The sequence below is a fragment of the Harpia harpyja genome, chromosome 10 (genome assembly GCF_026419915.1).
Source record: "Harpia harpyja isolate bHarHar1 chromosome 10, bHarHar1 primary haplotype, whole genome shotgun sequence".
NCBI lineage: Eukaryota > Metazoa > Chordata > Aves > Accipitriformes > Accipitridae > Harpia > Harpia harpyja.
In genome coordinates, this window is record NC_068949.1 from 46,242,349 (window position 1) to 46,351,278 (window position 108,930).

Sequence of the window (108,930 nt, forward strand, 5' to 3'; positions counted from 1 at the left end):
CTCTGCTGGGTAACCGGGCTCTCCCCAGCCCAGCCCGCGCAGGCATCAGCAGCTGGCACCCGCCTTTCCTTCAGGTCCAACCGTCCAAACCAGCGGCATGATAAATCTCAGCAGGTAAGAAAGGCAAAGTCGGGTGATGAGCACGGGGAGGGCTGTTCCCTGCTTGTCCCACCCCAAGGGTGAGCCCTGGCAAATGCCAGTTGCAGCGGTTTAGGCACAGCAGTGGCAGGCAGCTGGATACAGAGCTGCCTGCTTTTGTGGCTGCCGTGGCGGTTTAAGTCTATCAATCAGCTTTTTCGCTCCCTGTGATTTAAGGGCTGTGTGTGGGGAACTGTCCTCACCCTGTTACCTTTGCCTCCCCCCCTTGTACAAGGGGTGAGTGACCCAGCTTGGTGGGAGCTCCGGGTGCCCTTGGCCCTTCGGGGACACACGGGGACGCTGTGAGGGGTCACGCCAGAGGCACCAAATCGGTGGCTGGGCACAGGGCTGCCAACCGCGGTGAAGGGCTCTGCAGAGAGCCGAGTTAGGGCTCATATATTGATTTGTCTCGTTCCTTTACCACTTCTTTTGAAGTCAGGAAGAGCCTTTGCAGATGCTTTCTACACTGAGATAAAGGAAGCCAGCACATTGCGCCAACAACCATAATTAATAATTCCAAGCACTGATGAGGATGAAAGAGAAAAAAAAAAAACAAACCCAAAACCAGAGACCTCCTGAAGTTCCTGGGGCTGTTTTTGTTGAGTTTAAGCTACAAAATCCAGGGCTGTGCAGTGAAGTACTAAAACACAGCAAGCCATAGGTGTGGGTGCTGGGCACCGGGACCCTGCCCCAGCCCCTGCGTGGGTGCAACCCAGCACACCCCTCATCGCTCTCCCAGCTCATTCCCAGGCACCAGCCCAGCACAAGCGCACCGAGAGACTCGGAGCCGTGCAGCGCGGGTCCCCCCACGCAGGGGCCGGTGTGGGCAGAGGCGACCCAGGCCGGCGGCCGTGCCCAGGGCACTCCTCATCCTCACCGCGACCCCAAACCCACCATCGAAAGGGCCCTCGGCCCCACTGCTGTAAAGATAAACTCTCCCTAGGGAATTATAAACACCTGCTAACTGACACCAGAAAGTGGGACACTGTAAAAGGTCTGGATTCAGCTGTTCCCCTTTTAACGCCTGTTTTGCAGTTTTTAAGAAGTCTGACGGCTGCATTCCCATGTCCCACCCCTGGCTCTGCGCTAGCAGGGAGCGTCCCACCAGCTCCAGGGTCTGGCGGGGCTTCAGAAAGCTTTCAGCATTTTGATTTTTTCGTGGTTCGTGCCTTCACACAGCCTCATAACCATCAGCTGCAACCGCCCGGCTTTGCCAGGCACTGCACCACGCCACGCAATCTGCAGCAAATTAAAAAATACTTGGCGTATTGACCTGCTCGCTACGCAGCCGTAAAGGACTGCTGCTGCTGGCTGGGGAGCTGCCGTCAGTAGCGGGCAGCTCAGACACAGCGGGCGGGTGGTATGTTCTGGCTGTTACACCCACTGGTGTAACCTGGACACTAAACAAGCTCAGTCTGCGATGTGTAATCAAGAAATGTAATGATAACACCCACTTTTTATAAGATTCAAAGTTTTTTTCTACAGATCAATAACCTGGAAATGACAACATATACTTGGCAATGTTAAAAATACACATTTATTACTCCACATATGCAATGGCTTCTCGCAGTATCTGCAAAAACACAAACTTGTCATAACTTAAATATTCTGTGACATGGTAAAATTTTCATGCAATAAAATTACAGAAATGTATTAACATAAAATACAAAGATATACTTTACATATATTTCCACTGAAATAACCTAAAAAAATACCCTACCAAGGCATCAGGATTTCAGCACTGTCCAATGTCAAGTTCGTATTATTGGCCTTTTTGCTGCTATTACTCTTACTCTCTTTTTGGCAAGGTGTAGAGTAATAAAGAATTGGCAACAGAAGAAACATCAGGACCTGATCTGGCATTTGTATTCTACGCAAAATTCCCAGTGAAGTCTGTGGAATTCAATGGAAACACTTAAAAAATATGCAACTTTGCAAAACTTCATAATACAACAGAGATAAGAAAACAACCTTATGGCAAGGAATTTAAAGAGAATAATTTATAGGCGATGTAGACTTTTCACAGCGAATAATGGCACACCCTGTATAAATCTGTCATACAAAAAAATACATGTATTTAAATACTTATATACAGAGAATTATTGTATTCTGGTTGTAGTGGAGATGTAACTCAGAGCTGCTACCGACTTCTTTCAAGCTCTGCACGATGGGGTTTGGTACCAGGAGTATTTCACGACTTCACTGCAAGTTTTGCTCACATCTGGAGCTGCCTCGGGCTCTAACGCAACAGAGGGAATAACAGGAGAGGAGCGGTTCAGAGAATTTCAAAGCCACGCGTTTTTCACAGGAACCAGCCCTTTCGCAGAGAGCAACCCTTCGCACCAGCCCCGGCGTCCTCGGCGCGCGCATCGCGCCGAGCATCGTGCCGAGCATCGCTAGCTCGGCTCTGGCTGCGCGAGGCAGGCGGCAGGGCTGGCGGCTGCCGGTTCACCTGCCGGCCCCGGCGAGCCGCCCCGCAACAGCACAGGACTCGTTCGACACCGACGGCTGCCGACGGCACCGGCACTGCAGGGCGGCGTTGGCGGGTAACCCCGCCGCACCCCCGGACACAGCTCCCCATCCCCAGCCCGGTCTGTGCCGGCCAGCCGGTGACAGCACATCACCGACGGAGCGGCGCGGGGAGGAAAGGGGCTCCCGTCTCCCGCGGGAGTTCAGCGCGGATGGGGTTAGCTTTACAGAGGACGTCCCTGGAAGGAGCCGCGGGGACGTGCGGTGCCGACGGGGCCGGCTCAGTCAGCACAGGCTTGTGACGGGGACACGGCGACGGGGACGTGACACGAAAGGGGCCCAGAGAGCAGCGGCACAGCGGGGACACAAGAGCCCGGTGTATTGAAACCCATCACGGAGATTTTGACAACGAAGCAAACACGTATCTGTTTCCTATCATTTTTCCATTTTCCAGATACTCTTTCCTTGTAATTTCTTCTCCAGGGACCAGGCACAAACAGGCGTCAATAAAACCTGGTCCCCGATGGGCACCAGTGAAGTTATGCCCATGCATCATTTAAGATCAAAACCGAGTACTTCAGTTATATTGTACTCACAGTGTCTCTGCTACTCAGCGCAATGATCCTAGGGGTCTGTGTCCTGTCACTTTTCTCAGCAATTTGAAGTTTAGAACTAGACTGAGGCAGAAAGCAGAGTTTCCCCTGGCATGCGTTGCTGGACTTCAGTAGTGCTTCCCACACAGCCAGAATCTGCCCCCAGTTATTTCACCTGGGAAGGAGCAATTACCTGGTGTCTCCTGAGAAACTTTCCCGGTTTCTACCAAGTCCTGCCAAGGATATTTTGCACAATTTACCCAGTAAGAGCGGTGCTGAAAAGGGAACATAAATGACTGACACGGAGAGCGTTTGGGGTGAGAAACATCCATTTCAGAAGTGAGCCAGCTCCTCCCTACACACACCAACCTCGACCTCAAGGGCCGTTTGTCACTTGTCCTAAAGAAAGTGATGAAAACGTCTGACTAGACATGTCCTACCAAACTGCCAACTCCTCTCCTGGCCCGAGAGCTTCTGGTTGAACAGGATCTATCTGCATCTCTCACATACGGAATGGTTTGGTCAAAAAATAAGTTAGGCTCCTTGTCGTCCTGATTGATAGTCCAAACTGTTGTCATTATTTACAGAAAGATGATAAATAGTGCAATGGAGTTTACTGAAAAAACGTACCCATACCGGTGGAGTAAATCATCTGTAATTTATAACTCCTGAATAAACACCTGGTTTTGACCCTCGTTCTGCTTCTCTTGCCCCACCTGAGTCCTGGCGGGCCAAGCGGTGGGTTTCCAGCCCCTCGCGGCAGCAGGGTTATCCGACTGCTCTGATCAGAAGCAAATCAGAGCCGGTCTTGGTGTGGTTTTGTGACTTTCATCTCAAGCGTTACTACTACGTTGCAAAGTACCCTGGCCATCGCTAGTGGCCGTTGCCAACAGGCACCATTCCCGCACGGTGCGAGCCGAGCTCGCCAAGGCAGGCGGTGGAGCCGGCAGCCAAGGCGCACCGCGCTGTGCTGGGACGTGGGACGGGGACACGGGGTGTGCGCAGAGAGCACGGGGGCGAGGAGCCGGCTGCCCGCGCAGAGAGCGGGGTCTGCTCACCGGCAGCAAACGCGGCCAGAGAGGGCGGCCCATCCGCACGCACGCACGCGGGAGAAGGGGATTAGGGTAATTGGGTCACCCCGGCTCCCAGTGATCAGACTGGAGGTTACTGGGGGCAGAGAGGGCAGGTCCCTCCAGCACAGCCCGGGCTCAGAGCTGGGGTAGGACCCTCCTGCAGCTGGGGAAACGGAGCAGGGGAAAGCGTTTATTTCAGACCTGGCTCGCTGAACGCCGGCAGCTCCCCTGCAGCCCGGCACTAAGGCAGCTCCTAACGGGGCGCGGGCCGTGACGGTGCAAGGACCCACGGCCGACGCCGGGGCCTCGTGGTGTGACCCTGGTCCCTCAGCGGGCACGGCACGGGGGCCGGGTGCTCAGCACCCCGGCGAGAGCTGCCGTGTCTGACAGTGTTCACCTGGCTCTGTCCTGAAAATAACTGTGCAACTGGTATCAGAGCTTCGGCTTCCCTCCCCTGTACAAGTTGTGCCTGCATACCTGAACGCTTCTTTTGAAGACTTCTATGGAAATTCCGTTCTGCGCAATTTTGGCCACGTACTGATTTCCACATAAAACTGTGGAAAATAAATGCGTCGTGTCTTTTTTCATATAAAATTGTTTCGTACCAGTTAGGCCTTTCTATTTTATTCGCAGAAATGAAAAACACAAAAAATTTGTCCTGAAAGAATCTGCATCTGTTAAAAACATTTTCTATCCATTTTTGCATTACAAATATACAGTAAGGATGCAAACACTGCAACCTCCTTATGTCTGGCAGCAAACAGATGTTGATAGTTTGAAAGTGAATGCAGTCCTAACGAAACCCCTGTGTACCACAATAGCCGTACATTGCAGCAGAACCCATGGCTCATTTTCAGCAATAGTAACCAAAAGCCACTCTACAGCAGATTAAGCAATTAATATAGTGAAGGCTTCTGAAACAAGAAAGGCAATATCCACAGCTGGAACAAGTTAAGGAGATCTCCCGTCTTATTAAGAAGTTAAAACAGGTATTGGTAAATTATATACAGTACTTTTACTTTACACCGAAAATAAAGTAAATCGAAGGGTGGAATAAGATATTCCCCTTTCATAACCGAGCAGCATTGCAAGGTCACCCACTTCGCCTCCAATAAAATCTGAACCTGTGATAAACTGCACCCTCCGAACCCGGACAAACAGAACCAAACCCTCCAGCCCGTTTGCACAGCTCCTCGCCACTCATAGCAGCAGCTATGTGAAGAAAGCAAATATTTCAAATACATTCTGCATCTCAAGTACATATTTAATCATTACCCAGCCCCAGAAGAATTCATGGAGTGCAGAAAAAAACATTTATTTGCCCCAAGTTGGGAAAGACACTCTGACAGGTGACGAGAGGACAAGGACGTGCCTGGGATGTCCTTATGCGGCAGGACCCGATCAGCTCGAGGCTCCCAGGAGGCTGGTGCCGCCCGTCACAGCCCAGAGAGGCCCCAGGGCTGCTCCGATTTGCACGGGGGATTGCTTGTCCCTACAGCAGCCTTTACGAACAGGGAACGCCGAAGTAAAATTTAAACCACCTATTCAGCCCTCCTCCCTCGCCACACCCGCTCGATGTCTTTCCTTGTTGTACCCAAGGACGTAACTTCTTTTCTTGTCATCTTACTGTATTAAAAACATGTGCAGATCAGCAATCTGACATTAAAAAAGAACAAGTAAAGAAGTTGATCTACCTCCTCTGACAAGTTGCATAGCAAGTATCTTTACCCATGACAGGCAACCAGTGTGCCGAACTGGCGATCCGTTAAATCCAGGAATGCAGTTCTGTAAGAACTATCTCTTTTGCTACAGCTTTGCAAGACTAGTTGTTGGTGCTCTCCGGTGGTATCGGAGGACAGCCTGTGGTGCTCAGCGCAACCTGAGAACGGGTTATCGGCGCGGCGCGGGCCGGCGACCCTCGCCCAGCGGCTGCAGCCTAGCTGCTGCCCGCAGAGGAGCAGACGGAGCTGCACATGTTCAAATTGGAGGTCTCAGACTCGGCCTCCGTCTCGGCTTCGTCGGTGGTCTCGGGGGGGGACATGGACTCACTTGTCTGCTCTTGGCTCTTCTTTAGCCTGTGTGGAGCAGAGGAACCAGGCATTACGTGGGCATCCCCAGATCAAATGCCCCATAGAAGGAGTGGCGTGAAGGCAGTCTACAGGAGCGAGCATGCCCCAGGCTGCCCTCGCACCACTCCTCGAGAGGTGCCTACAGCAGACCCATGGTGAACGAGAGGTGTCTTTCCAGAGCACACACACAGCACATAAAAAGGTTATGACAGGGACCGACGTATCAGCAAAACACACTGAAATGCTCCGAAATACTCTGCAATGACTTGCAAGGCTTCAGCTTTCAGGAGCGCTGCCCACCCAGACCTCGGCCAGAAGCACCCTGTGCTGTGGCCAGGGCAGCAGGCTCCCTGCCACGCACCACGGAGGCCATCTCCTGCTTTACTTACGAACCAAACATTCCCATGGCAGCGTCCTCACATGGGGGAAAGCAGCTGCTTTAACTCCAGTGCTTTCACTGCCTGCTTGTGCCCTGCAGAGGTTTTAGCACGTTCCTCACCTTCATTTTCCAAACCATCATCCTCTAAAAGCAGGATGGGTGAGAAGATCCAATGGGGAAATTGAAGCAGTGTCACATACATATGTTAAATCCCAGAAGTCTCTCTGCAGCATATTTTATTTAATGGCAGTGATTAATAATCCCTGATCTTGTCTCCCTTTTTGGTCAGAATTGCTTTTCATACAGAGGCAGCACCTGAGCTCCTCGGGTGACGTCAGTCACCCAGGGCTAAGCCTGCAGTGAGATGCTCCCGGCCGTGAGGCACTGGCACTCTGATTCCTAAGGGAAGTCAGGAAAAAGGGTATTTTTTCTTTAAAAAAAAATACCCTGCACACTCACTTCTCTCTGTTAAAGATGACAAAGTCTTGCTGGATAGCTTCAAGGCATTCTTGGAGATAGTCATTTTCCTGTTAAAGAAAAACAATACAGGCATAAGCAGTCCCATTTGCATCTCATTGCTGCCTACAGCATCACAGCGCTTCCAGCTGTATGAGCCTCCCAGCCACCAGAAACTTCAGCTGAAACAGATGATGGAAACAGCACAGCTGATTGCCTTCATGGCTTTCACCAGTGGCTTGTTTCATCTGCGGCGAGCAGTTTTCCATAAAACACAGATAGCACACTGTTTTCCAGATACACACAACATGTTTATCTGTGTATTCTGCTTTTGGGAGTGCTATCTGCCTACAGGAAGGAAAGCCAGCGCAGGGGAGAGACCAGCACAAAGCCTGCGTGTGCGAGTCCTTGCAAGAACAAGGCACAAAGCTGCTGCCTCGTCCCACAGACGGCTGCATGCCGTCCTCAGGGGCTGTGCAGGTACGCTGGCTGCATGCACACCGGGGAAGCTGGCAGCACCCGCGGGGCAGGGGGGAAACACGGGTGTGTGGATGGCCCACGCTTCCCAATTTCTACCTTTATTTTACCTCCTGCGCTACTGCTGTCCAGGTGCAGGGACCTCCTCTGAAGCCAGACGCTGCTGCTGCACTCCAGCCGAAGCAGGGACGGTCTCCTGCCCGGGCAGACTCTCGCCCAGCCCTCGCGTCGCCCACCCGTGCACCCCCAGCCGCGGCGCAGGACGGGCTCCTGCCCGGCGCCTGCCTGGGCAGCAGGCAATCAGCCGTGTGTCCTGGCAGGCAAAGTGCCCTTAACTATCTTGGCAGCAAAACCTTGGAGAGGTATTTGCAAATTTGCTTATTCTGTTTTTCTCCTCCCTCGCTTCCCCATTTATTCTTTGTCCTTTTACAGTAAGTCTCATTGATCGCGGCATTAACTCCCACTGAAGAGGGAAGGGATCCATTGCAGTTAATTGGTGCAGACAACGAGACAGGAAAAATCTTGCCTGGCATTCCCTGCTGCTCTCAGACAGGGGATGGTCCTGACCTCGCTGGTGGGGACAATGTTTGTTCCCGTGGTCTGGGATTTGCGCAGCTCAGAGGCACTGCGCAGGGAAAGCAAGGATGGTGGGTAACGTGCATTTGCTCTCACAGGCCTCGCCGGCACACCACCCTACCTGCAAACACCCCTGACAAAACTCTGTTTTCTGCAGGACTGAGTACCTGATCTGCTGCGTAAGGAGATGGTTTTACTCCTGGGACATGTCTGCTCTGTAAAACCGAGATTCTTGTATTTATCTTCCCTGTGATATAAAAGCACTGTGACTCCCACAGTGAAAAGAAGAAACAAATGCATCTCATCTCTAGCTTAATTTCCCAGCTAATGGATCCCCCTCTGCAGAAAGTGCTCGGGGGCATGCTTCTCCCATGCTCACGTGCCGGCCTCCCCAGCCAGCGCAGCCAGACCTCACCCCGGCGCAGGAGCACAGCAGAGCCGCGGGGCTTACCCAGCCACACAGCTCATGTGGCAAGAGAAAACACGGGACAGTTACCCAAACCCAGGACTGACTGGCTGGATGGTTCTGTGTGGCCATCGTCAGCACTTGGATAAACTAATACTGTGTAACCCCACCGACAGCTGTCGCAGACACTGGGCAGTGCCTCTCAGAAAGGTGAAGATCATATAGATGTGTATTTTGGTTTTTAGTTTTTCTCTTGACTGGTGTGCCGGAACCTCTGTTTCTCATTTAATTTTCCAAAGTACATATTACTGTGAAAGAGTTTTATCAAACTTGCATAAGAGGAACATTTGGTCATCGGGAAGACTCTGTTGGGCAAATGTTTTTATGAAAATAAATCTGCAGTTACTGCGTTGTCGCAGTAACTACTGCTATACACCCCCAAATTCAGCAGCTCAGCCTTTTTTCCTGGCTGACTGTTACCCCAGAACGCACTTACAGACTGTGAGCTGTCTTTGCTGTTATCCCTCGACTTGTTCTTCGCAAGCCTCTTCTTCTTCTTGTGCAAGGGCCTCGACTCCAGAATCATCTCCTCCAGCTCGAAGGTGGGGTCGCAGTGCAGGCGGCCCTTCTGCCGGGACACATGACACGGCACGGTGCGCGTTAGGCACAGCACAGACTCTCTCTTGCAGCAAATACACTCAGAAACTACTTCTCTGTCAGAAAGCCTCTGCCGAACGCAGCGGTTCCTGTAATGACGAGCAGCGGCCCCTGCTTGGGGCCAGGGCACAGATCGCTCCTACTCACATTGGGGACGAAGCCCGGCTCCACTCGCTTCTCGCAGACGTCGCTCCAGACCACACCGGACAAGTATGCTGAGGCCTGAACATCGGCCAGGCAGGAAAAGCGATGCTCGGGATTCACTGTCAGCAGCTGGGGAGAGAAAAGCATTCCCGTCAGAGGAGAAAGAAAAGGAGCCCAGCAGCACCCTGCCTTTGGCACGACTCAGATGGGTCAGCCACGCACCAACCTTTCTGCCATGGAAATACATAACTCACTGTAGGAAAAAAAAATACTAGAAAAACTTTCTGGAGGTTGTGAAACCAGATGGCCAAAAATCTGGTACCGTGAGCTCTTGGACCAGTGCGGGTTTGCTCCTCCCATGCCTACCTACAAGGCACGACCCTTCACCGCAGCACCCGGGCGCTGCTGCCCCAGCACACTCCTCCCCATGCCAGCGACAGACCCTGCTCCCTTGTAAAGATGTTGATTCCCCCAGGGGCTCACCGTTTTGGTTTCAACCTCCACAAGTCCTGTTGTCACACCATTTCTGTGACACCAGGGGATACTACTCCGTTTATCACACGCACGGATTACTAAGCACAGAGAAAAAAAATCAAAATGATCACTTGATCCGCTGAGACACCAGTCTGAGGACAGACCTGATTTTTCCAAGAATTCAGCACCACAGACCACGCCGTACGCTCAGCTGACTTGAGTTACAGCTCCCAGGACTGCTGGAGGTACGCCTAACGTGGAGGTACGTCTAATGTGTAGGTACATCTAATGTGGAGGTACGTCTGATGTGGAGGTACTTCTAACACAGGGTCTGGGTAGGGCTTCCAGAAAATTCTGTGCCTAGTCTCCCCTTGTGAACATCTTAACTGAAACTCGGTTGATGCCACCTTTGCAGTGCACGCTCAGAGCCCCGTGCGTGTCCCTCCTCTCCCAAGCGTGGGATGCTCGTGGCGGGCGAGTTGCGCCCACCCTCGCCCCTCTCCAGGAGCCGGCTCCCCTGCCTGCCTGTGCCGCTGCCACTGGTGCTGGAGCCGCAGCCCACCTCTGGACCAGCTCTTGCCACTTTTCCAGAGCACCTAGAATTTGAGTCCTGACCTCCGGCTGCCCCAGTTCAGTTTTGGGCATCTGCAAGCTGAGCACATAAGGTCTCCCAGCTGACAGACACCTATGGTAGGACCTCTACAAAATGCCCATCTAGGACCGTTTCCTTTAGAAAAATGCGGCATAATTCTAGGCACGCTAGTTATAGGTGGTTACAACCTTTTTGCAGAAAATAGAGTCAGTGCCGAGTGTTTTTCCAATGCCAAAGTTAACTATGCAAGAAGCAGGCAACGGTGACTGTACTTACAGCCCACCAGGCACCCAAGCACAGCGATGTTTGTGAAGGGCACGGGGTAAAAGACTGCCTCGACCAGCAACTGCCACCTGGGGAACTTTCCAGGCACTTTTTCACACCATAAAATTATCTTCATCATTAAAATGAAAAGGGGGGAATTCCCAATTCCCAAGTAAGGCCATTGGGTCGGCACCGGCCCAGCGGGAAGGAGACACGGGGTGTCGATGCCGGCACAGCCGCAGTGCCGGAGCGGGAGCGGGGAGCAGGAGCTGGCTCTGGCAGATGGGTGGGCAACGCAGCGCCCACCATCGCCCCTGGGCGCCAGCCGAGCCCCCCAGCGGCAGGGTGCAGGGCTGGGGCACCCCGAGCACTGAAACCCCAGGGCTCTGGGGGGACACGGGGGGCCTTCCAGGCCGAGGTGGCTGCTGGCATTGTCCTGGTGAGACGTTTAAATCCCGCCCGGTCTCTAGAAGCCCGACTGCCGCCAGCCCAGCAGATGGCAATGTGAACCTGCTGAATGCTCTGCTGCAGCCATAACGAACAACGCTGCTTCTCATTAAAACAAAATCTAATTATGTAAATTGTCCACCCAACATTAACTTAGATCAGAGTCACTTATTTGCTGTCAGCACCATCTATATCTTTTTTATAGCATACTCACCAGCTACTTTTCTGAGCTCTCAAGCAAGCAGAAGCTAAAACACAGCCTCCACACCAAATCAACAATTTTCTTGTGTAGCAGTACAAGGAAAGCAGCAGGTTGTCCAATAGATATGGACACCACCACCCCACCCCCCCCCCCCCCGAAAATTCTCGCAACCAAACACACCGAATCTGACCCTTTGGACCGGCAGAACTGTCGAGAGGGAGCAGCTAACGCAGCATGGGCAACGCATGGTCCTCCATCTCACATGGCCATCTCAGCCACAGTTGCTGTCTTTTTAGGTAACTATGACCACTGAGAGGGATGCTGGAAGGGCACAGCTCTAGCCCAGGTAGGAATTTGATTGCCTCACCAAACCCAGCCTTTTTGCTTCCCTTGATATCAAACATAATGCATCTTATTACAGGGATAATAAACAAAGAAAACACAAGATTAATCTGTGCTTAAGCCTGAACAAAGTCATAAAAACTAGTCCTATTTCAATTTTACATTATTTATTAACATGCTGAAAATTTTCCAGCTAGTCCTGCACGTACTGTGGCTAACGTACAATGTAAACCACGCCAGCAGGACTATTTACCTTTCTTAACAGAGCAACGATTTCTTTTGACCACGCAGACGAGTACTGAACGCTCACAGTACTGAAGAGCTGAACTAAAGACTCCACGGGGTTGTTGGAGTGGATGTCATATGGTCTCTGGGGGAAAAAAGCAGAAAGATGAGAAGAAATTCCCTCTCCTCTCTGCAGTCAATCAGAAAGCGTGTTCTTAGGCCTCGGGCCATCCAGGAGCCCTACCCAGCCCCGCAGCAGTTCGTAAGCCATGATTCCCAGCGACCACCAATCAACCTCGAAGGAGTAGCCCGTCCCGCCGTTCAGGAAGGAATGGAAAATCTCTGGGGCTAAACAGAAAGGGCAAAATGCAACAGGTTATTCATTGACGTCAGTTTGTTTCTATTCCAGTATTTCACAAAGTCAGTATGTAAACCTTATGGTTATTCTTATGCACTAGTGCCCAAGGGGAGGCTTTGCAAGCCAGAGTGAGCAGCAGCAGCAGCAGCATGCCTGCCCTTGCTGGGCAGCGGCGTTATCGGGCACACACGGGGAGATCCCTCCCAACTGAGCAAGCCAGGGATGGCAGAAACCTCGGCGCCCACCGGGACGCACCAAGTCCCAGGCCGGGGCCAGCAAGGAAGGCAGGGTGGGATGGGGAGGACGTGCTGACAGCGATTCATTCACTCTGGCAGTTTCACGTTTCAAAGGAGCAGGCTCTGCTGAATGACTTGGGCGCATGCATTAATGTGCTAAATTAATTCAATGCCTTTGTCACAGACAGGGACTGTCAGGCGGCATGCGGTGAGTGCTCTTGAAAGGTAAAATACAGATGTAAGGAACAGCTATTATTTCTTACCCATGTATGGCTTTGTTCCAGCTAATGCAGTTGCTCTTTCACCGTCCCTAATTATTGTTGCAATATTAAAATCTGTTAAATGTGCATGACCTTAAATAAAGACACATTTTAAAAAGGAATTAATCGCAACGCAGAACAGTGGCAATGTAGAGTCAGAATACATTTGTTTCATAAGCTTCTGCCCTCAGACAGTGTAGCATGGGCACAGGCAGGTCAGGGTCAGAGCCCTCCGAATGGCCATAACAGATGCTGAAGCTTTCCCAGGCTGTCAGGCTGGCTAGGTGATTAAATGGTAGCTAGCTTTGGGTCTTGATTTTAAATCACACTTGGAGCAAACTAGTAACTTACACCAGCTCCAGCACTTGGTCAAATTGCTCTAGCCAGAAGCTACAGTCAGTGAAGATGACAACAGGGAAACACTATACTAAGATATTGCCTTGGTCACATTGATTAAAACCCTAGAACTGTTTTTGATGAAAGCCATTGAACCACGACTATCCCAGAGTCCCAGAGCTAAAATAGTGCTGCCACTCCGTACAGACCACAGCAAATTTGGACACGCCAGTTGAATGAAATCATAACAATACTTCCCAAACCCTAAGGCTGTGAGAAGAAATCATTAAGATATTTCAAAAAGTGGAACACCTTCTCTCTGTTTCTACTTTCTCTGTCATCAGGTCTGAAAGTTAAAATTCAGAATAGGTCATTATTTTTCAAGCCAGCCTGGTAAACAGAAAACCCACCCATTTGCCCTTCTGGAGGCTACTTTCTGCTCTCTATCTACAAGGCAGTTATGAAAGTGGTGCGTGAATCACAGACTGCCTTGTCCTGTGAAGTCTTCCCTTACGTCTCCTTTTTCCCATTTATGTTTGGGCTTTATACCCTGTGCTATTTTCTAATTAACTTCCATGCAAGTGCAAGCTTTGGTTTTGATGAGGCTTCATGGTAAAACTCGGATGGTTTGGAGCCTGCTGTCCTGAGAGATTATGTCTTCATTTTATAAGACCTACTGCTGGAACAGAGGTCATTATAGGATCTCCTATGGTACTTCTCCTGTGTAGGCCACTGAGACAATATTATCAATAGATGCTCTCATAAAGGTTTCTGAACTCACCCCACCTGGCTCAGCCCAGATCCATACCCCCAGGGAGACATCAAAACTAGCTTAAAAGTATGTGTGCAGATCAGTCACTCTACAATTCAATAAAGTCAGTTCTTGCGCTTTGTGCCCTCCCACGATGCCAGGTACCGCAGTTCTGGCATGGGTGACCTGTACACTGGGGCACTAGTGAGAAAGGAGGCAGAGTGTGGGTGAAGTGAGGTGGGGGTAACGAGGAGAGGGGCTGCCCTTGGTGGATCTTCCCTGGAATTACAATGCCCAGGTACGTTCAACCGAACACCGATCAGTTAGAAGGAGTGGTGCTTTTTCCACACTTTTCCCAGATAGAAAGATGCACGGTATTCGAGACTGTAAAGAATCTGTCCCTTGAATGAAGGAGGCAGACAAAGCAAGGCAGAGAGATCCTACCTTGCTCATCGAGGAGGATGTTGTCTGGTTTTACATCTCTGGGAAAAGAAGCAAGGTTACAGCAAGATGAAATCTCAGTCAGATCAAGGATGCAACTCAACAACAAAAAAACTGCAACTTTTTAATCTATCAAAAATTAGGAACAAATAAAACAAAAATACCCTAACATTAGGCAAGTTCCTTCATGATGGACTAGATATATCCTTTTCCTGGGCAACTGGGCAAAAAAGTGGGAGCATCGGGCTTGTTCAGGCATAATTTCCAAGGAAAATTAATAACACAGTACAGGGCCTATTTCTGTGAAGCCTTTCATCGCTTTGAAACCCATCCCAGAAGGTGCCCTCAGCCCCCAGCAAAGCATCAGGCTTCCTCCGAGTGACGGGGGAGCAGGACCAGCAGGCGGAGGGTGCCCAGGACCAGCACTGCCAGTGCGGTTTAGTGCCAGCTGTTCCCTGACTCAGGGGCACCGGTGGCATTAAGCAAAGACAGCATCACCCACCCCAAAACAGCCGTGGGCAGCGCGGTGCACGGGCAGCTCCTGCCAGCTACCAACTGCGAGTAAGAGACTGCATGGTTACCTGTGGATAATATGCTGACTTCGTAGGTAGTCGAGAGCCAGCGCCATCTCACAGATGTAGAGTTTGACCGTTTCTTCCGTAAACTGAACGTTTTGCTGCAGATGATAGCGCAGGTCGCCACCAAGAAGCAAGTCCACCACCATGAACATGTCCTCCTCGTCCTGGAAGGAGTACCTGCGGGACCGGTGGCACGTGAGCGAGCAGGCTGAGTCTCACAGGAGTCACGAAACCAAGTCAGGCTTTTTCCCCCTCCTAATTACACAGCTCCTGTGAAAACTGCAAACAGTCCCACTACAAGCATATGCTGGCACTGGTGCTTACACCTTTCTAATTAAGCAAGTGCAACTCAAGACCCTGTCTTGTTTTTTAACCTATTGCTATGCTAAGCAACACTTCCTTTGAAGAGGGAAGCATCCCAATTAACTTCCCCGCGCTCGCCCTGCCACCATCACCTCCCTCCTGAGCGCTGCCACGTAACCCCACCAGCAGGCAGAGCTGCAGGCAGAGGTGCAGGCAGAGCTCAGGGCTTTGCTAGCCAGTCACTTCAGAGAAACTTCGCATTTTCAATTGTGAACAATCTGATAAACCTACTTAAATTATCTCTCCCTATCCTGAAAATGAATTGGAAAACACAACTGCTAATTTAACCATAAGAAACAGAAAAAGAGATTTATATTTACTGTAGAGTAAAACGCCTCTCTAAATCTGCAGTGGATCCCACAGGAGACTGACAGCAGTGAAGATACACTACAAAACAAAGTTCAATTGTTATATTTGGTGATAGTATTTCTAAGGAAAGAGTATGTGGGATTGTATAATGCTTATGAATCACACACTTCTGCTCTCATCTTAAATGTAGGTTTATTCTAAAAGTACGAGCTGAAAGGGAAAAATTTGCTAAGAGAGCAAGTTTTCTCAAGAATTTAATTACTTGTTGGAAAAAAATATTTGCAATTGCTAAAATGCTGAAAAAATAAATATTAACTGATTTGGCTCTTCTGGAGTGACCGATCAACAAAAAGTATGTAAAGTATTACCAACTTTCATCACTTTGGGTATAAAACTTTCTGAATTTTTGAAAATATTCCTGCCCACCAGCCTGCCGCGCATCCAACATTGCCGGAGAGGGAAGGGATGCCTGTGGCCAGCCAGCTGCCCAAGGCTCAGCCTGTCCGGCCACCCAAGGTGTGCAGCTTCCCTGGGAAAAACTGCTGCTTCTGCCCCTCTTCTGTCTCTGTGAAATCAGGCAGCCGTTCACAAGGCACTGATTCTAGCCTTAAAACCAGATTTCAATAGTAACATAAGCCTTGCAATCACTGAAGGAGATTACTGTGCGCTGTGCATTGCAGATGCACGTCCTTACATTTTTTACATAATATATCATTTTTGCTTACCCCTTATTTTCCAATTAAGCACGGCCTTTATTTTACAGTTACTATTTTCTCCTTGTGGTTGTGGCTGCACAAATTTTTAGGCAATCTCAAAACCCACTGGATTGGAAAAAGTGCTTACCTGCCTTGATGACACTCTCTAAGCCACAGCTGCAGAAGCCTGCCTTTACAAAAAGCCATGCTATCGTTTGAAAGAATGCATTTCAAACCATGCCAAGGGTGTGCAAGACACTGGGGGAATAAATCCTAGGCAAAATTTTGAGCAACCCAAGTCTCATATACAGGAAGAGAAGGGACCACTCTTCTTTTCCCTTCTCAGTCTGTCATCCTCCACTCAAGGGGCTATCAAAGGTTTTCCATCACCGCTCATAATGTCACTCTTCCTGCGGTCTGAGAATACAAGCCATCAACTCCTTATTTCTATCACCCTGTGTCCTGGTTTCAGCTGGGATAGAGTTAACTGTCTTCCTAGTAGCTGGTACAGTGCTATGTTTTGAGTTCAGTATGTGAAGAATGTTGATAACACTGATGTTTTCAGTTGTTGCTCAGTAGTGTTTAGACTAATGTCAAGGATTTTTCAGCTTCTCATGCCCAGCCAGTGAGAAAGCTGGAGGGGCACAAGAAGTTGGCACAGGACACAGCCAGGGCACCTGACCCAAACTGGCCAACGGTGTATTCCATACCATGGGACGTCCCATCCAGTATAGGAACGGGGAAGGGGGGGCAGGGATTCGCCGCTCGGGGACTGGCTGGGTGTCGGTCGGCGGGTGGTGAGCAATTGCACTGCGCATCATTTGTACATTCCAATCCTTTCATTATTGCTGTTGTCATTTTATTAGTGTTATCATTATCATTATTAGTTTCTTCTTTTCTGTTCTATTAAACCGTTCTTATCTCAACCCACGGGTTTTGCTTCTTTTCCCGATTTTCTCCCCCATCCCACTGGGTGGGGGGGGAGTGAGTGAGCGGCTGCGTGGTGTTTAGTTGCTGGCTGGGGTTAAACCACGACACCCTGCAATGTGTCCTCTATTTGCTCTTGTCCCAGCTCCCTCCTAGCAGTGATCAGAGATGCTTGCTGGCACAGGATCAGTTTGTGGCATTGCTGGCTGACCATGGATGAAGATGATGGATTTTCTGACCCCTGCCCCACATCGGGCACTCCTTCGCAGGGCAGGGAAGGCAGAGAGAGGCTGGACCGCCCGGACCCTCCGGCAGCAGGAGCTGGGAGAGGATCATGAGGCTGACTGCTAAGGTCTCATTCCAAACTAACCAATGATCTTAGGATACGATGCACTCTTTTCTAAAACTTGTAAATTAATTTTTTGTGCAAAATTTGATAATGATATATGTGAGCTCTAAAGGGATATATTTTATGTGGCCAGTGAACGTGTTGCAAAGCCTTTTTTGCCCTTAGTCATTCTTCAGCAAAAGGCCACGCACCTGATAATCTGAAGAGCTCTCATAACTTTTTTTCAGTAATAGATCACTAAAAATAGTTACATTTCAAATTGCTCAATAGTAACTTGATTGTGTGTGCACTGGCAAAAACTATCCCTGCTAGTCAGTAATGTTTTAGGGACTAATTTTAAAAAAACTCCTCAAATCAGGCTGAAATCTAGCAAAGAGCTTTTAGTTGGTAATGCTTTTGAAACACGTCCTGTCTAGATAGTCACAGTAAAAAATGACATGCAGTGCCATCTCCTTGGCTGCCCTAAAACCATATTAATTCCCCCACCCCACCAGCATCCCTCGGTGTATGCCTATGCAGCTGCCGTTGCAGTGCCTGCACGGACCTAAACACGGTCAGGACAGCTTTAAACCACCCGCTAAAATGTCTTGAGTTAGGACCTCTCTTAGTAACGCTTTACTGAACACACTGGCTACTGCTGAGAGCAGTTCTGTTTAAACTATTAGCCAATCTCTGCAAGATCGAGTCCTTTAGAGGGACCAAATACTGTGTAAAACACTATATATTGTATAATTTTTGTATTAATAAAAGTTATAAATCATAATCTCTAAAAATGCTACTTTCTTTGACTTTTCAAGCTGTTATTTGTTACAAAAATTGGCCCCACGCAGTATCCGATTCACCACAGACTGTCACAGTTCTCAGTATCTCCATGGACATGAAATGGACCATTTCTTTAATGGCATCGTACCGCCACAAGACACCTTAGTCAAACTGCACACCAACACACCATGGTACAAAAATATTTTATGGTTAAATTGGCAGGGGGTTCCTTAGGAGGGACCTGATAGTGGTAGTTGCAAGAAGGCTGTGGAAAACACCCAACAAACACATGAAGGTTTTTGATGGAAAAAGAGAAGCTAAGCTGTTTTAAAATGTTTGATGCCATAACATATGGATATCTTCCATACTATGTTTCCTGAATGCATTTCACGTTATCACGGACTTCCACTGTAGCTGCTCCCTAGGAGGCTCCCACGGACATCCAAGACCCCAGGAGGACGGGGAGAACGAGGCTCTGCGAGCACCTGAGGGCAGGCAGCCCCAGAAGGCAGAGGGAAAGGAGCTGCTCACCAGAGATTCACCAGGAACACGTGCTCGATTTCCTGCAGGATTTCCAGCTCTCTGAACACATTGCGAACCTCGTCTCTTTCGATGCACTGCTGTTTGTTCATGTACTTCATGGCATACATCTTCTCAGTGTCTCTCTTCTGCACAATACACACCTAAAGTACCACAGAAGGGGAAGAAAAAAGAGATTTAGTAAAATGCTTCATATCCTCATTTGCTGCTTTACCAGGCTGAGACCCACGCCGCTCAGCACTTCTACCCCGCTATCAAATATTCCTGATCCCTGGGCTGTGACTTGGGATCTGCAGACACCAGCATCCCTGCTCCAAGTGCAGTGCCTGTTCACTCATGTTTTGGGCACTGCACCACCCCACCCGGGCTGTCTTTCGCTGCACAGCCACACAAGAACTTCCTCGAGGATGTGACGGCCGGCTCCAGGGAGAGCTTTCCAGCAGGGAGAGGTGTCTGGGAGCCGTGGGAGAGAGCTTTGTGCTCACTGCCTCCGAATGGAGACCAGCTTCGGGCAACGGCGGGGCTTCTCTCCCAGCCTTGACTCCATTCTGCTCACATCCGCTGGCTGCCAACCTCCGGCAGATTGGTTTTAATCTACTGCGTACGTAGCTGTGCTCGGAAAGGTCAAAATAATCCCATTTGTTTCAGCAGAAAGTGACTGAAATGTACATTTGTTAACAACAACAAACACCGTGCCCCTAGAAAGGCAGCGGTACTCTGTCCCTGCAAGACACAGACCCTCCGTGCACGGACGGGGTTTTGTAACCCCAGAGCCCCCCCTGCACAGCCCGCCCAGGCTCCCAGCCCCACGGAGCAACGAGCCAACATGAAGGGGGATGTGTCCTTCCCCAGGCACGGACCGCGCTGCGGACCACGCTGCCTGCCGCTGTCCGGGTCCCTCCTGCCTCCCACCCCTGCCCGCTCTGCTCCCCACCGCACGGGATGGGACAGCCTGCTCTCGCGGCCGGGCAAGCAGGGGTCCACGGTGGGTCCCCGTCCCCACGAAACGTCCGCTTCCCACCGGCTGCTCGCAGCCATCCCCCTCCCGGGATGCAGAGCCAGCCCGGCCGGCAGCCCCTGGCCCGGAGGGAGAAGCCGGCCCCTGGCCCCGGCAGCCGCTCGGCCGACGGGCAGAAAGCCCGCTGGGCTGGCACGGGTTTCCCTGCCAGCATTGCCTTGGGAGTGCCTCCCTCCGTTCTTCTGATACTAACGACACCTTCATTACCAAGGTAACTATTTTTAAAAGAGCTAATTAGTTATCAAGGTAACTATTTTTAAGTGAACGAATGAAATTTCTACAGCTGCTATAATTACATCTGTCCTCTTTTAATTACCAGACATGCTCACGATTACAATGCGCTGGATATATTTTCATTGAAAAATAAGTAATTTGGCATTTTGGTCATACAGCCTTCACCCAGAGCAGCACAAGGAGGCTGATGTGGGGGTGGCTTCAGGCAGCTCCTTAGAGAGCAGGTCACACTTACACAGCACAAGAGCAAGTAAAGGGAGCTTCTGCAGACGGCAGAAAACATCGCAGACAGACGGGAGCCGCCGAACTCTTCCGCGCTTCTAAAATACTGCCATTAATAACCATTTGCAAGTACTAATGGCGCACAATATAATATCATCGAGGACACATTGCAGCAAGAAGGTGACAAAATAATAGGTGGTTATCATTAGCCTGATAAAAACATCCCAATTAGCGATGCACGCTGAAATTACGGGGATTATTTTGCAGTCGTCATTACAATTATGGTAAGAACGGAAAATTATGTATTGAAATAACTCCACACACACCTCAGACCTCACATTAAAGGCTCGTTCTCGGGCGGCTTGACCTGAGCAATTTTCTCTGGGTCAAACTCACGCTTGCCTGCGGCGGCACCAGCAAGCCCAACGCCCGCAAACGGCGCTTGGTCCTAAGAGTCATGTCCTGCGCAGGCAGCTTCGCCGAGGCAGGGCAGCCCGTGCCTCCGCACACCTCTGAGCTATCGGGTGAGAACGGGTGTCCCCAGCCCCGTCCCCCGCCAGGCACGGTCCCCTCCGGCGTCTGTGGGCGTGCGAAAGCTCACCGGCTATAGCTGCCAGGGACTGTTCAGAATACAAAAATGTAAGGCAAAACCCTTGCTTTGTGCAAACTTAATAATAATAATGAACTACCTGGCACAATGCAAGGCACCAGCAGGATCCAACCACTGCCTAAAGCAGACTAAACTGGTTGTACATTTAATAAACCAGGCAAAAATAACTTCATATTTTATAAATTCTTCGAGCAGAAAAGACCTAACAATATCCCTTTAAAACACGGTCATTGCTATATAACTTCTCTAAAAACAAACCTTTGAGTAACAGCCACCCAGGCGCTGAACAACATTCTTTCCTGCTTTCAGTTTATTTCGCATTATAGCTAGAAGCTCATTAATTTCTAAAATTTTTTTTTTTTTAGGTTGTGACTTGCAGTATCTTAACAGGCATTGCATTTTATATTTATGTCATTTGCTTTTTGTTTCTCTGCAGGGAAAATGGAAACCTAGTACAATAAATGAGAAAATGATGAAAACTTCTTGTACTCTGTAATCATAATAAATAGTTTTCTGAAATGGAACAGCATCACCTACATACAGAGCAATGCCAGTTTCAGGCGCTCTGGAAATTTTTGTTCTCTCTTTTCCGGAAAAGAACACTAACGTGGGCGTTGATGGAAACGTCCTTCTTGCAGCCAAGCCTCCCAAAACGCCGGGGGAGCAGGGGCAGCCACGTGGGATGAGCAGGAGCTGGCTGACCTGTGCAGGGTGGCCTGGGGCGCGTACCCGCCGGCGATGCATGGTCCCCGCTGCGGTGCTGCCCGATGGCACAGCTCCCAGGGCAGCGCACCCCACGGCCGATGGACGACCAGGGCGAGAGGGCACCTGCCCGGTGCCCCAGCTATGCTCTCTTTGTACCCCTATAGTTACCACAGCCGGTAATAGTCAATGGTCACGTTAATACAGCTCTTGGCGGGGATCTAACGCGAGTCGAATGAATGTCAGGACCGGTGCCGGTGCTGCCCCGGCCAGGCTCGGCCACTTAGGCCCTTTGCCACAGGCAGGAACCCTTCGTAAAATGCCCCTGGTTACAGAAATGTGCCCCCCCCAAAACGTCAGAGCCCCAACACCTATCTTTTCTGTTTTGTGCTTCTCCACTCATGCATCTGTTCCTGCAGAAGGAATAAACATCTACTTGGTAATAAGTCAGAGTGGTTTTTTAAATTGATATCAATCCATTTTCGAGCAGATCTACAATGCGAAGCAAGGCAAGAAAGCCGAAAGAAGAGACTACTTTGTCCTCGTTCTGCATAATGCGGTCCCTCACTGCACAAAGGAAATTTTCAGTGGTTAAATACAGCCATTAGAAAAAATTGTATGTAATGCTGCCAGATTTGCGAAGCAGAAGGCAGGCATCAGCTGGTAGTATATTGCTCAAGACATGGCACATAAAAGATTTAATAGAGTCCCAGATACCCTGAACATTCAGCTGCTGCCAAATGGTTTGTATACAGCTGCCTTTGCTTTTATTGCATTAAAAGCATAAAGGGTTTGGAGCTTGCATTTGCGATTCAGGACATGAGATGTGCATTTAATATCTCCCAGTTCGATCTCACTTTATGGGGCCCCAGACAATGACAACGCCCGTATTGTCACCATAGCTGGCAGCTTCTTCTCACCTGAATCTGGGACAATCTCGGTCTTCACTCAACAGCCCCAGCTATCTCATTAATTTAGAGGGGACTAATGATGACCATTGACCTAGGTGATATTGAAAAAGTAACAGGCAGGGAAAACTGACTCTTGGCTTTGAAATACTCACCTTTCTTTAAGGTAAGAGTTCTCATTAAAAAACGCAGTACATGAACAGAAGTGTTCAGAGCTGCCTCTCCACTTTGTGCACAAAGTTGGGTTTTATCAGCAAAAGCGGTCAAGGAGCCAGCCTGACTTTGTTCGACTTTTCATGAGCACCCAGGAGATTTTCGGCACTGCCTCTCCCGCCGGCAGACACACAGCACTGCTCCCTGCTGTCACACAGTAGCGCCTGGAGAAGGTCCCCAACCTCGTTTGCTGCAAAGCCGTCCCTGTGGCTTCCCATTGCCAAAACATCTCCCCTTCGTTTGAGCTGACGGTAAATCTGTCCATTTAAACTGCCCCAATAATCGATGAAGAGAGAGAGGTGTGAGAACAGCCAAAAAGGCAAGGGTTGGGAAGCCACGAGAAACCCCCGCGGCAGGAGCCAGGCACCCCACGGGGCGTTGGGTGCGGGGCAGCACGGTTGCATCCCTCCACGGCACCAGCACCGGGTGCCTCCAGGACTCCTCCGTGCTGTGCCGCGCCGAGCTCCGGCAATGCTCCCGCAGGGCAAACGGACACCGCACGGAAACGTGGCACAGCACCCAAAGCTCACCTGATTTTCCCATAGCATCTCAAAATCAAAGAGGGGGACAAAGGGACCAGCTTTAATTTGAGAACACACGAACAGCAGCCTCTGGAGTGGGAAAAGCTGGCACAGCTCTGAACCGCTGCCCTGGAGTCAGCTTGGTGGTGGCTGTTTTCACCAGCTTCCAACTGATCCAGGGAAAACATTAAGAATTTCAAATATCAGACCACAATTTAAGGTTTAGAAATCAAAACAAACATAAAAAATTAATATTGAGAGTAAATAAGTAGAACATATCTGAGGGACTTACACTTTTGACTGGTTCGTATTCTACTACCACCCACACCAGGATTGTAATTTGCAGGGACGAACCTTGCTCTTTTGGTAGGAAGCATACGCACCATTTACACTTTCACACAAACCTGACTTTAGGATAAAGTCTCAGGATAAACCTTAGTCTGTAGGATCAAAGTACTCTCTGTCACACCGTGGACTAAGCACCAAAAGCAGAAACAAAGTCCATAACCTGCCAGGAATTACTTGGCTTCTTATTCCCCTGCATCACTCATTGAGCTGTTGCTTACAAGAGTTATTTCTATTTTCCACCCAACCATGGTGTAGGTTGGCATGGAAATAGAGAGCCGGGATTTGGATGTTTTCTGGTGTCCAGGGGACTCAGACATTATGTCCTTTTTGGAAGTTTTTTTTGTTCTTGTTAATTTAGGATACTTTTCCCAATCACTGAAATTTTTGCTGCTCTGTACATTTTTCAGTCCAACTTGCCTTCTCTTAGGCAGGCTTTACCACTTCTCTTTAGAAATCCAATAACTTTTTTCCTGCTGATTCTGAAGGAATCCAATGGGCCGAAATCCCCACTCAGATGAAAGGTCATCTAATCATTTAATAGCATGTCCTGACCTATCTCAAACTAATTATAAAAGGGCAGCAAAATTTGTCTGGGCTCAAACAAAAGCAAGTAGTTTGCATTCTGGGCAGGATCTGCGGAGATGATAAATACTTGAGATTGCTTGATCTTGGCTGCACAAAGATTATTTTTTCCTTCTGCAAATGCAGATGTCATCTTAAATTAAGGCACCCGCGATCCTGTCCTCTGCAGGACATGACTGTCGCATCTGATGCAAATACCCACAGCTGGGTTCAAGAAATCTTCCTTTTGCTTCCGAACTGTGAGCAGTAGGTTTTCTTCTTGAATCTCTCAGTGGCTTCTGCCTTTGAAAGATGAGACAAATGTGCTGTAATCCTTACATACATAGACACTTTATTGACTTCGGCTGAGAGCCATCAGGAAGTTTCAGCGTACAAAGCTGGATTTCATTTATTTTGTTTTTAGAGCAGAGTCAAGGTTTAGCATTAGCAAGCACCACGCACCAAACATCAAACACCTTAATCCTACACGACAGTGAACCACAGCTGAACACTGCTTTAGCTTATAAAAATGCTTATTTGGAGTGGTTGCACCTTGCCCACATATATTGATTTCTCCTCCAGTCAGCTTCCACTGACTTCCATTGGGCATTTATGTCTGGACTCCCAGTGTGGAAAACCTACAAAACTCCAGTTAGATATTAAAAAAAGTCTCTGTATTTCCCTTTCTCTGGAGATGAAAAGCACTGCAGTTTTAAGTGGTCATTCTGGCAAAGGCTGTGACTCTGGGATGATGCATCGATCCCTCTGGTAGAGCTTATTTGATCCCAGCAGCTGTCTCCAACCATTAATCACCTGGAGCAGCAGTTTTCAGCTCTCAAAAATAAGCCAACCCCAACGAAGTCATGAGGAATTATCATAAGCAAAAGCACAACCAGAATCTGGCCCTAAGCTTTTACCCAGCAAAGGAAGTATCGAACACCTCTGACACCAACTGCCTCCTGCGCTGGTGGCCTAGGACCATGCACTGTCTCTGCCCAAGAACAGCAGCACAGAAGACATGAAGTACTGGGCAAAAACCCGGTCCAGCCTGCAGTGCTTCTGCTGTGCAAGCTCAGCAAGACCTAGCAGTTGCCAGGTCTGCCGGGTCCCACCGAGACGCAGGCTGCAGCAGGGGAGGACCTTGGCTGGACCACCGGCGGGGCTCATTCTCCTCTCTTGGGCTGCCGGAGCCAAATCCCTCCCCATTTTCCCCAATATCTATATAGCTGCCATTTTACTTGCAAGGTTGAAACTTGAAATGTGAAGCATAAACGTAAAATTGCCTGTGGCACCCAAAAGCATCAGTAGGCTTTGGGACTGCCTGAGGAAAAGAGCCTCTGCTACAGGGGACAGCATGGCAGGAGCCTCAGGGAGGATGTCGAGGAAATGGGAGATCTGCAGCCTCTGGAGCAGGAGGAACTAAGTTCTTCATTCTGAAGGGCCAGAAGCAGTAAGAAGACACCATGATGTATAAACAGCTCGAGCTTTTTTGAAGAACTGAGTTCAGTTTTGATCACTAAAAGTTACAGCAGAAATGGGGACAAAAGAGAAGAACTGGTAATCTGTGACAGAGCCATGTAAGCACGTGCTTACTGCAGCTCTGCTGAGACCACCCTGACCGCTGGGCTCACGGGGAATATCTGGGTTAAATACCAGTCACTCCAGTATGGCTGGAAACCACCTGCAGGTGCTCAGTGAGGGTTTGAGACTTTGAAGACACGCTACAAAACCAGGGACAAACAGTTTTTCCTTGCAGAGAAGAGCAAGAAGCTTGTGATTACTGGTTTCTTGCAAACCAGAGTGAGTTTGTAGAGCAAATAGAGACAGTAAAGCAAACCTCCCATACTGACTTTTAACAAGTTAATCTCCTTTAGACAAGCTTTCCTCTAACAACCCACCTGTTAAACCCAGACAACAAACCGTTCAATTCTTTAAAAGCAGCTATGTCTGATCAGCTGGAGGGAAATCACTGTCACACAGCCTTTAAAGAAAAGATGAAGAGGACTTTATTTGGCAATTAACGCCGCGATGGGCAGAGCGATGCCTGCGCAGGAGGAGAGCAGGACAGCAGCAGCACTGGCAGCGGGCAGGACAGGGCTGGCAGGCACGGCAGGCTGCGACCCCCCGGTCTCCCCCCGGCCCTCCAGGGACCAGTACCTCCGGGACCCCCTCTGCTTCACCATCTGAGAGCAGTTCTGTACCAAGAGCTGCAGACAGAATCTTGCCAATAATATAAAAAAAATTGAAATCACTCCTCAGCTGCTATCAGGAAAGTAACAAACAGGGATCGTGCTATTCTGAAGAGAAACTGAAGGCATTTGACATGGCCACGGTTGCACAGGACGCAGTATCAGTTACCCTGTCATTTAAAAGCAATCTTCGCATCCATTTTGTATTATGATGGCACTGATGGTAATTGAAATATAATCTTTGCTTGGTAATTAACATCTGTGTAACACTTGTAATTAAAAAGATAATATTAACTTGTTCTACAGTTCTCATAAATATTAAGGATAAAACCAGCTAATCAAATTTTTTTTTTAGGCATAGCCAAGATAGCAAAGCTTAAAGCTGCCTCCTAGGTGTATTTGCAGTGATATAATTAAAATAGCACGGATTCATTAAGCACATGAACCATGGTGAGCAGCTGGATGAAGCTCTGCTGGAAGCATCTACCTGCTTCCCACAGGCCTGTCCATGACATTTGTGTCCTACCAGGAAGGACCCCAGGATGAAGGTACGGCACTCCACACAAGCCCAGGCGTGGGTGGACACGAAGGGGATGGCGACTCTGCCAGGGCCATGGCCGTGAACCACCAGCACGGCCCCGTGCTCCCTGGCTTGGGCTGTCCCAGCTGCTCATCCGTTGCTGCTGGGTACCGGCCGCCAGCCGTCAGCGCGGTGAAGGGGGCCAGACTCAGTCTGCAAACGATGGGCTCCACCTGGAGCCAGGACGGGTCCGTTCCCAAGTCCTCCCTATCCGGCCAGGGGCATGGTCCCTGGAGGGCCACCAGTGACTGGAAGTGGCCTGCGCCAAAACCATCCCCTGTCTTCTCTTGGGGACACTCCCTTGGTCAAAACCTCCTTTGATCCCTCTAATTACCATGCTGGTTCCCAGCTACTGCCTTGTGACAACCCATGGAAAACAGCACCTCCTACAAAGCCATAAAAGCACATGAGTTATGCGTAGTATCAGGTGTGAACCGCTGACAACCTCCACCGAACATCACCTCAAATATATCAAATCAGATTTATCTAATCAAAAGCGTTCTCAAAAAGGCAACAGTCGTGTTGACTCTGGCAGAAGCAATGACCTGGCAGCTGGGTCCTGGGCATCTGACAGGACTGCCCAGCTCTGCAGATGTTCTCCTCTCCCAACACCCAGAAATGAGAAAACAAGGAAGGACAAACAGACAGATGTGCTCTCTCGAGCATGGCTGGAAGTGCAGCTATGGGCAGCACGATGCTGTGTGCCTTAGGCAGGATGAATCATGAACAAAAAGTAAATTGATAATTACCTGATACGCAGGACAGTAAAATCAACTGATCTAAGGGGAAAGGGCTGGGGCTGAAGACCACAGGTACCCCCACCCAGAAACATCTCCCCTACAAGAACAGGTTCAGAAGAGGCACCCAACATCTCAAGGATGCTGGTCCCTTGAAGGTGTTCTGCCCCCGCGGCTGCTGACCCAGAGCTTGGCTCAATGAGCACAAGAGGCTGGAAATGCTAAAGGCAGCCGGCACGGCAGGAGCCTGAGCAGCCCCTCACCATCCCTTCAGGGCTGGTCCTGGTGGAGAGTGTTCTGGGCAAGATGGAAAATTTCAGACCTGTCCCTAGAAGTGCTCCTCTGACGATGTTGTTGGCCAGTGGGCAATGGGTCTGGTGCAATCCAGAGGGACCTCGCGGCACCTTGCTGTGAGCCCGTGGCTGCGGTGAGAGCCCCGCAGCTCCAGCAGCCGAGATGCCCCGGGGAGGCTGCACCACCGCGGCCGGAGGCAACGTCCTGGGAGCAGGACCGCAGCTGCACACAGCTTAACCCGTGACACTTACCCCACACTCAGCAGGGACACGTTACTATAATACTGTCTGATCCTGAATAAAAACATACTTTGAAACAATCAAAAACCTTCATTGCTTGATTATGCAGCTTATTTAACCAGAACTTTGTCCTGGGAACAGTTTTGACAGCAGTGTCTCTGGCAGTGTTTTTCCCAACTATTATCTCCAGCACACAAAGACCCATTTACAAGAATGGGACATCTGCAGCTCTGGTCCCAGCGCCAATCTGCACAGTAATCTTCCGTATTATGCCATGTTGACGAACCAGGCTCGGTGACACAAACACGCGGGCGGCTGCTGGCCGTGACGACAACGCTCCACTGCCTTTCCACATCTCTCTGGCTTTCGGTCGTGCCTCTGGACTGGATCGGGCCGATGGCACTGCTCAGGGCCAGGCCTGCACGGCAGAGCCTCCCTGCGTTTGGATGCTCACCTACGCGGTTGTGGTCCTCAAAACAACAGACACTTCCAGGTGTAACGCTCACGTCGCTGCTCCTACCTGCTTCCACAACTGGCCCAGGTGAGATGCCGACATTCACAGACTGGGGGCACATGGCACAAACAGGTACCTACTGCTACTTCTCTGCTGTTGTTTGCAAATACCCCCCCCATCTTTGGGCTCCTGACGGCCACAGCAGCGGGCACACCAACTCCGTATGGCTGATCTCCAGCCTTCATGGAGGGGTCCGTGCTGTGCACATCTGCAGGGGTACGCCCCGGTACGGGCACCTGGCCTCCGGATACACCTGGTACTGTGGCAGCTTTTCTGCAATTAATGGTTTCAGCCAGCTGGGACCACTTTATAGCTACATCTCTATGAATAACAAGAAGAATTTTAATAATGCAGTCTCTCCTTCAGATGCAAAGGTCAGAACCAGAACCTATCTACTCAGGTATAAAGCAAATTAAAAGGTGTGAAGTTGCAGTGAATGGAAAATAACTGAGATCCTCAGGAGCCATGTTCTAAGTACAAGGTTACCAGCTCAACAAATCTTCAAGAGCTGATTTTGTTTTCTATTCCAAACACCTTACCACATTTCACTCCTTAAGGTATTTTTCACAGAGTCTTATGACTTTACTTTTTCCCTGCTGAAAAGTTGTGCTTTATCACAGGATTGATGAAGGACTGGTTTGTCAGAACACCATAAATCATTAAAATCTCTTTAATTCAGTACTGCTATTTGCTAGAGCCAAGCTGTAACAGTAGCTGATAAAACTTTTATTCATAGCAAGCCTGTTGGTGTTTTCAGGTCATGTCAACACTTCCATTAAAAATCTCCTTCTCAGTTGCTTACGCTAGAGACAAAAACCTCTTCTGACCCAAAATAAAACCTGCTGTTCAAGATCACACCTCAGCGTGCCATACATCAATAACTTCAACTCTGTAGTCTTAAGCATGTGTTCATGTTCTTCTCATACAAATCTGCAGACCTCCTTGAAGCTCAACAGACCTGTATGGATTTATATCACCTACGAACATGGCCAGCCCGCTGTGTACCAGGAAAGTAAAACACATCTCATAGGTATAGCTGGGAGTGTGCTCAAAACACATGCAAAACTAGGCTTGCCGTATTTTTTTTTTTTCTTCCTGCAAATGAACCTTATTTCTGTCTTGCTGTTGACATAAATGGCACACAACTAGCACACTGAAACTATGTCAGGAAAAGCTCTCCTTATTGGCACCTGTACACAGCAAGCGGGGAGCCGAGTTTTTCTAGTTGGTGCCTATCATGGAATATTTCCCAATTTTCCTGCAAGAACTCATGAGAGGGGGATGCAGAATGTTATCTACATGCTCTGAACCCTATGATTTAAAGCAATTTTAGGGGGTCCAGATTAAGCACTTCCTTTTAATGTCACGCTGGGAAAATAACATCTCGTCAGACATTAAGCAGATGTTTCTATAATCGAGTTTTGGATATGGCTGATTATTTGACTTGCAGCTCCAAAAAACATGTAGACTTCTTTACCTCCTGGGAGACATTAATCCAAATAAACAAGGAAAAACTAAAGGAGTGACAGCATATAAACCTAAGAAACAAAAAAGCAAAAGGAGCATTTTTCTTTACTTTTGTTTGTCCTCGTTCTCCACCCTCTCCCCTCTTGCACGCCAGCTATGTAGTCTCATCGTTTGATAGAAATTACAGTCAGTCAGGAATCTCAAAATCTGATGTGTTTACCAAATTTTAGAACAAAAAATGTAGGCATTTTGCATCATCCTTTGGTCATAGTCTTGGGCACATGTCTTCGATGTAGCATGGCCTGCATTTGCTGACCTTAAAGACACAGAGTAGGAGACCCTCACTGAGGAGGTTTCAAAGTGGACAGAACTGTGTTTCCCACTGTATGGATGGCTCTGCTGAGAGCTGGGAGGAGGAAAAACAGGGAGATGTGTTCTGGAGCTGTCACGCTTCCTACGGAAAGGCTGTTAGGCATCTAATTTTTTGTGTAGCTTTAATCACACACTCATATCTCTGCTAGGCTTTTCTGGCTTTAATATTATTTAAAGAAGAAAGGTGAAAAATCAGACCAACCTGCAGAAATACCTGAAGACACCATGACCCATCTTCTTTCTGCCTTTTGGATGGATCCAAACCGGGATCCATCATTTACTCCATCTCAGCAGCACTCCATGGATTTACATGAGGATCTGGACCCCTGTATATAACTACAGTTAACAAGTATTTTCTGAATAAAATGTGGAAAGTACATCTTCCTATGGTTGACATACATTTTGAGTTAAGTTTTGTATTTGGAGTCATCTTTCATTACAGCCATGATTACATTCTGTGATGTTTCATATGCTGGTCAAAGAGGCAGACAAAATGATTTTTTTAGTTACATATTTGATAAAACTTGGGAACACAGAGAAATCTAATTATTTCCAATGAAAAATGGAGGGCTTTATTTAATCTCTGAACATAAATTAATGTTGAAGCTTTTCCTGATCCCAAGGCAAGAACACTCACTGTGCTATTTCGAAAAACCTCATCACTCATCTTGAAATGGCGCTGCCAGGCGATGGCATTGAGAGCAATGTGGCCTAACGTCTTCGTTTGTAGTGCTGCCGCAACGTGCCTCCCAGGCACCAAAGTTTCCATTCTGCGCTGAAGTAAATAAATATGGGAATAGCTTTTCAACTAAGAAGGAAGGGGATACTTGTGTTTCACAGTGCAAAACCTTCAGGAGGAATAATGCCACTTGCAGCCAAATGCTTAATTTTTCATTGGCAGAAGATTGCTTCATTGTGCTGATGTGTTTACCACCAAATTGCTACAACGGGATCTGCCCTGGTAGGCATTTCGTCTAGTGAAGGTCCTCTGTACTGAAAGACTTTTTCAGCACCAGGCCCAAGGTTTTCCAAAGAAAGGTTAAGAGCTATCACACCGCAGACACCAGTGCCTAAGATGCCAACAAATTGTGAAGTGACTCCCAGCATAAAGGTGAGCAAAGCTCACTTCAGTTCAGTAAAAACAGCTAAGAAAACCTCCCAAACTTTAATATCAGCTGTCAGGTCTGCCACCTGGCAGTCAGAAATCAAAATAACTATAAACAATTGTTACTTGACAGTAAATACCTCTGTGCACATACTGTGCATGTTGCACACAGCATTAATTTCTCCATCAACTGCTGCACCACTCTCCAGGTTTAAAGTCAGTAACTTGGCTGGATGGAAGTTTGGCCAGAGTATAGTCCCATCTGTTCACATTTGCTTTTCAATATTGCAATAAAATCCCTAGTATCTTTCCCTCGGGAAAAGGGGCAGTTCAAACCTAGACCTTGCAGGACCTGACCAAATACAGCTTTATTTTCCCTTTGTCCTACACTATCAACGCAAAGCATTTGGAGGGGCACCAACAGAGACGATACTAAGGAACTATCACACTATACAAATAGCAAAAGCGTCAGTGAGAAAATATCATCTTGGAAGGGACAGGATTAATGATAATTTGTGGTTAAGACCAACTTAGCATGCCTAGCACAACTCTATTAACTACTGATGAATTTCATTGTGACCATGGTTGACCCTTCCTTTAGAAAAAGCAAGAAAGTGAATGTTATGGCAGCTCCTCAAGGAGATGTCTCCTCCAACTCCAGTGTTGACCTCCACATATGCAGGAAGTCAATATACAAAATATACCGAGTCCCTTCTCCACGAGGAATCTCTTGCAATTCTTCTAACAATCGATTTCTGCTACGTCTGGCTGGAGAGAGCCGTGTCTCCTGGAAGAGACAGCTGTCGATGCTGGGGAGATGGAGGTCCCTTCCAGATAGGGGGCACAGGGGATGTTCCCCAGCCTGGACATGGACAAACCCTCCGCTCCTCCTGGCTGGTCTCCTTCCTCCGTCACTGCGGCCACCCCACCGGCTGAGCCTGAGCAGATGGGTCACCAGCAGACAAGGGGCTGCCTCCACCCTGTTCCCAAGGAGCCACAGCACTGCTTCGCAAGTCTTTCTATCAAACCTACCAAACAGTCCTTAATTATATCATATTACCAAAATGAAGAAAGATGCTTCAAGCATTCAACAGCAGAGAAGAGGATCTTCCTACTGCGACTCTCCTATTAGGCATCTATGGAGCTTTTATGCCTCCACTCATTAATGCTGCTGAGTTATTCACCACCTCTCAAGTGGCCCATCATCATGCATGTCTCCATGAACATCAGACAGCACTTACTGAGCTGACTCATCGCTGTGACTTCAGCCTGGCCGCCCAGAGGAGCCAGCAGCTACCCAATCCAGCCCTGCAAGACCAATGGCAAGCAGATCGATTCCATAGCAACCTGTGCTCACTGCATTAATGGCACAGGGCATCAGGAAGGGGCAAGTCAATACCTGAGCTCATCGCTGCTGCTGAGCAGCAGTGCTTGAACACGGCTTAAATTCTGCCTCGATCCTGGAGGCATAGCCCAGAAGACAAGCTGCTGCCGAGAAAGGTCTCCAGTTGGAGTACTCTGCCCAGGAACAACCCTGCATATCTTATTCTCTCTGATAAGCAAAAAGATAATAGCAGGGGGCTAAAATCTAGTTTTCTCATCTTATGCAAATGTTCTCCTTTAAGTTTGCATTTGAATGTATTTCCCTGCTGAGAAATAAGGCAGAGCAGAGCAGAGCTGAGAGCCTCAGGATGCAGCACGACGCACGGACCTCTGCAACAAGCACACACAGTGCACTATTTCATAACAAGATGAGCGGTGGCCAAACAAAGCTCCTACATCCTTGCTAAATGGCACTTGTCAAAATGGCAGCTGTGAAGAATGGGTTGGTTGTTATTTAGTCTTCAGTATGGTTTGGTTTAACTGCACCATTTGCTGAATATGAGCAGATATATATTTTACACTGCATTGCCCTTTATTTAAAGGAATTTTTGGCACTTACTTTTAAAAAGAATTTTTAGATCAAAAGTAATAATATAGCACAACAATCTTACTGCAACTCTGTGAGGGAACATTAACAGAAGGATTCTTGATGGATTTTGTACATAAATAGTAACTAAACAGGAGGTGAGAGTGAAAAGCAGAGACACAAAAGACTTCTCTTTAATAAATACTGTTACTTTTCTTTCTTTTCTTTCTTTAAAAAAATCTCATGTGTTTACAGTCCAGAGTGTTTTCCTGAGGGAGGCAGAATTCCTGATCATACAGAAAAAATACAGTTTATCACAACCGTGATGCATCAATAAGAATAAAAAAAGTATAAAACATCAGAAAAGCATATTTGCAATTGTCAAAGCGAGACTGTAGTTAAAGTTTTATTTCAGAGAACAAAATCTCCAGTTTGTATGAAAATGGAAAGCACTGAATTTAGAATTCATCAGTGTTCACATTCCTGATCTTTCAATTTTATGAGACTTTTGAAAGAGCTATTATTTTTGCTATCCACGTTATATATATAAATGTCTAGAACTTTTCAGCAGGTGACCCTTGCTAGGTTGTATCTGACAGCCCCTCACTGCCCTGACAGCACCTGCACCACCACAGAGCGGTCATATTGCACCCTGGGGTTGGCCAACAGTGTTATTAATGGACAGACAGACAGAGGAAAGCGCCATTCAGGGACTCAAATCCCCCCAGAACTGCATCCTATTACCTATGCTGCTCACAAAACTTGTCCTTTATTTCATAGCCATTTTCTCAGAAGCTCTTTGCTTGTGACAGGCTGAGCAGCTTGACCTTTCCCTCTACCCATTCTTCGCTTCCCTGCCTCCCCAATGCCAAAAGCAGTATTTAGCAGAAAGATACAGCAATAGAGACAAAAAAAGAGCAGGTACCTAATGACAGAACAGAATACAGCTGAGACATGAGAATTGGTCATTTTTGTCTCTTCCACCCCAAATCCATAAATCTTGGGCAGAGAATGAAATGAGAACAGAGAAGTCCCAGTGCACAACTTCTGATAGTGTGCTTGGACATGTTAGGAGGAAGTTTTTCTGCTTCTGAAGAGCAGCGGGGTCTCCAGGACGCTGGGCAGGACATGCCCAGCTCTGCTCTGAAACAAGGCATGTTCACACGCTTGGCTGAGCCCTGCACTCGTGTATGCTGGGTACTCCGTGCGAGGGACTCAGCCAGCTCATCCGCTGCAACGGAGCGAGGTTTTGTGTGTCTGTACAAACATCTGCACTGCACTTGGCTGAATTAATTAATTGTCAGTGAGCAGCCAGACAAGTATCAAGCTTCTGAGAAACTGGAGAGAGCAGCAACTCTTCGCCACTTGTTACTGGCAAAATGTCACCCTTTGTGCAACAAATATGCATTGCTGGCTTCCTTAAATGTTTCCTAATGAAGTAGGTATTCTATACAACGTAGGTCAATTTTTCAGGAAGCTTTTTTGAGTCAGTCAGAGAATGAAAATACTCATGAAAATATCCAATATGTTGTACTTCGACAATTCTGGCCATTTTCTGACCACAGCACATGGGCCTCAAATGTCATGGCGTTCACATACTGTCCAGCTGAACAAACAGCAGCACCGCGCCGACCAAAGGACTTGGTAGCAGGCTCAGACGTCAGCATAAAAAGGAAAGGTGTATCAGAAACACTTTTACCTGTATTTACACCAAATGACTCCAGGATCCCTAGATTTTGTAAGGAATACGGTCAGACACAATGATTTTAAGCAACACCATAACTAACCATGACTGAGGCTAACCTGGCTAGATTCATAAGGCAAATTGTATAGCTTTTACAATACAATTAGGTGGTGAGACTGTAAGGCTCATTTGCTTCCCAGGGAATAAAAGTTATAAATAATATATACTGAAAAGTAAAACAGGATTTTGATTTGTTACCCTGACCTATGGAACTGGGTTCTACTGGGAGAGCAATGATAGGTAGGTAGGTAGATACATGCATATGTATATGTATACACACCTACACAAACACACAGAGCTTATGATGGATATTAGGTGCTGCCTTCCTTTTTTGGATCATTGGCCGTTTTGGGGCCTGGAAAACCACAGCCCTTTTGCAAAAGGACGTCTTATGTCAGCAACGTGTCCTGCCACTTTTGAAGGACAGATATGCATACAGGGGTACCTGGGTCATTACACAGTTTAAGAAATAGTATGTAGTTCAAATCTATAACGTTGGTGCTTCCTCCCTTTGGGGCCAACGATCCAAAAAAGGAAGGCAGCACCTAATATCCATCATAAGCTCTGTGTGTTTGTGTAGGTGTGTATACATATACATATGCATGTATCTACCTACCTATCATTGCTCTCCCAGTAGAACCCAGTTCCACAGGTCAGGGTAACAAATCAAAATCCCGTTTTACTTTTCAGATTCAGTTCCACAACAGTAAAGCAGCATCTCTTGACTGCATCACTACTGAGTTACCACTTGGGATGTGCTCGCCAGCGTGGGGACAGGGATCAAAGGCCAAGGTGCACAGGAACACAGGAAAAGGTGCTCAGAGGCTGATGCAGAGGGTCACCAAACTCTGAACCCATGCAAAACAGAAATGGTACGTAAATAGAAATGAAATAGAAATGGTACATAAAACCAACACAGAGATCTCTGCAGACTCAGCTGGTTGGTGTGCCACTCGGGGCAGCCAGACGCTGGGCAATATGACGGTCATGGGAGGGAGGAGACTCCATCCCAAGCAAAAGTAACAAGAAATGCACTCTCATGGTCTCCCTGACCTTGTCACATGAAATACCCAACCCTACACAACATTTCCGATCTACCTCTAAAGGTCTATTCCACAATGACAACAACTTTTTCCACATCCTCTTTTTGCCTGTCTCCAGAATCCATCAACATGGTTCACCTGGGGAACAAGGCAACCACTACCTAATTCTTAGAAGACTGGAAATGAGGCAATTTCAAAGGAGAAAGGCAGGCAGGAAAAACAGGAGGAATAAAAGCACATCATGTGCTTATCAATGGGAAAGACACTTCCTAGGAATTCTGGCTGATGAGAAGTTTCTGACCCGTGGCAGGTCTAGCCTAGGTGCTGCAGCTGCCTTCTGGCGCACGACACAGGCGGCAAGTCTCTCTGAAGTATGTCAAATCTATCATTACAACAATAGTTTCTATTGTTAGTTGTACACCACTTGCATCAGTGTCTGTTTGTATTTCTCACGTTCCATTTTTTTCTTCCTTGCTGAGACACAGAAAACCTCAATTGCCTTTTACTGGCTTGTGGGCAGCTCCTGTATGCAGCACAGAAAAACCAGAACAGAACTGTACCCAGTACAGCTTCATGGATTTGTGTCTGTACAATTACCATGATATTCAGGTTTTGTTTTTAAGCAGTGCACGGAGAATTTAATAGGAAGTCATGAACTTCAGACTTCTTTGAATGCTGATCCAATCCACAAGAAGAAATACATCATGTGAAGAAAAGGAGAAAGTCTCCTTCTGCAAACATCATTGAATTATGGTGCTGCCTACAGTAACAAAACAGGTACACCCCATAATGCTCTGGGCAAACCCAGACAATATGTACTTTAATAAACTGTTATAAAAGCGCTTAGGGAATATTTGCTGTATCATGCTGATATATTCATAATTTCATAAGAACAGAGGACAACATTCCTTATCATTTATGAGATTAAGTGATTTGTAATTGGATTGTCCAACCATGAGCATTAACAGAACATCCCAAACTCATAAGCTGCAGCTTCTAAGGACCTGTAGATGACTGATGTCCAATGTAGCTTCAATTTTATTGTTGCCAAATCCTGCACCTGATGCTGAAACATCCCATGCTCTTGGTTCAATTGACTAGCTTGTGGGGGTGTGTTGTATGATGGCTTGTCAGCACAAAAAAAAAGATCCAAATGCTGGTCGTATTTAAGCCACTGAGAAATTTACAATTAACATTAGCAAAGCAGGGCACATTATTTTTTTCTTTACAAATAAGACTTTTTTTATGTCAGCCATGTTAGACCAGCAGTCTGGTGTTGGTGGCACGGCAGGCACAGGGGGCAGGTAAAGACACCACTGCTGCCAAAGACAAGGCACAGCCTCTGGGATAGCTTACAGCTGAGCACAGCTGAACTGGAGTTTCTCTTAAGGGTAATGCTAGAAGAACAATAATCTGATTTCCAATTACTAATCCCATCAAGTGCCAAAATATTCTGCTCTTTGTTCTCACAGATGGATGATCATTTATGAAATTCAGTAACGCATTTAGGTCGGGTTTCTTTGTAGCCATGCCACCTCACCCAGCTCTGCCCTCTCCTACTCCCACTGTTTTCCTTGTCAGAGTCTGTGAGACTCCTGCAGAATCTGGAGCTCTCCCATGCTGCAGCATCTCCTTCTCCCCTCAAAGACCTTCTCCTTACCCCATAATTAGGTTGGCCCTTCTGAACACAAGTGCCAGTGTTTGATTCAGAGACATCTGCCACTCAACAGAGAGCATATGTTAATCCATAAAAAGGTGTCCTTAATCAAAGACCTAGAAATGAGATTGCATTTGTGGCATAGGCAGGGGGTTGGAGGGTGGTGGTGGTGGTGTGTGCAGATTTTGTTGTTAGAATTTAATATTGAAAAAACTCACACATAAGAACTAGGAAGAATTTGAGTAGGAAACAGCTCTTTAGCCTTGATGCATACACGGTAATATATGTGAGAAAAAATTTCTGCTGACACAAGCCCCAGCAAGCTTTCACTGCATCAATGGGCAGAAGTAGTCTTGTGGTTCACCTCAGGACGTTGCTTCTGCTTCCAGACTAAGAGGAGCCCTTGCAGCGATGCTGAGAACGCACACCCCGCAGAGCCAGCCACTGTGTGTCTATTGATCGTCTGCCACAGGCACCACCTGCTTCGCCATCCGAGTGCTCCGAGCACTAACAGAGGGTTTGTCAGCCTCCAAGGCTTCTCAAGCAGCACCCCTTGCAATGCCTCCTGTGGTATTTACAACTTGTTGTACAAAGAGTGAAACAGCAGTGATGGCAGGGAATGAAAAACAAAAGCAGTGCTACCTTCAGACCCAGGACACACAGCACGGGTTTTGTCTGGCAGAAGGAAACCACAAACTAGAGCTAAAGGTCCAACCAAGTCCAGGCAGAGATAATGAGGTAAAAGAAAACCAGGCAAAGAATATGGCAGAGATATGTCCTAGAGGGTCCAGCCTGTGGTCCTAAATTGTCAGAGAGCTAGCTTGGGTTAGTAACAACAATAACTAAACATACATTTGCAATAGTCACAAGTAATTGGAAAACCACCTTGTTTTTAAGAAGGCTCATGAGAACATGCTGGACATTCCTGTCCATAGGAACTTCACTGCCACTCTCGTTTGGGGTGGCTGGAGACAACTGTGGGAGTCTGATAGAGGATTTTGTGGAGGAAAGACAAAATGCCCCTAAGAAAGCTTGGCTTCGTGCCTCCAGCTTACAGGACTGAGCTGTAGCCTCTTGGGAGTTGTTTCTTTTGCCTACGCTGTAACGGCACTGCATCATATTACTCTTTATAGCAAACAAGAACTTCATAGTCTTTACACAAACATGTCATGTGGAAGATGTAATACGGATTTGCTGTCTCAGCTTCCTCCCACTAACGACCTTTTTGCAAACTGCAGTAGGCAACCAGTATATACACCTATCACAGGGTGACTTCAGGGCTGAGAAAGCCCTGAGAAAGGGTACAGGGTCTGAGGAAGGCTGGGCTGCCTCAGAAGCAGCAGCTTCTTCGTCTCCTTTACTATTTTCAGAAATTACCTTATCCACAGATCCTTGCTTTGCAGAATAGAGCAAGTGACAAGCAGATTCTTCAAGTGGTAACGCGATTACGAGTGCAACACACCTCCTCCGGCACAAGGCAACTCTTAAGTCTACAAAGGTGCCGATCACGGCTGCCAGCAGGCACGGCTGGGCCACGCAGCCGGCAGAGCCTGCGGCGGCTGCAGCCTCCCCTCGCTAGCTGCGCCCGTTTGCACCTCTGCAGCCCCAGCCAGAGCAGTGCGTGGAGCTGGGACGTCACCGCAGGGCCCTCCAGCCGGCTCCGGCATCAGAGATTGTATAACCCTGCTGCCACGAAAATGAAGGTGTTTTATCTCGCTGTGCTCAGGCAGGCGTGCACGCTGCGGGTCCGTACACCTGCCCTGCCGCATCGCAGGGCTGCCCCGGGCTCAGCTCCGCCACCTTCCCACCCCCCTGTGCCTTACAGACTCAATTAACTGCATCCCAATCAAGTAGGCTGGTTTGTGCCAGGGAGTGGTGTTTGTTGCTGCGGGGAGGCTCTCGCCACATGGGTGCATGTGCTACACACTTTTTTGGAGAGGGATGACGCTGGCTCGGAGCAGGCCTCGGTGGGCAGAGGGGTGCACGTGGCCAGCGGTGCAAGGCCACGTCCACCGGGCCCGTGAAACCCAGCCGGCCATTGCCGCACCATGCCTCAGCAGGACTGCCTGGCTGCCAACTTTTGGTCTACAGAGGTCGGGTTTAATGCTGCACTTACAAACACAGACATCCTTTTCCCTTTTCATTTCAAGCTAGCCTTTTTAAAAATTAAAAAAACATTTATATAAAATTATATAAAACTTAAAAACATTTTATATTTCATGTTTCCTTTTTTCTTCATTTTGTACAGTTCGGAGGCGGTAGGGGGAGGAAAACACACAGGAAAAAAAAAACAAACAGCAGCTTGGAAGTTGATAACAGAGGCAGGCACTAGTGACATCCATCCCTGGGGCCAATGACATTAAAGAATAAGAGTGAGGCAAGAATGAGGAAACAGGGGACGGGGCCATTCAGCACCCTTTGTTCTTCCCTCTTCCATCACCTACCACCCCTACAATTGCTAGTGACAGTTTATCACTCCACCAACATACGACACGCAAATAGTGCTGGCACATCCCGAGGCGTCACCGCTAGCGCTGTGACGTTTTGAATCGGCGCATCCTATGGGGAAGTCGGGACCGGCGCTCCCTGCGGCAGCAGCAACCTGCCGCGAGCGCCACGTCCGCGCACCGCCTGCCCCGCTGCAGGCGGCGCCAGCCCCAGCGGGGACAGAAGGGGGACGACGACGAGGTGTCACACCCGGACCCGCTCCTCCTGGCAGCCCAGGGCTCTGGTATTCCCGAAGAGGAGCTCCGCTGCATTATAATGCAGGCTCACGCCAGGAGGGATCCAGTCTGCCGGACTTGCTGACGGCTTCATGAATTAAACATGCGTGTCTGCTTTCCTAAGAAAATGAGGTTACAGGATTATTTTTTTCACACTCACCCCTACCAACTTCTAGGACTGTTGGCCAGTTTCAGCCAGATTTTACAGATGGATGGACGCCTCAAAGATGTAAAAGTTCTTCTCAGCCAATCAGACAACACAAAACACAGAGATCCAGAAGGAGGGAAAGGCTCCATCATTAATTAAACCATTATTATTAGACACCAGGGAATACTCATTAATTCATCACACCAAATCAGGCTTTGCTGCTATGCATGAGTTAGAGACAAGCTTTGTTCTGGCAACAAGGCACTAGATCCTCTCGGTGTTGGTGCGCTTTGATAGCAAAAGATGACTTGACAAGAGAAAATGACAAAACTTCAGGCGCAGCGTAAAGAGGCGCTTCTCCCAACAGCTCCGCAAGCATGAGGTGGAGCATGTCTACAAAGTGTGGGGGAGCAAACCAAATGAGAACATCTTCTGTGTTGTTTTGTAGTGGGTAAAGGAGAGAGATTGGCTCATGCACAAATTTTATGCTTGGTTGTGCATAAGACCTGCAGTGTATTTCTCAACTCCCAACGTGCAGCTAGCACACCCAGTGTGCTCTGCCTGTCCTCCATGGCCCAGGAAGGGAAGCGTAAGAGTAAGGAGCTGTGTGAGCAGGGACGTGTGTTTGTGACTCCAGAGGGTGTCCCATACTGCACCAGAAAAGCTGTCCTTACCCCGTGAAAAGGCTTCAGCAAAATACACAGGAGACTTCCCCTGACACAAGACGCAATGAATTAGTGGGCAGACTACAGCAAGCTCAGGGTTAGCGCCTGTTTGAGAATAAGCGTCACATTCAAACGCCACGATTTGCAAGCAGCGTTCCGTTTTCCTCCAAGGAACCAGCAGGTTTCAGGACTCCAGAGGGACAGAGGCCGTCTGAGCCACACAAAGAGAAACTGTACGAGTGAGGGGTGAGCCGGGCACACAAAGGGAAGCCATCCCGCTCAACAGCCAGCTCCCGGGAGCTGCCACTCGTGCGTGCCCCTCTGCAGCGGACTGTACCCCTCCCTGTGCGCTCGCACAAAGGGACTGCCCGAGAAGGGGGATGCAGCAGCCACGCAGCCCCAGGGCAGGCGATGCGGCCCCACCACGCCGCTCTGCTCTGGGGCAAGACCCCACCTGCACGTGGAAACCTGCAGGGGTGGCCCAGGGCCCATCAGTAGGGTTTGGGGTGGAGGAGGGTGCTTCCACCCTCCGCTCTCTTACACTGCTTTCTTGTCCACAGCCTCCCGGCTGCTTGCGCCAGCGTCGGTCCCACCGCCCGTCCCACCTCCTGTCCCACGCCGGCATGACTCATCCACAGGGAATGACAGGGGCTGAAATAAACCCCAGGCAGTTTCTAATGCAAATGTTAATAAGGCACTGGGTATATAATAATAATAATAGTGGGTAGCTTTTACTATAAATCACTGTCTTATGAAGTCTGATCCTTCAGAAACCCCAAACAGGTCCCTGGCGGGGGCACGCAGCATCATGTCCCAGGCCTCCTTCCAGCTGAAGTCACTGATCACTCCGTCACTCGACATCGTTCAGCAGCATTTTCTGCTCTGTAATTTTACTGCTGCTGTCCCCAAAACCTGAGACCTGGACAGTAAGGTAGTGTTTGACCACATCGTCACTTCGGCTTTTCATTGTTTGCCATTCTCTCTCCCGTGGCTTTTACCGACGACATGCTTACAGCTTAGCAACATCCAAGAAAGAAAAAAAAAATCACTAAATACTACCTAGGAGGTTGTATCCGGGGGGAGGATCGCCCTCCGCGTGCTCCATGCTTTCTCATGCACCCACTCGTGGTCACTGCCAGACAAGGGATTTGGGCAGATGTGCCCCCCCCCAGCCCGGGGAGCCACTCCTGTGCCAGACGCTATGGTGAAGCACGTCCTTCACACCACTACTCCTGCAATCGCGTACCTCCTGCCTGGAGGACCTCCTACATGCCACACAACACCCTGTGGAGCTTTGGGGGCCAAGCAGGACGGTGCCTGAACAGCGCTGGTGCAGCAAGGCCTTTCCCTCCTGCAGGGCTGGGTGGTCAAACATCGGAGGCTGTTGGCACCGCGGGACTCACGGACGCCCCTCGCCTGGCTGTCCCCTCTCAGCTAACCACACTGTCCTTTTAAAAAGCAAACCCATTTTCACCTCCGGAGCCCCCTGACAACATGGCGGGTCCTCCCGCCACCTCCAACGCCACGGCCGGGGCTGTTGCCAGCGTGCGAATGAGTGACGGGACCGATGTCCGGCAGGGACACGCGTCTTGAGACCCTGCCTGCAGCTCTGACAAACCCTCGGCCTCACGCGAGCTCCAGTACAGCAAAGGAAAAAAACGAGGGCAAAAAATACCACTGGTATTTTAATATCAAAGGATTACGTTTCTAGCCTTTCTTTTACGGGAAAAATCCAACATTTATAAAGCTGGAAAGACAGACAAAGGATCAAGCTTGTGTTGATATCAAAGAGGAATTCAGTTGAGAATAGACTTCAAGGGAATTTTATTTACGGTGTATCTGCAGGGTGGGCATTTGTGACCTTTAGAAAATGGATTAAAGCTCTTCCATACCCAGCTTCAGGCTGCGTGAATTATTAAAGCAACAAAATCACGAAGTTAAAGTACTTCAGCAAAGCAAACCACGTTGCAATCGGGCTTTCTTTGCAAGGGTCAGCGAGAAGCCACCCTCAGGGAGCAGGGCCTCCCCAGCACCCTCCTGCACCGGGAGGGCCAGCCGGGAAGGCGGACACCTCCACCCGCAGCCGCCGTGCTGAGGACAGCCGTCCCTCGCCGCGGGTCCGTCCCGATCGCCGGCCGCCCGCGCCGCGAGCACCCGTCAGCCGGGGGGGTTGCCTGGGGTCCCTGTTGTCCAGGCCCTCACCGTGCAGCCTGCCAGCTGTAAAAACCTCTTTACTACCAGACGGGTTCCCCCGAACCTTCACAGGTCCCGTTAAAACTTCACAGATCACTCAAAACAAAGAAAATAAAAAAAGAAGAAAAATGACAGCAACGCCCGCCAGGCCCCTGCGGATTGGCTGCACGGGCCCAACCACCCCAAGACACGTTTGTTCTCTGTGGAAAATTTCATTTCACGCTGCTGCTCACTCCAGCCCCCAGCCGCGGGTTTAATCCCGTATTTCCACCAGCAGACAAAGACATAAATCCGTGCTGAAGAACTTCAGATATGTTTTTATTTCTTCACAGCAGTAGAGTGGAAATCATGAATTCCCATAACCCTATCCTTTATGCCTTGGAAAAGGCAGCAGCAGCTGATTCAAGGCAGAATCGAGAGGGAAGCCCGGGTGGGAGGAGGAATACAGGAGCGAATGCTCCCTCGGCTGCCTCCCGGTTCAAATGGACAAAGACGTAAGCCAGGAGAGGTCAATTTTTAAGAAGGGAGATGTCAGGATACCTGCAATGCAACCAACACACCTTCTGAGATTTCCAGGTCTCATCATGTCTCTCATGAAGCATCATGAAACTCAGACCGCACTTCCCATTAAAACAGGGGGTCACAAATTGCATCACATTCTGGAAACCCTCTGCTAGCTACTGCTCCTTGGGTAATGGCAACAGACCAGCTAAAATCTGAGTAACTGCTGCTGCTGCTTGAGAAAGGAGTCTGTACTACAGGAGAAACGTAATGCTCCTATTAAAATACTGAAAATCAAATAATATTACCTCTAACATGTATGGAAAATATTACACATCTGCTAATTTGTGTAAACATGGAATTGAGGATGACCTTCATTTGATTAATAGTATCTTAAAGATGATTAAACCCATCTTTAGGAAAAAAAAACTGGACAGTTTTTGCAGATATGCCACAGCGTATAGCCATAGCTCAGGGGCTCTCCAGTCTCTTCAAAAGCAATTTCTGAGTTCCTTTTTCCTTCATTTGTTATGGTTCCTGTACTGAGGACCACACAGTCTGTCCTGAGAGGTGCACAAAACAAGAGTGGAAAGCAAACGCTTTGCCCAAAGCTACCCAGCAGGTTGCTGCCTCCTAGGTCACGTCACTACAGGATCGCATGGCATCACAGATTTCACAGGTCACTCATTGCACACCGAGGGTCTACACCCCCATTTTGAGATGGACAGGACACTGGCTCCTGAATACCTTCCTGAACGTGGGCAGATAGTGTTTAAATCAACCAAAGCAACTAAATTACTCATAAATTTCAAGTAACAGTTTTCAGGTAGGTTGTTCTACATTTTCTGTAATTAAATGCGAGTTGTAGATGACTTTGTAAATGTAAAAAGCTTTTCTCAGCATCAAAGGAAATTTAGCATATTGACATAATTATCCAGAAAGATGACAGATGAATCATTTCAGCATTTTGTTGAAAGTGTATATACAATTCTGATGCCTGATAGACTGCTATGTGCTAGACTTAACCTTTCTTTAACATAAACAGAAAAGGAAGCAGCCATGAGGAGCAGCTCTCTTCAAAACCAAAAAGGTCCTGCCCTGGGACAAGAATATTTTTTTCTCCTTTTCATGTTCTGAGCAGAATTAATCTTCCAGCACCAAGTGCTGCTGCTCAACAGAGTAAAACCTCTTTTCTCTGGAAAGTTTACATTTGCAAGTATGAGTCTTCTCAGATGAGCTCGAAAAAAATGTTAGCCACTATTTTTTAGTAAGATTTTGAGTTACGTTTTGGTCTTTGATGAGTGGAAGTCACAAGACCCCGAGGGCTCCTGTTCTCGCCAGGAGTGTCTGGGGAGAGTTTCCTCTGCTGTTTGCCTTATCTTTACAGCACTACCCTAAGGAAGGACCTGAGCTTGTATTTAATCATTCTCTATCGTCTAATATAAACTCAGAAATCTGACATAGCTATGCTGCCAGCTTTTGTCTCTTCTTGCTCAAGAGACATGGCTGCAAATATGGGTTACTATTTAAATGCACTCTCTCTGTGACTTGCACACTACTCGGCATTACGTTTTCATTAGCCCTGATCCCATGTGGACTTACAACAAAGCCAGGCAGGAATTCACGTGGGTAGCTTGTGCCCTGAGCACGCCAGAACAGTGTAATAGACACCTCGGTGTTCGTCAGTTAACTGAGGCTGTGACCAAACATGTTTGTTAGCAAGCAGTGCTAATGACAGCCCTATGACTAATAGTGTCCATTCTCTTGACTGTAAGAAGAGCTGGACTCCACCTGTTTGAGACTGCAGTTGGATTTTGTCCTGCTACTGGTTCTCAAGACTGAAGCTTCATACATTTTAAGGATTTAAAAAGAGATTTTCAGTAACAGGTAAAAATTTAGGCTCTTCTGGCCAAACCATTCTCAGATCTCCTGCGAAATTTCTGCTTTTGCGAAGCTTCCAAGCATCTGAACGAACTTTCCGATCATCAAATGCAGCAGGTCAGGCTGCTCACATGGCCATCACCCAGTTTGATACTGCCTCGTTAGGGCTGTAACGGGCAGAGTGAAAAAGTAAAGGACAGTACAGTTCATCTGCTGGGCAAGATTCAGATTTTCCTACCCCCATGGAGCTGCCAATCAAAGCAAGATGGACAGAAACCAGCCAAGATGACCTGACCAGAAAGAAACGAGAGAGGATATGGCTTTCCTCTGATCGCTCAGCTTGTCTTCAGTTTATTTTAGCAGCGTGTGGAGACACGGAGGCACTTGTGCCGACCTCTGAACTAGTCTGTGCTATTTCCCAAGTTCAATATTGCACATTTGGGACAATTTCAAAGGCCCATTTCCCTGCCCCACCCAAACACCCAGTCCTGGCACAAAGCCCCACACTACACAACTGTCACATGAGAAGATTATGACAACCAAATTCAGCAGTTTTCATGAGTCATCACCAGGGTTATCGCTCCTACAGCTCCTGTCCATCAGGTGCAGATGTCTTGGCTAAACAGACAGGCACAACTACTGTTGGGGCACAGTAAAATGCAGGTGACAAAATGACGACAGAAGAGTACCAATGTGATGAAGTATGGTGTGTGTGCAAGGACATAAGCATGTGCAGGCACACATACACACCGAATTTTGTGCTTGCAGTGCAAACAAATGGTGTAAAATGCCATGACAGAAGCAGCAAATGGTTATCTACACAGAGACTGAGTGAGAGTCAGTGAAAAAGGGAATGAAAAAGGAAAAAAAACCTAGGAAATCAACCAGTAACTGATTTCCAGAGCTATCCCGCTTTTTGATCATCACCTCCCACCTTCTCCTACATGCTTGGCAAAAAAAACTTGTTAGAAATAAACAACAAAACCTCTTCAGCATAACTCATATCTGAGTGGGAAAACAGCCCAGGGCTTCATAGAACCCTCTTGACCACATCATGCCAGCTCAGTCAATCACCCAGAAAAACTTCCAACACCTTCCTGACTTACTGTCTCTCCTCACAAACTATAAACCCTCTTAGGAAACAGAAAAAATAATGAATATTTGCCATGAAATGGTCACAATTGTGCTGGTAGTTTAAAGTACACCTGTTTCACCAAGATGCCAAGAATTAAAGCAGTACCAAATGGCAACAAGGTATTTTCCTGAACACATTTTTCCTGTGCTTACTTAGCAGCCATCATCCAACGATAAAAATAGCCTATTTCAGCACCGTTACTTTTTCAATAAACCATAAGTACGTAACAGCAGGCACCTGATAAAACATACAAGCAAACTCAAGACCAAGCGTTCAAGCCTACCTTGCCAAAGCTTCCCTTCCCAATCGCCCGGAGAATCTGGAAGTGGTCAAAGTTCACTACAAGGTAAAAAAAAAAGAATTTAAATTTATAAATGCTTTCTTGCAAGGATCTTACATTTAAAAAGAAGACGAGGAGACAACTAAAGAGTTTTGGTCAAGCTTTTATTAAAAGTCACTGCCTTCTGGGGAAGATGCAGGACAGCTGTTGTTTTTCTTTCAACAGTGTCATTTTACCTGCTTGAAGTAGCTAGCAAACAGGCTGAATTAGGTAACTAAATACGGGGTTTAGCCCAAGTTAAAATACAACTTTGACCTGTGTCAATACAGGAGGAGTCTCACAGAGACACCGTAAGCATGCAAGCAAATTCAGAGCGTGGCAGAGTGGAGAACACTGGCGAGCCGCACGCCCCATGCCACGGGCGGCCGCTGCTCTCCACGCGCCTGGCTCCGTGGCTGCTTGTGCACATTCAACAGCCAGGTGGTCTGGTATTTGTGCTTTCCAGGGACTGACTTCCACTCTCTTCATGTGCAAACCCATTTGTACCAGATCTGTTATTTTTTCCAGAGCCGTGGTGAGGAGTAATGACAAGAAAGGACAGTGCAGCTGTAACAATTCATCTACTGCCTTGATCAGCAGCCACTGCAAACAAAATTATTTTTACTAAACTATTGCTGTGATCTAATCTGATATTAGTCTTAAATAACTAAAAAAGATAGGTCTATTTATACCAATAATCAGATAATCCCCATTGCCATAAACTTGGAGTGCCTCACAGACAAACAAATAAATAAAATCACAAAAGCCAATGTAAAGGACACATTTTACAAATTGCCTCTTTATACCTCAGTTCCTTAATGTCCTCACAGCTCAGTAAGCTGCACGGCTGCAAATGAGGCCCGTGGTGCACACACACTCTGCACGACAGTGCTGGCTGCTGCACAAGCACATGCTTTAACTTTTGGTCAGCTCTAAAGTGATCAGGCAGTTGGACTAGATGATCATTGCAGGTCCCTTCCAACTGAACTATGCTATCCTATTCTAAGCCCAGTGTGCTCTCAAAGCGTGCAGACGTGTAGCAGGAGCTAGCTGGTGGACTGAGCTGCACCCTGCTCAGTTCCACCCGTCAGCCCTTGAGTTTTCTACCATGAGACCCTGACCATGCAAGGAGACCCTCAGCATTTCCTCCCCAGAAAGCTCAAAGGTTGGACAAAGAGCAACACTTGGCATGGGCTTGGGGATTTGCAGTGTGAATGACGCACAAGATGGTCAGCAAAGAGCACTGAACCTGTGTTTGACTGACAGCGGAGACCAAAATCACACAGGAAGAGTGGGAGCAAAGAATTCACTATAAATATTCCAAGTCCCACTCCCAGATCTTAAATAAATGCACATCTGTCATCTCTGAGGATGAATCAAAAGCCCACGCATGCCCATGGAGTTCCTATTACCCTTTTGTGCTAGGCTTATATCCAAAATATTGTTGTTGTCACTTTTGTGGGACATTTTCTGCAGGAGAACTCGGAAAAATTTGCCATATGAAATTGAAAACAGAGTCTGGGCCAGCTCCTACCACGTACCTCCCCGCACTCCCAGTCCACTCCGTAAGCGACAATGAAGGGCAGATGCACTGTCTCCTACCCCAGGATGCGCCAGGAGACTCCATGAAAGACCACGTGGGAAAAAGTGCTGCTCCATCCTTCTGACAGCCTCTTGCACCTCAGTTACACGAGTGGTGTGTCATCTCCTTATCGCTCCCCTTCTCCATGGGTGAACAGCTTGCTTTCAGCAAGACTTGATGGGTCTTGGGCTGAGAAGCCATGAGACATTGGCAAGGACAAGGGTAATGCCTGGAGCCAGCGGCCCGTTCGTCCGAGACACTGCAGGAGGTGCAAACCGGTCGCCTGCTCCCTCCCAGCTGACAAAACCCAGCACTGGAAGGAGCAATCTGCCGCCACAGGCAGCATTTTTCCTACCACCTCTATTAGAGAGACTGTAGTGAGCAATGTGTAACCGCAGCTACATCTTGTTCATAAATATTCTTTCTGAAATCCAAAACATTAGCACATACAATGCTGAAGCATTTGGGGCAACATCTGATTTTTTTCACATGCAAGCAAATCCATTAATTGAACTTCTGTCACTAAGTAATACTCAAAAAGCTACAGTGAGCACCTTTAAAGCACAGCATTTTCTTGGTAATTAAACCATGTGCAAGTGCTCATGATCTGAGATCACTCCAGGAGGGCAGTTTTTGACAATTCTTTATTATAATGTTTGGAATAGTGTGTAAAAAAGCATTGCTCCTGAGAAAACAAACCCAAAAGTGCCATTTCCATGTATCCATGACTACAACTGATCCAGAAAGCGTGCTCCAGTCAGCAGTCAAGAAACAAATCTAGATATGAATATTCACCAGGCCCTTGAACCTATCAGCAAAGATGTCACTTTTAATAGATTAAATACACAGTCCTGCTGATTAGAAGTTCAGATGATGGTAGATGAACAGGCACTGACTGGTTTTGTCAGTTTTGTTATTTTCTTCAGGAATTAGTAAGAAATCCAGTTAAAGAAAAAGCAAATCTCAACATTTGAGGAAGAAAATCATAGTAGCAGCATGTTGCTTTTTGTGCACAACACACTGGATTTCTAAAAATGACAACGTATCACTACAGAATATGTAATTATACCTAGAATAGAAATCCTGAACCTGCCTGGAACAATTACGTTTGCTCCAGAGATTCCACTTTCTGTGAGCTGACAAGAGAAAGCTGTCTTTCACCCACAACTAGAAGAGCTGATTATTTTGGGGGTGACTGGTACAAGCCTGAGTCATAGACGCCAGTGGAGGATTTCATGACACACGCTCCCAGCGAGCAGGAGATGACAGCTGTTGCCTATTCACAGGACCATACTCCCCCACTACTGTGACTTCAGCACGGCACAGTTTTGACAGTCACAATCTGTAAGTACCGAAATGGTTCTGGCTTGAGGTTGGACCAGAGGAACCCGCGAAAGGGGGAGAGGGACCTGAAAACTGTCTGCAGTGTACAAATGCAAGGGAGCACGGCACCACAGCACAAGGACCCTGACTTGTTGGTCGCGCCGCAACCCAATGCCATCTGTTGTGTTGAAATGGCCCGATGGGTATTTTGTTAGCTCCTTGTGAAAAAACTATGCTAATTATTCCTATTGACTCCTCTAACAGCTTGTTATCAATATAGCACCTTAGCGGGTAAGTGGAACTGCTGGACATAAGATGTTGGTATTTGCCACGAAAGAGACATGCCTCTTCTTGACTCACCCTGGCATCAAGTGACAAACCATGAATCACAAGTACAGATAAATACCGTGACCTGGATTTGCTTAGTTCGGCGTGTTTTTGTTCTCCATCTCCAGTAACGCATGAAAAGCAGGATGGCAGGGTTTCACGCGCCCGTTGGACCTCACCAAACCTCACGCAGCCCAGTCCAGCCCACTTGACAAGAGAGTGCCAGGTGCTGCACTGACATCTCTATAATTAAGATTTCATTGTAGTCACAAAATGTGCTGTGTGATAAAGCAGACTGGATGCACAGCTTCTATTTTCCAATGAAATAAAGAGAATGAAGAATATGTTTCTCTGCAAAAATTCTTTATACAGAAGGATGAGTATACCTCAATGTAAGATGAAAAAAAAATGAGGCTTCTGCCTTTACTATCTTAAAATTATGACTGTTTCCATTATTTTTGCTCTTTATTCTGCATTCATTTACAAGGTATTTAGAAGTATGGCAAGATAAAATTACCATAAAACTTCAGATACACAGGGGACAGCCAGTGAGGGTTCAACATCAGGACCTGGTATTAATGTCCAATAGTAGGAAAACAGTGGATGCAGTTAGCGAACCTGCATCCAATATCCTCAAATCTGCGGAAAACAGAAAATTAAAAATCATGTTTTCAGGATTGAGTCAACCTTTCACTATTTATCTGCATGTTTTCCAGCTTCATCAATAAAACCAGGGAAGTTTTAACTCCAAGAATGACTGTCTACACCACTAAAGACCTAAGAAATTATTTTTTGAATCTTGTAACAGCAAATTTGTAGGGCTAGTACGACATGATCAACTTTCTCTTTCTATCACTATACTTCTATATGTTGGCATAATTAATAGCATTTGTCTACGTATTATATCACTGCAATCTAGCTTTGGAAGAAAGCACCACAGTAATTGATGTAGAAACATTAATATGTGGCCACAGTAACCACAAGTTTGCTGCCACAAAATGCCAAGAGTTTCATCTCACAGAAAAGAGAGTTACAGCTTAGACTTAAAAGTCATCGCACACATTGACTCCAGCCAGAAAGGAAAGGCCGATTCTGCAAACCACGAGGCCGTGGATGGACAGAGAGGGCAGCCAGCCTGGCTGTGCCGGGAGGGGGACAGCCTGCGGGGAGCGGGAACATGGGGCACAGGGCTGCTGCAACGGGGGAAAACGGTCGTGAAAGTCAGAGGACGACAAAAAGGAACCACAGCAGGATTAACAGATGTCGGGATTAGGAGCAGCTTGTAGAGTGATGGGGAGGGCCTGAGCAAGGGGATGGGGCAGCCCAGGGAAGTACTGCAGAGAGCCTGTAAGCGAAGTGTAGGCATCACTGTAAAGGGAAACCTCAGAAAACTTCCAAAGAAGTGGTAAGCCTGCTAAAAACAGCAGGGGAGAGAGAGAGGCAGGACAACCGGAGGGACTGGGAGGAGTGGGAGGTATGAAAAGCTTTCAAACTGAAGGATCAGCCTGAGTGAATTGGGAAGATCGGGAAGACTGGGGAGATCAAAAGTGAGATTTTTGATAAGAGATGAGGTAAAGTGACTTGTGGGAGAAAGCAGGGGTATTTTACGGAGAGAGGGAGCAAAGGGCAATGGGGAACGGTATCAGCAGTCCTCCCCAAACCTGAAACCCTTGAATGCAAGGCATCCATTTTTCTCTAACTGGAAGGCTCCATGTGGCACACGAAACCACTGCCTTCCCTTCTATCACTGGAAAAAGCATGAGCAAATACACTTGGTCTCCAACATCTCAGGCTGATCTGTTTTGCCTATTCATATCGACTGAGAAGATTACACGGGTGAGAAAAATGGAAATACAGTATAATATGACTGACAGGAAACTCAAGTGAGCATTAACTACCCAGGAATTCAGGGAATGCTGGTAGATAATGAAAGAAATTAAAGGTATAATACAAGCCCAGTGCTATAAATGAACCCCTTTAGAAACTAAGGATTCAAACATGCTATTAGGAAGTAACTCTGAAGTTGTGTAAAAACACTGAGTTATTGTATAATTAAAAATGAATCTCTGCTACTCCGTAAGGAATCAAATGTACCATGCAAAGCAACTGCAAACTCATTTTAGGAAGATGGGGTTATTGGTATTGGGTACAAAAATGTTTGCATTGGCCAGAAACCATTCCTAATTAGTGCAAAAATACTGCTTGCATTAGCCAGGAACCCTTCCAAACGAGTGCAAGCGTATTACATCTATCTGCTTCTCCATCAACAAGCTCAGGAGGGACTAGAGATTGCGGAGAAAAACACAGCACCTTGTCCCTTGTGTTCTGTATGCTTTACAAATGTTATTTCTGTTAGAAAAAACTATGTTACTTTGCAATAACAACCCCGGGAGGCAAATGGGTTATTCATTAACCACCCAGCTGAGCTCTCCATTGGTGCAGGTTAGTGAGCACTAAATGAGTTCACGGTGGTCTTAGCCAAAAGCACAGGAGACAAGCATGTGCTTTACATACACAGGCTGATGGGCAAATAAGGCTGTTTATGTACGCTGCACAGCTTTCACAGCAATTAGCCTCCCTTAGCTCCAGCGTGAGACGTGTTTTCAGAGGCTGGCTGCAGGAGGGAGGGCAGCCCGCACGTAATGCTCACCAGAGCTCCCCGGACCACCCGAAACGAGTAACTGATGCCCTGAGGCCAATACCGAAGACGTTTGTGTTTCTCCATGCTCCCATGTGTCCGGATAGTATTTCTAGAAGGGTACTGCCTGTCAGCAAAACTCTCTGGTAAATGGTCCATTTTATGGTGGTACTGCTTGCTAATCAGCTTCCAAGCAAATTACGGAGTGGTGGTATTGAAAAAGCAAACGTTACATAGGGAGTCACCCCACTACCCACGTAAACGCTTCAGGCAGAGACCCGGGGCTCGCCGCCCGTGGAGCCGTCCCCGCGCGGGGCGGAGTGGGAGCGGGAGGCTCCAGGCTGGCAGCGGCTCGCTCCCGCGTCCCCGGGGGGTTTGCTGGTCCCCAGCGGGGTCCCCGCTCCCCAGCCCGAGGCCTTCCCGCCGCGCTCCCAAGCGATCTGCTCGGCAGCGCGGGGAGGCTGCCGGCTGAGGTGACGGTTTCGTAACGCGGCAGCAAAGCCAAGGCTCGTTGTTCATCAGCCCGTGGCAGAGCGAGCAGCTCACGGCTCCCGGCCCTGGGAACCTCGGCCACCGAACACCGGCAAGGCTGGGGGTGGGTGCCGGCAGCCCGGCGCGGGGTCTCTGCGGGAGGTGGCCGTGCAGCTCCGCCGAGGCCGAAGCTCACGGACCGCCGTGTTCGCTTCCCACGGCCGCTCGGATGACCGGAGGAGGCAGGTGCCATGCTGGCAGGCGCAGAGACACCACTGAAAGCAAACCGTCCTGCACCGGGAGGCTCTGCCTGCAGAGAAGCTCGAGGAGCCACTGTGCGGAACACAAGCAGCCGTACTCCACTGCGGACACAAGTTCATCTGTTCCCGTGAACAGCAACTGCACGCTTTCGGGGGCAGAACCATCACATTAAATCTGCAATGGAAAACTTTATATGCAACTGGAATAAAATCTCCCTGGCAAATAATCAAACTCCTCAGTGCACCGAGTCTGAAGTAGAGCAGAGCTGAAGCCATTTGATCACAGTATCATCTTATCTGGGCTGAAAGGACTGCTAATTAAAGCCCTACCAGGAATGACAGGAACACACCGTTTTTATCCCAGTTCCTTGGATGTGTTGCTGTAACAAACCCGAGACCTGTTTCCTGGGGCAGACGGGCATTTCAGAAGCTAAGGCTGAGGTGCAGGTTTTGACGCAGGAGGACCCTGCAAGGAAAGGCTGATGTGGCAGAGAAAATAAGTCTCTGCCATCACAGCAGCAACCCCAGTGCCTCTCCCGCCTGCCAGGCGAAATATTCCTCCTGTGAGAAAGAGTGAGGAAGGACCTCTCTGAGGGACGCCTCGCTGCCTGGCCCTAGAAGCAGAGAGCTGACAGCTCTGGTAGGTATTTGAGCATTACTGATAGTCTAGATTAGCTTTGCTGATTATATAGTGAAGGCAAGCCAAGAGTTTTCCAATTTTCATACACGCTATTAGTATTTTCAACTATCGATAGAAAAAAAAATGGGGAAAAAAGCAACCTTGGGTAGAGGAAGAGTAAAGCTGATACCAAACTCTTCAGGAACAGTATATAATTGAGTGCTAAATATGACATTAAATCCATGAGGCTGTGATGATCCAAGCACTGCCCCTCCAGATACAAGCAGCAGCGTATCCTCCGCCATCTCCCCCGCACTCCCCGTCTCCACACCAGCACAGGCTCCTGGGCCAGCCGGATCCCCAGCTCCACCTCTCCACATACTGGCAGGGAAGGCTTCACGGGCACAGCAAAAGGCCCTGAGCTAATTTTCCATGCCAAATAATTTAAGCTTAGCCTAAAGCGCCTGCGATCGCACCCCCCAGCGCTTACAAAGGTAAGCTCGTCTATGACATCCCCCAACTTGCTCTGGGGGTACGCAGGATGGAGCAAACAGGACTTGCAGGGACAGGACCCTGTGCAGAGGCGTCCCGCTGGGCCGCCCCCCACCAGCACTGCCACACACCGTGGAAATAAACAGAAGTCACGCTGGTGGTGAAAGAGGAAAAACGGGAGGAGGACTGGACCAAACAAGGCTGAGCTCCGGCTCTGCAGCACTTCTTCCTTCACCACCTCTGCCAGCTGAGGCACGCGGCTGCCCGGCTGGCTTTACAGGATAATCACCACTTATCCTGCCGCAGCACTAGTAATTATTTTTCTTCATCTGTCCCCGCTCTTTATCCCAGAATAGAACATGAGGATCAGGAAGATCATTTCAGCCATTTAATTCTGGGACAGTTCCATCATAATTACAAAGTTTGACTTTCCCAGTAGCACAGGGAAAAAAATAGGGAACCAACCTCCCCCCAGTCACCTCCTCGCTTCTCAAGGCCAGCTCCCCACCGGACCGCCCGCTGCCAGCCTGCCTCCTGAGCCCGGGCTAGCCACCAAGCTGGGCTTACCCCGTGGGCTTTCACACGTCAGGAGTTGCAGACATCCACTCCGTTGGTAGAAATAAAGGACACCGTGCTTTTCGGTTGTAGTCCAGATCAGAGCAGGGTCACGCCTTGAGAACGGTGCAGCCACTGCCACGCTCGCTCGCATTAACTGATGGGCTTTGTATTTTCAACACAAAATGCTTGCAGAAAAGTCTTCTATAAAAGTGTGTATATACATATAAACACCCCCCCTCACCTATACATTTGTGCACATGAAAGGACCGATCAGGCAGTAGACAGAAAGATTACTCACAGCTCATCTTTCCCCTTTCTTCTGTTTAACTGAGAACGGAGCGTGACCTTACCACTGAACACGGGCAGGGCCACGTCTAGGGGCACAAGCGACCTGCAAAATAAGCCGGCGCTGGAGGAGGAGACGCTGCTCTGAAGGAAACCCAGGGCACCGCCGCAGCAGCCCCGCACAGCACTGGGGGTTAGCTACGCCAACAGACCACGCTGCAGGCAGCTCCGGCTTCGTCCCCGAGGAGCGCCCATGGACCACGCTCTCCTTCCCCGCACCACCGTCCCAGCCCCGGGCCCAGGGCTTCCCCGCACGGCGTGCTGGGGAGGCGACGAGACGGCTGAGCCCAGGTTAAAGGCGCCAGAAGGAAAGTGGGGAGCGGGGGGGGGCCCGCGAGCGTGGGAGGGGTGCGGATGGGCCCGGGGATGGGTGAGGTGCCAGCGGCGCAGGCAGAAAGCTCAGGCAAGGTGTCCTGCTTTTCAGTGTCGGTCCTCTTCTCTAGGAATCCAAAACCAGACAACCAGTTTCGAATGGGCCAAGCAGGTAAACGTTTTACCCAGATGGTGAAAATTACCATTAAAATGTACTACGATGTTCCTTCCTTGAAGGCATGGCATTTTGCATTAGAAAATAAATCTAATTAATACCAAATTCAGCTTCCATCTTTTATCAAGCTGACAGACTGGATGTGTACTCTAGCCGTTAGTTGTTTTGTTGCTGTTTTCCCCCACTTCTACGGCTTAGAAAATTTTATTTCAAGTAACTAAAATTGATTTACCATAAAAAAAAGTCTTTATAGCACACGTTTATAGTAGCATAACATTAGCAATAAACATCTGCTAAATGTTACTTAATGTTTTAGCAACATATGTTATAAATGATAAATGGATGACTTTAGGTGCCTTATAAAATATTTAGGTTGTATTGTGTTCAGGGCTAGGCTATGACTGCTAAAAACCCTGAATTGAACAGAAAGCACCTTAGTGAAGCTAAACAGTTTTAGACAAATTTATTGCAACAAAAATTGTAAAGTTGGCTGTACCAAAACACTGAATTCATTCCCTCCATTTAACTTCATTTTTTTTACAGTGTGTAGGGAGGTGGGAAAGTCTCTCTTCTGGAACGTTTTCAAAACTGACCTTGACGGTACTTTTCTGTACCGTAAGACCTCCTTTGCATTTTAATTCTAAAAGGTAAAAAGAATAAATAATTACACGAAATGAAATGTTTGACCCAAAATGAAGTTTTACTTTCTCTGCTGAAAAACGTGGATTTCAGGTAAAATACCCCAAATGGGTATTTTACTCCGAAATGCTGCTGAAGCTCCAGCCCCCTTCTCTCCACTCCTCACACAGCTCCAGCCCTGCTCAGCATGCGCCCGTCCCGGCACGCCGGGCTGCAACCCCTCCGAGCGCCAGAGCAGCCAGCTTCAGCGACCACCCTTGCCAAGCGGATTTGCCGTGACTCTCCAGAACACAACTGGAAACTGGTTTTGATAGAAAACACTCTCATAAAAACAGTGGGGTTTTTTTACAACTGTTGAAACTGGTTTTGATAGGAAACACTCTCATAAAAAAAAACCCCAAAACTTAAATGTTTCAAGTTTTCTCAAAAACTAGGCTGAAAACAAAGTTTGGGGTATCTTTGCCATTTCCATTTCAAACTGAAGGCTGATGATCTATTTTGCTCAGCACAACAGAAAAGTTTGGGTTTTGTCAGCCTCAGTTCACTTCCATCCATGGGAAAAATGTTAATGTTTTACGTACATACCGTATGTTTTTGCTCTGCAGTGGTAAGGTTTGCTGAGCAATGCTAGTTTAAATACAATTAAGGAATTCTCATAGGAGGATGCAGAAACCTGTAGTAATCACGAATAAAATTCAGCCAGTAAAGAAATACACTGTTTCCAGGAAGAAACTTACTACTTCTATAGTAAGCCAGCTCAAATCCTCCAAGTTTTATGAGAAGGCAGCTACTAACTTCAGATGAACCAGAAGTCCACAAGGGACTCTTTTGATGAAGCAGATAGCATGAGGAAGAAAAGCAGGAAACATCTTAAAAGTTTGTAATAAAATTGGGGAGGTAGAAGTTCAAGAACCATCTCCAAAATTAAATTAAAAGATATATGAAAGAGATGGATCTTTTAAAAGTCTGAGAAAGTAATTTAATTTGGAATTCCTTTGATGCAGGATTTTTTTCCCCTTTATGGGGCTGCATGCCTAGCCTCATGGGACCCCAGTTCATCATTTCATGTCCTTAAACATAACTCCAGATAACTGCTTTTTACACAGCCAGCAAGAGAGTTTTTATGTTACCGCAGCCTGTTCAGAGAAATCCTATTTTCTTCTAAAAGTCACCTTAGCCTGGCAGCCACACCAGCCACCCATCTTAAATTTTATACCAGCATGTCAGGACGCTGCTGCCCGGGACACCATCTCTCTGCTCTCAGACTGCCCACCACCACCAGATAATTAAAAGCCCAGGGGCTGGGGCTGGGAGCCAGGGCTCCCCGCTCCCCGGCACGCTGCTGGCTGCAGCAGGCATGCAACGGCAGCCCCAAGAGCCTAGCCCAGCACTCCACACAAAGCATCGCACGCGCAGCAATTTAGCTGAACTTATCTCTCGGGTACAGAGTCCTCATTATGATTATTAGAGAAAGGAAACTAAGAATTAAAAATACGCTAATCCAAGTTTTGTAATGCAAGGACATCTTTGTATTTTAATATTAGCCGTAACACCAGGAACACATAACACATGGAAATGAAAAATGCCCAAGTCCTTGGGTTTTCCCCTCCCCAAAAGGGCTGGGGTGCTGAGCCAGGCAGAGAAGGGCCGGCTCTCCGTAAGAGACAGCAGCGGTGCAGCAGGCTTGGCCACCCTCCGCAGAACCTGTCACCGCTGCAGATGTTGAATCGGCATGGTGGCTTGCTACTTCATTACAACCTTCCTCATCAGACCTGCCACCTCATAAAATATGGATATTGCAGCATTCCTCAGCCTCCACCCTTGTGAAGAAAACCTGCACTGCACCCTCGAGCTGTATCTGAACTGTAAAATATTTAAGCCCATCCAGCGATGCTTGATGAATTCTGAAAACATGGGCACGCCAGTAGGGTTTGCAGCTAAGCTTATGCAAAACCGTATTTAAGTGGAAGGAGGATGTCTCTTAAGACCTGCCAGAGAGCAGGCGTTTCTGTGATTTCTGTCCTGAGGACACCACCAACACCTTTTTTGTGCTGACATCCAAGAGGTCCTACCAACCAGGAGGACCAGAACCAGTTGTTCTTATGGCAACCTCTTCAACAGCAATATTCTCGTTTATTTTTTTGCTTGGCAGCAACTCCAGCATGACCTGGGATGGATGAGGCTCCAAGAGAGAAGGGGGAAGACCAACATCGCGCAGCTAATGGTGCATGGACAAAAATTATCACAGGGACCCGCAAGCTAGTGTGTTTTACCTTACTCCTGGGTATATACAGCAGGAAGCTTTTCTGGGGTTCTCTTATAAAGACAACTAGGAAAATAATTAATGCCAGTTTTTACTGCTCTATGGGGAAGCAATTCTGTCAACAAAACTTAATTGCCTTATTTGAAATTTCTAGAAAGCATGGCAATCAAAGACAGCGGTGCAGGCCCCTTAGTCTGCACTGAACTGTTATGCTCAGTGTTGCATGAGTGCAGTTAAAGCTTTGCACTGTATATGCCAATAAAACATAAATTAAATGGATTAAGAGCAGGATGAGCTGTGGCTTTCTGGCACAGTTTTTAAAGCATTAACCATTTTTCAGTCCTGTCTAATATAACAAGGATAGATTTCTTTTCACATTTATGCCACAGTAATAATTTCATTTAGTGACCTAAACTTGCAGTGTAATAAATACATGTTTTATATCAGAAATAAAGTCTGCTTATTGTCATGAATTTAGCTCTCCCTGTGGTTCTGACTGTAGAAGGGAAACCATGAAATGAGAAGTTAATTCTTAAGTCATTTCAATCCACAATTTAAACAAAAGTTGAACAGTGACAAAGCCACCTTTGAGAGTCTCATACTACAAACTGCTTCAGATCCTCAGGTCTTTAATTCACCTTTATACTGAGGATGAGCACAAGCCCAAATCTCGTCTCTTCTTTCAATAGGAACCTTATTTGAGCGAATTCACAGAATTTAAAGGATGCAAAGGATCCGTGCTGCCCTCCTGCACAGGAACGTATTTTGCTCCAAAAGCATGCTACCTTTCATGTCATAGCTTCTTCTCTATGTTAATCACTTTAAAGTTGCTAAATTATTCACCGTTCAGAAAATACATTTTCATTGCCTAGAGTTGGCAATCGAGAATGACTTACAGAAATAGGTCATCCTCATCCCATAGAAGAATTAACATACACTTCATGTGCTTCCCACCCCCCCCCCCCCCGTTTCCATTTTTAAGCTCTGCTCCACGTGAGGATGGGCCAAATTTAAACTGTCTGCATTTTTCATGCTGCTCCATCACGCTAAACCCACAGTCTTCACAACGTGCCCTGACTTTACATTTTTAATAAACTGCACCCAGCAACTAAATTAATAGACCAACTTTTGCTGGTATTCCCACAAACCGTGAGCAAAGCTTTAATGATAACTACAAAGGGTATGACCCGAGTTTTCCAAAGCCGCTACCTCAGCTTGAGAAAACTCCCTGCCACCTGGAGCCTAACCATTACCACCCTCGGCCATGACGTTTTTTTCATCTGCCTTGGAGTGGGTTGTGGTTTTCTTCCTTTTCTTCTTCTTTACCTACATACCTCCAAAATACACACATTTTAACATGATGTTTTTTAAAAAAAAAAAAATTTTTTTTGCTGGCACATTTAATTTTCTGTTTTTACACATTTCCAAATTAAATGCAACTTTCTAAGGACTGTTCCTCAGCAAGCTGTTAGCCATAATATGCCCAGGCTGCTGTCTATTGGGTCCACGTCAGTTTTTCCTCGCTGGGAACCACAGAACAAGGGCCCTGTTCAAGCTTTCTGTTCCTGCTACGCTTTGCACAGGCGGAGATGGCACTTGCCAGCATTTGATTACATGGAAATCATACTGGTATCTCCAGCCTCCAGGAAACGGGATTCAACTAAGAGGAAACAAACGGCACATGAACCCAAAGTACAAAGCAAGAAATCTTTAACATACCATCACTGGAATTGATGATAAAGAGCAAAATCAAGATCTAAGCCCAGCGTGCAGTCAGGGGAGTAAAGGAAACCTACTTTGGCAGGTGCAAAGAAGGCTGGAGGGGGCCCCCAGCACCATGCAGATGTTACTGAGGACACGGACAGCCACCAGCCCTGTGCTCTATTCCTGGCTCCGTCTCCGATCCAAAGTGAATTGAACTGACTCTCTCTTTGTGTTGCTTGTTGAAAAGCCTATTCTGCAGTGCAAAGCATGCCTTGCAGTGCGTGTCATACACACAGGAGCTAGCACAGTGGGGTCTTAACAGAAACTGTGCAAAGATGTCGGAGCAGAATTATACATGGACTGGGCAGCTTGCTGCTTGCAGGTCAGTGCTTGCAGCTCCCAGATGGATAAAGAGCAGAAATAATGAGAAGAGGTCCATGAACCATTGTTTGGGAATGCTATGGTCCAAATTCAACTCTATTCACATTGGCAGTGGCAGAGCTTGGGGATATTTTGGCTCGGCAGAATCAACAGGAGGCTTTCCGACTTTAATGACACAACGATTTTCCTGGTAAAGCTCTGGAAGGTGCCCATCTCACTGCATCAAAAAGCACAAGCCATGTGTTCAATTTTGTTAAGCACCAGGGATCTGCCTTAAGCCAGACTCACATAAGTTAACATTGGCTGCTTTCAGCAGGGTCCACAGACGCAAGACTGGCAGAGAATCCATGGCAAAACCAGGTCCTTCAGGCATAACACTTTGCAATGAGATCCTATTTGTTTGTGATTCACACCAAGTAAGAGAGATGCTGATCACGGAATAAAACCTGCCCTGCCATATGCAGTGGCTTAATTACCGCATCGTTTTGTCCCCATAGCAGGTCGAAGCGATCATTACCAACTCAGGAAAACAAGTGCTAATAATAGTATTGCTCACAATCTTATTCCAGCATTCAATTCAAACCAATTGTTCGGCTCAATAGCAAACAGCTTACACTAATTCCTACTAACTTTTAATACTCATATATTGAGAAATACAGAGTTCACACTGAAATAGCACAAATTCTAATACACAGCAGGATTAACTCTTCATGCTTTAAACTTAATTATGTTCAGTCAGGTGGCACTTGATATTCCTTCTTCCTTAGCTAAACCCAACAACACACGTTTAATGATTTTGGTGCACATACGCTGATGGAGCTAATTAGGACTCCTGTAGGGCTGAGCTCAACTTTTTCAGTGTTGTCTAAACTGAAAACAAAATGTTCTAGAAGCCATACTGTGCAGCACAGATTCTGTGCAGACAACTTGCTCCTGTGAATCTGCAACAACCCAATAATATTTGCTGGGAAAAATGAAAATATCTCAAAAGATAAATACTGAACACTCCATTTCCTGGGCTTTCAAAGTGTTTCACCACTGACTCCAGTTTCAAGAGGATCAAACCAGGAACCAAACTGAAACCTCGCTTAGATAATTTAAAATGGATTATGCTGAAGGCTAAATAAAATAAAAGCTTAATTTAAAAATACAAGCAATAAACAAAATAAATTCCTCCATCTGTGACTTGGTATTGAACATCAGAAGGGCACACGCTCATACAGGTTAGACGTTAGCTGATCTATCATTAACCTAATCGTACTGTATCTTACCACGCTGTTTAAACCCAAGATGGTAAGTTTTGGTGCATGTTAGCTGGCCGTGCTATGGTATAAGCTTTCTAATGTAAGCCAAGGGAACAGAAGTGAGCCAAGGAAGAGCATCAAGCCAGCACCTTGTCAAGGCATGCCTGAGCATCTCAGCCATTTGTCTGTGATCTCCCCAGGGCCATCCATCCACGGCATCTACCAGTAGCCCCACACACAGGGTGGCCAGCAGCCACGCTGGCTCCTGGTCACAGCTGGGGAACTGCCCGTCAGGAAGGCAGGAGGACTTAATCGTCTTCTCCTAGATAGTGCTGCCGGGCTACTGACCCGGAGCAAGGTCCGTGACGCCAGTCCATGCACTGTCACATGGAAGGGAAAACTCCAGTTCGTGACTTTCTGGCACAGAGGTGGGATTACAGGGATGAGACTTCTGGCCCACTCCTGTCTGTGCCCTTGAGGTGGGAGAGGGGACAGGGGGGAAAGGCTGGACCATGCCTTACTCTGGAGGCTGTGGTCCCACCTACCCTTTTTTCAGCAGCACTGTGGGTGTCAAGTTGCTACCTGCTTGCTTCCCTCTACTTCTTTGCAGGCAGGTATTTTTAACCCAGATCAGTTTCCCGAACCAGTTCAGAGAGGTTTCCCACAGACATCACAGGTTGCCCGGGAGGTGGAGTCTCCATCCGTGGGGATATTCAAAAGCCATCTGGACATGTGCCGGGCAGCTGGCTCTAGGCGACCTTGCTTGAGCAGGGGGTTGGACCAGATGACCTCTGTAGGTCCCTTCCAACCTCAACCAGTCTGTGATTCTGTGGTCACCAACACAGAAAGCTAATGGGGAAGTACAGCGGGAATCGCCACACCGATGAATTCATTGGATGTGGCCTCTGGGTTTAAGGAAACAGAAACTGAAATGACTGACCAGCTCCTGCTTCCACCACATCCCTATGCAATTACTCCACCGTGTCCCAGCACGCTCCTGTACCAACTGCTTAAGACCCCCATGCAGAAAAGCGCTGCTCATCTTTATACTGATGTTAATGCTCCATGCGGTGTTTCCATGGGCTCTTCCTAGACCTTATGTGGGCTCTTCTGCCCACCCAGCAGATGCAGGAGTGCCACCAGCAGCTGCTCTCCGGAGCAGGCAGGGCTGGGACGTGCCTCGAGCACCCTGCGCAGGTCTGCACGGGCACGCTGCTGATGCACTGACGGCGTGGTCTCACCAAGGCACACCGGACAGCAGATGAGCAGACGGCATGCACACGCTGGCCGTGCTGCCTGTGGGCAGGACCTGCAGAGCCAGCTTTACTCCTGAAAGCTCACCAGAAACTTCTCCAGAAGCTGATGGGCCTGCCTGACCAAGGAACTACAGCTCACGTGAACAAACATCTGCAAGACAGAAGCCACCAAGAAAAGCAAGGCAGAATTTGCATATTCTCAAGAGCCAATGAAGTTATTTGTTACAACATTGGGCTGCACAATTATGGTACTAAAAATGCACATTTGAGAACAATGTTAGGAAATCCTGCTTTCTGAGAAACTGCTGGCCTGTTTTAAGAGTCTGCAAAAAGAAGTACTTCAAACCATTAAATTTGTACCAAGATATTACTGATTAAAGGTATGAATCCAAACTCAGGGTTTCCTTCTGTCATTTCCAAAAAGAGTGACAATATTCACCAATACATTACAAATGCTTTTCTATAACTTTTTCTTGAATCGCATCAACTAATTTAGTAACATCTTTGTTCAGTCTGCTCAGTAGTATCTGACTTGTCAGAGCAAAAAAGAAACTGGGAGAGAATTGCTAGTATCAGAAAAGCCCAAGTTTCAGAGTATTTTTCTTTGAAGAGAGTAACATTTTTAAACTACCATCATCCACTCGGAGAGGCTTGGTAAAGAGCCATACAAGGACCAGTCACCTAGTCCTGAGTTAGACTGCCATTTTCCACACTTGTATAAGCAACTGCAAGCCTAATGAAAGCTGCTGCCGGCGCAGTTCTGGGGGAGAGTGCCCACCATTTACAGAAGAAGTGCTGCATGCACACAGGGAGTGGTGTTGTGTTAAGGCCCATCGCTGCAGCACAACAGTGACGCAGGCACAACCAGAAACACGTTTTCTAGCAGGAAACCCGCAGCTCTGTTTGCAACGAGCTTTGCTGCACACGGTGCAGGTGGACATGCACGGACCGACGCACCACCAGGACAAAGTGCAGCGATGAATCCCGAGCGAATGGCGCAGGCGAGGAGGCTCCTACGGCAGCTGCGTGGCTCGAGGAGCCCGCGGGGACGCCTGCACGGGTCGAGCAGTGCTGCTGAACAGAGGGTGAGAGCAGATGGATGTGCAGGAGGAGAAGAGGAGGGACCCCTCTCCCAGTGATGAGAGCTTCGGGACAGGCAGCGGAGCGTGCAGGGACCGCTCCAGCAGCTGTACAGAGTCAGCTGGATCCCGGCCGCGGCTCCAGCTCCCTGCTTCTTGTGCAGGGGGTAAGAAGAGCAACAGCAGACTTTTGTGCTGTTCTTCAGCCAGCCATGCCTGCTTCTCCTTCTGGCAGCTGACCTGCTTTCTAGCACTTGTGCCAACAGGATTTTTTTTTTTTTCCCCCAAAATTTTATGGCCTACAAAAAAAGTCTCTTTTGATAGCACTTAAGAGAAAGACAAAAAAAAAAAAATGTCCTAGTAACATGTTCTGTAATTCTGAAGTGTAAATCCCATGAGCCCTCCTAACAGCTGATTTGAACATTTCAGCAGTGTCATCCTACGGGATGCCCAGACCTTGGTGAGATCACACATACCTGTTCAAGGCCAGGATGCCCCATAGTGTCTACCTCCCCAAGTGCCTATGTGTGTGTGCGGGTGTGTGCGCGGGTGCGTGCGCGCGCACACGTGTGTGTGCACGTCCTCATGGAGTGGGGCAGCAGCTGATTCTCTTGAGGTCAGCAAGGAAAGGCTCTGTTGCTAAAATTCCAATTTTTTAAAATCTTGGCTGGTCTTTTCTTCAGCAAAGGTTCAGACATTGTGGATGGGTATCATTTTGGAAATGTAACAGAACAGCTCCAGCTGGCAGCTCTGCCCAGCACAGAGAAACCCTCTTGCAGAGGTCCTGTACCTTCTGAACCGGTCTGTCAGGTTCCCTTCTGCTCCTCCCCACCACAGAGCTATTTCTGAGAGAGCAGGCAGATAGAACAGCAGAAAACTCTCACCAGCAGAAAGCACAGTGCTGCCCACCATCCCGCAGCCAGGCCCACCTCCCTCGCTTCGCACAGCTCTCCCTCCTGGTGGCGGGGCACGAGCATCCCCACAGCCCCAACGCTGCAGCAAAGACGGGGGACCTGTGGGGTTGGAGACCCCAGGAGGGGTGAGACCCTACCCCGCTCACGTCCGATGGAGGTTCCTCTCCGTTCAGAAAACACAGCTGCTATTTTTGGATCTCCAGACTCCCACTTCACATGTCAGCAAATCTACATCTCAAAAATACATCCACTCTTTCCCTCGCACGCATCGAGTGCTCTGGGCAGCTGAGAAGAAAATTGTGCTTACTCACTGCAGCACTCAGCTAGCAGACTGCTAATGGCATGGTTTTAACTTGTGCAGAGGCTCCACAAGCCCCGGTGCCCGGGGTGAGCACCGGGGACACCCGGCATCTCCCCAGAAGCAGGTCACCACAGACTTTCTTCTGCCCCGCCGCCGGCCTTGAGTCTCCCGGCTGCCTTCTGCTTCAGCTAAAGACTTCGCTGCCTGGATAACAGCGAGCCTTCCACCGAGTGGCAAACGTGAATCAGGTCCCCCAAAAGATGGTGCCTCCTGCCGGTACAAAGGCATTTCCATCATCTCCCACACAGGCACAGAAAGAGCTTCAAAATCAAATCCCTTTAAGAAGCAACTCACTTGTAATTATTCCTACACTATTGTTGAAGGACTGACTGCAAATCCTCTAGGTCAGTCTCATTAGGTGTTGCCCAGAACATGACTTCAGACTGCAAAAATTCATGCCTGTTATGAAGACACCAGCCTTCTCTTTCTGGAAAACCTAAATTCTGTGTTTCTGTCATTTCTCAAAACACAGAATTCACATCATGTGAAATCATCAGGTGACACGACCACAGAATCATACACAAAATGAAAATACAGGTTTAGCCAGATCCCGATGTTAAACTGTCCTCTCTCATCTTCCCCATTCCCCTACCTGTACTTCATTCCCCCCCTCCTGTTTTATTTCACTTACAAATTCACATTTCTTTCCTCCCACTCAAATACTGTATCAAACTGGTACTCAGCTCCTGCTGGAAACACACTGATCAAGATGTATTAATTCATGTAAAATCCTTTCCACTTTTCTACACCAGCAAGAGAAAGTTGGAAAAGATCATTTTGAAGTTTGAGATGGGTAACTACAGTGTTCTTACACAAACGGCTCTCTATCACAGTAGGTGACACTTATTTCCAACATTACTGCAAAGAGAGCTAGTCGAACTATTCACTATTAAATTAGCCCCTTACCACAGAGGTATTCGCCCTGCTAGCGATGGCTGGTCTGCTGCTGAACATGCCCAGAGCTGCCGCGAGCAAAGCTCGGTGAGTCACAGGAGACAAAGCAGACCTTGGACAGTGGAAGAACATCTTTTTCCTGGAGTGTGGGTACTTCGCAACGGAGACCTGCTCCATATGGCAGGTACTACTGCACCTCATAAGAGCACACTGGCCCATGAGCCACCCCACACACTTGAAGACCTAGCAGAGCAATGCAGAGCTACAGCAGTGCTGACTGGCCTCGAGTCTCTCTCTGGACCAGACTCAGGCAGACACAAAGGCCATGGCATGTCTGCTCCCCCGTGCCGTGCCTGCTAGCGAGAGCAGGAGAGCCATCACCGCTACTTGTTACAGGTAAAACCAACTCGGGGGTATTTGAGCATCTCAGAACAAGTCTGGTATAATGAAATGTCCTGTGAATACCAATCAACTGGAAGATAAGGATGCTCTTAATGCCCAGAATGTATATGTGAATACATAGTATTACTTAATACAGATATGAATATTAACAGGAAAGTATCACTGGCTATTCTGAAACTGTGACTCCAATAAATGTAAGGATACCCACTATATCTGACTTACACCTCACACAGTAGAATCATAAAATGCCAGTATTCAGCACAGCTTTTCAGCCAAATAAATACTGTGCAATGGTGCTGGACCATTTCTGAGGCCTGAGGAAATGTACCTGTTTACCAGTGGGCATCCATATATTCTTGATTAAAACTGATCCAACAAATCACAGTAAATAGAGTTTTGCAATTTTTTTTCCCAGAGGGGAAAAAAAACCCAAAAGGAAGTACTTTTACTGCAGACCAAAGTGACCTTTTAATAAAGAACATGAGGTATATATACTGCAGCTTTGTGTATGAGTGCAGAAAGGCAACAGCTGTGTAACTCCTATGCCTAGCAATGGCCTTACACAGGAGAGATCATGAACTGCAGAGGGTTCCTGGGCCAATTCACACTGGTCTTCAAGGACGCAGTAAGGAAGACGGTGCCAACACAGATCACACCCTAAAACACACTTCTTTCAGATGGTGTCTACAGGGTTTCTGACTGCAAGTTTTCAGGAGAGGTCATCTCACTCACATGTTTCATATGAACTCTTAGTAACTGGAGAACACGAGAAAGACTCTTCAAAGTGTAATTAATTTTCTACCACATGGCTAGCATTTGATGATTTTTCTCTACTTTCACTCTCTAATACGGCAGCACAATTGCTTAGAGGTGGAAGAAGTCATTAACACAAAGTGTCACAAAGTGCCCCTGTGCCTCTGCAACGGCTCTGCCTTCCTGTGAGGCTGGGAATGGGAACAGGGATGTGTCTGTCCCCTGCGCAGCCTGTACGGGGACGACCGAGTCCTGATCTCCAGGTACCCGCAGCCCTGATCCCAGGAGCATCTTTAAATGGAAGAGAGCAATGGAAGCACAGATGGGGTCTCGTCAGATCATTTTCAGCCCTTGGGAAGCGCTGTCCTTCGCAGGACGGTTCAGACAAGACGTCCCACTGCTGTCCTCGCTGCCTGCAGCTTACTTCAGCAGCTCCTTGACAGAAACGCACCCACATCGGGATGTTCCCATCCCCTCCCTGCCCTCTTCTCACATTCTCTCCACTTAACTAAGAGATTTTCAGCCAACCATCTCTGTTCCACATTCAGAACATGACTCAAACTAGCGGGTCTCATTACCATCCACAGCAGGGGGAAGCTGAAATCCTCAGTATCCCGAAAACGCTGCCCCGTGTGCCAGGCAGAGTTAAGCCCCCAGCTAAGGAGAGATCACCGCCAGCAACAGGGCAGCACACCTCTCTGCTCAGGAGCTGGAAACAAGCCCCTTCCCCAAGTAGTGAAACCTGTGACGATCCCCCCGTGCAGCGGGCCGGGGCTGGGGCAGCAGAGGGGACGGTCATCCGCCCGGGTGCCGCACGAAGGGACACGTAACACAGAGATTGTGGCCGTCGGCATCCCGGAGCGCAGCAGAACAGAGCGGGCCGTGAAGCTGCGTAAGCTGCCTCGGCAGCCCCGGGGCTGGTGTGAAGCAGGAGATGCCCAGGATCGCCATGCCCCGGCGGGAGCGCTGCCGCCGGCCACGCGTCCGAGGGGAGAGAAGCCGCCCCGACGCCGCGGTGCTTGGCACCGGCAGAGCGCAGCGGGGAGGCTGTCGCCCACCGGGACCCCCGCTCCCCCGCCTCAGCCCAGCCCTCCCGCAGCACCCTGGGGGCCCGCGCGGCAGAGAGGAATCGGCGAGCTGAAATGAAGGTGTATTAGGAAAAAAACACCACCGGTGTAACGATGAGAAGAGAAAACCGTGCCATCTGGAGCCAATGGGCCTCCCGGTTATATGTCACCACAATCCATCTTCCAGATATCTATCTGCCAATGCGCTGCATTTAAAGCAACTCTTTAAATTACGATGTTCCTATGTAGCAGCTACACACTAACAACCTGCACACTTTAATTTTAAAATATTCACAAAAACCAAGCAAGCATGGGAAAGGTAAGCCTTACAACTGAGTATTGCTCAGGGCTGTGCTTCAGTGGCTCAAGTCCCTGTCCTGGAGCAGGCTTTCCAACTCTCATTATAAGCAAATCAGACTGATTAAACACACCACCACTGTAAATTGACGGATTTTCACTGCCACGCCAGCAGCCTCTTCAGCCCTTGTCACAGGAGGCAGGAACCCAGTTTGCCTGCCGGGAGAGTGCACAGCGCAGCCATGCCAAGACTCACACCCAAAAATATGAAAAAAAAAAAACAACTAAACCCAAACCCAGCGTATAACTGATGCCAAAAGCACCCAAGTAAATATATGAAGGAATAATCCCCTATGAAGTGTCATAAGTATAAGCTTGAAATATACAGTCAAAGCGCCAATGAGGTCCTGCTTTCGCTCAAACTAGTGCAAATTCCCCCCAAGAAAAAGGGGGTAGGATTCATCTCTAAAAAAGACAATCTGAACAAGCGGGGGGGGGGGGGGCCAACACAGGGGGCTATTTCTACCATTAAAATCTTCTCCGCCGAGGGAAGGTGATGCACTGTCTAGTCCTCTCACCTGCTTGTAACACTGCCACAAATCCCTCCTCCATCTCCTTGTACTCCGTCTTGTTTCCCTATGGCTGGACCATGTCTTCTGTTGTGCATTTCATGCAACCACTGCACTATGAACAGCATTGAGAATAGGTTATTTAGATTTTTCCTTAATTATCAAATTCCAAAAAATTCTGAAAAATTATAGTCAATTGAATAAAATAAAAACCTTTCCCTTCTCTCAGCCTCCATTTTCATACCTGACACCTTGAGCACTTTCCAGTTAGATTTAATGAACAGAAAGTGTTCTCTCCTCATTCGCTAAAGGCAAATACTACTTTCCTACTGCCTGGGGAAAAACATTGCCTAAAATCTGCTTCCTTGCAAAGAATAAAGAGAGAGAAAGACTAAATGCTTCCTAAATTAGCTTAATAGTATCCAGAAATATTCACAAAGCCATTATAATGGATATATATATCTCCATATAATGGAGAATATATATATTCACACCATAATTGATCACTGGGAGGAAAGAATTCGTTTGCCAGAGGAGCAGCCAAGTCTCCTTCTCATGATATGAATGGAGTGCCACTGTCTCAGAGAGCCCACATATATATACCCTTACTGGAAAAGCTGTAAGAACACAACCTGATTTGTCCCTTCCAGCTTTAAAATCACTGTCTTATCACAGCCTTGTTTCAACACAAAAGACACCCGTGGGGCCATGGGGAAAAAACAAGGCGGGGGGAGCGAAGTTCTGCATTTCCAAAAATTCTGTATTTTTTCTTGCCTTTTACCTCCTCTTAGTGTGCTGCTTTTCCATGAGGTATTTTAAGATGTTAGCTCTTGAGCTAGTACTGCACTTATCCAAGCACAGAATGAAACCTGTCATGCGACTTGCACTGGTAATCACAACAAACCGCGGAAGTCTGAATGAATCGTGCTTTTCCCCTTCTCTTCATCACTCACTACACTTTACCATTCACCACCCATCTGCATAATTAAAAATTTTTTAAAAAGTGAGAAAAAATTCTAAAAGAAACAGAAGCATTATATTAAATCAGATTTTGGTCTCAGCATTCCTCCAAACATAACAGAAAGTTATTGCCGTGAATGTTTTCTCCCCTTTTATGATAAGACAAAACACTGCCCATAAATGTGCAGCCTATTTGGTAATACTTGAAATTGCACACGTTTGCTCTTGAATGCACATCTGCCCAGCAAAACAGCCTGTCTCATCCAAACCAGGGAAGTACAAATGTCATCCAGCATCCCAGCAAAGCAACATTTAAGCCTTTTTTTTTTTTAAACAATATAGATGTCTTAGCTACCTGCTTGGAATTTATATAAAGCATCTCTAAGGGTAACAGAACTAAGTGCTGACACTGAATCATCTCCAGACAGGAAACTCTCCCCAAAAAGGCAGTTCCCAGCCACTTTAAGTAAATGAAGGCTAACTTTGCATATACGTAGGCATTTTTTTTTTCTTTTTAAAACTGCCATGTTAATTGCTGGCTGACTTCACTGAGCTCCTGTAAGAGTGGGGAAGCCAAGACACAGCTGCTCCCACATCCCCAGTGCAGGAGGCGGCACTGGTCCAGCCAGTGCCCCGGGCAGGGGGCAGCACCCAGCTAACACCCACCGGCCGACTCTGCTCGGCATGATCCCTCCGTGGATCCACTGCAGACCTGCTCGCTTTCAACTTTCTTTTAGAGAAGGGTTATCAGCAGATTCTGTACCCACCTGTGCATCCAAAGACCCAAGTGCTCTCCAAGTTCCTGGGGACTCAGGTTTAGAAGCAGCTCTGTATCTGCCCGTTTTATTTTTTTTAATAAGTATGTAATTTACAATATTGAACAAAATATGGAATAAATACCACTTGTCGCTATCCAATGCTACAACTTTCCTTAAGCCTGTAATTACTTACAAAAGCCTTTTACTACTGTACAGATCTCCCACAGATTTCTCCCTAAGTAAGTTCAGGCTGAATCTGAAGACTGCCATCTGAGAAGATGTGAATTTATTTCAACCTATTTATTCCTCCAGTTTGATCTATCCCAAGGATGAGGAGAAGAGAAGAAATATACGGTACTTATGCTTATTGAAAGTCCTCAAAAAGTTCATGACAAGACTCTGCGTGGCTGTGCAGGGCTCGGCTCCACGCTGCTCGCCGAAGCCTTGCCGACACGTGCGGTCCCTCCCCTCCAGCAATGCGCTCCAGAGGAGATGCCGGAGGCTAACAAAGGAGGAAGGGGATGGAAAGGGTACGGCTAATTTGGGCTGTCCTCCCTGCAGAGCAGCACAAGGGAAAAATGGGGAATGGTACCCAAGCCAGGCACGAGCCCCAGCGCTCCCCAGCCCCCTCCTGCCCGAGCCCCCGGGACGTCCGCAGAGCCCCATCCTGCCCAGCCCCGAGGGTCCTCGAGGGTCCCCAGCTAAACATGCCTTACGCTGTCAGGGAATCTCCGCTTTGGTAGTCCACCCAATGCAACATACATTTTGCAAGATGACTGTCCAGCGAGGTTTGCAAAGCAAAGACTACGTCAGGGGGATTTTCAATGCTTTTCTAGCTGTGCAAACCTATGTCCTGCATGCTAACAAACACAGAGCCGTGGGGATGTGATGTTATCCGCAGATGGCAAGCTAGCTCTGCCTACTTCTTGTAACGGGTTTGACTTTGTATCTTTAAACATAAGGTGTTTTTTCATGTCTTTTGGGCTAGAAGTACTCAAAATGCATTAATGCCTTGCTCTATTAACAAAGAAACTATGGCAACACACACATAGCTGCCAAGAGAATTACTGAAACAAGGTTTAATAGTTAATAAGCAGCCAGATGATGTCAGACTCATCTATTAAGACCAGTTTATATCTGCCTATTAGAACTTAATGTCCCAGAAAGTTGGGTTGGCCAGGATTAAATAGTCTTCCTTTCAGCCCAATTACCAGTAATAAAACCAATTTTCTAAAGAATAGGGTAGAGTTATCCAAAATGTGGCCAGATCATGCCTATATTTCATAGCACAACTATTATGCTCCTTTTGTTAAGGAGCAATTTTCTAGATGTCATAGATGTGAATCAAAATTTAATGTAATGCCTGTGTTATGAAAATGGAAATTGCAGAAGTTGTTCACAGAACACCCTGACTGCCAGGCAGCCTGCATCACGCCTGGAGGAAATCAAGGACTTTGCTAAATTAATATTTGTGCCCATGCATTTCTGAAGTGTGCTGAATTTTTTCTTTTTTTTTTTTAACTGAGGTGATCAAGAATTCTTAAGCAACAATTTTTAGTGAAAATCAGTTTCTAAAACACAATAATAGTTAGTTTAGGGAAAAGCATTAAGTTGGCAGCTATACTTGTAGAGTGGTTTGTTTTCTAGCTAGGCACGTCTGCCACGAGGAGACCTTGTGATCCTCATGGCTCTGCAGGGCTGCTAGCAGGGACCATGTCCAGCAACACTATTAACTGCAAATCAGGAGTCGTTAGGGTCTGCTGGTTTTGTGGCCTCTCAAGCCTGAAGGGAAACACACTGACACGGTGAGTCTGTAATCCCAACACTATGGAAGACCTGGAGATGTGAAGCAACATACGTCTCACCATCAACTTAATCCAATGGCTTTGGCCAGCATCACCTCAAAAACAGTAAAGAAAAATAATGTTTGTATGGAAAAAACGTGGTATACATTAACCACTGAATAACTGAAAAAATATTAACAGATTACCAGTCAATGCAAGCACAAAAAATGCCATAAATCTGGGTCAGTGAGTCACTGACTCTCTATGACCAGCCTACCAAACTAATGATTATTGCAGTTTCAAAATCAGATAAGGTTTCTACTAAGCTAAGAGTTTTGCAAATACAGTAAGGGACGACCCTTGCACTGAAATAGCTGGGTTTCTGGTTAGAAAACATCCTGAGCCAAGATAAAGCGAAACAGAGATGAAAGGAGCCAAGGCTACGGAGCAAGTCCAGACCCAACGGGGGACCGGCCATTACACCGCGTCTTCCTCAGCTCGGCAGGCCTGGCACAGCGCTCTGCCGCTCCCTGCTCCAGCGGGTTGGCACCATGCTCTCCGGAGAGATCACCCTAGTCCCCCAGATGAAAAACAAGACTTTACTGCAGTACTGTGAGATTAATTAACGTTACCAAGAAATCCACTTTCTTAGCTGGTGATCCTGGCAAGCTCTACAGAAGGAGAAGCCACGCTTTGAGCATGTTTCCAGCTGCACAGACGTGGTTTCCACCTAGGACATTTCCTAGGATGACAGAACATTGTCTAGAAGCCAGCTGCTGTCCCAGGCTCCCAGACTGGCACTGTGCCGAAGCACCCTCGGCGGCACTGCTCCCTGCGCCCGCAGAAACTGCAGCGTCCTGGGAAGCCCGCCCTGCGGAGACGGCTGTCCGTGCCTCTGGGAAGTCTTCCACAATGTCCAACCACTACTTCCTTCCTGCTTATTAAATCAGCTATCGCTTGTTCTGCTGCCGATGGAGATGGAGAAAAAGGCGTCCTGTCCCTCCCTCTGGCACCGTCCTCCTGTCCCAGACCAAAGGCCGAGTCCCTCACCCGTTCTTCATGGGTCACAGGTCCTGGACACTGGCAGTGGTCCCCTCCAGTCCCTCCCCAAGCAGCCGCAATGTCAAGGCTTCACTATTGATCAAGCCCCCACCAGTTCCAGGCACAATGTCTTTTCCTGCTCTCTAAACAATTTCTTCCAAGTCACTCATCGCTCCACCACTGCTGTGATCACCGGAGACACCACATCTGCATGAGCATCCCATAAGACTACCTGACACTTCACTTTGTCTCTGGCGAGCTCTATTCTTAGCAACTCTCAGCTCACTGATCCTTTAAATCATCCCATCTTTGACCTATTCCATCTTCCACAACTCACCTTCATTTTAGTTTCCAGTGCTGCTTCCCCTGAAATCAATCATAAAACTCTTGATACTTTCAAAGGGAAAGACAGGACGTTATCTCTGGACTATTTCTAGCTTTCTCTTGATTACATCGACTGCGCTCCCCTTACGCTCAATGCAAAATTACAGTCCTCTGGCAACAAACACCTCCTCCGCTTCTTAAAGCTTTTTGTACCATCCTCCTCTAATCATGCCGCAAGCCAGAAACCTCCATTCAGCACCCGAACTACGGCCCAGCTGACAGCAGCTGCAAGGCGGATCAGAGCGCAGCACGGTCAGCCGAGGAGATGCCAGGGAGAAACAAGCACTGGTTTCCCCAACACCCACTGGAATCAGCCATCGCCTCCCCCAGCGCCCGCCCTGAGCCCAGCCGCGCTCACAAGACGGCTCTGCCCGATTTTGCCCAGTTTCAACACACCTAGCAACTTGGCACTACGACACTGATAACTGGAAAAGAGAGGTGTAAAACTGGTGCCTCCCGCCAGAGCTGGCTGATCCGTGAGCGTGTAGGAGAGGTCACCGCGAGCCGCAGCGAGGCACAGAACGGACGGCACACGCAGCTACGCATGAGACCAGGCCAGACTTCATTACCACTGATGTGCGTTGGCAGCCCTGGCGTTTCGGGAACATAAAGTGCATGATTTTGTGGAATTTCTCATGTGTTAGCATCCACTCCGTAAAGAAAAACATTAAATAGCTTTAAGAAATTCAGCTCTTCATGTGAACATCACAAGAGAGATACGGAAATGTTCTCTTCTCTATGAAGTGAACAGCTTAATAACACGTAACAGATGGACCATATTTGGATCTCTCTATCATAAATACAAGATTCACCGTTTGGAATAAAACGAGCAGTGCAGCTGTCCATTGTCCCCTCTTGGAGGGGTTTTTTGTTCATTAAATAAGCAGAAACCAAGTGGCTGTGGAAGGAGAGCCAAAGATGACAGCACATCTTCAACAACAATGGGGTGACTCTGGTAACAGCTTTGCTAGGGCCTCACGCCATTCATGCACATGGAAATCAAAAGATGGTCCTGCAACCCCCTCCTGGAGCAAAGACATTGTCTCCTGAAGCAGTGCCACTAGAAGGAGTTAAGATGTTCACCTAATTCACTGCTCAAAGAACGGGCTGTAATTTAGGAAAGGTTGCTTTTCCTGTATGTATTTTGCTACACAAACCCCACAACAGCTACAAAAATAAGCAATAATTAAATTGCAACCTAATCTGTTGTCTTTATTTATGATAAATTATGAATAACTGTATTATAGACAGTCATTAAATTCAGAAGGCTGCTAAATAAAATATATCAATATTCATAACTCCCCGATCCCACATAATTTAATAATAACAGTCTTGCATGACTTCAGCGAGGCCAGCAGCAGGCTGTACTTGGTGGATTCAGGTCCTGTTGGGAGTAGGCGCAGAAAGGAGTATAAATCTAAACTAGGGATGAGATGACTCAGACGAGACCGTTAGAATGAGGCAGACGATAAAAATACCCAAAAGATGTGAGGCAAATCTTAAAAACACTCATTTGGTTCTAAACCAGCAAGGTTGGGCCATTTTTTCTCGCTTGTTGCCCAACCAAACTCTGCAATGAGACATGGCTATGGTCGGGGTGAGCTGTGGAGCGGCTGGCAGGGACGCAAACCTGCACGGCTCCCCAGGCTCGGGGGGGCTCTTCACACCAGCCACCCCCACACGAGGGGCAGCCCCAACACTGCGGGAGGACGAAGAGCCGGCACCGCAGCATTCCTTCGCCTCTGCATCCTCCCACCATCACCCCCATCTCACCCCCTTGGTGACACAGCTTGTTTCAAGGCTGATTGGAAAATGTTGGGAAATTTTCTGAATGGTAGGGGAAGAACAGCAAACCCGCGGAAAAGTCTGGTGCACTGGTACCCCCAGAAAGCACAGACTGAGTAATCAGCTTTGTACCAAGCTGGGAACAAGTCACTACGGTTCACTCTGCGGCTGTGACTTCTTCCACAGCAAATGCGTGCAGAAAGCTAACGCGAATGTTTTTCACTTTCCAAATTAAATCCCTCCAAGGATAGACATTAATTTCTTTTAGGCTTCAGTTCTGGAGCAGAATAAGCTATTTTTATCTTATTATTTTAAAAAGCAAATTTTTGTTAGGGAACTGGAGATTTGCCTCTTCAGAAGTAAGGATTTTCTCTCCACAATTGCCATTAAGTAATGGACACTCATTTAATTAAAGACTCTCTGTAATTTGACAAGAATCTTTAGAAATAATTTCTCCCTCGAATTACCTCCTTGAGAGGTTTTCTGACAAGATGTAATTGAGAGAGCTACCTTCACGGGAACAGGGGGAGTTCACAGAGCCCCAGCCAGAAGCCCCAGGGGATAAGGGCTGCTCACCTCAGTGCCACCCTGGGGGTATTTGAAATGCGGTCAGTGGGCTATTAAGCCCCCCTTAATCACCCTTGAGTTCCAAAGTATTTTTCAGAAAGAAATTCAAACCCTTGGCTTAATTCGTCCTCATCTCTGTCAATGGCCCAACTGAGTGAGGGGAAATGGAAACTGTTGCCCGAGAGCTTTTGAAAATCCTATTCGTAATTAATAGTGTGTCAAACGTGTACTGCACATTTCAATGATATCTTGAAAGACGTGTACATTGTAAGCAATTCCTTGTTAACTAATTATGAAATGCAAAGTCATTGCCAATTTACTATGGCAAGACAATGTTACAGCTGCTTTCATATTGACACAATAGGCTCAGACTTTAAAACAGATCCTTCAGAGGCAGTAAGTGATTAGCAGGAAAATCAGGCTCTTTTCATGGTAAGTGACATTTGAAGATACCCACTGTTTTGAACAGACAACTCACTCTGAGACTAACTCAAAATAAATGAAGACAGAGAAATGGTTTTCTCTCTTTCTCTTCTTATTTTTCAGTTTCCTTAGCTCACTTCCCAAAGGCTCACCCAGCCACTCTCAGTGACGTCTCTGCACAGTATCTGCTTCTTCCTCGCACGCAGGCTGTAAAAAATGAACACGAAAATATATACACTGGAAGTTCAGCTCCAGCTGACTTCAGTTTCAGTGACTAGGCTTCAGTGCGACAGTGTATCTTTAATAACCATATCTCACATTAGCAGAACATCTTTGTTTATGCCAAACATACCACATAACATTCAGCAGTATACGAGGAAGAAGGATCGTAATTAAATCTGTACTGTAATTGTCAAAACAAACAAGCAACATTTATTTTGCTCATTTGCTGATAGAGATTCACAGTGGAAACAGAAAAATGAACGTGTTGGGTGGTGGATGGAAACGGATGGAAGAATTGCGGCGGGGAGCGGCGAGGTTGGGCAACGAGCAATGGCCGGACATCAGGACGCAGGCAGCCGGCAGCGCGGGCAGGGGAGCGGGCTGCCTGCGTGCCAAAGGAAGCACCTCTGGCAAGACACGAGTTACGTCTGAGATGGAAGAGCCCCAGCACGGAGCCGCATGTGGTTACAACCAGAAAACACAGGGAGAACAACAGAACGAGCTGCCGCACACCCTCACTCAAGTCCCTGAAAGAGCTTTCCTCTTACTTGCTTTTTAATTAACTGCCAGTAATCAGCATCACCCAAGCAGCCTCAGAAGAGTGCCTCTTAATGGTTTCTCGCTACCCTCCAAATGTGGTGTGTTTTAATTACGGGCTGATCCTGGCCACGCCAGCAGGTCTGCACATCCCCGGCGCCAAACCCACCTCCATGGCACTGACAGTGAGATGCTGTGTGCACTGCATCAATGCAGCCACTGGACACACCGGGAAAGAGAGAAAGAAAAAAAAGGAGGATTTGCGTGTGTCGCCCTACTCGGGGCACACCGATCCCCGTAACACCACCTAAGGCAACTCAAACCCCAGTGGCTGGACACAAACAGGCTGCGGTTTGATGTCTGCTGGACAGCCACCACACTGCACTGGGAAAGAGCCTCAGTGTCAGAGGGACTCACAGAGAGGAATGAGTTTAAAATAATACTAAGTGATAAGTCTAAAGGAAACAGAACCTCCAGACGGCAGAAGAATTAGGTATCATCTTCCTGTTCCATCTATTCCTTCCCCCAGTTACTTCCCAGCACACCGGCTGCACACGCCTGCTGTACGCCCACGATGAGGCCCCTTCATGCTCCCGGTGCCGAGTGCGGGGAGCGCGAGACCAACACAGGGGCAAAGCCCAGCCTGGGAGGTCCGAGCCCAATTCAGCAGGCGCTTCCTGCGCAGTCTAACAGGTCACTTCTTCTTGGACCCCATCTCATCAGTCAAACTGGCCAGTTGTAACACCCAGACCCTCACACACCTATGGAGGAGGAGACCCAAAGGGTCACTCACGGCCAAGGACAAACCAACACGGCCTAACCAAGGGGCTCATTCTGCAGAGCGTCACTGCAGGATGGTGCTGGTACCACCTGGGCGAGGATTTGCGTGTGGTCAGAGCCAACAAAAGTAATTTGGACTCCATCTGCTGTAGGTGCATCCCCACATCCTCATGTATCAAACATTATCCTCTCAAGCACTTGTAGGAAGGAACTTACATATGCGGGACACATATTTGACAATACTGTAAAGGCTCTGCTTGAGCTGAAAGCCTACCAAATGCTGTTGTATCAAGACCTACTTTTGCAATAAACCTTATGCAAAATTTGCAACATGCTAGCGCACAAAGAACTTGCAAGCACTGGGGCTTCCCAAAAAGCCTTAAAAAACAAACTTGGGGAATGGAGCTGCCACTTAGGTTAGACATGGGAAGTCTGATCCTGGATCTATTGGAACAACCCCAATTGCACTCCCGACAGCAGGTCTGTATGAGGAACACCAGAGTAAGACAAGCTGAGGGATATCTGAGGGCCAGAAGGAGATGTTGTCCAGATCAGTTACATCTATATCCTAGTGAGAAGACTTACTTTTTTTAAAAATAGGCCTCTATTTATGGCAACATAAGTAATTTCTTATGTTTAACGATTATTCTTGACTGCAGTTAAAGACCTGACCTTCTCCCTGTCCAGTGAGAAGGTTATTGCTGGCGGCAGAGAAGAGGCAAGAGCACTCGGACGGTGCCGGTCAGAAAACGACTCCGGGCGGCACGACACCCGTATCCAGATTTTGCTGAGGTTTGCACCTGCTTACATGAGATTGACAACGGCCTGGACACTAACAAAACCCCTGGGGTAGCCTCCCCGAAGCCTGGAAGGTGCTTTCAGCTCCTACTCTGGCTCCCGTCTGCCGCACGGCTCCGCTCCCTTCTACCCAGGGAAAGGCAACAGCCCCACGACCGTCCCGCAACCAACTGCAAACTCGGTGTGCCGCTTCGCTCCCCTTTTAGTTTCTTTAAAAATTTTGACAATGTCTGGATTTCGCTTAAAATCAGTCAACTGCACAGCGCACAGAGGAGTAATGCCTGAAGTGCAAAAAGCCATATATGCAAATGACTTTCCAGACTTGAGTAATTAAACAGAAAGAGGAACAAACATCCAAAGAGTGCCCAGCCAGACTGGTATGGCCACAACTGGCCTGTTCCCTGGATCACTCCCTGCCGTAAATGTCAATTTATTCTTGCCATTTTTCTTTATGCTCTGTGACATTAACGAAGTAAATTTAGAAACAACAGACTATTTCTTTATATAGCAACAGTCAACCTGTGGAAAGCAGTGCCCTGAGACTGCAGGAGAACAGATTCTCCAGTCATGTTTTTTTTTAAGGCTTGTCAGGTCGTATTACCACTAACAGGCTGACAACTTCTTTGTCAAGATGTACACTGAAGAGTAGGATATATTCCTGCCCGACTGCCCCAGGCTGCCTGGCTCCTCTTATTAGCTGCTGGTACAACCGCGCATGGAGATGGGGTCTTTGGATAGCTCAGAGGCCGGATTCAGAGTAGGAACTCTATGGGAAGTTAAGGAGTGATGCTATCCGGTTAAGAAAAATGAGAAAAAAATGTTTCAGTAGCTTTTTACAAGATGAGAAGAGCTCTGATGGAGCTCTGCTGAACGGAGAGACGAAGCCCTGCTTACAGCGCTGAGCGGCACCGATACCCGACCAGCAAGGAGCATGGGCTGAAATGGCACAGGGGATCCTGCTGTCGGCTCCTGCGCTTCTCCAGCACCATGCACAGCAGCAGTGGGTCCGTGACCAGACGTTCTAGTTGCTATGGAAATACAGATAATAACGAGCAGCAAGAGTAATTGTAGAGATGCACCAGTTGCTAACGTGAAACCCAATGCACTTTATCATGCTGTAACAATATCCCAACTCCTGACGTGCAATCACACAAATGTGTCTTAGAGAGTCGGAGCCATTTTGGAGAACAACAAAAAAAAACCAAACCCAATGCTTTGTATTAAAAGATCAGGGAAATGGTTTACGAGAATATTCAAAGTAGACAGACGATTGCTAATCTTAGTACTGTATCACTTGGAAAGGCCCTGACACCATATTTGGAAGATCTTAAACATTAACTAATAGAAAAATTAGCAATATTAATAATTAACAATGCTTTTCCAAGAAAGAATGAGCCACATTAAATTCAGTAACCATAGGTAATTGAAGTCCTCAGACCTGCCGTATTTTTTCTGTGTACCTAAAGCAAGCAACAAAGGCTGCTCAAAGCCGAAAAGAAAAGGAGCTACCTAATTCTTGTTTAACTTCATGTTTTATGCAGAAACAAATGCTGAGCTATTGTGAAAAAATTATTAGGCTCACAGCAGCAACTGGTATGTGACTGATCATATGCGAGCAGGAAAAGTCCCCTGTATTTCTAGGATAAATAGCCCTACAGCTGTTTGTACCGTGGGAGTTGATCCTCCCTGAAAGTCCTGTGGTAAGTGCACACGAGGCCAGGCAAAGATCAGAAAATCCCCCGGCTCCCCGCAGAGCACCCCAGGGCTTCACACTCCAACCGAGTGCTGGCCGAGCCTCCGGCCCCGCGCTCGGGCACACGGATCTGCACCCCGGCCTCGCAGCTCGAGCACAGCTCTCAGAGGCAGGCGAGCATCCCGCTCCGCGTGGAGCATCCCGCGCTCCCCAGCCGGCATCCGCCCTCCCGTCAAACAGGCAGTTATCCCCCGCTCCCCGGCTGCCAGCCAGCGAGAGGGCTCTGCTCCCCTCCAGCCCACCCGCACCACCGGCCGGTGCCTGCCGAGCATCCCTCCATGCTGCTGGGCCACCGCGACACCAGAGCACCGCAGACCACGAGCCCAAGGGTGCTCTCCCCAGCCCTCTGTTGATATGCTTTCTTTCCACCAATTTCACCAAAACAGCACCTATTTCTTCTACTCCCTCACGTCTATTTAACTGTAACTTCTTTCCTGCAGGAACTGTCTCTCTTTGCACGATTCTCTCCAATTCCACTGTAGGCTTCCATGGCATTACCATAACACAACTACATTAGTAAAGTTGGATTGGCGCCTCTTCAGTCACACTTCTGGTCTTTTATCCAACACTCCTTCATTTTCACACCCCTTACTACACTCCTGATGAGGGCATGGAGCATTCAGGTTTTAAGTGAGAACTTAAAAACGGTTGAAAACAAGACAGAATTCAGCATTACCATTTTTTTTTAAATTACAAGACAGCCTTTAAAAGGTCTGAGACTGAAAAAATAGGTCTTTTGGGGAACAACCTTCATTATTCTATTCAATATCATACATTCTATTATTTATGTTTCCTGATTATGATTGCTTTTTCCAAATAAATCCAGAAACATTAGAGTTTCCTGCGGACTCAGAGTGTAACAGCCCTGAGACAAGAACTCTTTGTAACAGTGAATGTCCAAGAATATTTTCTACAATCAGCTGCTTCTGGTTTTTAATTAAAAGAGGCTTTTACTACTTGTCACACCAGCAAATTCATTGTGGGATATGAAAGACAGTCTTGTTCCTCCTGCTATTTCACTGTGTCTGGTAACAATTATCAGAATATTGGGAAAATAAACCAAAAAAAAGTTGTTTATGCACTAGCCAGATCAGTCTGTCTACTTTTCTATCCCAGTAGTGAATCTATACAGTTAAGAGCACAAACCATTTGGCTTTTACATGAAGGTAAACAGACACTAACTCAGCAGTAGCTCAGTTAACAGATACACTTCTATCATTGCTTATCACCTGTGGGTGTCTAAGAAGTATTGCACTGGCAAGAGCTGCAATGGAGGATACACTTAAAAATGAAATGCAGTTTCCTTGTTTTTTAACACACATATACTGCAACTCTAGTACTGCTGCATATACCACAATTACAGCATTTAGGGGTGGTCTCTGCTACAGCATTTCATTCCACTTGAGTACCATAAAGAAAATTGAAAAGAAAAAAAAAAAGTCTCATGAAAAAGGGCTGGGGTTGTCAGCTATATTCATTTCTTGGCAACTGGATGGATTAGCACTATGGAAGTACAGTTGAGGTCTGGTTGAGGGTTGTTTTGGTTTTTTAACATATGCATATTAATGAATGCACTGGCATCAACCATGAATTTCTGCACAGCTCAGGAGCAGACCAGCGGTGCTCTGCTTCACAGGAAGGGTCACCTCGGCACAGCACCACTGGCTGCCGCAGCAGCGGTGCAGCGCAGCCCCGAGCACGCACAGCTACGATGCCCTCGGGGCACGAGGGTCCAAAGGAGCTCCCTCAACAGACAGCTTTAAAAGAGAGTATGCACTGAACTACAACAACAGAAAGCCTTTTCTTCAACAGGCAGGCAATTTTATATATATATATATCTCTCTATATGTAAAAAGCTAACAAGTCCTTTATTTACTTACATTGCGATGTGAGCAGTGTGCGATATCTGCATGCGTGTACATCGTACTTGGAGTTAATTTATACATTCCCAGTTGAGATAGCTTTCCCTACGACAGCCCTGTCAACACAGCGATGATGACTTGAAAACAAACTCTGGATTTTCTTCCCAAGTGCAGCCACCAGTGGGGTTTGCACCACGTGCGTGGCTCCACGGCGCTATTTCAGGCGCACGGTCCTATCTTTGTCCCGGAGGCTCATGAATAGCAGACGTGCTCCCAAAATACCTTCCGCTGGGATCAATGGACGTGCTGCTCGTCAGACCTGCCGCAGCATTTTAATGCCTGTGGGAAATGCTGCTACTCAACTGACCTACACTTTTTTGACAAATACAGCCGAAGAGGGGATACGCACCCTGGGCCAGCAGCACCAGCGGGTCACCGAAGGTTTGGAAGGAAGCCAAACCATCCCGAGCAGGCTGCTGCACCAGCGCCGCGACAAGCCCAGCAGCAGCACACAGCACCAGGAGCCGGGCTCCAAGGCTGGCGAACACCAACACCGGGGCAGGACAAAGCGCACTCCTGAGGCTGGGGGGGGTTCAGTCTCCCTGTGCGTGTCCGTGTTCTGCCACACACCAAGTTGGGCAAGGTATTTCACACAGCTCTGGTGATGGAAGGGGCTCTTTTTTGTGAAGAGGGAAAAATTAGGACCAAGACAGCATAAATGCGTGGCTGCTAGTCACACATGCTTGTGATGTAGATAAATCTGGAAAGGAAAAAGAGGCACAAGAGATTCATGAATACTTGAAGATACTTTTGCCGGGGTAGGCTTGACCCCAGGTAGGAGCAGTGATCCCCTCCGGTGCTCCCTGAAGTCAACAAGAAGTCTGTTTTTTATTTTGGAAGCGTCAGAGCAGATGTACTCAGTGGACAGACCACACTGACGCATGCAAGTGTGCCAAGCATGGTGGGGACTGAGCCTGCCCACCCAGTACCTGCAGGAGCACGGGACGGATGACCATAACTGCTTATGACCCATTTCAACTCAACAACAAGAGAGCAGACCCCAATTCACAGACAGTGGGAATGTCAAACAGAATTATTCACCAGGTTTAACTTCTCTGGGGAAAGCAGACATCCTATTTCTGTGATAAGAAATTCTCTTGAACACGGTTATGTACCAACTCACTCTGGAAAGACAACTTCTCCTGAAAAAGACTTCAAACACAAGAAAAGAGGGAAGCCTCGTCTCTTGCAGCAGCACGCAGAGTGGAGGGCATCGCCCTCCCCTCCGCCTGCGGCAGGTACCACTGTGGGGTGCAGCCCTCGCCCCGTTACAAACTGCAGCAGTGAGCACGTGGGGAGCAGAGACAACCCTCGGGAAAGCCCCGCGCCTCACACGGCACAGCAGCTCAGGGCGCTGGTACTCGAGCACGGATGGCTTGCGGGGCCAAGCACATCCCCCAGGGCTCTGCATTCACTCAGCATCCCCACCGCCAACACCCCACACCACTGGGGCTGCTCATCTGCCTGCTTCCCACCCGCGCTGGTTTACCCCTGGGAATAAATCCCCGTGCAGCCTCGGTGAGAAACAAGAGAGCCCGCAACGGAAAATTCCCACTTCACCGCAGAGAGGAGGAGGACAGAGGCCTCCCAGAGAGAGGAGGGGGTGAGGCAGGGGTACCTTTGGAGGTGCTGAACTAAGCGCATAAAAAAATCCAATCCAAGGCCAGAAGAAACACTAACTAAAATTATTTCCGAAGTATTACTGAAGGGCAATAAGCGATTGAATTGTTTGCTGATGTTAGTCAACATTTTGATAAACAGAAGCATTTTGTTCTAGTTGAAAGAAACCTGTTATTTTTTCAACAATTTCACACATTGATCTTTATATCAGAAAGCCATGTAGAAAAATATACAACACACTGAAAATATTCATTAATCAATCCCTAGGTTTGCCTCGTCACAACTGTGCTTGTTTTGACACCTGCTTGCAATCTTCCTGCTGTGGCATTTAACATGCAATAAAAGCCAACTGAACAAAATGAACAGTGATTGCAGGTGCCCCCAGCATCCCGCACTCGCCCTGTACTGCACATACCATACCAGAACTGATGACAGCGCTTTTATGCTGTCACTGGTTTTTAAGGAGTTACCAAGGGACTATCACAAATACCCGATATGTTGTTGTCCTAGCAGTAACTGACAAGGCAGCTTCCAGACTGCCAGTGGGTCTAACTCATGAATTAGCCACAGCCTGCAGATGGAAAGCCATGGCCAGCCGGGATGTCCGAGCAGAGCAGTGTGGTACCACCATCAGCACCCTGACGCGAGCACCTCTTTGCCCATCAGCTCCACCCAGAACACCTGCCTGTGTCGTCTGTACAGCTGTGCCTAAACCTCAGGACTCTCGAGTTACTCCAGAAATCCCAGTATTAAGCCAACAGGCAGTACTTGCGTTGGAGGGGTAAGCCAAGCACACTCACATACTGGGGGAGAAAACCCAAGTCAATGCCTGCTCACCAGCTCCCTGTTATTACCCACCTCGTGCTGCTTTATCTGCATCTCTTCCCACAACATGGGTTCATTTCTTAAACAGGCATCATTTGCCATTTGGGGAACTCGAAGCATTGTGCTGAGCTCATAGCAACAGCTCAAACCCACGCTGACTTTCCTGGTAGTGTTTATTACTTACTGGTTAATGGTGCAACGATGTATGAAAGCAAATGAAAACATGTCAAGGTCAGACCCAGGAGGTACTCGAGTCGGTGAGCTCTAGACACTGTCGGAGCGACTGGCCAGTCTGCCTGAGCAGGTACAATGGGGAAAGCTCCCAGCCCTTACAGAGACACACAACCAGCACCAGCTGGAGAGGCTACCATTTCATCCCTGCGCTGAAGGTCCTGCCAAGCTGCTTTCTGTGCTGGAGGAGCCACTAATCGATGGCACTTCAGAGTTTTGAGCAAATCTAGAATCAGGCTTGAATATGAAATTATGGGGACTGCTTGAATGTGTATGAATTATTCATGTCATTACAACATGCGGCATCAAGCCTTTAAAGTGCAAATTATTTGGGACCAGGCTTTAGCCTTATTTTCTGTAAAGCATAAAGCACATTTTCCTACAGTGCAAACAATCCGAGTCTAATGTGTATCATTTTCCGTGTTTCCTACTTTCTGGTCTTGCCTGCCAGTTTCCATTAAGACTGGGGAACCAGCAAAATATAAAGCGAATGTGTAGTATATAGCTTTCTAGTGAATTATATGACATTAGTTATACAAGGTAGTTTAGTGTGCTACATACCACAGTTTAAAAAAAGGTCTTTCAGAAGAGATGTAATATCCTTCTGACAGCAAAAATGCACTGAGTCATAGAGGTAATGTTGTGTCCAGCCAACATCAGCCGCAGCGACGGCAAGAAGAGATCTACCTGCCAACATGACTCAGGAGGTGGCTGTGCCTCCACAGCTAGCAGGAGGAAGGCTGCAGCCAGCACAGCCCAGCCACGCCGCGCCGCAGCCGCCGGTGCACTCGGGCAGGTTTAATTTCTCATGGCAGTGGCTTACGGGTGTCTGCAGCGTGCACTGATGGGGAGTGTCACACCTCAGCAGCATGCTTGCCATCCAGTGCTTCCAATGTGTTTTTTCTATACCTGAAAGAGGGCAGAAACGGTAGTAGGAATAAAAAGCTATTTGCGAGGAAAAGAAAAATGTGTTTCACCCAACATCCAGGGACTCCCGAGCTGTGTACATGTATCGTGCTACTTGTGTGGTTGGTGGAAAAGATTTGGAAGGATCTTAACTGACCTTGATGGTCCTGGATGATTAACTGACATCTAATGCAGGACACTTTCCAACTACATAATTTACTCAATTTTTCGGATAATTGTAATTAGCATTCATTGCAGCCCACATCTCCGTGTTTTACCTAATCCTGACAGAGAACTGCTTGCTCAGAGGAGGAACCTAAGCATCAGTCCAAGCCCTTCCAAGCCCCTACCTTCTGACCTTTGTCAGTGTACTCAGGCACTAGCATTAAAAACACATGGGAATTCTGCAAGTGACCATAAAAGGGGACCTAAGTAAGCACTTCTCCACATTGCCTTATACTGCATATCCTGCCTATACGCCAATAACATTAAGTGCCAACACTAGGAAGTGTCTTGGCTGTAAGTTCCTGAATACCGAAATAGTTTCTTTTCAATGTAAGTTTCTTCCCAGTTACTACTGAGTTTCCCCTGTTACCTTCCTTTTTGCCCCCCCCAGGTATCTGAAATATATATATGATGGCCTTTTGTTGCCACCAGGTAATCCCTCTAAATTCACAGGACATAAATCATACGCCAGTATTTTAAGCAGTGATGCCAACTTTTGTTTAGCTGTGGATTTTGTTTGGGTTGGCTGGTTGGTTGTTGGAAGGTGGGGGAGGTTTTTTTGGTCACAGAGTTAACCTGAAATGAAGAAAGGAAGAAAGAAATATTCTTTTCTGAGCAAAGACAGTTGTATTTTCCCTTATACAGACCATGCAGAAATGGGAGACCCAAAGCAATGCACCACCGTCTACAGTGCCGTGCTTTTACATCTTTGCTCTTATCCTCACCACTTTGTTTCAGAGCTATTCAGTGCACTTTCAGCAGTGCTCCAATACAGTGTAAGCAGCACATAACTCATAAATATAAAAGATCATTTACATCTTTAGACAGCTACGCTGTAACAAAACGAAAACCTTGGACAATAAGGTAACTTTCTATGTTGGAACAGCCTTTTGCAGGTTAACCTGAAAGCTACTCAGAGCACCATCAGCCTCAGAAGCCCACCAGCTCTCTGCTGGTGCCACTAGAACCAAGTAAGTGTATTTTTTGGAACAATAAATGAAAATTATCAGCTTCCAGAACTGTCAGCTGAGCTGTAAATACATTACATTGCTGTTTAATTCAATCACACAGCATGGCTAATCATCAGCCTATAAGGATTGGGTCTGCACAGTCAAATCAGCAAGCCGCCAAATTCAGAACATCATTCAGTGCCTGCATCTCTTTACTAGTCCCAGGTATTGGAAAAGACCCTGAACAACAGACGAGATGTAAATTAGCACATCAACATTCACACACTGTCATATCTCATTGCTTAGCAGTATTCAGAGCCGTCTGTTCCCACACATCCTAAGCACTTTTAATTTTCCCTAACTGTCACCTAAAGCAATTTAATTCCTGAAGAACAGTGGGAGAGGAAAAGAGGACACTGACATTTATCTTCTCTTGTTAGGAGAAGCTAAGCCACTCGCGAGCTATCCTGCCTCTCTTTACTTTGCAAGATAAATGCCAAACCAGAGATTAGCTGACGTTGTTGTTCTCCCTGCTGCACACCTATCTATACACTGGCACACGCAGCATCTCGGATTTACACACCATCCGCCGTCCCTCTGTTACTGCCACCGCACCCTGCATTACTTCTCTATAACTCATTGCCATGTCACATAACAGGAAGTTATTATTCATGATTAATGTAGGTGCCTCATTACAGGATCCTAGGGTAAGGTGGTAGAAACCGCACATTAACAAAAACCACAGCTATGAAATGCTTCATAGACTGCTGAATGACAAAGCGTTTGAAACTGTGGCTGGAGAGCAGGTCCATGGAAAAGAAAGGGAAAAGTCGTACCTGCTTTTACATCTCTCAGGCTGACCATGAACAACAGGCTCAGCAATGTCCCCTGCCCGAGGACGTCCAGACGGTCCACACTCACAGAGACTCAGTCATGGCCATGGTGAGTGGAAAGCCCAAGTCCTGACCCAGGGGCAGAGGAACACCGCTGCAAGCGAGCATCTTTGTTCTACACAAATGTTACCCACCACACCCAATTTCAGGCATTCCCACAAGAAATAAAGTGATATTTAAAAGGAAACACACATTATCCCCCTACCTGCGTGGACTCATGAGCGTGCACCACGCTACACACCCCTCCTCTAGCTGATGCACTACACCTGACCCCCCCCACCAGGCAAGAACTGAACCAGCTGTAGGCATTTTAACCTGCTTACCACTTCAGAACCCAAGTTCCATATGACAAAAGTACCAAACCACAGAAAGAGCAACTTTTTTTCCACTTCCAGGAAGGTTCTACTTGTCAAGTGACATGTGCTGACGTTCTGCCAGCCACAGCGTGAGGTGATCTTGAGTGCCTTCACAGCCAGGCACTGCCGGTGCGGGCTCTCCTGGCTGGCAGCTGCTGGTGCGGGTGCCTACGAGCGACCTGGCACCATCAGCTCCGTTTCCTTGACTTGTACCCCCGGAAAGCACAGCTGCAGGCATCGGTGGGAATGCCAGCAGAGCTGGGAAGGTCACCATGCCAGCATTGGGAACGTGGTCAGTAAGGTGTTTAGGTCCCTCGCAGCGTGCTCCTGCATGTTACTCTGAATTCACAGAAAGCCTGTCTCAAGCCGGTGGTGAGGACTGTGGCCTTCATGGACTAGGGCAGGCATTAATTTGGTCTAACGTTTTACTTGAACTGTAATTCCAGTAACTTTTTCTTGATTGCCCTTTTCCCTCCCTATCAGTCAAGTGTCCCATGAATTGCAGTTGGGTTTGTTAATTTTTTCTTACTTAGCTTCATGCCAACAGCCTCAGCTGCCCTCAGGATTTGTCTTACCCCCATCTTCTCTTTAGACCTCCCATAGACACACGAGCCCCTCGAGGCCTCGCCAGACCTTTCCTCCCTCGGCTCCAGAAGGTGCCTGGGGTGATGCTACAGCAGGGAGGACATGAAATCCCCGTCCAGTGCCGCCTGGCACTGAGGGGCAGGCCGTGCTCCGCAGGTCCTGCGGGACGGGGCGTACCCCTCCGGCTGCACGCCAGGCAAGCCAGACACAAGTGTTCAGGGTCTGGCGGCTGGGGAGGAGGAGGAGGGTCCCACCAACCCGACGGCGAAAGCCTGCGTTTGCCTGAGAGCGAATGAGCACCCAAAAGGAGCCAGCTCTGTTCTGAGCTGCCACAGCCCTTGCCTCCCTCCTGCCTCCCGGCAGCGCCGGCACACACGGCCAGTACTGGGGTGGATGGGCCAAGAGCCGGTAAGCCGGCACAAAGCTGGCAGGCTCAGCACAGGCACGCTGCACGGATGGGTCCCTCATGGGCACCACCTGAAGGGTGCAGTGACCCCAAACACCCAGCCCTCGGGAACCCCCCACCGGAGAGCATCACCATCACCGGCTGCCACTCCTCCCGGCCAGAGAAACCACTGCCCCGCACCCCAAAGCGGAACGCCCGTGGAGATGCTGGACTCCGCTTGGGAGAAACGACGTTTGCGGCTGTCTCAGCTGGGTCTGCCATGCTTGCTGGACCTCCACAAAATGCAAAAGTAGGAAAATTTGCACCTTGCTTACCCTACCACTGCGCTGGGAGCGGGCACCACCTCAATGCTCATGCCGGGCAAAGGCACGGGAACTTCCCCGGGCGGGAAGAGGCCAAGCGAGAGGAGGGTGGAGGAGCCGGAGCTCTGGCGACGATTTACCACAGACCCCATCCGCACCTCTTAAGGGTGAACTTGTAAAAGGGGCAACGGCAAAGGAAACATGAAAACACTACAAGGACTCGAAAGAACAAAACACCCAACAAAATGCTGGAAACGTGACATTTCCAGGGTTTACGCATACTGCAGGGTTTAGGCATACTGTATTCTCTCTAAGAAAGGCAGTTTAGTTTTGTAAATAGCTGTAAATGAAAAGATTTAAAGATACGTTCTTAAGCCAACACAAGTAAAAGATAAAGCATGGTCTTAGGTGAGCAATAGGAACGGTTCTCCCTAACTGCAATTTTCAGTGTTCAAAGGGAGACATTTTGTCCCCCTTCATCAGCGCAATCCAGAACAGTTTTTCTTCAGTTTTCTTTCAGCACTATTGAGAATGGACCACGGCCTTCAGTCTGGAGAGTGACAGCAAAGTTATTAATTATTTCTGAAGCAGAGAGAGAGCCAGTAACCCAAACGTTGTACATTTTACCACATGCTTTCAAGACTTGCAGTTGCCGAGTTCTCTGGATTTAACCTATTTCTACGTTACACGACACACTGAAAAGCTTCACGTGCAGAAAAGTTTTCAATCCTTAGACTGAACAAGGAGCATCGGCTCCGCTGCAGAGGTTGGGGGGCAGCAAGCGTGTGGCAACAGCTTGTCTCTGGGCGAAACACACACAAAAAGCCACGGATCCGGGGGAGGCAAGATTTAAAGCAAAAACAAAGCACTGCTGACAATACTAAACACAGCTTTTCTGACACCTCCTTGTAATTCCCACTCCCTCCTCCCCCCACTTACTTAGCTACCACTTTGATAATACATAAAGGCTTTTTTCTCTTGTTTTTAAATAACAGGGAAAGGCATCTGTGCTCCCAACCCACAGCCACATAAGAGTCAGGCTATGAAAAAAGTTTGCCTTGCAATCTGATCAGTGATTACTTTAGTAAGTAATTTGCAGAGCATGGAAGCTTAACACATCTGTATCTGACCCTAAACAAACAAGATTTGGGATTTTATAACTGCCTTACTGGGCATTAGCCCATAGTTTTCCAATCAAAAGGGCAACGTTTCCTGCTCAGGGCTTGAAATCCCTGCCCAGCTGAGACAACGAAGATGGGTGGGAGAACTGGTGCCAGGCACCCGGCTGTGAGAGGAGCCAGCCACAGCAGGAGGAGCGCGTCAACAGCAGCTGGAGCAGGGACGGTGCTGCGGGGCAGCCCCAGCCCCCAGGGACCAGGGGACGCCGCCAGGCCCCTATCAGCATGTGGTTTATGGCACTAATCGCCTTAAGAGAGGGGGGAAAAACTTCTCCTGGAACTGTGGCCCCTTCTCCCAGGGTCCCTCTCCTGGAAGCACAGTGGGATGCCCCCAGACCTGGGGTGAACGTGGCAGGGAGGGGTTTGGGTCACTGCAGAGGTAAGGGATGCACGACGAGGTCAGGCTTTGCTTCCCATCCTCACCACACCTCCATCGCCCAGATACCTCCAACGGTCTGGCGGCATGCCCTTGTTTCCCTGAAGGTCCCAACCCTTGGAACAAAATTATGGGGGAGAATCCCGATCTGAAAGACAAACACGTAGCGCTGTGGAGAACGCTGGACATCTTCCTCCCATCGGATCGGAAAATGAGAAGTAAAAGGAGGAACTTATACAGCTTGCCAATCTGCAACGACTGAACTCTTGACTTCAAAGTGATGTAAGCCGACGATGATGCGTGGGTCTGACAGTCCTCCCCAAAGCTGCAGCTGGAGTCACCCGGCACCCAGCAGCAGCCAGCACCCTGCACCCAGCCAGTGCAGGCTCAGCAGAAGGTGACTGCAGGATGACAGGTCCGAGCAAGAGGCAGGTTTGGCACCAGCACGCATGGTTCATTCGCTGTACATCAAACAGCTCCACGAATGAAGCACTCCAGCTTTCGATCACCCAGGTGAGGCAGGAGGGATGCATACTCTGGTACGTGTGTAACCCTACAGCCTGCCAACACATGGTTTGAAATTAAAATGGGGATTATTTTAAGCACGTTCCCCCAGGTTTTGCAGCTTCTTGCCCGTTTCCATGGGGATGGGTGCCGTGCCGCGCAGCTGCCGAGGCTCTCCAGCCTCCCGCGGTCCCCGGGAGGATGAGGCCAGCGGGGATGCAGAGTGGGGACCATCCCTCCAGCACTGCTCAGGCTTCAAGAGCCCCCTGGGCCCAGCACATCCCTAAAGCTGGAGCACTTCAGCAAACGGCACGGCTAGGAAAGCATCATCAAGATATGTAACAGTTTTCTTGTTTTACAAGAAACACATTTTTACAGAATAGTGTTTCTCAGCTTGGAAACTTGCAGACCCAAAGACTAACCCTGAGTACACACTTCTTTCAGTCGGACTGGTTTACTGGAAGAGCTGTACCTGTGGGCTGTAAAACCAGCACCCTGCTTCAAAAAGTTGATTTTTATGCAAGTAGGATAAACCTAGGAGACTGCACTTGACCCCGTTACAAAAAGGCATCTGCACTCTGGCAGAGAGGGTCAAATAAGGGATAGGTAAAGAAGTGATCGAGACAAAATACTAATCACGATGCAAGTAATTGGGCTGCAGCATTAAAACCTTGAAAATCAGCTGGAAATCTAGTTCAGTGTCAGGAAACAAGCAGAAAGCCCCCGGACCACTCACCTCAGTGTAAGCAAAGGAAGGAACAGCTCAGCATAAAGCAGCAGATGGCTTTACATATTCTCATGTGTATTTACATACACTTTTTTAGTAAGCCACTTTGATTCAGGAGAAGCCACAACCAAAACGCACTCTTGAAATTCCTCTTTAGATATAACTGCATATAAAGATACATCGTGCTGTGTTTTTCTCCCTCTCTCACATAACACCACTGTGGGCAATGCTAATAGCACTAAGTGTAAGCGTGCCTTGTATTTCCTATTACTCAGCCCTGTTTCCCACGTGCTAGCAACTCTGCTAAATGGTTTTTTTAAATATTTGGATTGAAACATTCCCATTGGCTTCACAACGATAGGTTTTCCCCACTTAGTATAAAGAATAAAAGTAAAAAAAAAAAAAAAAAAAAGGAGGGGGTTGTCAATAAACTTGCTTGGCCATTTCCCAGAATGACAACAGATAATACTTTCTGCCCACATGAAAACCAGGCCTTGCAACCGCTGTGCTGAGACATTCCAGTGCCCCATGCCCTGCCATGGAGGAGCTGATGGTTCACAACAGGCAGAGAGACAGCTGGCACCCAGACCGGGCCTTCTTCGGTTCCAGCGAACAAATTCACTGACCAAGTAAGAAGCTTTTAGAAGGTTCTTACAGGTATAAATAAGAAACCCTAAAAAGCCCTTACAGACAAAGGCCTGTTTTGCCCGATGGAAAACCGCACACAGTGATAATGGTAAATCTACAAGCCCACTACGATTCACTGCAGCTTACTGAGGCCACCTTACTCCAGCACACCATAACTCTGAGAGTGCTCAGTCTTGCAGCCCTTCTATTCTTTTGCCTTATGTTCTTCCTTCCAGCCTTTTCATATTCTTTTTCCCCTACTTTTTCTTCCCCCCGCCCCATTCATTAACTTCCTCCGTTCAGACACAGGGTACAACGTACCTCGCCAAAAACTAGCTGTCAAAAAGGCATCACTAGGCAGCATCTCAAGTTGGACAGGTTGGAGCTTGCATCCAACTGATGCGTATGCAGCAGCTACTGAAAATGCCAAGTTTTCTGTGTAAAAGGAACCAGCTGAAGCCAACGCTCACAAAGCAAGGGAAACCAATCTCTCACGTACCAGTGCTTTCTGGAAGCACACACAAAACATGCAGACGCTCTCCTTTCAAAGTCAGCTTTTCTAGTAGTTGAATCCCAACTCTGAAATGCTCAGAAATATTTCAAAGGTTGTATGCGCAAACATGAAACAGCAAGATGTGCCCGCTGCAGCCAAGCACAGCACCAAAAGGGTGTCAGAAAGATGCACTGTCCCCCCCCAGCAGCTCAGATGAAATGCAAAGGACCAGTTGCACTTGGCCTGTGCCCAGCTTCACAGTCCAGAGAAATTACCTGAACCAGTGGAAAACTGGGGGGCAGGGGACAACACAGCACCCAGGAAGGGAAGCAAGGAGGGAGGAGGACAGTTGTTCCTTGGGCACGAGTCCCCGTTGCACAGCTCCACACCGCCCTGTCCCTGGATGGACGACGAGCCAGCGCTGCATCCAGGCTGCATCAGCACCAACCTGCCCTCGGCTTGATCCCTGCCAAAGCAAGGAGTTCAGTCCGAGCTTTAACAAAAACAGCGCTGAAAAAAACAAAGAGGGTTGAGAGAATATCCACAGGACAGACTCAGGAATATGATGTTTACCCTCAGAGTCAGGGACTCGGAGAGCTCAGTCCACACATCCCACCGACGACAATGCCGGGTGGCCATGGTCCCAGCCTCCTGCTACACCGAGACAGGGGCACGACAACAGAAACTCCTCTGGTTTATCAAGGTGAGGCCCAACAGCAGCAAGCTGGGGTTGGAGATGCAGACTGGAGAGACAAGATGATTTCTAACTGCGAGGTTAACAGCGGATAATCCTCCAGGGCCAGGCGTTTTACACTGAGAGCAAACACATTACTGCCCACCCCCAGGAAACCCCACCAGGCTCTGGCTTACCCACACCAGTTTGACTTGAGGCAGTAACTCAGTAAAGTCTTGAAACCAGTCTCAAGGAATTCAGGCAAGAGGACTGTAAGGGTTTTCTCACCTCAAAAATCTACACATTTGGAGTTCGATTTATCTGAGGGTAAATACTGGGCCTTGTGTTACTACTCACTAGAATGAGTGTTAACCTTCTGTCTACATACACTCTGTCATAATTAAAACCACTGGATTTAGAGAGTCGGGCTCATTCTTGTATATCTATCACTAGGAACCACCTATGGGTAAAATTTTATATACTAACCTTTCTCCTCTTTTTTAAAAAATTTATTTCACTTTTAATTGTCATTATTAACAATTCTTCCACATTATGTCACACACAAAACCGAAGTATTAAGTGGTTTCTTTATGTAAGGAAGTTATTGGAATGTCTTAAGAGATCTCCATAGCAACCATGCCGTGCCAGTAAATATGAGTTCACCAGAACAACACTGTAATTGCTCTGAGCACACACTAACAAGCAACGATGAAAAAACAGGCAATACTAAGAAAGTAATGTCCTAATAAGTCTCCGCTACCGCAAAAGCGCTGCTTGAAAATACCTTATGAGATGTTATCAGGTTTTTGTCCATGGTCATTCACCTGCAAAGCTCAATTTCCCTATATTGGCTGTATACAGGCTCAGTTCAGAATGAAATGCTTTCTGAATTATGTAGCAAAACCTCCAATTTAAGTGTTTTTACTTGGCTCGCTTGCTGACCCACCACATCCAAGATGAAACACATTTTCCACTTTGAGCACAGAATTCTGGTAAAGCCCACCGGAGCTGCTTGCACCCAGCAGCCACATCGACCCCATCTCATGCACAGCGTCAGTATAAAGGGACGGGGGGGTGGGATGGATTTTACAGTTCCTTCCAACAGCAATTTTGTTGTGCATTTCAGTCACACCACAGCACACCCCTTGGCCAGTGAGGTGTCATTCTAACATGTTTTCTCTACACTTCTGTAGTAAGAGATGCAAGGGTTAACAACTCAATGTTATACTCTGAAATGCTAATAAATACTTGGTGATATCAACTAGCTGCTTCTCCAGTAAAAGTTTACCTGATTTAACACCCCTTCAGCTGCCAGAAGCAGCACAGTCAGTTTCAGGTTTGATCGCCCTCACTACGGGGATGCCAGCAGACCCAGTGCTCACCTAAGCTAGAACACCACCATACCTTGAAGGCTCAAATTAACATGTATCACGAACTCCAAGTTTATCTAGTGCAAAATTCCAGCACCCCGAAGCACCTGGGGATTTTTGCCAGTGCTCAGTTGGTGTCCTAGGGCCAATGCAGCGTTCTTTGTACGTCGGGATTACTCCCAGCCATCCAGCACCCCGTCTGCTGGCCCCACGCCTCTCCCCACTCTTCCCCCACCTACGGTCAAAGCTTCCTCCCTTTGGTCCCCTGAAATTCCACCCTGCGTCCCAGAAGCCTAATGCAACCGTGGTATTTCATGGTGTATTTCTACAAAGAACTCTCATCTTGGGAGAAAAAGCCCAAAGCAGCGCTTTCCAACAGCAAGTAGCTTTTAGAAGTTTGATGACCAGCTGCACTCGATCTTTCCTTGTTAAAACCCGAGACTTCCTCGCACGGATTGCAACTCCCTTGCTACACTGTCCCCCGCCTCGCTGCCCGCTTCTCCGGCACCCGTTATTTTAAGGACTGCCGCCCCGTTTCTGCGGGGCTGCCTGCCGAGCAGCGAGCGCACTGCCGGGGGCTCCGCGGTCCCTGCGCCCCGCGGGGAAGCAGGACCCGGCCGGCAAGCCCGCACCGGAGCCACGGTCCCGCCGCCGCCCGCTCCCCCCGGGCCGGCACCGCGCAGGGGCGGGACGCGACGGGCCGGGACCCGCCGGGCCGGGCGGAGCGGGGCTCAACAGGTGCGGGGCAAGGGCATCGCGGGGCAAGGGCATCCCGGGGCAGGGCATCCCGGCCGCACTCACCGTCCTCCCGCTCGTCGAAGACGGGTCTCTTGGAGGAGGAGGCGCTCGCTCCCATCCTCTTCTTCCACTTGCCCCAGTGAAACATCGGGGCGAGGCGGATGGCATGCCCTGCGCGCCGCTCCCCGCCGGCCCGGCGGCTCCCGCGGGCGGGACCAGGCGCTACGAGCCGCCGCTGCCGCCGCCAGCCGCCGCCGCCCTCAGCCGCCCCGCGCCCCGGCGCCGCCCGCCCGCATGGCAGCGCCCGCCGCCGCCTCCCGACCTCCTGCCCGCGGCGGCTGCCGCGGCGCGGCGGAGCGGAGCCGGAGCGGGGCGGCGGGGAGCGGAGCCGGAGCCGGGCCGGGCGGAGCGGATCGGAGCAGAGGGGAGCCGGGCGGCCGCAGCGGCGGGAGGCGGGAGCGGAGCGGAGCGGCGGCGGGGCGGGCCGGGCCGGGCCGGGCCGCGCCGCCCCCAGCGCAGCGCCCCCGGCGGCGGCGGGAGGGCAGCGGCGCCGCCCGCAGGTGCGGCCGGGCCGGGCGGGGGCCGGGCCCCGCCGGCTGATGCTCCTGCTCCTGCTCCTGCTCCTGCGCCCGCCCCCTGCCCAGCCCGGGCCGGCCCCGCTCCCCTCCGCGCCCTCCGGCTCCGCTCCGCAGGCGCGGGTCGCTGGCGGGGGCCGTGCCGGCGGCGGTGCCCCAGGACGGGGCCGCGGGGGGAAGATCCCGGCCCGGCAGCTCCCCGCCGGGCCGCGGAACCTGCCCGGTTCCCTGCGGCCGGCCCGGCCCCGGCGCCCACCGCTCCTGCTCCGGGGGGCATCGTGGCTGCCAGCACCTATCGTCTCACACAGCCTATAGTTATTTTTAAACTCATCCATAAACATCGCAACCGATGTGAAAGGCAATCAGGTTATATTATGGCCGAGCCTTTTACCAGCACTTGGTTGTTATTTACGAAAGCACAAACAGCTCATCTTAAATTAGTCACCCATACTCGCTACTGATTTTTAACCTCATTAATGTGAAGACAGCCGCATTGATTTTTATTTGACAGTTGTAATAAAATAACGACTTGATTTAAATTAGTGGGTAGCTTGGAAAGTCAAATGTTTTTCTTGTATAGACATTCCACAGCGTTTCAGAAGCTGCCTCGCTGTGGAGATCTTTATTGCGCTGCGTCTGAAGATGTTACATGGGAAGTCTCAACACAGAGAAGAAAAACAAGCCTGAGGTTAGTCCTTTAGGCCTGAAATGACAGTTCTCACTGATCACCGCAACAGGTACAATACAAGAAACCAAACAAAAGCTAGAAAAAGAGTTAGTGCCGGAACACCCATCTTTTCCCCAGGCAGAACATGAGCCCCGAGGAGGGGCAGAAGCCCAGAACCAGATGTCCCACCGCCTCTCAAAAACAGCACCTCCCGCTGCCCTGCCAAGTCCCTCGCTCGACTGGCTGAAGCCTCCAAGACTTGCTTCAGGGCTTTAAAACAGTCACCCAGGTGCCTCGTTTTCCCAGAAGCATGTCCTGAAGATCTCTGTTTTCCTCCGTAAACTACTGGGCCTGCGACTTTACTTACAAGTAGTCAGGAGAAAAGCATGTCCCACAGCCACTGCCACAAACAGTCTGCCAACACGCAAATAGCAAAGTAGGCAACTGTTCCATTCGGCTGCGTGAACTGTTCACACATATGGAGGGCGAGCTCTGATGAAGAGCCTTATGCTGCATTTTTGTTCTGTGCAGCACTACGTAACGGAAAAGCCACATCACCTAAATGATCAGTGTTTGTATCTCACTAGCTCTAGGGAGTTCGTGCTCTTTTGTCGGTGATAAAACTCGGGATTGCTGCAAAGCTCTTCAGTAAAAGAATTCATCCCAAGTCACTACAGACTTTGCAGGATGCTGAGCTGTAATGTGCTCGTGACCCCGGTTTTTACGCCTTGCTGAATTGAAATGTCTCATGGAAAGTCTCATTAAATGCATTTCTCAGAAATAACTTATAATGTTAGCAGACCACATCAGAAATGTCAAGGCGAGTGACAGCTCTTTAGCCATTACATTGTATCTGTTACACCATCTGTAAGTACTTTCATAATTTCTGAGATGCCGCTTCCTAAGTTTTAATTTAAAATTTATGCTGTTTTCTTTCATAGCATGTTTTGAAATGGATATGTTAGTTATTGTACTCGTTACAGAAAATTTGCTAGGAGTTAGTCATTATTTAAAAGAGCCTGAAAGTTGTAAAAGGATTACAATTGAAAGGTGTAATTTAAGAACAGTTTTCCAAAGGCAAAGAATAGCTCTTAAAGAATATTTCTCTGAGAAATCAGAAAGAATCGCTCTCAAATAAAAAGATAGAACACTTTTATACAAGACAGTAATTTTTGCTTTGTTTAGGGATAGGTTTGTTTTTAAATATACTGCAAATCTCTGAGCTATCAGCTTTCACTCCTCCCTTTCTCTTGCCTTTACATTCTGTAGGAAAAGTATGAAAGATGCCATCAAACGGCTTCAGCCTGTCTGCCATTCAGTTGTCATTTCTCTCTCATTCTCCACTAATATTTGGACAATCAAATCCATAGCATAGAATCATAGTCTTTTTCCGAGAAGTCTGCAAGATGTAGTGTAGAAAAAAAGAGTGGGAAATAAGGATGTGATTGTCCTAATACCAGAGGAGGGTTTAATTCCACCACATTTCTTCATTCCTTTACCTGTGAAATGGAAGAAGGTGCAGCATGGGGCTTTGTTTAATTTTTGCTTCATTAGAAATGTAGTAAGTAGTTTTACCTTCACAGAGGTAAGTTGAATAGGAGACAAAAAAAAGACCTTTTAAGTTGCTTTGGGGGTTTTTTTAGTGCTATTCAGAATGCTACTGACTAAGCGCTGCTGAAAATTCTTAATAATAATACAGGCTAAGTAAAACTAGGTCCTCTCGTTTACTCCTGCTTTCTAGGAAGTCAACAACAGGCATACATACATGTCCTAAAAAACACCTAACAAATCCCAAGAAAATTATCATCTTGCTATCATCCTCATGATGAGGTCTGCCCGTCCACGAGGCCCGCCTATTGCATAGCCAAGACAATCAGAATTTTAGTCTTGTTTTTTAAGGGAAGACCTATCTGATATCTAAACCCATCCATAATTACGGAGGCTTTTCTCTGCTCAGAATGAAACAGTAGGAGCTGCCCTGATGACCACCAGGAGTTTGGTCCTGTGCCCATTACTCACCACGAGAGCCACTGACTTCTCCTTGGGGTTGTACAGGAAGAAGGTGCCCGTATATGAAACCTAAGCCCTGTTTTAACCTAAACCAGAAAACTGGGTGAGGTTTATCATGAATTGAATCAGACAGTTCTTGTCAGGTGTAAATTAACTTGATTTTTGCCCTCTGCTTTGATTTGGGAGAGGATATTCTTACTCTAAATACCAAACCTGGCATTTGGAGACTGTTGTGCCGTGCTGGCACCTTTTGACCTGCCACCAACAAAGATGGTAGAACCAAGAAATAAAAGAGTTTAGAAAAGTTCCTCCAGACTTCTGTGGCATGGCAAAGAATCTGGGCCACTAACAATGGTGTTTGGCTGTATTTTCTGCTCGGAAATTATGTTTTGATTATCTAAATTGTTTGTGATGTTCCAGTTTGAAAAACAGTATTTTTGCTTGTGGTCTTAAGTCGTATCTGACAACATCTGAATGATGAAAAGGAGAATGTGTTGGGGGGAAATGAGAGACATATGAACACTGACTTTGGGGGATGAGTGGAAGGAAAAGGGGAGAAAAACAACACTGTCATTAAACATGGCGTTTTTTATACAGGCTCTAAATCATGTAGCGGTGGTCTTTCCTTTGGGCAAAAACTGCCACAGCTGCTCACTTCATTAGGAAAAGTGAAATCTGTATTTAATTTGCAAATATTTATCACAAATGGTGTTATATAAGCTTTTCAATTTTCAATATTTTAACATAATTGCAAATAAATTCCAATTTATTCAGAATTCTAACTCTCCATCTACTCTCGAGTAATTCAGATGGAGCTCTGTTGTTGTCTCCTCCTCTATAACACCAGAAATTGAGAGAAGGATGAAATGCTTACTGTTTCAGACCAGTTTGGGAACAAGAATGCTGGGTCACGATTGCCTGTGCACAGTCATTTACAATGGTGCAAAATTAGCGCCAAAAATGCTAAATGTAGCCCTCCTGTTTTCTCTCAGACAACAGTATTTGCTCTCACCCCTGTGCAAGTGTGCTGGAGGTCCAAACAGACATGCCTTCGTTATTTCTGCAGCAGAATCGTATTAATTTTCTACTTCTAAAACTTGAAAACAACATTCCCTTTCGGTTCAGTGGACACTCGCATCTGATTCCACTATTTAAAACCAGTGTAGTAACGTGCAGTGAAAGATGTTGATCCCCTCAGTGAACAACTGCACGTCAAGAGTATCAATGCAGGTTACCCACCACAGTGACACACAGTCATCTTATGAAAATGTCCGTTGAGTAATTAATACTAATCCTGCAGGAGGAAAAAAGTAAAATACAAAAACTGCTCTGTAGTGGTCCAATATAGGAAAGGGAAATGGAGATAAGATTCTGTCGTCTTACATCTCCTGGTCTCCAGGGAAACAGAGATCCACTTCGGTTTTGAAATGAGGAACTTTAATTAAAAGCTGACTTTTACAATGATTTATTCTTCAAGACATCTTTAGATGTAACTAACTAAATCTCTAAGGGGGAAACATGCAAGCTGGGTGACCAAAAGGGTTATTAGGAGCAGACTGTTCTTGAAACCACTAAGAATTCATTACTCCTTTTTTCTATTTTTTCCTCTTCCATTTTCCATTCTTCTTTTTGTGTTTTATATTATACTAAGAGACAATTAGGCATTTTATTAGTGAAAGTCTTGGGGATACTATATGCATGTCTGTTTCTCCTGGAAACTGTTAATATACAACAGTTCTGGTGATTTTCTTAAATCAGAAAAGAAAGAAAAGCTGCGAGAAGGTTTGATTCTTTCTGGGTAAAGCAGGAGAAAAAACTTCGGCAAAGCAGAAGAAAAATCTTAAGCAAACCAGAACTGTTGTGGTCAGTCGTGCATACAAAGTCCATCTAGTCTGCCATCCTGCTTGATGATAGCTAGCTAATGCCAGGTATTGCAGGAGGGGATGGTACAACGCCTGCAAAGTAGACAGAGCTAAAGCAAGCTGCACTCCAAATTGGGCGTCATCCTGCTCTCCTATTGTGGAAATGGATTCAAACCTGAAGCACATCCATTTATATTGTACTTCAAGGGATATGATGGTGGAAAATCAGCTGATCAAAGCATATGAGACTACTGACTAGACTATAGAGAAGATGCTACGTAATAGCCCTATTGCAGCCTTGGAAAGATGAGGCTTGCATGACTGTTTCACCTGGGTGTAAGCAGAGACTTGTGAAAGGCAAGGGGAGACTTGCAAAAGGCAGAGCAACCACTCTTATGTTTGGAAGAGTTTGTCTTTTCCCATCTGTGTTTACTTTTGCATATTCTCTCTTTTCTCACGGATTCCAAGCAATTGGAGTTCTCTTTCATTTCACCAGCCATGAAATCATCTCTAACTTTAAGGAATTACATATGCTGAACCCAACTCACCAGGTTTTTGTATAGCCAGTACCACCTATGTTGTGTCTCATCAAAATCCCAGTGACATTCAACAGGCAAAGCCAACGTGCATTCATTTAACTGGGAGACATGATACCTGTTCTAATCTAGGACAGGCCAAATAAATCCTTTACGAAATTCCAGGATTATTCTTTTAATCAAATAATTTGTATCAGGAGTTATTTCATCCAATTGTTCTCAAATGCCTCAGTTCTGCAAGTGAATGAGTATCCTTTGAGGAATGACTGATCATTCTCATTCCCAAGCATCATGAGCTGTGTATTTTGTATCGTGTCAAAATTTGTATGAGAGAAATGACGATAATATTTCAACTTTTGTTTGTTGATCTCACACTTCAATTAAGAGTATGCATCCTGCAGTTTACCTCGTTATGCTCCACTGGTAGCTATTACTTACGGTTCCCTTTCTGTCTTTTTACTGGTTGCGTGGCACGGTGATCGTTTTCTTCTTTCATCACTGTAGATCAGGATCAAGTTCCCTTGTATCAGTGAAGTTATCCTGAATAAAACCAGTGTAAGTAAAAATAGAACTGCCTGAAGTAGCATTACATTCTTTATGGTTATCTGTTCTCAGTGAGCTGATGAAAATGGTTTCTAAACAAAAATGCTACCAATTATCACAAAACTGCAAAGAAGCCAAATATTAGAAGACGCTCCTAATTTAGGCATAGAAACAAGGGGGCCAATATACCATGATATTACACTCCTGATAAAAGCCCTTTATTGAATATAATGGCTATAATTGCAACATGTTTAAGATGATGAGAGGAATATTACTGTGATTCTTAAAATTCACATGCCTTCTTCATCAAGAAGAAGGCCTTTAGAGAAAAGCCTGTTTATTTTTAAAAGTTCCTCTAAAAGAGCACATAATTCTTTCAATAAACATTACATAAGGGGGAAATGTCACACATTTTCCTATCATTAGTGTTTCTGTAAATAGTGCCAATTCTATTTTTATGGATGCTAATAGTAATCACTCTGATCCAGCTGTTTCAAAGTCTTTTAACACCACCACAGTTAACTAATAACCTTCTCCTATTAGGATCACCTGCAGTGGCCCACAGTAAGCATGAACAGGCAGGAACAGCTGTCATGCAGCCTTAAAACTAAAAGCTTGTCCAGACTGGTCGAAGAAGGGTTACCCCTTTCATTGCAGGGCAGGGCAGGGCAGGGCTCCTGTTGATTCCACAGCTGCCGGCTATAGTGCAGAGGGATTACATGCCTTTTACCAGCTGGTGCTCAAACCCATAGAGTGATATAAGTGCCTGCCTCCCTCACTGTTAACTGTCTTCTTTTTAAGCTGTTGAGGTAAGTGTGTGCTGGTTCAGTTGCTTTTTTTGGTTTGGCCTTTTACAGTGTAAAATATATATACTGCTTAATTTTCTGTATACTGTAATGCTTTTTCTTGCTTAATCCTGTGAAAGAGTGATTTTTATCTCTGGTACTATTTCAGCAATTCAGCCTTTTAAATTTTTGGTGACTTCTGCCTCCATTTGGTTTTTTGTTTTTTCTTTCATTTACATGTCTGTTTGCTTTTCTGCTTATGTTGTTTATTTATTTAGGTTAACCAAATGTTTTGCTAAGAAATTAAGACCATATGTTACTATATTCTAATAAGATGCATTCTTAGAATTCACTTATCTAGTTCTCTCACTTATGGGAGTATTAAAAAAATCCATATAAAGCTATAGAGAGTAGTTTTATATAGAAGGCAATGACTTTTCTTCTATTATTCAGTGTCCCTTACTTTAGAAAGATGAGAAAAAACCCTTTGCTTCCTAACTTATCTGAAGTCAAATACAAATAAAACTTGTGTAGTATAGGTGCCTGCCAAGCTGAACAAGTAGCTGGGCAGAAAAGCTGAATGCTTCTCTCTGAAGCTTGGTTATCACTTGCAACTTTGTAAGGTGATGTGGTACCCTTAAAGTCCATAATCAAACAATGCCCCTGCATGAGTATTTCTGGCACCATTTGTTCTGTCAGTCACATCCAATCTATGACACTGTAGAGAAGTGCTGGTGGTATTGACAGATACAATAGTGACCAAGCACTGTAAAGATCTCAGTTTTGCTTCACAGTGCCCCAGGGTGGCCATAATACACATGAAGAGGAGCCTGTTCAGGCCATGGCTGAGTGGTAGGAGGCAGCTGGCCCCTGTGCTTCGGTGCCAGGGCAATATGTGATGACACGTGGGGGCAGCTTCCCTCTGTTCCAAGGGTACTGGTGCGTTTGAAGTGCAGCATCTTTGAAACCAGGACTAGGGATGAAGGAGGGCTGTGATTCAGTGTCCACCCCAGAATATTTGATTCTGAGCCCTCTGTATGAAGACTCAACAGCTTAGAACCTGACAAAAGATCAGAGCCCAAGTTTGGTCTTCTCTGAGATTGGTATCCTTTAAAAGAAGAAAAGAAAAAAAAAAAAATCTTGTGATTCAGTCAAATGAAACATGTGGCACTTCCTTTCTCTACCCAGCAAACCAGCTGAGTCCAAAAGTAGAGACTGATACATCTTTGGAGATAATCTGGCAATCACTTTGGTCCATCATGAAGTCTTCTAGTGTCACTGCAGCTGAAGGATTAAAAAAAAAAAAAAAACCCCTAACACCTATGGGAAAATCTTCTTTCAATGTCCAGGCAGGTTCTATGTTTGTTGAAAGACACAAATGCAGGTCTTCAGCAAACCCATGCAAGCTCTTGGCCATCACTGTTCCTCCTTGTTCTGACATCACTTCTCTGTGAAATGCCAGTGCTAAGATGATTGTTCCAGGTGGAGACCTGACTGCATTTCAACATGCTGCGTCAAGATCCCCCCACGTTTGGACAAGGCTGTTACTGCAGCCTGCCCTTGGGATATTTCTGTCTGCGCAGTAATTGCATGGTTTTCTCTTTGTACATTCAATCCCTGGGTGGATTTTGCTTCTAGGAGGGAACTCCCAATACAAAAAGCTGAAACCCCCAGTTATCCCCCAAGATCAGAAATGATCTATAGAGAATATTGCTTGAAATATGCATACTGGCTGTTGCTTTGCAACTGAAGCTTGTAACTCTGGCTTGCTAAAAGTAAAATGAACCTATTGAGGGATATATTTATTGACTTTTGATCTATTAATTCTTTTTGCCTTCTCATTAGGATAAAATCTTCCTAGATGCTGTTATGTTACAGAAACAGTATTATGCTACTGTGCTGATGCTGCACAGAGAACTCAAGCTTCAGCGAGGAGGCCGAACTGGACAACCAGATTTGAAAAAGGCACATTGAAACTCCTGTTTTAAGATGATTTACTTAAGTCGGGTATCTTTCCAGATTCACTTTCTCTCTGAAATGCCTACGAAAGTGTTTCTCCATTGCTACTGTGTTACAGAATTCTAAACAGAATGCTGAGATCAAAACTAGCTGAAATAATCCCCTCTCTAAATAATGGAATTATGTCATTGGTTTCAATCCTAATGTATTTTTTTATGTAATCTTAAATAAAATTATCCTAAAATATTTTTGGTTTTGCGTAAACAAATGCAAAGCAATACTTCTTTTAGTACAGCTTTGCCATTGATCCATTTTTTAAATTTTCACAAATTTTGCCCTCTGGTTTATAAATATTGCTCGTAATTAAGATTTAATCACCTAAGTAGCCTCAAAGAAAATCTATTCCTGGAAAAGCATAATAAAATAACTAGTCATACCTGCTTTTTCTTAAAATCAGCAGTAGTAGTCTAATTAGTAGAATCTGTATTTTCAAAGTGGAGGTGCGTTCAAGCTGAGGAATAGGTGCTTTGTCTTATTGAGCCCTGGTAACGGTGTATTTTTCAGAAGCTTGTGGCTCTGTAACAAAACAAATGTGAAGATTCAGGCCTATTTAGTTATGCATTTAAGCCAACTGTTCCCATGAAAACAGCAGTATTGTAAGTCACTGCAGGACAACAGGTTGGGTTTTTTTTGTTGTGGGGTTTTTGGGGTTGTTTGTGTTTTTTTGGTTTTTTTCCCCCAAATCCCTATAAAATGGAAGTTTTCAGTGTTCAACATGCTCTACTACAAAAGGGGCTCCTGTCCGGAGAGTCTTTGGAGGTGAGAAGTTCCTAAATGAGGGGATTGTTCCAAGTGAGCCAAGGTGAGAACAGTTCTAAATTTACCTGTTTGCCTCAAAATATAATTGCCAAGGCTGTGTATTTTGCCATGTGATAGTTCTTACAGTTAGTGAGATGCTCTTTCCTGTGGAGTGCAATATGCATTCGAGGTTACAGACTATAATGAAATGTGTTGGTTTCTCTTCTATGAATTAAAAAAAAAAAAAGCTTCTGTAAGGAAATAGCTTCTAAAGGAATCCCACTAAAATAGCTTTGTTTTCTCACTTCACTGATTAAGCACAGTATGTCAGGGGAAAAAAAAAAATCATGTATCTAAACTCTGGAACTTAATTTTGTGTGTTTTAAACCCTAGTAATGCTACTGATCAAACTTGGTCAGGTCACTGGGAACATAATTATCTGGATTTGTAAGATGAAGTACTCTTTGTGTCTTGGATTTCTACCATCATGCTAATTAAGAACATATTTTTATTTCAGACCAATACAACCCCTGGCCAATCTCTGTGTTATTCACCCCACTGCACAGAGGCCCTGTGGGGACGCTGCCACTTCAACAAGAGCCAGCGACCGTCCCTGACAGGGCTGCGCTGCCGGCAGGGTTTTCCTGGGGGGATTCTTCCCAAGGCTCGTGCCTTTTCCTCTGGATGCACCCACCCTGTGACTTCCCCAAACAGGGAGACCTGCTGACAGAGCTGCTTAATTTGGGTGAGGGATGTGGGCCCTGGAAGACAAACCAGTAAGTAGTAACAATGGGAAATGGAGGTGCGGGGGAGTGTTTTGGAAGCTGCCTCTGAGAGAAGGCGAGGAGTGCTGTGCTTGGGCGGCTGACCCAGCAGCGAGGAGACGAACCCCCACACCAAGCCCAGCCAACGACGTGCGGGGGAGCGCGGC

General features: G+C 47.5%; 1 protein-coding gene across 2 annotated transcripts; it reads right to left on the minus strand.

Annotated features, from left to right (window-relative positions):
- Nucleotides 1–1,649: 1,649 nt before the first annotated feature.
- STK32C (serine/threonine kinase 32C) lies at nt 1,650–98,713 on the minus strand. Of its 2 annotated transcripts, XM_052799796.1 has the most exons (12): nt 98,328–98,712; nt 47,605–47,660; nt 18,880–19,031; nt 14,947–15,120; nt 14,369–14,406; nt 12,841–12,930; nt 12,228–12,331; nt 12,012–12,128; nt 9,441–9,566; nt 9,133–9,264; nt 7,181–7,248; nt 1,650–6,348 (listed from the first exon to the last, which is right to left on the minus strand). In XM_052799796.1, exons 1-12 carry the CDS (start codon nt 98,410–98,412, stop codon nt 6,210–6,212), a joined length of 1,281 nt encoding a protein of 426 aa, XP_052655756.1. In that variant the 5' UTR covers nt 98,413–98,712; the 3' UTR covers nt 1,650–6,209. The 2 variants fall into 2 exon arrangements, with proteins under 2 accessions (XP_052655756.1, XP_052655757.1); XM_052799797.1 differs by lacking the exon at nt 47,605–47,660 and having other exon boundaries at nt 98,328–98,713.
- Between the last annotated feature and the right edge of the window lie 10,217 nt (nt 98,714–108,930).

What these genes read in the sequence shown, in the direction of transcription:
- STK32C (XM_052799796.1), bottom strand. Translation starts at nt 98,412, where the DNA reads ATGTTTCACTGGGGCAAGTGGAAGAAGAGGATGGGAGCGAGCGCCTCC. An exon ending in TCGTTGCTCTGTTAAGAAAG is followed by an intron (nt 9,567 to 12,011) that starts GTAAATAGTCCT and finishes TTCTCTCCCCAG; the next exon opens with CTGCTGACAGTGAATCCCGA. An exon ending in AGCCGGGCTTCGTCCCCAAT is followed by an intron (nt 9,265 to 9,440) that starts GTGAGTAGGAGC and finishes GTGTCCCGGCAG; the next exon opens with AAGGGCCGCCTGCACTGCGA.